The 143,730-nt window shown below is 49.5% G+C and overlaps 1 protein-coding gene and 1 long non-coding RNA gene across 7 annotated transcripts in view; one reads left to right on the top strand and one right to left on the bottom strand.

Annotated features, from left to right (window-relative positions):
• The window catches only part of LOC139357020 (uncharacterized), a 7,747-nt gene extending 451 nt beyond the window's left edge, over positions 1 to 7,296 (top strand). Inside the window, exons 2-3 of the long non-coding RNA XR_011609625.1 lie at positions 5,716 to 5,944; positions 6,539 to 7,296. This is a non-coding gene — a long non-coding RNA (uncharacterized lncRNA). The remainder of the gene's footprint in view (positions 1 to 5,715; positions 5,945 to 6,538) is intronic.
• A 24,488-nt stretch (positions 7,297 to 31,784) lies between these two features.
• Positions 31,785 to 137,725, bottom strand: LOC105473864 (SH3 domain binding protein 4). 6 transcript variants are annotated; one of them, XM_011728011.3, is made up of 7 exons: positions 137,571 to 137,722; positions 93,876 to 93,949; positions 80,405 to 80,623; positions 55,632 to 55,882; positions 47,659 to 50,018; positions 37,563 to 37,751; positions 31,785 to 36,724 (listed from the first exon to the last, which is right to left on the bottom strand). In XM_011728011.3, exons 4-7 carry the CDS (start codon positions 55,747 to 55,749, stop codon positions 36,500 to 36,502), a joined length of 2,892 nt encoding a protein of 963 aa, XP_011726313.2. In that variant the 5' UTR covers positions 55,750 to 55,882; positions 80,405 to 80,623; positions 93,876 to 93,949; positions 137,571 to 137,722; the 3' UTR covers positions 31,785 to 36,499. The 6 variants fall into 6 exon arrangements, with proteins under 6 accessions (XP_011726313.2, XP_011726310.2, XP_011726309.2 ...); XM_011728008.3 differs by lacking the exons at positions 80,405 to 80,623; positions 137,571 to 137,722 and adding exons at positions 105,518 to 105,572; positions 107,084 to 107,098; XM_011728007.3 differs by lacking the exon at positions 80,405 to 80,623 and having other exon boundaries at positions 137,571 to 137,725.
• Between the last annotated feature and the right edge of the window lie 6,005 nt (positions 137,726 to 143,730).

The raw sequence follows: 143,730 nt of genomic DNA, 5'->3' as shown, positions 1-143,730 counted from the left end.
TTTTTGGAAAACATTCAAACCATCCCAAATGCTGCCAGTTGGAGGCCCTTTAAGTCTGCTAATTTCACGTTCTTTGCCCAGGCTTTGGGTACACCCTTCCTTCTGACACTAGAAGACATTTCAGGCTGACTCATACTTTCCGTGCCCCAGGCCTGGAATCACCCTTTTCCCCTTTAGAAACCAAGGTCTGGTTTCTAAACACCATCCTCCACCAATGGGACTGGGCGCAGTGGCTCACACCTGTGATCCCAACACTTTGGGAGTCCGAGGCAGGAGGATCACTTGAGCCCATGAGTTCAAGACCAGCCTAGGCAACACAGCAAGATCCCTGTCTCTACAAAAATTTTAAAAAAAAAAAATTAGCTGTGTGTGGTGGTGGTGGGCACCTGTAGTTGGGAGGCTGAGGCAGGAGATTCAATTAAGCCCAGGAATTCAAAGCTTCAAAGCTGCAGTGAGCTATTATTATGCACACCCCTGCATGCCAGCAGAGTGAGACTCTGTCTAAGAAAGAAAGAAAGAAAGAGAGAAAGAAAGAAAGAAAGAAAGAAAGAAAGAAAGAAAGAAAGAAAGAAAGAAAGAAAGAAAGAAAGAAAGAAGAAAGACAAGAAGGAAAGAAAGAAGGAAGGAAGGAGGGAGGGAGGGAAGGAAGGGAGAGAGAAAAAGAAAGAGAGAAAGAAAGGAAAGAAAAGAAAAAAGAAAGAAAGAAAGAGAGAGAGAAAGAAAGGGAAGGAAAGAAGGAAGGAAGGAAGGAAGGAAGGAAGGAAGGAAGGAAGGAAGGAAGGAAGGAAGGAAGGAAGGAAGGAAGGAAGGAAAACCAACCAAAGTCTGGGTGCCAAGTGTGTTCTTTGCTGCTATTGTGTCACTGTTTCTTCTTTTCAATGGGCAGAGATATGAAACATAGTTTTTTAAATTAAAATCATGAGTTCTTGTGATGATGCCTTTACCTCCTACCTCCAATCCCACACCAACAGGTTCTTCTTCACATTCGCACACCTCATATATGTTTATCTCCCTTCTCCCACTGTGAGGTCCTGGGTTTCCAATAACTACATAGTTCTTCATTTGCCCAGTCCTACAACCTCACAAAATAGTTTTGCAATCACTATACCAATGTCACTGCTGAAAGCAAACCTATTAAGTAAATGTCAACATTTCTTTGAAGACCTTTTGTCCTTAAAATCTATCCCACTGGAAGGTACACAATCAAAGTACACTTTTCAAAAGTTACTTGAATTAATTGTTATTTTTCTATGTGGTTATAATATCAATTTGATATATAGTTAGGCTCATCTAGGTTTTTTTGTTTTTATTATTATTATTATTATTGAGATGGAGTCTCGCTCTGTCACCCAGGCTGGAGTGCAGTGGCGTGATCTTGGCTCACTGCAATCTCCACCTCCTGGGTTCAAGTAATTCTCTCTGCCTTAGCCTCCTGAGTAGCTGGGATGACAGGTGCCCGCCACCACACCTGGGTAATTTATGTATTTTTCAGTAGAGACAGAGTTTCACCATGTTGCCCAGGCTGATCTTGAACTACTGACCTCAGGCGATCTACCTGCCTAGGCCTCCCAAAGTGCTGGGATTGTAGGCGTGAGGCACCGAGCCTGGTCAGCTCATCTGTTTTTGCTTGTGATCAATTGTATTTGATTCCAATAACAAAAGCCAAGGAAAAATAGAAGAGTGTCACCTTATATAAAGCATGTAAGGGCACTGTGACAACAGAAAATATTACTCAAGATATTGAAGTGCAAATTTCAATTTCATTTAAAGGGAAGATGTTTCTCAAGAGATGTAGTGATATGAAATTATCTGGACTTAGAGGACATTGGTACTTTGAATTCAACAGCAGTTTGGGCAACATAGTGAGACCCCATCTCTACAAAAACAATTTTAAAAATTAGCTGAGTGTGGTCACACACCCATGGTCCCAGCTACTCGGGAGGCTGATGTGGGAGGATCCCTTGAGCTAGGGAAGTTGAGGCTGCGGTGAGCTGTGATTGTGCCACTGCACTCCAACCTGGATGACAGAGCAAGACCCTGTTTCAAAAACAAACAAAAAATATCACAAGCAATAGGGCAAAGATGAACCCTGAGATGTAATCATGGATCAACCAAGAAAAAATATTACCTCCTGAAAGAACACAAGGGCACCTGGTGATTTCAGTAGCTTAACAAAACGAAAAACCATTAAAACCCCATACCACTGGACAGTCAGACTTGCCAGGTGTTTTTGGCACACGGGGTAGGAGTGACAGGTGAACTGGAGCCACAGTTCTGGCCATTTCTCCCTGAGCTCATTTGCCGTTCTGCCGTTTCTGCTGGAGATGCCACTGCTGTTTAATTCGCAAACTGTTCTGGTCACAGTTTGGCGGCTCAGTTGCTACCTTAAATCTTTATTTTCCCTATGTGTCATACATAATGTTAATTAAAATTTTGATTCCCATGGGATTCACAAATTTCATAATTTAAAAATTTTGTGTAATTTCTTTAATTGGGGTTCAAATAATGCTGACCTCCCTGAGGACTTACTGTACATGAAGCTGAACCAGTAATAAAATTAAAATGTCAGATGAGAGTGAAATATACTTTCCTGCCTTGATACACAGCTGAATACTTGCACACTGTGAATCCAAATATGTTCCCCCATGTTTCTTCTTAAATTTACCAGCAAGGCCTCTATTCATCATCTTGCGTTTCCCTGGAAACCATTGATAAGATTTCAAAACACTTCAAAACAATATAACCCTTCTCTAGAGATGTTTCCTCAGTTGCCGAGGAAACCTGTCTCTCTTATTTTGGTTCCAGGAGTGAAAGGAATGAAGATTCCTATGCCAGGAACAAAACCATATCTAAAAATTTTTGAAGACAAGACCTGCCCTGAATAGGAGGATCTTCAGGTGCTTCCGTCCTCCACCCACTGGATTTTGTCCCCTGCTCTCTTGTTAGGGTCCCTTACGCTGCAGGATGAGGGGGCTACGAGATCTCTCCCCTGGAGGCCCAGCCCTCACTCACAACCTCCTCCAGCCCAGCTGGAGATGGCAACTTTTGGAAAATATACAGGCAATGCAGTGTGGGGTAGTTGCAATGCAGTGTGGCACTGCGAGTCTCTGCATCTCTGTCTCTGTCTCTCCCTCTCTTCTCAGCTTCTTATTGTTATCCCAATAATTAATGGAAACCACCCCTGCAAAGCCCGGCCTCACCCTCTCCTGCCCCAGCCCACCTTCCTGGTTGTGGGAAAAGGCCTGGGGTGGAGACAAGGAACGGCTAATGCCACAGGGAGGAAATGAAAGCTGGTTGGGAGAGGGAAAGCCTCAAAAGAAAGAACTAAATTAAAGCCTCTCCCATTCCCTCCAGCCAGGGGTCAGCTCCTCCACGTCCCCAGGCAACAGAAGTGAATGCAGCAGCTAAGGTCAGCATCCGGTCAGATGGTGCAGCCGGGGCCCTAGGAACTGGGCGGGGCCAGGACCACTGAAAAGGGAACCGGCAGGATGAGGACAGAGATGGGAATGGGAACAGGGAGTAGGAGAGGCAAGGTGGAGACAGCGGTGTGGAGACCCAGCTGGCCGTGTACGTGCAGGAGTGGGCACTTGGCCAGGGCAGGGGTGGGACTTCTGAGTTAGCAGCGTCCACCCGCACTGGCAGGAGGATCCATGGGAAGGAGGGGCAGGGACAGTGGAGGGTTCTCCCGGGATGAGCCTAGGAGGAAGGTCCAGGAGTCAGAGGTCTCACTCTAGCTTAGGGTGAGGCGGCTCCTCACAAAATGCATGACTCCACTTTTTAGAGAAAGCACTAAGATTTTCAGGAAAGTAAAACTGTGTATGACTCAGCTCCATTGGCCTGAGTTGGATTTGGCATCAGGCATAATGATTGGTTCCCCCAACTCTTCTCTTAGAAGGACATGGATTTGGGAGCAGCATCAGGACTCTCACTGCCGGGGAGGGCAAAAGAGGCCTTTGGGAGCCTGCCTGCTGTGGGGCACATAACGACGAACAGGACATGACTGGGTCCTGGGGAGAGCCCAGCCCAGAGTAGGTGTGTAGGGGGCAGGCGGGCAGGGCCCATGAGAAATGTCCAGATGACACGAGGCAGGAGTGTGAAGGGGAGCACGTCCACTGCAGGTGGGGATGTGTCATGTGGGAAGCAGCATTAAACTACGCCTGAAATCGTATCGACTGTTTCTTACAAATAAGAAGGAAGAAAGACCCCCCCAGGAACAACGTGGTGGGGGAAGTTCAATGCCCAGGTGTCTGCAGCTCAGGGTCTGTGAAGGTGGAAGCCACAGGGTGGGCCTGAGCAGGTTCAAGGAGCCTGCAGTCACTGTTGATAGGCAGGGGAGCCCAGAAACCAAGCAGGGGAGTCCAGAAATCAGGCAGGGACATGACAGCTGAGAAATGTGCCTCCCTTGGAAAACGTGCAGTATCTTCCCTCTCCCAGAGAATGGAGATAAAGGCAGGATTTTGAGGAAAGGCAGGCAGGTGGAGGGGGATTGTTTGGGTCCATGGCTTTCTGCAAATAAGAAGATGTCTCCATGGGAAGGTAGGCGGGTCTGTAAGACACACAATGTGTAGGGGTGAGATAGATGCCAGGTGTGGGTGCAAGGTGGATGTCTTAGGTTACACCTGACACCCACATTCCTTTCATTTGAGACAATGCTTTGCCAGGCGAGCAGGCAGCTGCCCCTTCTGCAAGGAGGACAGGACATTCTGTTCCACAGAGAGAAGCTCATTTGACACCACTTCACAATCCCTCCTGCTTCCTCGCAGTGCCAGTCCCGGGATTCTACCTCACTCCTGCATCATCAGTTCCTGGATTGTTTCCATTAGCAAATGCACTAAAAACAAACACACAGAACAACATCCTGGCCCTGTTCACGCCCTTCTGCTGCTGCCTTCACTTTCTTCCCCCTCTGCGGCTCAGCTGCTTGGAGGAGCCCCTCTGCCTGCTCCTGCACCTGTCTTTCTCCCGTGTCATGGTCTCCCTTCCTTTGCTCGGCTGGGCCTCCTGTACCGGGCTGGATTAACCACAGTCCTTGCTCTCAGACATGCCCTCATCGCTGACCCATGGATGGCGCACATTTGGATTTTTATGTATCTAGTTATTTTTGAGCACCAGAAAATTTACTACCCAAAACAAAAGCTCTAACTTTGACAACGAACTTCCTGTATCCAGATGGTTCTCCTTTGACTCTTCTGCATTTCTCTACCTGAGACTTATTATCACCTGAGTCCTGGCTTTCATTGGCCTGCTTTCCTTTTCATACAGTTTTATTGCTTGTATTTATGCCAATGAAGAGTTCATCTGCTCACTTGTCTTTTGATGCATGAGGTTGTTTCCATGTTTTTGCTAAAACCAGCAGGGCTACAATGAACATCCTTGTATATGTTTCCGGTTGTAAGTGACTGATATCTCCTGGGTTTGTCTCTCTTCTTTTAAAATTACTTTATCCAGAACTGCTTTCAATGCGCACATGTCTGTTGTTTTCCACAACAATGTGTATCTCAGCACTTCCCCCATCTCTCCTGTGCTCTCTGCCATCACTGTAAGTGGTCACATCCTCTGTCATACGGATGTAGCCATTGAGCTGGTGGCCTCCCTACTGCAGGACTTCTGGCCGATTCAATGATTCCACCATGAGTGTCCTGAAAACGTGACTTCCTTTGTCTTCAGATTTGTTTTTCCTTTCTTCCTATGTCATTGCATGTCACTGAAAAGTAGAGTAAGTGAAGTCAGTGGCCAAACGGAAACCTTTCAGCCACCTTCACTGTATGTGCCTTGTATTCATCCATTCTTACACTGCTATGAAGAAATATCTGAGACTGGAGAATTTACAAGGTTTAATTGATCCACATTTCCGCGTTCCTGGGGAGGCCTCAGGAAACTTACACAATCATGGCAGACGGCGAAGGGGAAGCAAGGCGCCTTCTTCACAGAGCGGCAGGATGGAGTGAGTACAAGCAGGGGAAATGCCAGACGCTTATAAAACCATCAGATCTCATGAGACTCACTCACTATCATGAGAACAGCATGGAGGAAACTGCCCCTATGATTCAATTGCTTCCACCTGACCTCACCCTTGACATTTGGGGATTATCGGGATTATAATTCAAGGTGAGATTTGGGTGGGGACACAAAGCCAAACCATATCATGCTGCTATGGGTTCTGTGTTCAGCATATTCGTATAGATCTGCAAATAATTGATCATTTATCACTGATTATCAATTGAAAGATGCTTCTTTGGCTTTTCTAGAAGGAATTGGAAGAGTTCAGGATTTCTCCCACAATAATAGATGTCAAGTGAAAGAGAAGGAAAACAACATAAAAGAAAAGATACAAAATAAAGATTTTCTATCCTTGTGTGGAGGTGAGGACCAGAGTTCTCAGTGTTTCAGCTGTTAGTTGCTAAGGAACAAAATTCCCCAAAACTTACAGGAGGAAAACAATAATCATTTTATTATTATTATGAATTTCGTGGGTTGGGAATTTGGGCAGGAGTTGTAGAGTTGACTTGTCTCTCTTCTCTGTTCCACAATGTAAAAGACTTTAATGACTGCAGTCTTCTAGAAGTTTCTTCACTCACATCTCTGGTGCCTGAGCTCAGCTGGGACTACTGATCAGAATGTTTCCACATGGCCTCCCCATGTGGCGTGGGCTTCCTCAGAGCATGGCAGCTTCAGAGGCCTTGGACTTTTTACAAGGCAGTCAGGATTTCAAGAGCAAATGCTCCAGTGAACAAGGCAGAACCCACATGGCCTTTTAGTCCTGGCTTCGGAAGCCACACAGCCTCACATTTGGCCTGAAGAACTCTAAAGACTTGATCCCACTGGTCACGTTCTTGCGGGGCATGAGAGCTGGATCCAGCACCTCTAACTCAGCTGTGTGTGAAGGGCCGACTATTGAGATGCAGAATTACCAAGTGGTCCACGGTTCATTTTCTTCTAATGTCCTCACTAACTGTCACTGGGACTTGGCAGTTCTTCCCTGAGTAAGATCAAATGGGTTGGCATTCACTTGGAATCTATTCTAATGAGAAAGAAGACAGTCTTTAACTGTGATAAAATAGTGCTTGGGATCCACTGGCTCTTTGGTTGGAGAGAAGAAAGCCACATGGGAAGCTGGCAGAGGGGAAGTCAGAGGAAGGGAGTGGTGTCCAGAGAACTCCTACACAGCTGTGGGCTCAGGAGATGAATAGGAATGATGGGTTCCTAATTGTGAAAACAGGAAAAGGTGCCACTACAATGCTACGCCAAAAATAAAATAAAAATATGATGTGAATGCTTAGTAAGAGAACACTATCTTTGGGCTGCTTGTTTTCAAGGTGTGTATATTTCTCCCTTGGGGACCTTTCTGAGAGGTGTCTGTGATTCCAGGCTGGTATCAGGGGGCAAAATTCCACCTTAACAGTATTCCAATGTCATCACCATCCCCAGGAGGGTTCCCAGAATGGTTGAACATCATTGCTGCAATGGTCACGGATCTAGCTTGGGCCTGTCCCTGGCCACTCATCACAAGATGGTGGGTGACTAGCGTTGGAATTCCCCTCAGATCAGTGAAGGACAAGAACCAGTTGAAAAATTCACCAGAGTCCTACATGCATCCTTGATCAAGACCTGAGACTCAAGGGAGTTTCCCTGAGAGGAAAACAAAAATAATGCCATTTGAGAGTCCTTCCCAGTCCCCGGGCAGCTGTTCAAGTCTTTGTTTCCTACCCATTTCCTAAACACATTCCACAAACAGAGATACTTGAATTACTAGAATGATTTTTCATATTTTTAAAGGCCTTTTGGAAGAACACTCCTTTGGTAGCCCATGCTTTGTACCTCTCTGAAGGTTCCAACCTCTCTGCTTTCTGCTGCTGTTTAGGCAGCAGCGGAGCTCCAGTGTGTGGAGTTCCCTGTTCTCATACCATGATTCAGACGGGTCTGACAGGTCTGTGTATCTTGTCTATATGGCCTATGGACTGACCCTATCAAAGACACATTTGCTGAGAGACTTTGGAGCTCCCTGGGAAGTAACTCATCCTAAGAGGAAGGAGGGTTGAAGAGCACACGAGGGTCTCTAGTGAGTGAGCCAGGTAAGGATCAAGGGCTCATTTGGGTTCTGGACAGCATCTATCCCGCAAACTGCTCTGTGGCCCAGCCCACACAGACTCATGTCTGTGCCTTGGGAAGAGGGTTCTGAAATAAACAAGTGAAAAAAGGTAAGTAAGAATGAACAGATTAACTGTTTCACTCAACTCTCATTCTGCAATGTTGACTGTGGGAGGGAAAGCGTGTTGAACTGGTGGCCCTGCAGGTGGTTTCGTGAAGGTTTCATGGTGACTTCTGCAGCTCTCTTGCAGCGCTGGTGGCTTCAAAGATGTTGATCTTGATGTGGCAGCAGACATCTCAGCATGGAGCTGGAATCCAGGCAGCACCTGCTTCCAAGACTTGCCCTGGATCTCACATGTCCCTGTTGCCTGGAATGTGGAGACAATCCCCAGGAGTAGTGTATGGAATGATTTCTGCATCAAACAGTCCAAAGGGCTTGATGGGAAGGGCAAGGTCAGGACCAGACCAGATGAAGACCCGACGGGGAGGCCTGACCAGGAGTCAGGGCGCTAAATCACATAGAATCCCCTGAGCTGCCAAATGAGCAATCAGTTTATCAACCAACACACATAGGTCTCTTTTCTCAGCTGTCAAGCTCACAAAGATACTTTAAATTTATAATCCCAGGAGAGGGCTAAAACCATGAGGTGGAAAGTTGATGGGAAACTTTATAATGGATGGATCAGGCTGACAACACCTGATTCCTCTCATTTATCTTAACGTCACCAAAGGTGGGACCCCAGACATCCTGTGCCTCTTGACTCTCAGCAATAAGTTTCTAGCATCACCTGTAACATATTATTGTCCATAAATTGAACAACCTGAGCTGAATTGAGCCTCTAGATCTAACTATCCATCCACAGGAAATATGAGGGTTGGAAGATAGCCTTAAATGGTTCCTCAACGATTCAACCAGCCCAATCCAAAAGTGAGACATTCTATAAGATAAATGACCTGGAAAATGAGCTGATTGCTTCCAACAAATAGCTGGCATGGAGAAACCAGAGGAAGAGTTGAAACTGTTAAGATCACAGGATAATTAAGAGACATATCAGCTAAGAGCAATAAATAGTGCAAATGAACCGGAAAAAGTCACTTTCGAGACAACAATCAGGAAAACTGAAGATAGATTGGTTATTAGATAATATTAAGGAATGATTACTAATCTTTTGGATATAAGAATGGTATTGTGTGTGTGCATTTAAGCATTCATCATTTATTTGTTAGAGATAAGCACTGGAGTACTTTTCAGTGAATGATGTGGCATCTGGAATTTGTTGTACATGCTCAAGAAAAAAAGCCAAAACAGTTTTGGGAGGACAGATGCAACACAAAGAACAGAATGTGGGTAATTGTTGGAATGGAACTAGGGGTTCATTATACTATTCTCTCTCTATATATTTTTTTTTGAGATGGAGTCTCTCTCTGTTGCCCAGGCTGGAGGACAGTGGTGCGATCTCGGCTCACTGCAACCACTGCCTCCTGGGTTCAAGCGATTCTTGTGCGTCAGTCTACCAAGTAGTAGCTGGGATTATGGGCACATGCCACCATGCCTGGCTATTTTTGTATTTTTAGTGGTGATGGGGTTTCCCCATGTTGGATAAGCTGATCTTGAACTCCTGACCTTAGGTGATCTGCCCACCTCAGCCTCCCAAAGTGCTGAGATTACAGGTGTGAGCCACTGTACCTGACCTTTAAATTATTTTATATTAAAAGATTGTTTTAAAATGTCACCCTGGATTAGCAAAGGTGTGGAAAGATCTGTATTAGTCTGTTTTCATGCTGCTGATAAAGACATACCCAAGATTGGGCGATTTACAAAACAAAGAGGTTTAATGGACTCACAGTTCCACGTGGCTGGGAAGGACTCACAATCATGGCAGAAGGTGAAAGGCATGGCTCATATGGTGGCAGACAAGAGAAGAGAATGAGAGCCAAGAGAAAGGTGGTTCCCCTTATAAAAACATCAGATCTTGTGAGACTTATTCACTACCATGAGAACAGTATGGGGGAAATCGCCCCCATGATTCAATTATCTCCCACCAGGTCCCTCCAACAACACGTAGGAATTATGGGAGCTACAATTTAAGATGAGATTTGGGTGGGGACACAGAGCCAAACCATATCAGGATGTGTCAGGCTTCCCTATGGCAGATGTTGAGAAGCAGATCTTATAAGGGTGATGGAACAAGACATGCCCCAGAAAAGACTAGTGGGGAAAGGAAAGTGACACCAGGGATAGGGAGTTGCCGGGGTGGGGGGGCAGTATCCAACAAAGTCCCCTGGAGGGTAAATGATATGGTTTGGCTGTGTCCCCACCCAAATCTCATCTTGAGTTGTTTTTTATAGCAGTGTGAAAATGGGCTAATACAAACTTTGGCTCCACCCCACAGGAGAACTCCAGAGGAAGGGGAGCTCACACTTTAGAGTTGCCTCGGTCAGGGGTAAAGAGTGTTTATTTTTAAATTAAACGCATGGAGTGTGTACACATGGCAACCACACTAAGAAGTTAATTCACCGGTCCATTGTTTTCCGTAGGTGAGGGAAGTATTTTAAATTTTCATCTTTATACTTTTGCAGATTCTCAGTAATGAACGTAGATTGTAATCGAAAAAAAATGATGAAAGATACATGACATAGATGTTTAAAATTTAATGCAACACGCAGCATGCTGAGAGCACGGCTGGCTCAGGGTGCCAATGTCAAGCATGGACATGGGTGCTAGATTAGAAACAAGATGCTGGAAACATGCACTGGTTTGTGGGTGAATCTTGATGCCTTTGATGTAAATGGGACTCACAAGGAGAGAAGCAGATTTTGAGAGGAAAAAGATAGTTCTGTTTGGATGTAGCTAGTTGAAAATGCCAGTGAGTCTTCAAAACTACAAAGAGACGCCACTTCACACCCACTACGATGGCTAGAACCAAACTGAGACAGTAACAAGTGCTGACAACAATGTGAAGAAATTGAACCCAAGTGCACCGTTGGTGGAAACAGAAAACAGTGCAGCTGCTATGGAAAACAGTGTGGCAGTTTCACAAAAAAACAAAGATCGAATTAGCATGTGATTCAGCTACTCCACTTCTGGGTATATATTCAAAAGAAAAGAATGCAGAGTCTCCGAGAGATAGTTGCACACCCAAGTTCATAGCAGCATTACTCACAATAGCCAAAAGGCAGAAATAACCCAAGTATCTGTCGACAGATGAATGGATAAACAAATGCAGAATATATTAATACATACAGTGCAAAGTTACTCAGGTTTAAAAAGGAAGGAAGCATTAACACATGCTATGGCATGGATGAATCTCAAAAGCATTAAACATTATGCTAAGTGAAAGATGCTAGTCCCAAAAGACCACATATTATATGATTCCATATACATGAAATGTCCAGAACATTTCTACAGAGGCAGAAAGCAGATTAGTGTTTGCCCAGGGCTGGGGGAGGGAGCTAGGAGAGTAGAGTTCCATAGCTAAAGCTTATGGGGTTTCTTCTGGAGGCGATGAAAATGTTCTAAAATTGTAATGGTAGCTGCATATATTTGTGGATATACTAAAAATCATTCCATCGTATCCTTTTAATGGATAAATTGTGTCATATGTGAACAATAAACTATTAAAAATATACAAAATGAAACATGTAAAAGTATGAGTCAGAAAGTGATGCAAATTCAGGATTGAAGTGAGTGTGGCTCAAATATCAGTCAAAGACATATGAAGGTTTCATTTGTACCTCTTTGGAGACAGGGGTCTTTCTGAATACCCGTGCCTTGTGATGCACTTTTAGTGAAATTAAATTTGAGTTGCTCACTTTTTCAGTAATTAATTATGCACAGAATCAATTGCATTAGTAAAGACCCAAGCTGCTGGCGTGGACATGGTGGCAGTCAGCTGCCTACCAGAGGCTGCCAGCTGCCAGAGCCGTTCTACAGACGGAAGGGGTTCAATGAGAAATGCCCATCATACGACATTGCTCCAGGTTCTGTCAATCACATGTGTACGCAGAGAAACTGCCTTTTTCTCAGTCCATTTGGATAATCCGCTATGGTACATCAATCCACGATTGCCTGACACACACGCATGCATGCACACTCACACATATACACACACTCACACATATACACACACTCTCACATACACACACATCACATATACACACACATACACACTCTTACATACACACACATTCACATACACACACCACACACATACACACGCACTCATACACACATTCACATACACCACACACACAGTCATACACACACATTCACATACACACACCACACACACTCTCACATATACACACTCACATACACACACACACACACTCTTACATACACACACATTCACATACACACAGCACACATACTCTCACATATACACACTCACATACACACACCTGCACATAAACACACACACATCACACATACATGCACACTCTCACATACACATTCACACACATGCACATACATTCACATATACACACATACACATTTATACACACATTCACATACAGCACACACATACACACTCATACACGCGCATTCACACTCACACGACACATATACACACACACAACACTCATATGTACACACACATTCACAAATGCACATATACATACACACATTCACATGCATACACACACACACACACAAGCTAATTGAACTAGGGAATGACAGTTGCCACAAGCTGACCCATCTGATTCTCTTTCCTGGGATCTTTAAATGTGTGGACACTAAAACTAACCTATCAGGGACAGAGCAGGAATATCCTGTTGACTTGGAGTTTGGGCCACCCATTTGAGGATGGCCACACAGGACCATGTGCAAATGTGTGGGCTGGTTGGTAGCAGGGAACAGTGAAAGAGATGGTGGTGAAGGGAACTGACCAGACACAACTTGAAGTCACCAATACCTTTGTTCCTGACAGCTTTCCCTGTTCAGTCCTTCCCGAGTCCTGACCATGTTTCTTGCCTTTAGACTGCTTAAGGTACCTTTGTCTACATCATAAGGCTCTCTTGACTCACCTGGTTGAATGGGCTTCTTTCTAGAAACCAAGTGTGATGTTGTGAAATATATATTTGGTCTTCCTCACTGTTTCCTAACACACAGCTCCTAAACTCCTTGGAATCTCCGGAGCGATAAGAGTGTCTGTTGTATGCTAATGAGATGACCAGTGGCCGGCAGCCTCTAGGTGGCTTCAGGATGGGAGCTGGTCACAGGAAAGACCAAGGTGTGATTGACGATTGGGACTTTCAACCTCAGCCTGCAACCTCCAGGGAGGGGAGGAAGGTTGAAGGTCAAGTTAATCACCAATGGCCAATGATTCATCAATCATGCCTACGCAATGAAGCCTCCATTAAAACCCAAAAGGACTGAGTTCAGGAACTTCCCAATAACTGAACATGTGGAGGTTCCTGAAAGATGGTGTGCCTGTGGAGGGCCTGGAAGCTCGGCACCCATTCCTCCATCCCTTGCCCTGTGTATCTGTTCTTGGTATTTTTTGTAATATCCTTTACAATACAGTCATGTGCCACATAATGATAGACCACATGTAGAACAGTGGTGCCCTAAGAGTACCATACTGTGATTTTACTGTACTTTTTCTGTGTTTTGATATGTTTAGATACACATACACTCACCATCGTGTTATAGTTGCCTACAGTGTTCAGTACACTAACATGCTGTACAGGCTTGTAGCCTCGGGGCAACAGGTTCTACCATATAGCCTAGGTGTATAGTAGGCTATACAATCTGTTTGTGTGAGTACACTCTATGATGTTTGCACAATGACAAAATTACCTAATGACACATGTCTCAGAATGTATTGCTGTTGTTAATCAACGTGTGACTGTATACCAGCACATGTGTCTCCCTGAGTTCTGTGAGCAGCTATAGCAAATTAATTGAACCAGAAGAGGGAATCATGGGAACCTCAATCTACAGTCAGTAGGTCAGAAGCACAGCCACAACCTGTGCTTGCAACCAGCATCTGAAGTGGCACAGGGGAGAAGCCTTGTGGGACTGAGCCTTCAACCTGTGAGATCTGATGCTACCTCCCAGTAGGCAGTGTTAGAATTGAATTGCATTAGGGACACCCAGCTGGTGTCCATTGCGGAATTGGTTGCCGGTGGAAAGAAATCCCCACACATTTTGACGAACAAAGGTCACAGAAGTATTCTGTGCTGACTGTGCTGTGATGAGTAGAGAGTAGGGGAAATGGAGTCTGTTTTTTCCTCTATCCTCTCACCAAGTGATTCATGAATGAGACTGAGAGGCTAATTGTGTGACTAACACATTTTAAGAAGACCGTATTTGGTTCATAAGCCACATGTAGAACAACCAGGAGAATAGGGTGAGAATGACAAGGGCAGAGAACAGAACCCGCATCACCCAGTAATTCTGTTCCTAGTTTTTTACCCTAGAAAGATGGAAGCATTTGTCCATACAAACACTTGTCCATGAATGTTCACAGCAGCATTACTCATGATAGCCTGGACACAGGAACACTCCAAATGGCAAAAGTAATCAGCAGAGAAACAGATAAATTATAGTATATCCATGCAGAAAGACATCCCACCTCAATAGAAAGTAACAAACTACTGACACATGGGCAATGTGGATAAAACTTTAAAACTTCTTCCTGAGCAAAAACAATGATTTCTTTTACGTGAACTTTTAGAATGATAATACTTAGCTATATTACAAGAAACTAATCTGTGGTTGCCCGGGGCTGGAGTTGGGGAATAAGATTAATGGCAGGGGCCAGGAGGAACTTTCCAGGGGTGATAAAATTATTTTTCCTCATGGCTGGAAGCAAGGATCCAACTTTACCATTTCTCAAAAAAAAAATCATGGTCAGGCGCAGTGGCTCACACCTGTAATCCCAGCACTTTGGGAGGCCGAGGCAGGTGGATCGTGAGGTCAGGAGATTGAGACCATCCTGGCTAACACGGTGAAACCCCATCTCTACTAAAAATACAAAAAATTGCCCTGGCATGGTGGCAGGTGCCTGTAGTCCCAGCTACTCAGGAGGCTGAGGCAGGACAATGGCATGAACTCAGGAGGCGGAGGTTGCAGTGAGCCCAGATCACGCCACTGCACTCCAGCCTGGGCGACAGAACGAGACTCCGCCTCAAAAAAAAAAAAAAAAATCATTTGCCAGTCTAGATGTTTCTACTAAATGACCAAGGCAGAAATGAAGTCTTGACAAAAATAGGGTCAGTGGTTTTCAGCCAGTATGAGGATTATCTAAGGGAAGAGGCTGGTTTTCAGCCATTGTGAAGAATATCTAAGGGAAGAGGTGACTATTATTCACGACATGCTCTTATTTCTTCAGCAGTTTTCTTTGCAGGAAAAACAATGGAAAAATAAAAAAAGAAACATAAAACAATAAACAACAATAGAAAAGGAAACAGGTTCCTATGGGCCTGAAAGACTTTGGAAGAAAATGAATTCCTTAGAATGAATAGTGAGCAAGTTAACTAGTGAAAAGCTGGAGCATCCTTCCTCCCCAGTCCCTGCCAACAGTAGGTCTGGAGGACGTAGTCTGTTACCCACTTGTAATCATGTCGGGATTCAACACCTTGTAAACATGCATCGTCTCATGCCATGTTCAGAGGGCTTTGAATTTTCACCAACAGCACTTGAGTGGATAGGTATTGGTATAACACCACTTTTATTAAGAGTGCAAATGCTAAACAAATAAGCCTGTTCGAGAGCAGTGGACGGAGATGGAGAGGAGGGGTAGGAAAATCTCCAGACATTTTTCTTTTAGGAAACTGTCTTCTCTCTCAGGCCCTCAGGTCCAGAGTGAAGCAGGCTTCCCTAGGTGCTGGGCGAGTGGTTGGCCTGGCTGAGATCACATCGGATCTTCCAGGGTGGTCAAGGGCATGGCCTGAAGTGAAGGTCAGGCCGGGGGACGCCAGCCAGCTGTACCCAGTTGTTGTCATGAATGCAGCCAAACCTCCGACACGCCAGGCCTGCCTCCTTGCTGATTTCCACTCGAAACACCAAAAGTCAAATCATTTCTCCTTATGTGAGGTCCAGGTTGACTTCTCCAAGGCTAGATCATGTTTTGTCTTTCTTCATTCGACTCTGGATATGTATGTATAACTCAGGCAGAAAAAGCACCGACGGATGGTGTCTGTTGCAGAGCAAAGTGTAGCAAGTGCAGTTAAAGGCCGTGACTTTTCCCGGGAGACTAGGAGACTAACTTCAGCCGAGCTCTTGGGGGCTTATGGCGGTCTTTCATTTTGACAAAGTTGGGCTATTAAGTCACAGGTAATAATATTAGAACCAGGCACCTGCAGGCATTTTCAGGAACCTACCATACATCCAGGCCTCTGGGCATGAAATTGTTTTATCAAATATGATAGTAGTTTTGTTCCTTTAAGCAACTCTAAGCACCAATAGAGGATGCTGCTTAAAAATGACATTAAGAAAGGTGAATGAGCCCCAAGAGCTGGCTGACTTCTCCAAATGGGGGAAGCGCTCACTCTAGCACTGACAATGGCTGGCTGTTTGCATTCAGATGTAACCAGCCAATTAAACACTATGTCCAGCTCCAATTTTGAGTTCCACGGGGTTGTCAGATCAGACTGCCCATATGAGAATTTGGATGGCCCAGCAATGGGATCCTTCCTTCCCTCTTTCCTTGCCGTCTCTTCCATTCCTTCTTTCCTACTCAATGTTCAGTGTGCCAGCCCCTATACTGCCTGCCAGGGATGCAATGGTGAGCACAGCCAGGTGGGACACCACCCAGAATCTCGTGGGGAGGTAGCAGGAAGGAAATAGTTATATTAAAGATGGTGTAGGCTGGGTGTGGTGGCTCATGTCTGTAATCCCAGCACTTTGGGAGGCCAAGGCAGGAGGATGGTTTGAGGCCAGAAGTTTGAGATCAGCCTGGTCAACATAGTGAGATCCTATCTCTACAAAAGATTTTAAAAATTAGCTGGGCATGGTGGTGCATGTCTGTAGTCCCAGCGACTCAGGAGGCTGAGCAATGGGAGGGTGTCTTGAGATTATGGCTGCAGTCAGCTATGATGGTGCCACTGCACTCCAGCCTGGGTGACAGAGCAAGACACTGTCCCAAAGAAAGAGAAAAGAAAGATGAGGTAATTATAAAACAAGGTAAGTTGTCCAGAGTAAAGGGTTATGGGGCCTGTGAGACTTTAACAAAGAAGCCTCCGGGGGTTCAGAGGGCATCCCTAGGGAAGAGTTAGAGGGAGTGACCCAGGGGAGGGTTAGGAAGGGATGTGATGGAGAGAGTCATCTCCAGGGAGGGGACCCCACAAACAGCCAGAGAACCAAGAACAGCTCCCAGATGTGCTTTTTCATGTGTGAAATGTGACCCTTCCATTCATCTTGTTCTCGCAGAGGCCTCTGCTAAAGAAGTGACATCCAGCTTGACAAGATGTTATTTTGAGTCCTCTGGAGTCCATTCAGATAAGAGATTCTGGCTGCCTCTAATCAGAGTGACCGGGCCGGCCAGTCACCCAGTAAATGTAGACTGACTTTAACAACAGCACTTGCGGGCCCCTGCATTTTTGATTGCATATCTCTTTAATTTTTTATGCAGCTCCCACAAGGGCATTTTAAAGATTTACAAGCTGTTCGCAGGATGCCTCAAGATACTCGAAAGCATTAGACTACATGAAATACACCTGTTTTAAAATATTGTAGAGAGAGCTGTGATAAACAAAGCACATGTTAAAGAAACATGGCTTTCAATTTGTCCTCAGAACCTTAATGGAAGGACTAATATTTTCCAAAATTACAGCTTTTGAATTGCCTTATGGCTATTTCTTTGCGTGTATAGAAAACATAAATCAAAGGTACTTTACACGATTTTTTAAAAATACCATCTTGTGTAACAGTGAAAGAGAAGCTGTGATCCAAAATCATTCTCCAGTAATTTCTTATAAAAGGCTGAGCAAGTATCTGTGTATTTTGGATTTTCTCTATTGGAAACTAAGAAAAAACCTTCCTCTTTTTCTTAGACTGTGGGTTTTTGCAAAGATATACTCAATTATTTTTCCTCATGTATTAAGTCATATAAATTTTCTGATTCTGGTGATTTCCGCTGCATTCAGGACAACCATTATATTGCAATAAACAAGAGGGAAAATTTGGAGACTATACTTTGCAGTAGCATCTGTTTAAAATACAAAGGTCTCAAGTTAAATTTTTGGAATTAATGTAAAGAACATGAAAAATTTCCAAGGAAGAGAATGCTTTTAAGTTTATATTCATAATAGTTTCTGGTGAAATGTTACTATCAATTAGTAAGTTATTGTCCTTTGGAGAAATATCACACTGCAAATATTCCATTCTTGTTTTTCTTTATTTTTTTGAGATGGGGTCTTACTCTGTCACCCAACCTGAAGTGTAGTGGCACAGTCATAGCTCACTGCAGCCTTGAACTCCTGGGCTCAGGAGATCTTCACATCTCAGCCTCCCCAGTAGTTGGAACTACAGGTGCTAGCCACTGTGACTGGCTAACGTTTTTTTTAAATAAGCTTTTTTTTTTTATTTCCACAGGTTATTGGGGAATGTTTGGTTAACTGCATAAGTTCTTCAGTGCTGATTTCTGTGATTTTGGTGCACCCATCACCTGAGCAGTATACACTGCACACAATTTGTGGCCTTTTATCCCTCATCCCCTTCCCACCCTTTCCCCGAGTCCCCAAAGTCCATCATGTTATTCTTATACCTTTGCATTCTCATAGTTTGGCTCCCACTTTTGAGTGAGAACATATGTTTGGTTTTCCATTCCTGAGTTACTTCACTTAGTATAATAATCTCCAATCTTTCCAGATCACTGTGAATGCCATTCATTCATTCCTTTTTATGGCTGAGTAGTATTCCATCATATATATATATGTGTGTGTATATATATCATATATGTGTGTGTGTGTATACATATCATCATATATGTGTGTGTGTGTGTGTATATATATCACAGTTTCTTTTTCCACTCATTGATTGATGGGCATTTGGGTTGGTTCCATGTTTTTGCAATTGTGAATTGTGCTGCTATAAACATGCATGTACAAGTATCTTTTTCGTATAGTGACTTCTTTTCCTCTGGGTAGATACCCAGTTGTGGGATTGCTGGATCAAATGGTAGATCTACTTTTAGTTCTTTAAGGAATCTCCACACTGTGTTCCATAGTGATTTTACTAGTTTACATTCCCACCAGCAGTGTAGAGGTGTTCCCTGTACACCACATCCATGCCAACATCTATCAGTTTTTGATTTTTTGATTATGGCCATTCTTGCAGGAGTGAGGTGGCATCGCATTGTGGTTTTGATTTGCATTTCCCTGATCATTACTGATGTTGAGCATTTTTTCATAGGTTTGATATTCATTTGTATATCTTCTTTTGAGAATTGTCTATTCATGTCCTTAGCCCACATTTTGATGGGATTATTTTTTCTTGCTAATTTGAGTTTGTTGTAGATTGTGGATATTAGTCCTTTGTCAGATGTATAGATTGTGAAGATTTTCTCCCACTATGTGGGCTGTTCACTCTGCTGACTGTTCCTTTTGCTGTGCAAAAGTTCTTTAGTTTAATTAAGTCCCAGCTATTTATCTTTGTGTTTATTGCATTTGCTTTTGGGTTCTTGATCATGAAATCCTTGCCTAAGCCAATCTCTTGAAGGGGTTTCCCATTGTTATCTTCCAGAATTTTTATAGTTTCAGGTCTTAGATTTAAGTCTTTGATCCATCTTGAGTTGATTTTTAAATAAGGTGAGAGATGAAGATCCAGTTTCATTCTCCTACATATGGCTTGCCAATTATTCCAGCACCATTTGTTGAAAAGGATGTCCTTTCCCCACTTTCTGTTTTGTTTGCTTTGTTGAAGATCAGTTGGCTGTAAGTATTTGTGGATTCTGTATCCTGTTCCATAGGTCTATGTGCCTATTTTTATACCAGTACCATGCTGTTTTGGTGACTGTGGCCTTATAGTGTAGTTTGAAATCAGATCATGTGATGCCTCCAGACGTGTCCTTTTTGCTTATTCTTACTTTGGCTATGTGGGTTCTTTTTGGTTCCATAAGAATTTTAGGATTGTTTTCTTCTAATTCTGTGAAGAATGATGATGGTATTTTGATGGGAATTGCATTGAATTTGTAAATTGCTCTTGGCGGTATGGTCATTTTCACATTTTTCACATTATTGATTCCACCCATCCATGTTTCCATTTGTTTGTGTCATCTATGATTTCTTTCAGCAGTGTTTTGTAGTATTCCTTGTAGAGGTCTTTCACCTCCTTGGTTAGGTATATTCCTAAGTATTTCATTTTTTGGCAGCTATTGTAAAAGCGGTTGATCCATGCAGTTATCCTGCCTAGAAAAGACTTTTAGTTAAAATTCAAGGAAACTCACAGGAATAAAGTTGATGTTACTTCATTCGACTTGAACTCTGTGTAGATGGAAGTCTTATGCCACACAGGCAGTCACTCTCTGCACTCTTAACAACTTGTTTGGTCCTTTGGTTCAAGATCATTTCTTGTCAATTCAGCTCCCACTTTTTCTATCAAGCCACTTCCCTGGTGACCAGACTCATTCTCTGCTCCACCTGTGTCATATACTTTTATCAAAATAAAACTTGAGTAGTTAAAAATCGTGTCAGTACATTCATCTTATATTCCAGTGACACTAATGAATGCAGGTTGTGAGTCAGACCCTCTGGCTGCACCTTCACAATGGGGCTATGAGACCAGTTTTTAACCCCAATTGATCCAGGAATCTGTGCTTGCCAGCTCACAGGGGAAACAAAGCCATACATGGCAGACTCCACTTGAGGCCTGAATAATTTCTCTTCACTTCTATTCTTCCCGATGAGCAGCATCCCTAGGGGTACATGGTTAGATTGTAACCAATGAGTGAACATAACCCTCCACGCCCCACCCCAGGCTCCCTATAACCAGGGGCAACGATGGAGCACAGCTCTGCTAATGCAATGCAACAGAATTCCACTGAATGCAGTCACCTGCAAAGTCCTTGTTTCCCTTTCACAAAGAGACAAACTGAGCTGGCAGAGCCCCCTCCCCTTCCTCCTGCCAGAAAATGGACCTGACACCCAGAGGCGGACCGTGGGACAAAGCTACACTCTAAGGGAGGCTGTGTGTTCTGAGTAAGGGACGCTCACCCACCCTGGACAACACATTAGGTGAGAAAATGAAACCCTTTCCTCGCCACATCCACTCTTGTTCGGGTTCCTGTTGCAGCCAGTGGAGTGCAATCCTGCAGACTGCTAGAGGTGCAGGTGCCTGTTGTGGGTGTGCTTTGCCTGATGTGTATTTCCTGAGAACATCTGGGCAAGGTGTGCCTGGGCATCAGAGTCAGTGAGTTGGTCCCTGGAGACTAACAGCCTCATACCTTCATTTTGTTTAGCTTTGTACGGGAGAGTCCCTCACCAATACTCATTAACCTTTGAACAATATACTGACATCCTCCTTTGCCTACTTCTAGGCTAATGGTGATTAAGCTTTTGTGGATCACAAACCTGTGTGAGAATCTATTAAAAACTCTGCATAATCTCCTCAGAAGATGCACAAGCCAAAATTATCAAAACATTTGTGCATCATTTTAAGGGTTTCATGGACCCCCGATATGGTTTGTCTGTGTCCCCACCCAAATCTCATCTTGAATTGTAGCTCCCATAATTCCCATGTGTCATGGGAGGGACCTGGTGGGAGATAACTGAATCATGGGAGTGGTTTCCCCCATACTGTTCTCATGGTAGTGAGTAAGTCTTATAAGATCTGATGGCTTTAGAGGGGAAACCCCTTTTGCTTGGTTCTCATTCTCTCTTGCCTGCTGCCATGTACAGATGTACACCTTCCACCATGGTTGTGAGGCCTCCCCAGCCATGTGGAACTGTGAGTCCATTAAATCTCTTTTTATTTATAAATTACCCAGTCTCGGGTATGTCTTTATCAGCAGTATGAAAACGGACTAATACACCCCCTAAAACCCATCCATGGACCCTGGCTGCAAAAGTCTTGTAGGAATACGCAACTCGTTTTGATTATCTGTCTGTATATGCCCACTTTGTTGATTAATAACATGTTAATTAGGTACTTGTTTGATTTCTAATTTTGCAAATTGGGGTATTTGCTCTATTCCTTGGGTACTTACAGACAATTCTAAATTGCTCTCATTTCATAAATTATCTGTCACAAAAAAGTCTGTAGAATTATGAAAATTACATTGGCACTGAGTAAGATGCTGAACAACATCAAAGGAAACACAATGGAAACTGGGTCCTTCTCCAGAAGTTGAAGTGCAGGTCCCAGCAAACCCATGACTAAGTTTCTTGAGTGTCATTTTAGAAATACTTCACGTACAGCTCTATGTTTTTTCTTTCACTATAAATGAGAGATTTTATACTCACTGTTCTCTTTTTTCCCTTTACTGTATCTTGGAAAGCCTTTCACACCAATAATTATAGAGCTGCCTTTTCCCTTTTAATGGTGGAACAGGATGCCATTGTATAAATGTAGTGCGAGCTCTCTAACTACTCCATTATTGACAGATATTTATGTTGCAGCAAATTTTAAAATCACTCTTGGTTCAGGAGGTCTGTGTGCTGTCTCCACGCCAGCCATCAGAGTGTGCAGAGAGAATGCAAACTAATGATATCTGCTTGGCCAAAGGAAATAAAAACAAAAAGCATCAAATCGATGGCAAGTCTTTCTCCACTTCTTACAGTCCTCTTCATGTCAAGAGTGAGAAATTACAACTTTTGCTATTTACCACTTTGAATTAAGTCACTATTTATCTTGCTGGTTTATTTTTGTTTTGTTTTGTTTTTTGTTTTTTGGCTTTTTGAGACGGAGTCTCGCTTCTTCACCCAGGCTGGAGGTTTTTGACTCAGAAAACCATCACCTGAGCATGATGGCAGCAGGATACTGCACACACGTTAGAGCCTTGGAGCCGCATTTAGATCTCAGCTCCGCACTTCCTAGCTGTGTGACCTTGGGAAAGTTGCTTAACCCCTCTGTGCCTCACTTTTTTAAAATTATGCTTTAAGTTCTGGGATACATGTGCAGAACGTGCAGTTTGGTTAATTCTGTCTACTTTACAGGCTGTTGCCGGAATCAAATGAGTTAAAAATCTCTAAAGTGCTTAGGACTGTGATGGGCACAGGGTAAGTGCTAAGTGAGTCTTGGCTGTTATTAGTCCAGGTGGCCTAGGAATAAAACTGGAGCCGCTTTTGCTTCTGCAGTCGTGGTGTTGCCCAGGGTAAGGAATGCCAGGAACTGGGCTTGTCTCAGAACCCTCCTTGACCCTGGTGGACACACACACATACACACACACACACACACACACAAATCCTCACCTGCACACCTCCCAGGGACTTACAAAGGCCTACTACGCAGGTTCCAGTGTGCAAGAGGGACCTGAGCGAAGTCCTGTCTGAAGACTGGCATCAGCCAGATGTGAGGACTGTGGATCTGCCCACGTGGTACCTTCCACAGAGACAGGGAACCTCTGTCCATGCAAACAGCCATGGCCCTTAGTTCCTGAACATATAGCCCCGGGTCAGCCCCAAGCCTCAGCCTGGCCAGGGGCACATGCTGTCCTGTTTCAGAGTTTCCAGCAAGGGGATAAGAATCACTCTCTCAGGCCAGGCGAGGTGGCCTATGCCTGTAAAGCCAGCACTTTGGGAGGCTGAGATGGGCGGATCACCTGAGGTTGGAGGTTCAAGACCAGCCTGATCAACATGGAGAAACTCCGTATCTACTAAAAATAAAAAAAAAGCAACTGGGTGTGGTGGTGCATGCCTGTAACCTCAGCTACTTGGGAGGCTGAGGCAGGAGAATTGCTGGAAGCCGGGAGGTGGAGGTTGTGGTAAGCGGAGATCATGCCATTATACACCAGCCTGGGAAACAAGAGCAAAACTCCATCTCAAAAAAAAAGAAAAAAAAAAAAATCACTCGGATGCACAGACAGCCTGAGACAGACACTGGGTAGAGAGAGGGGGTCCGTTGCTAAGCCCTGGCTGGCTTCTTTATGCCTCTCAGCGGGGGCAACCCAACAGATCCCAGTCACATGATCTGCATCAAGAAGGCTCCCTGAACACCACTGCCTGGATTTTAATTACACTTCAGCGGGAGGTGCTGCAAGTCGGACAATGATTGGAAGCCAGGAGATGCAGAAGGAAGAGGCTGGAGCTGTGGCTGCTGAAATATTTAGAAATCACAAACAGAATCCCCGCTCCTCCCCTCCTCTCCAGACATGGCAATCATTTGTTTCTTTTCTGTCTAGAATTTTACCAAAAAATCAAAAATGGAGCTTGTCCTCACATGTTAGGACATGGAAGAATCCGAGGGAAAGCTTGCTAAAATGTAGATTCCTGGGCCTCCACAGGCATCAGATTCAGGAGGCCTGGGAAGGCCTTGGAAGCTGTATTTTTACCAGGCTTTCTCCTGCTGAGTTTTCTTCAGGAGCTCCATGGGCTACACTTAAAGACACAGATGAGTGGCCACAGCAACTATGTTTTCAGAATGGTATTAAATAGTGGAATTCTTTCATTTTCTCCAGATTACTAGGCTGGTACCTAGTTGGCCTCCTCCCAGAGCTGTGAATGAAAGAATATACATGGAAACCCAAGGTAATTATATTCCAACCAGAGCTCCGTTGTGATCTGGTTGATTTGCAAAATACCCAAATAAGAAAATTTTATAAAAATTTCAATAATGTGGCTGGGTGCCATGGCGCATGCTTGTAATCCCAGCACTTTGGGGGTTTGAAGTGGGAGGATGGTTTGAGGCCAGTAGTTCAAGACCAGCCTAGGCATCGTGGCAAGACCTCATCTCCATTAAAAGTTAAAAAAGAAAAAATGTAGCCGGGCATGGTGGTGGCACACAGCTGTGGTCCCAGCTACTTGGGAGGCTGCAGTGGTAGGATCACTTGAGCCCAGGAGGTTGAGGCTGCAGTGACCTGTGATGGTGCCACTGCACTCCAGCATGGGCAACAAGAAAGAGATTCTGACAAAAAAAAAAAAAAAAAAAAAAAAACAATAATGTGAGGAAACCATATATTTTTTAAAATTGTATTTATTCATTTATTTATTTTAGAGATGGGGGTGTCGTTATGTTGCTCAGGCTGGCCTCGAACTCCTGGCTTCAAGCAATGCTCCCATCTCAGCCTCCCAAAGTGTTGGGATTACAGGCGTGAGCCACTGCGCCCGACCTAGAAAACATATTTTTAAGACATTTTGAAAGTAGTGATACTAATAATGACACTAAGAAACTGCTTTGTTTGAAGTGAAGTGTGAGTAACCATACAAAGCTCTTTCATTGCAGGAGAGAAAGCTGCCTGACTACACCAAAGGACTTTAATAATATTTGAAGTAGAATTTTGGAATATTGTTATATGCACATCACAAACAGAAAATGGAGTTGTTTTTGCTTGGATATGAATTTCTGAATGTGAAAAAAAAATCCTTGTTTTGATATTCTTGTGCGTGGCATAGTGACATCAGCCTTTGGTATATCTGTGTATGTTTTGGACAAACTTAATATTTGAAAAATGATAGCCACCTCCCAGGACCTGAGAAAAATCCATAAATCTCCAGGGTCTGTGTGAATTATTGTTAAGTAGGTCAAGTGCCCTGAGTCCCTCAAAACATACACACATCCCCTTTCCTGTCTTTAATTTCTCAGCTCATCTATCATGTGGAAAATGTGATAATGAGGAACATATAAAGGTGTTGTACAAAGTGCCTGGAAGAACTGGAATCTGATTTTCTAAAGAGATGTTTAATGCATAATTATATCCTTATTAATTCACTGGCTGTGCAAAGAATCCACCCCATCCAGCACTCCCGTAAACAGGCACAGAGTTGCATTTGTACCTGTCAGCGTTGCAGGTTGTTACGCTGATCTGTCGGTGTGAATTTTGCTGTAAATTCCTCATTCTATGTATGTTGGTTCTAACCAGGCTCAGAATAAAAAAAATGTAAGTGACTCTGTTTTCTGGATCTTTTCTTTCCTAGACAAAAAGGATGGCTTTGAGCCTCCTGGAGTTGCCAGGCAACCTCCCTACACCCCTCTACCTGTCTTGGGCTGGCTCAGGTGTCCGGGGACTGTTCAGAAAGAACTTTCAACACTCAGAAAGCTCACCTGAGGCTACAGATGCCCACCAAGTGTACCCATACTTGCTATTCTCGCCTAAGTGGGATCATCTACACCCTGGGTGTGAACTGATTTTACACTTCAAGTGCAGAAAAATATGTGGGTGTGTGAAAAATACAGCAAGCACTTGTTATTCCAAAGTGTGAGCTTCAGCTGAGTTAAACATACGTAACATTATAGCGGGAAGACCAGCAAACTAGAAACGAGTAGAGATGAAACTTTCTAGAACAAAGTCTGGATTCCCCCACAAAACATGTATTTGTTTGATTAAGAAAGGAGTCAGCCGGGGACGGTGGCTCACGCCTGTAATCCCAGCACCTTGGGAGGTCAAGGTAGGCAGATCACAAGGTCAGGAGTTCGAGACCAGCCTGGCCAACCTAGTGAAACCCCGTCTCTACTAAAAATACAAAACATTAGCCGGGCGTGGTGGCGGGCACCTGTAATCCCAACTACTCCGGACGCTGAGTCAGGAGAATCGCTTGAACCTGGGATGCAGAAGTTGCAGCGAGCCGAGATTGTGCCACTGCACTCCAGCCCGGGCAACAGTGCGAGACTCCGTCTCAATAAAAAAAAGAAATGAGTATCACAAGGTACTCACAAAGCTATTCAGGCACTGGGACGTGGCCTCCATGCCCCTGAGGGAATTTCTCTGAAGATTTCATTCATCCAAGAATGTATTGAGTGTGAGTTTGAATTTATTGAGTGTGAGTCCAGTGCTGTGACATCCTCTTTGTCCATTTCACAGTCTGTGGGGTACACCAGGCAAAGACTCAGCCGTGATACAGAGAGATTCAGGTTCTATTTGTGGTGAGGTCAGAGAGCTATGGGAAAACGAAGGAAGGACCTTTCACAGAGGGAACATCCCAGAGGACTCTCCTAGGAGCGCGATTTGTAGAGCTGAATCCTGAAGGAGTAAACAGAGTAGGAAGTCAAGGTGCTAATTGGAAGGCAACAGAAATTGCCAAGGGTTGATTCTTCACCAAAGGGGCTTAGTAAAGGAGACTTGGGCAATTCACAACAGGGTTGGGAGAGCTGAGCCCCACACTCCGCGCTAAGCTTCCAGGAACCCCATCCAGAACTGACCTGGCGATAAACGTGTGGCTGCAGCGGGCGTGCCTGGCACTAGGACAAACTGCCATGGCCGTATGTCCCCCACGGACTCTCAGCCAGGTCAGGAGCTCACCCTGGCGACCACGGCTGCCCTGACACTCCCGCCAGCTCCCTTCCCTCCTTCTGCATGAATCAGAGCCTCAGAGTCCAAGCTCCACGTGGTGGATTCTGGTCATATGCTTAGATTTAGCTGCTAGGGAAGCTGTGAGTTTGTGTTTTAAGGGTCCTAAATACAGCAAGAGAGTTTCCAAGATGCTGAGCACCCGGAAGGTAGGACAAAGGCCACCCTCCCAGTGAGGGCAGAAACAGCCGCAGGAGCAGACAGCGTGGAAATGCTGCAGGCAGGCATCCCGTCTCTCCCTCCCTGTGCTCAACAAGAGAAGTCTGGAACGATGTGTGTTATTGGCCAGCCTTTCACCTTGCCAAGCAAGGCATTAAAACACCAAAACAACTCCTGCCTCTACAATCCCCTGTCACCTTCAGTCACCAGGATATAGGACATTTTAACGCCAGAAAGAAGTGAGGGGCTTAACTTCAGGATCAGAGACAGTTCCTTGATTTGCATCAATGTGACTTCATGAAAATCCTCTGTGCACCATCTTTTCTTCTCTCATTTTTCGTGTACCTGTGAAAGCGTCATCAGGACCCACAGTGCCCTCCAAGCTGGCATTTGGGAGCCTCCATTCATCAGCTTAAACCTGGGGACTGCTGATGGCAGAGGCTAAGCAGGAGAGGGGTATGAATCCTTTTTTATCTTGAGACAGAGTCTCGTTCTGTTGCCCAGGCTGGAGTGCAGTGGCACAATCTTGACTCCCTGCAGCCTCTGCCTCCTGGGTTCAAGTGATCCTCCCACTTCAGCCTCCCTAGTAGCTGGTATTACAGGAGTGTGCTAATTTTTTGTGCTTTTCGTAGAGATGAGGTTTCACCATGTTGGTCAGGTTGGTCTTGAACTCCTGACCTAAGTGATCCACCCACCTCGGCCTCCCAAAGTGCTGGGATTATAGGTATGAGCCACTGCGCCCGGCCTGAATCCAATTTTTAATTTATTTTGTATTTTATTTTATTTTAAGATGTAGTCTTTCTCTTGTCACCCAGGCTGGAGTGCAGTGGCGTGATCTCTGCTCACTGCAACCTCCACCTCTCGAGTTCAAATGATTCTCCTACCTCAGCCTCCCAAGTAGCTGAGATTATAGGCACACACCACCACATCCGGCTAATTTTGTATTTTTAGTAGAAACAGGGTTTCACCATGTTAGTTAGGCCAGTCTCAAACTCCCGACCTCATGTGACCCACCCACCCTGGCCTCCCAAAGTGCTGGGATTACAGGTGTGAGTCATCGTGCCTGGCCTGAATCCATTTTAGAAGGACCCTTCTGGGGGCCATGGAGGATGAGCTGATGGGACAAGGCTGGAATTGCGGTTACAGCGAGAGGTGACAGTGCCCGGAAGTACAGGAGTCGTCGTGGAGAGGGAAGGAAGAGATGGAAGGCGGTTGAATCAGATGCCTAATGACCAACTCAATGGGTGGATACATGAGGGGCTGCTGACCAGGTTTCTACGTATTTCCACCTTTTCTTCTCACCGGCCGTCTCTCAAAGGCCTTTACCCTCTGGTCCACGATCTTCCAGCTACGCCTTAGATCCTCCCATTCAGAGCTGAGTCCTAGATCGGCTTTCCCTCCTGCTCCCCCATCTATGTCTTACTCAGCTTCTCCCCCAACCACAGCTTCTCCCTCCACCCCTCCTCTCCTCCAGTCCAGCAAAGCTGCTCACCGCAGCCTGGGCCACATCCTCCCAGGACACCAGTCCCTCTTGGCCCAGCCTGCTCCTGTCCAGCTAAACGTCAGATGAGTTGACCCTCCCTCCTCCGTCTCTGTCTGCCTTCTGCCTTCCCCATTCCTGGGCCTCTTCAGGCCGAGCCTGGCACTGCCTGACGGTCCCATGGCCTCCGCCTCCCTGTCTGCCAATCCAGGCTGCTCACCACTGGCCTGTCTTCCCATCTCTCTTAGCCCATTTGTGCTGCTCTAACGAATGCCCAGCGCTGGGTGGTGTCAAGACAGCAGAAATGTATTTCTTAGTTTGGTGGCTGGGAGGCAAGGATCACAGCTTGGGCAGGTTTGTGGGCTGGTGAGGGCTGCTCTCTGCTTCCAAGATCGAACCTTGCTACCATCAAAAGGGAGGAATGCTGTGTCCTCACGGGCAGGGCAGAGGGGCAAGTGTGCCAAGCGCTACTTGAAACCGTTTTTTATTTTTAATTTTTTTTCAGGCGGCGTTTCATTCTGGTTGCCTAGGCTGGAGTGCAATGGTGCGATCTCAGCTCACTGCAACCTCCGCCTCCCAGGTTCAAGCAATTCTCCTGCCTCAGCCTCCCAAGTAGCTAGGATTACAAGCATGCGCCACCACGCCCAGCTAATTTTTTGTATTTTTAGTAGAGACGGGGTTTCACCGTGTTGGTCAAGCTGGTCTTGAACTCCCGACCTCAGGTGATCCACCCGCCTCGGCCTCCCAAAATGTTGGGATTGCAGGTGTGAGCCACCACGCTCGGCCAAAACCTCTTTTTTTTAAGGGCTGTAAAGTCAGCAGCCTCCTGATCTAATCACTCTTTAAAGACCCACCTCTTCATCCCATCGCACCGGCCATTACATTTCAACACCTGATGTTTTGAGACACATCCAAACCATAGCTCGTCCCACTCTAATACCCCCTTGCCCTTTTTAAAGCAACTTACTCTCCAGCTTCTCTGAGCTGCTCACTCTTCCCCAGACTTCACCTCACAGGGGAGGCCTTCCAGGCTACCCTGCTCCAGCCTCGCCCTGGCCAGTGCATCACTGATTTGTCTTCCTATCACCTCTCTCTCCTCAAGCATATGAATCTAGTTCATTGCTGTTTCCCCACTAGCATGTGGGCTCCATGGGGACAGGGACCCCATCCCAGGGCCTAGAAGAATGCCTGGCAAACAGAAAATCAGTGTCTATCAATTAATAAACACCTCTCCCTGTCCTTTCTCTATCTTCTCAGGACCCCACCCTGCCTTGAGAGTCTCTTCTCACAGCCTTGGAATACTCAGCCTCGGTAGCATCCAAAGCTCCATCACGCAGCAGGTGCTCTCCTCTTCCTCAAGCACTTTCTCCGCTTGCTGCTATCTCCCTTGAGTTTCAGGTGTTTGCTCCTGGGTCTTTTTTTTTTTTTTTTTTTTTTCCTGAGACAGGGTCTTGCTCTGTCACTCAGGCTGGCGTACAGTGGCACAATCTTGACTCATGGTGGCAGCCTCCACCTCCATGCTCCATGGTTGAAGCGATTCTCATGTCTCAGCCTCCCTAGTAGCTGGGACTATAGGCACTCGCCACCACACCCGGCTAGTTTTTGTATTTTTAGTAGAGACGGGGTTTCACCATGTTGGCCAGGGTGGTCTCGAACTCCTGATCTCAAGTAGTCTGCCTGCCTCAGCCTCCCAAAGTGCTGGGATTACAGGCATGAACCAGTGCTCCTGGCCTGCTCCTGTGTGTTGATCTTCCTTATTGGATGCAAACTCCTAGAGGCCCAAGAACCATCTCTTTTCTCCCTTGCTGTCCCTTGGACCCTCTGCGTGCCCAGGACTGACATGGGCCGGCCTGTCTCTGACAAGCAGCGAGTGGCCCTCTGCCAACGCCAGGCTGCCTGCAGCTCACTAAGATGTATGCCGCACCCTCCCAAAATGAAAATTACGTTGAAAGTTGTAATATATATATATGACATAAGCACAAAGATTTTTTTTAAAGCCAATTGAAATGGAAAATTAAGAAAGATGACTTTAGATATTTAAAAAGTCACAGGCGCAACCAATTAATTTCTTCACATTTTCCTTCTCCCTCATTAAGCAAAAAATTCTATCAGAGAAGCAAAGCTTTAGAAATACAATTCTTGCTAGCCTGGAGCAGAAAATACTAATACAAGCACTTAAAAAATGTGTATAGCGAATCTGGGTGACTTCAGTTTCCTTAGGACGAGCTCTTTTTTCTTGAAGAAGGGGAAAACATTATGTCTTTATTTTCATTAACCTGCAACTGGACGTTGGTGCTTCCTTCAAGAATGCACCTAGGCAAGGAACCTCTCTAGTATTAGGAGTTCCTGTGATGTGCCAAACACAGAAATCTCTGATATTTTTATTTCCGTCAATGCTTTTGCAGGTAGCGAAATGCTCATCACTATTTTGAGTTTCCGGGGGATGTAAGATGAACTACTAGATTGTGTTATTTAATGCATAAAGAAGTACGTATATTACACCACAGTTTCTAAAAATTGTTGGTAATTGTACGTAAACATAATTGCTTTCACCTGTGAGCCCAGGGTTTTTATGTGCATTTCCATAATACTGAGGAGTTTATTGCCTTTATCAAACTGCCAGAGGGGTTGATCTATAGCACAGAAGAGCTAAGTTGTTCATTTCAATCTATTTTACATAAAGCCAAATTTTATTGCAGCATAAATCATGGACCAAACTGACCACGTTTCCCTCATGCCAGAAAATGATTCATTAAGGAATATAATGGTTCTTGGTATACACTTCATGGAGCTATATCCCTGCAAGGTTCATCTTTGACTTCTTAAAATCCAAGCCGGTTTTGATGCATTCGTTGGTGGACAACTTTCACTTGTTTCTTACATTGGTTGTAAACACAACATGAAGCCATTTTATTCACTCCAATAGCCAAAGCCATCTTATTTGGAGATGCATTTCTATTGCAGAGATAGGAACAATTCCTCCAAGAAACCAATATTGATTGTGTTAGGCTCTTGGGATTCAGAGATGAGCCAAGACAAGGTTCCTGTCCTCAAGGAACTCAGTGTGTGACTCTGCCAGGTAGGGAAGGAAAGGTGCCACAGCCTGGGCACAGCTTAGACCAACGCAGGGAGGTTTATAAAAAGATGGTCAAGGGAGTGCTGGAGGAAGTCCGTGTGTGCAAGGACAGAGCAAAGGGGATGAGCCCAGAGTTGACCACACAGCAGGATGCAGGAAGGGCTCCTGTGAAAGGAGTCCTTTGTCTATGGATAGGGGAGGACAGAATTGGAAGGGAGGACCAGGGGGAGGGTGTTGGAGTAGCTTGACCAAAAAAAGAGGATGAGCATCAAGAAAAAAAAAGTCTTAATTCTGGTCATGGCAGTAGGAATGGTTGTGAAACCTGAGCTGCTGGAATCTGGACCACGGCTGGGGAAGGGCCCCAGGACCGAGTCTGAGCTTGGGCACTACTGTGGGGTGACGGATACTCAGAGGGGCTGGGTCCTGGAGGATTACAGAATAACTAACTTGACACATGCCCCAAGTGACTTGACATAAAGATGGCCAGGTGTAGATCAAGGCAAGAATTAATCAGGGACAAAATTGTCCTTTCCTCAAGAAGTCAGAGCCTAACTCTTTTCTAACTAAATCTTTTCTCCTGAATGAGGTCCTGAAGAAGACCTACAAGTACCATAATGTTAATTATCATTCTCAACAATGTCAATGTCCAAATCAATATCAATAACAAGCTGGAGGTTTAACTGAACTGCTTGAGCTGGCCTGGGAGTATTAGGGAGAAAAGTCATTTATATTCAGACTGGTACTGACCAATTGTGAACATGTGTAGGCCAAGAAAAAATTGTGTGAAAGGGGGATCTTGTTGCCTGAAATAATGAGGTGTGGTAGGGATGTTTCCCAGTTAAGAACAAGCTGCATTCCCCGCCAGCTTGTAGATTACAGTGATCATCTGGGCATAATATACCTGAGATAAGGTAAAGCAACACCAGCCACTCTAACAAGTAACTCTCACCTTCTCAGTGGCCAATCACAGTTTTTTCTCTCTAGATACCATGTGACAGATACTCTGCTGAACAGAGCTTACGGGGGGTCCCTAAGGGACTGGGGTCCTTCTGTCTGCCCCTGCCTCACCTTTAGGAACTTGGAGTTCCTTGTGATCAGTTGGAAGAATGGAGGATTTCTGGAAGGTTCCTGCGAGCCAGACTCAACAGCAGGTGGCCCATAGCATTTTGGTTCCCATCCTCCAGCTGGACTGCACCTGACTGCAAGGGAAATGGGGAAAGACAGCCCAGTCGCTGGCTCAGGAAGAGGATGGGTCTTGGGGGAACACAGCAGTCCATCAGAAGAGCTTTCTCCCTTTAAAGAATTGCCTTCCTCCACCCTGGCTTTATGTTGGGCGGAGGGCACCAAGATAGATTAAACCTGATTCGTGCACCGTTCTTCCCAAGCAGGCTACGCCCAAAGGGCCAGGCATGGAGCAGGGTGGTGGGTGAATTGTGCCTCTCAAAAAGACGCGTCCAAGTTCTAAATCCCACTGTGAATGTGACCCTACTTAAAGACAGGGTCATCCTAGGTGTGATCAAGTTAAGATGAGGTCTTGATGGATTAGGGTGGGCTCTAAATCCTATGACTGGTGCCCTTAGAGACAGATTTAGTCACAGACACAGAGAACAAGCAGCCATGTGATAGCTTGATTTCAGACATCTGGCCTCCAAAACTGTGACAGAACACATTTCTGTTGTCCTAAGCCACGCACAGCACTTTGTTACAGCAGCCCTGAGTCAAGGTCCCTGCCTCTCTTATTGGCTATGTAAATTACGGGACCACATTGAGCCCTGTCCTCAACTGCAAAATGGGTGTGAGGACCCAGCTGGCAGGTGCTGCAGGGTGGAATCAACACAGGTACAAGGGGTGGAAAGCGTTCAGCTAACAGAGGGCTTGTGCTCACTCCCCAAGTTCCAGCCATGTGCAGGGTTCAGCCTCTCCTTGCCCCATGTACTGTGTTATCGACGTTGCTGACACACTGGTCCCCAGGTCTGGCCTGTTGGTGGTCTGACTCCCACTCAGCCTTCAAGCCTTGCATCAAAGTCATGTTCCATAAGCCCCATTCCTCCCCCTACCTCCAGGTGGAGTTGGTCTCCATTAGGAGTCCCCCATAACACGGTCTTCCTAAAGCAGGGTGTGCCCTTGTTTGCTGCAATCAGCACTTCAAGGCTGACACCTGACACACAGAAATGACTCCATCCTAAACTTTCTATTGCGGGATTGGGGTTGCCAATTCACAGGACCCAGAAAAAAGCAAGGCATCGATGTGCTTTCCTTTGGGTGCCTGACGTAACACCAATTCCCATTTGGTTAGTGATGACTGACTCTTGTTTCAAGAGCAAATTAAATGAATAGCAAGAAAATAGACACCTGCCACACCAGCTGTCATGCTGTCATCTAGGGGTGACGATTTTGGGGAGGCAGCCATTGGTCTATGTATAAATACTTACATTAGGTTTTATTTTTGTTTTATTTAAAGTTTGGTTGGGTACAGAAAACACACACACACTTAACAGGTGAAAATATCCAAATAAAATTTACTGCAACTTTTGTAGAATTTTATTTGTGCTACAAGACACGTTGCATAGGAAACTATTTAAAGCCCCTGAGGAAAAAATATCCATGGTTTAAGGTGCAACTGGTTTTGTTTCTTCTTTGGGGAAAAGGTGATAGATGATCTCTGGGAGAAATTATGGGGTGGAGTTGAGAAGCACAATCGAAGGTTACGTGGTGGGATGATTGGCGAATTGTGTGTCCTGGTTCTTGCAGCATAAAATAGCTAGTGTTTGTTCTTATTTTCAGTCCATCGGTCTTCAGTATCTGAATAAGTAGCTATACAATGTTTCAGGCCAGTAAGGGAGTATACATTGATTACACTAAGGAAGTAACATGTTTCAGGAAAGCAGTTTTAGAGAATGAGATTTGGGATCCCAAATGGCCCCTGACAACTGCAGGCACACAGCTGTGTCCTGGCGCGTTGCTGGGGATCACCTCACTCTACTGATTTGCCAGGTATCAGTCCTTCCTCCTGCTCCCTTCCAAGACGTGACATCTATGAGGCATTGTGAGATTCACACAGCACGTCTGCACCCTAAAGTTATTAATGCGACACTGTGCCAAGTTCCTGATTTTATGGGAGACACATTTTCATTTTTACAAAATGCTCATCTTGCTCAGATGATCTTTACATTGTACAAAAAACCGTTTCATCCAAACTATTACTTCCTTCGAGGAGACGTAGGTACACCAGGAAGGAAGAGGGGTTAAGCCTTAGATGAAATGAAATGCGGAGTTTGGCAAATGGTAGCTGGCACCTGTGCACATCAGCATAAGGCGTTGCTTGTGAGGCCAACCAAAGCATTTGCAAGAAGCACGAGAGTCGGTGGCCACCAAGGCTCTGATTCGCTCGTGAAGTTTTCTTCCTGTCCACAGAAGAGGCAGCAAACTCTATGGGAAGCACTGCTTTGACCCCAAGGAAAAAACAGTACAATGGCCTCGTAGCAGTGGGACCACCTCACTCTCAAATGGCATTGTTCTTGTCAGTGACTAAATGCAACTGGCACGGCTGCTTTCTAATCTATTGGTGGAAACAGCTCAGGGCACCTAAATGCTAACGCGGGACTTCACTCTGCCCACCAAAGCTCACCAAAGATTTACATGTTCTGTGGATGGTCATTCACTACGCGTGAGGCAAAGCTCAGAAGACAATCCAATCCAAGGAGGGAGCAGGACCTCGGGCCTTCTCAGAAAGAATAAGCTGTACCCGTTTATTGAAAAGCCACTTTTTCCCACGTGATTCACGTTCTTATGTGTAGGGAGTGAAAGAGGTCCAGCAACCGAACGAGTGTCTTTCTGGGCTGAGTGCTGAAATGCAAAGTGTGGCCGGGAATCAGAAATGCCCCCAGTGACCTTTAAATACCTATATACATCTCTAACATAATTTAAAAAGGTCTATAACAACATAAAAACCTCAACAGCCTGTGCCCCGATTAAGTTTTCTTTTAAACCTTTATGGTCCATAAAAAAATTAGACACCACCTTTCTCATAGATCCCTTCCCCCCATTCTTTAGAAAAGTGATTTTAAATTTCAATTTACACTTAACAAATAGAAAGCTATGTGACTGGCAACGAGCTGCAATAGGCAGTCCCTTCAGGCCTCTCCCTCGATGGAGGAGGGTGGCACAGGATGGGTGTAGGCCTAGCTGGCGGGCCCTAAATCTGTCTGAGCAGCTGTCCCTTCCTCCCTCTTCAGCTCCGTGGTGACAGCGGCACTCAGGGCAGAAGAGGGCTTGCACTCCAGAGCAGCAGGAGGGGAGGGGACCCACTCAAATCACGAAGTCGTCCTGGTCCACGGGGCTGAAGGCGGCTGCTCTCAGAATGTCCAGGGAGTTCACCAAGATCAGAGTCCCCGTGAGGTGCTTCCAGCGCTTGGTGATGGGGTTTTTCATCTTGTCCAGGCCCAGGTGCAGCTCCTGGATGACATCCCGGTAGCTGTCCCCGATCTGATGGCTCCAGGTGAGTAAGAAGTCATACGCAGGCTTCCACATGGCCTGGGAGGTGGAGTCGTAAAAAACAAAAGGAGGGACAGAAGAAGAAAGATTAGGAGACAGAACGAGATTTGTTCCTATTCCTTGGTGCAGCTTCTGTAGTCACTATTTGAGACACTCTTTCGCGAGTGAACAAGTCCACAGAAAAAAACAGGGGAACCATCTCGGGGCCGGGGTCCACACACTCCAGAGGGAAACAAGCAGGGCTTTGTGCAAGAGTAGGTGCACAACAAATGAATCATCAGAAAGGATTTTTCTTTCCTTACAATCCTTATGGCACTTTCTCTCTGTGCCATTCATTTGGAAATTCATCCCATTCATAAAACACAGCCTTGCGCTTGGGACTTCCTGCTTCCTGGATCTTGCAAGCCTGAACCGCCTTCCAGGAAGCTTACTAGGGTGCCCTCCGCAAACAAGCAAGCATACAAAGGACCTCTGAGCAACAGCCCGGCCACACCGGCTTTGGCCCAAGTTATGTAACGTACCAGGTATCACTCCAGCCCAGAACAGCTCACAAAGGCCTCTGTGTATGCGTTACTGCATTATTCAATCCTACTGATGGTAATTTAAGATCGAAATGAGCAAGGGACAGGCAGTTCTGTTTGTCTTTCCCATGTCGTGTGGGAAGGACATCCTAAAGCCAGGGCTCATGGCAACCAATCCAGAGGACGGTTCCCGCTCAGTGAGGCGCACCCAGTGCTGGGCACATGCGTACACATTTCCACCCATCTCACCCTCATGGAAATGCCACGAGGCAGACCTTTTTACAGCTGCACTGCATGGGTCCAAAGAGCCAAGGGACAGAGGGGCTCAGTGAGCTCGAAGCTCAGCCGCGGCTCACCTCGCTGTCCACAACCCCGTTCCTGTCCCGGTGAGGAGACTCGTAGGCGTCCATCTGCTGCTTGGAGACCTTGGCCAGCTTCTCGGCCAGCTCCCGCCAGCGCTGGGCCACCTCTACGGCCGTGGTCAGGAGCACGAAGTCCTGGATGAGTCTGACCACCAGGCCCTGGCAGTCCATCTTCAGTAGGGCCTGCAGAGGAAGAGGCACAGTGTGAGACAGTGTAGGGAGGAGGGCAGGCTTGCTCCCCGCAGAATTCCAGCAGATGGCGCAGGAATGGCCATGGGCTCTCTATTCTCCATGTTCCCTGGCCTATCAAATGTCCCCTGAAATCGATCACTGCCAGGGCTCACGGGAGAGAAAAGATGATGTGCAGAGCGTGCTGGGTTCACCAGTGTCTCCCTCCAAAGCCCACATCCACCCAGAACCTCAGAACGTGACCTTACTTGAAAATGGGGTCTTTGCAGAGAGAATTAAGATGAGGTTCTTCTGGATTAGGGGAAGTCACCAACGACTGGCGTCTTCATAAGAAGAGAAAGCAGACACAGAGGCAGAGGGAAGAAGGCCATGTGAAGATGGAGGCAGAAGCTGGACAGACGCAGCCACAAGCCAAGGAACAGAAGGAGGGTTGAGCCAGCAGGGCCTAGGAGAGGCAGGCCTGCAACACCTTCTCCCCCACCACTTCCAGACGGGGCCACCCTGGGAGCCCTGACTGAGACCTGTGGCCTCCTGAACAGTCAGAGGACAAGTATCTGTTGTTTGAAGCCCCTTGGTTTGTGGTCATTTGTCTTGGTAGCCCTGGGAAGCTAACAGACAGGGTGAATATGGATTATAGTTGTCACCATTCCCACTCTCTGGGGATGCCAGAGAGGAACGAATGCATTTCACCAAACAGACACCATAGCCTGAGGCTGAAAGGGACGGAGGGCGAGCTGGACCTGCTGAGCGTGCAGTGCTGACCTTGGCCAGTTAGAGAGCACTGCGGGCAGAAGAGATGAAGGCTGGTGGACTCAGACACAGACCACCCAGGGAGGAGAAGGCAGAGAACAGAAGAGGCCTGGGGCAGAGACAGAGGGTGTACCACCAAGAACCACAGTGATTAGGAGATCCATGGACCTCCCCCAGGACTGTGCAACATGAGGAAACAGTTTCCACAACTGGTGGGACTGCTCCCATGCCAAAGCTGCAAGAACTTTGTACTGTGCCTTTAGGACAGGGATTACTAACCACAGAGGAAGTCAGAGGGGAGTTAACAGGACAGACAGCCCTGCTGGGACAGTGAAGTCCCAGCTGAGGCTGGAACAACCACATGCTGCCTTGGGACTCAATTCCCACCTAAAAACGGGGGCTGGATGGCACAGGCACTGAACATATGGCTCAATAGCCTAATATACGTGGCGGACCCCAGGCTGGGGTCAAACTCACATTTCTGGTTTAAAGAAACAAATCAAAGTGGCTAGCACAAGCCAGCAGGCCTGCTAGTCCTGCACACCGTGCCAAGTCACATGACTGCCACTGGGTGTCATGCGAGCGGCTCTGGCGCCATCCTAATTATAAATGAGGCCACACATGGTTAGCGTGCGGCTCTGAGCCAGTCAGGATGATGTCACCAGGAAGGCAGGAGAGCCACACGCTGGGTCTGATTCTCGTCTGAGTCTCCTCTGCCATAGAAGGCACAGCTCACCGCCACCCTTCAAGCTTTCTCTCATCCAACAACAGGAAAGGCTTGGCTTCCAGGGCAAAGCGGCCCGAGGCAGCCCAGAGACGGTTTCTGAGGCTCCTGTGGTCTCTTGGACAGGCGAGTTGCTAAGAAGAGAGGAAAGTCACCAGGCCTGGCGTTCTTTCTCCCTACGCTCTGCTTCAGCACCTGAGGTTGTCATTTTAGGACTCCAAAGTGTGCTAAAAAACAAACAACCCCCCACCCCCGCCAACCGCACTGCTGGTTGCCAGCGCTGTTTGGCCGACTATTTTGTGCGGACAGCTGGGTCGTCTTGCTAGCGCTCATGCAGTCGGCTGGGCTGCTTGCTTCAAAGCGAGCCCAGTTGTTTTAGACTGAGTATTCTGAGGTACATTGTAAGTTTACTTGGGGGTAGTCTAACAATACAAAAAGGTGACCTTTTTGGTGACGTGTGGCATGCATCAGCCAGAGCAGGTGACTCACGGTCCTTCTAGGTGGCCCCCAGCATCTCAATCTGTGCAATTTAAAAAGAACCATGAGCACCGGGCACAGTGGCTCACGCCTGTAATCCCAGCACTTTGGGAGGCTGAGGCGGGCGGATCACGAGGTCAGGAGATCGAGACCATCCTGGCAAACACAGTGAAACCCCATCTCTACTAAAAAATACAAAAAAACTAGCCGGGCGAGGTGGCAGGCACCTGTAGTCCCAGCTACTCAGGAGGCTGAGGCAGGAGAATGGTGTAAACCCGGGAGGCGGAGCTTGCAGTGAGCCGAGATCAGGCCACTGTACTCCAGCCTGGGCGACAGAGCGAGACTCCGTCTCAAAAAAAAAAAAAGACCCATGAGCACCAGGTGCGGTGGCTCATACCTGTAATCCCAGCACTTTGGGAGGCCGAGGCGGGTGGATCACGAGGTCAGGAGATCGAGACCATCCTGGCTAACGCAGTGAAACCCCATCTCTACTAAAAATACAAAAAATTAGCCGGCTGTGGTGGCAGGCACCTGTAGTCCCAGCTACTCGAGAAGCTGAGGCAGGAGAATGGTGTGAACCCGGGACGCAGAGCTTGCAGTGAGCTGAGATAGCACCACTGCACTCCAGGCTGGGCCACAGAACAACTCCGTCTCAAAAAAAAAAAAAAAAAAAAAAGAACCATGAGCGACAGATCATTCTGATGCCTCCCTAGATATGAGAGGCTGAGGCTGACATCTGGCTACCAACGAGGTTGGCCAGAAGCGGGGGGGGGGGGGGGAGGTTTGAGGACCTGGTGGCCGTTTCTGTTTTTGTAGAAGCTACTAGAAACTCAGGGCTTGCTGCAAGCCAGACACTGGGCTCCTCCACTCCCCAGAGCCACCCCACAAAGCAGAGCCTGAGTTCAACCCACTTTACAGAAGAAGCTGAGAGAGGCGAAGTGGGTTTCACACCTAGAAATGCCACAGCCAGAGCTGCCTCTGGGCGCCCATCCCCAGCTCCTCCCTGCTGTGTAGGCTGCAAGGCGTCTGTTCTACAGATAAGCACAAGAAGCCCGCAGTTGTCCCGGGTCCCACAGCTGGAAGTGACAGGCGTGGGGGCAAACGCAAACTTCTTGGCACTCGGCCAGCGTCCTTCCCGATGCCGTGAGCCCCACAGGGCATTGGGAATTGAACCAAATGTAATACTGGCCTGGATTATGCTTCACATCAACTCTTTATATATTTCAGAAGAAGGTCTGTTTCAATTTGAATTTGGATATATTCAAAATAAATTGTTTCAAAAAATGAAATGTTGCTAGATTTGTTTCAGCAGATAAAAGCATACAGGTGTGTATTCACGTGTCGGGAGGGTGTGTACTAAGCTGGTAGGCTGTCAGATCCTAATTTTCTTGCTGTGGTGGGAGCCTCGTCTGCGGTCCTGGGAAGGTGCGCTGGACCACCACAGGGTTTGATACGAAGTCACTCAATGTCCCCACTCAGGTCTTTCGTGGCTACTCAGCACACATCAAGCCCATTTGGCTGTGTGCACAGCTGCCTGGCTCCAAAGCAGCCTCATTTTCTAGGTAACAGAACACGTCAAAGTCACCTGCTTCTGACTCGAGTCATTCCTGGCACGAGTGATCAGAACTGCTCTCTCCCCAGGGGAACTGAGCACAGGTCCCCAACGTCCTGGGAAACACAGGTGTTCTCTGGCCCCTGGGAAGAAGGGCGCCTAGACTCCATCCAAGGGCAGCCAGGGTCCCATTTTCCACGGATCCTGGATGAATGGAGAGGTCGGCACTTCCAACGCCAAGAATGAAGGCATCTTTCCCTCACTCACTTTGGCTCCACTTACACAACTTTTACTGAGTCCAGCCCTGGTTTAGTTTGTTACAAACCACCCGTACCATCGACAAGGCATAATTGATGCATATTTTCAAAGGGCAAATTTTGGGTGCCCACCAATTGTTAGCAGTAGAAAAATCTCACAGCAGGAGGCTCTAGCTCTATGAGCCTGATCCCTGCAGCTTCCTCTTTGTATGGGCACACAGGTACACCAGGAAGCACTCAGCGGACTGATGCCCTATCCTGATTTCAGTTGGAATTTTGTTAAAGTGAGTACACTGTGAGTTCAGTCAGGGTTACTGAACTTTATAAAGGGACAGATAGTAATTTTGGCTTTGTGGGACACACGAAGCCTGAAAGCCACAGATAAAGCATATGGGAATGGGCGTGGCTGAGTTCCAACAAAATGCCATTGACAGGAATAGCAGACCTGGGGGCTAGAGTTCGGCAACTTGTTTCAAGAGACATTCTTGGCCAGGCAGGGTGGCTCACCCCTATAATACCAGCATTTTGGGAGGCTGAGGGGGGAGGATTGCTTGAGTTCAATGAGTTCCACATCGGCCTGGGCAACACAGTGAAACCTTGTCTCTACTACAGACAAAAAAAAAAAAAAAAAATTAGCTGGGTGTGGTGGCACGTGCCTGTGGTCCCAGCTACTTGGGAGGCTGAGGTGGGAGGACGGCTGGAGCCCAGGAGTTCGAGGCTGCAGTGAGCTGTGATCACACCACTGCACTCACACCTAGGGAACAGAGCAAGACTTTGTCTCAAAAAAGGGGCGGCGGGGGGGAATATTCTTATAAAGTACAAAGAAATACAATTCAGGCTTTTTTGCTGCATGTTTATTCCACCCTGCTTCCTTCCCAACATGTCCCAAAACTGGAAGGGAAGCCTTCTGCACACAGCACCTGGACAATGGGCCCCAGCCTCCTTCCCTTTCCCACGTTAACAGCCACAGACCCTGGCTCTGGGGCTGCCTGGGAGGAACCCCCCAGGACCCCATCCAATGCACACTGTCCATCAACTCTTCCTCTTCTGGAGGTTAAAGTGCGTCTTCTCCCAATTCACAGAGAGTCCCTCCACACCATTCTTTCCCACCCCAATGCGCCCCACGCACTTGCTAGCTTCCTTATTTCTGTTAGTCTTCAAGTCTCTTTGGGTTTATTCCAGCCCCCACTCCACTCCTAAAACCACCACCCTCCCTTGCTTTGCATCCCACAGCAACTCCTCTTTCTTTCTCTTAGAAACTTCTCCACAGAGCCCGACATGCCTATTTCCCTACCTCCCACAACTTGAGCAAAAAGTCCCCGCTACAGCCATCACCGATGGCTCCAGGTCACCACATCCTATGGCTTCGTTCTTATGGTGGATCCAGGACCAGTTGTGACAGCTCACTCTGGCCCCTTAGGAAGTTCTCCTTGGGCCTGAGACCACCGTAGGCTGCTTCTGCCCCCATGGCTGATGGCCACTGCCCATGGCCATCTCCAGCCAACTCCCCTTCCTTCCCCACCATAACAGAGACCACGTGCCGAGTGCTGACAGTATCCCGAGAATTGGGAATGGTCTCTTGCACCAAAAGGGCTCTGCTGAATGCAAAGTTTTCTGATTCTCAAAAAGCTGGGTTCCCTTTCAAAGGCCTCCACCACTGCCAGACGCTGCTCCTCCTCTTTGCCTGACAGGAATCCACCAACCACACAGTGTTTCTGGCCAGTCTACAGAGGATGCACTGTGAGGGTTTCATGTCCCCTGCTTCCCCTCTGATGTCTCAGGGGGCTGAAAGAAAACCCTACCCTCGAATCATGCCATTGCCACCATTTTTTTGAACATGGGACCACGAAAGAGCATAAGGCTTAAATGTGAATGTGCACGCTTCTCCTTTCATAAATATTTATGACTCCCCCTACAGCTTATTGAATATGTATATTTGGCCACCAATATCCATAAATTCTTGTTGCCTTTGCTCCTCCCTTGAAGTGTCTGTTTTTGGCTTCTGGCAGGAGGCTCTCCTTCCCAACCTGTCAGAATAGCCACCCGCAGGCTGCAACCCTTTATGAGGAATGAGGCTCTCCTTTCCAAATGCACAAACCTTGTCATTCTTCAGCTGACACCATCACAGACAGAGGCTCTAGTGGGAGAGAGGTGGCCAGGACAGAGGGGTACTCTGAGTGCAGCCACAGCCATGCTGCTGGGAAGGGGCAGGCAGAGGCACTGGGATGCCTCACACACGGGCTCTATCAAAAACAGGCGCAAAAATAATGGAAAGAGGAAATGGAACCACAGAACAGAAGCATGGTACGGCCACGTGAGAATGCCTCCAGCTTGAATTCTTAGCCCAGCCCAAGGCCTGCATTCATTCATTCATCACTCATTCATTCATTCATCACTCATTCATTCATGCATCATTCATTCATCACTCATCCATTCATTCATCACTTATCCATCGAGTGCCTCAGTGATTCTTACGTGCCGGGGCCCTTCCTCTCATGCGACCTATGTTCAGTTAGAGTAATAATGAGAAACAAGTACACAAGAACATAAACTTGTTTCTTTTCTTTTCTTCCTTTATTTTCAAGACAGGGTTTCACTCTGTTGTCCAGGCTGGAGTAGAGAGCTGCGATCACAGCAGCCTTGAACTCCTGGGCTCAAGCGATCCTCCCACCTCAGCCTCCTGAGTAGCTGGGACTATAGGTGTGCACCACTACATCCAGTTGATTAAAAAAAAAAAAAAAATGGAGAGATGAAGCCTCACTATGTTCCTCAGGCTGGTCTTGAATTCCTGGGCTCAAGCGATTCTCCTGCCTCAGCCTCCCAAAGTGCTGGTATTACAGGTGTGAACCTCCATGCCTGGCCAAAACAAATTGCTTCTGATTCAAGAAACACCACAGAGACAGAGGATGATGGGGTGCACGGGGCTGCAGGGAAGGACGTCCTGGAGAGATGGTATTTGAGCCGGCAGCTGAGGGAGATGAGGAGGTCTGGGAAAGGGAGCTTCAGGAAGAGGAACAGCATACATCTGCAGGGGCTGGAAGCCGGGCGAGCTGGGTGTGTTCAGGGCAGGGATGCACGGAGCATGGTGGCCTCCAGGGGTGGGATGGGTAGGGCAAGATCTTACAAGACTTTGTGGGGCAGGCGCAGGGGCTGACCCCGTTCTAATGGCAGTGGAGAGAGGAACAACCCAGGTCTCATTTGATTCCTTTTTCCTTCCCATCTCCCTGCATACTGACCGTCTCAAACTCTCACACTTTCCCCATCATTTAAACATGGTTTCCAACCCAAGGCATCAGAACAAGGACACAGAAAGCCATGATAAAAATAAGAGGCAGGGGGTGGCCGGGCTGTGACTCTCTGGGAGGGGCAGGTAAAGCAGTGGCAGAGGCCGCAGAAATCGTGACAGCCCTGTGATGACAAGCGGAATAGAACAGCCAGTTTTCAGGGTCTCCTAATAAATGCCCTGGGAGAAATCCATCTGTGGTTTCTAGAAGTTTGGTCAAGATTATGACTGACACAGGTGTGGGGGGGGGGGCGGGTGGAGACACTGCAAAACCAGTTTTACTTTATCACCACAAAATCTAACCTTGCCTCAGGGAGCCGACCTGGCCAAGGGCAAGTTTCACTTCCTCCTCTCTGGGTAGAGGAAAGACTAGGGCACGGAGGACACATCCGTCCCTGCAGCGGACAGGGAGACCCACCGATAAATCCCCTCCCAGAGACGCCAAGCAATTCGATTGAAAGAGTTTGATCATTTACGTCTTTTGGAAAAAGACAACAAAGCAGGAAATGAGTGTAAAAGCCACCTCCTTGGAGGTTATTTTCCGCCGCTGGTGTAGTAGTCCTGGTTGTGTCATTTTTCCACCTCTGGTGCAACGTCAAGGTGAGTGTCCTGGGCTCACCAACGCTGTCAGGGTCCATGACGGAATGCACGGCCATGGCTGTGGTCTCGGGGCCGCCCGCACAAAGCCTCTCACAGGATGGAAGCGCTTTGTGTGCCACTGTGCTGGGTGAACCCGTGAGGAGACCAGGCCACGGCCAGGCACCAGGTTCTGGAAAGTTATTTTACTGGAGAGCCGGGAGGTGTGCTCTGAATCACACACGGGTGATGGGTGATGGCTGATGGGAGGGACACAGGCCATCCCCTCCCTGCAGGTGACCCCATGTGGGCCCCAGAGGCTCCCCTGCTGCGTTTGTTCGCCTCCTCCCCACCGAAGTGCAGTGCCTTCCTGGTTGCCAAGGTGGCCCCTCTGACAGTCGCTTCCAGTTCCATCTTCCTCCCCTAGCCAATCTCGTGGCTCCATGCTTCTGGTACTACACACAACTGCAGGACACCCAGAGAGGGTCTCTCGCCCCACTCCTGCCCCACTCCTGCTGGGCTGCATCCCTTCTGTCTCCTGGCTCAACACGGGCAGCCGAGCCGGGTATGTGCCATGTGCGCCCCTTGCCTGCACACCTGTGTCTACAGGACACTCTGGGCTCTCCCAGACACACAGGGCTCAATCCAGGGGAGCTGGGGAGGTGGCAGAAAGGCCAGGGCACCAAGAACCACACCTCTCAGAAGCTAGGACGCAAGAAAGGCTGCGGGTTCAGAGGAACGAGGAAAGGCGGCACATGGCAAGGTCACAGGGTTTTCCCACAGGAATGAACACCAGTGATGCGCCCCTCTCCGGAGGATGGGGGTGGACTCTGTTCTATCACAGGGGGAAGTCCACAGGGACTCTCCACCACAAACACCCCGATGCCAGAACACAGGTGTCGCTAAGCCTAGCCAAGGTAACCGCCAGGACCCGGCTCTGCTGACGGCGGGGCTGCCTGCGGGGAGCGGCGCTGACAAAGCATTGAGCAAATGCTCCCCAGTTGGCTTGTGGGCTGGGGCGTAACCCACAGTCTGATGCTTACTTCCCCCTTTTATTTCTTTGGATTCCAGCTCACAGTTGTGCCGGCAAAACAAATGCTGTCCTCGCCCCACAACTCAAACCAACACAGCGGGGGAAGTGGAAACAACACAGAGAAGCTGGAAGCTTCAAGGAAGCAAAGGCAAGAAAAACGCACATTACAATGAACTCAGGCTTTGGGGCAGTGGTTCTTGAGACTCTGGAGTCACAGACCCTGTTGGGAATCTAACGAACCACAGATCTGCTCCCAAGAGATCTAAACTGAAGTGGTGAGAGCACAGGCCTCCTTCTGCCCCCACCCCCAGCGGGTCCACTCGGGGACCCTCGAGGAGCTCACAGACTCGGTGGGAAAAGTGACTGGAATGCTCTTCTTTGCAGGGTTCTCGGGTAGTCTGGGGCCTCCCAGGATCCCTGGTACACCCGTATCTCCAGATGCACACTTCAAGCCCCACATGTATATCCCAGGCAGCGGGACATCAGCCACAGACACCGTCCTGGTGACCTACAACACCACGGCCCACGCCCAGGCATATTGGGAAGGTGAAAGGCTGTGCTGAGCCGCACCTATCTCAGGCAGCGGGACATCAGCCTCAGACACTGTCGTGGTGACTTACGACACCATAGCCCACGCCCAAGCATATTGGGAAGGCGAAAGGCTATGCTGAGCTGCACTTATCTCAGGCAGCGGGACATCAGCTTCAGACACTGTTGTGGTGACTTACACCACGGCCCCACGCCCAGGCATATTGGGACGGCGAAAGGCTATGCTGAGCCGCACCTATCTCAGGCAGCGGGACATCAGCCACAGACACTGTCCTGGTGACCTACACCACGGTCCACGCCCAGGCATATTGGGAAGGCGGAAGGCTATGCTGAGCCGCACCTATCTCAGGCAGCAGGACATCAGCCACAGACACTGCCCTGGTGACTTACACCACGGCCCACGCCCAGGCATCTTGGGAAGGCGAAAGGCTATGCTGAGCCAGCCGCACCTATCTCAGGCAGCGGGACATCAGCCACAGACACTGTTGTGGTGACTTACGACACCGCAGCCCATGCCCATGTGCACTGGGAAGGCGGAAGGGCTTTGCTGAGCCGCACCTATCCCAGGCAGCGGGACATCAGCTTCAGACACTGTCCTGGTGACTTACGACATTGTAGCCCATGCCCATGTGCACTGGGAAGGCGGAAGGGCTTTGCTGAGCCGCACGCCTAACCTCCCAGGCACCTGCTGAGCACTCACCATCACAAGCTCCTTCTGGAAGGACTTCCGGTCTTTGCTCTCCGTGTTGTTACAGTCCTCCTTCAGCTTTTCCAGGACGGACGCCACCCGTTCGGGCTCACTGTCCAGCTCTGCCCGGCAGAAAAAGGTGAGCGGCAGGTTCACGTAGCCCAGGGCGTCGGCGAAGGAGCGCCAGCTGCTGATGTTCTCCATGAGCAGGGTCCTCACGGAGGCATAGATGTAGGTGAGGAACTTGCAGGGCCGCAGGATCTGCTCCAGCAGCACCGAGGTGCTCAGCTCGGGGCCCGAGCACAGGCTGGGCCGGGCCCTGCCGACCACCAGCACGTTCTTGGCGTGCACGAGGCCCACCCTGCCCTGGTAGTAGCCGATGTACCACTCCTTGGTCCACAGCTGGCCCCGGAGCCTGACGCGCTCCTCGCTGAGCAGGGCGATCCCGTCGCCCTTCTTGTACTCCAGCAGGTAGTGGTTCTTGTTCTGCCGCACCACCGTCTTGAGCAACTTACCAAACTTGAGGCTGGACACCGGGCGGTCCTGGAAAGTCGGGTACTTTGTAGTGGTGGCAAACGGGGACAGGATGATTTTCCCGACTTCGTTCTTCTTGAGAAACCTCCTTTGCCCGGAAGGCTTGATGGCACTTTTAGGGGGTGGCTGAGGAGTCTGGACGCAAAACTGGGTGAGGATGGCCTCCTGGTCGTCCTTCACCTGAACCCGCAGCGTGAAGTCAGAGAGCTCGTTGGGGTTCTGGGAGGTGATGGGGAAGATCAGGCGGCTCACCTTGCCCAGCTTCAGCTGGAATCCTCGCACCACTTTGGCCTGCTCGCTGGCTTTGACCTCGTAATTCGTCATATTGGAAAACATACAGACCTTGAGATCCTGGGGCCTGGATAAAACGAACTGGTGCTTGCCCCATAGCTGCAGGGCCACCGGGGCAGGGTTGGGTGCCTGGCGTGTGACCTCGCTGACCAGGAGTGTCTTTGGGGCACAGTCATGCCCAAAAATGGTCACTACTGTCTTGAAGGATGGGTGGATGTGTTTGGGGCCGTAGAGACCCACCGTGACTTTTTTATGGATGAAATCCCACACGGTGGAAGGGTAGAGGATGCTTGGGCCGTGGGCAACGATAGCCACGTACATACAGGGCTCCAGGTTGTGCAGCTGTGCCTGGACCGTGTCCCCACAGCTGCAGTTAAGCGGGACGGAGACATACGGCCCTTCCTTTGAGTCGCTCCTCAGGCACTGGAGGCCCACTGTGCTTTTGCTAAAAAGGTCATTTTTTATCTCTGCTGACACTTTCATCTCCAAGATGATGGAGGTTTTCACTTCCAGGTTGCTCAGCTTGACCTCCAGCACGGGGCTGATGCTGCAGGACCTGTCACTGTTGAGCTCCAGCGGGGGGTCCAGCAGGGCTTTCATGGAGATCTGCTGGGTCTCCCCAGGGGCGACGTGGCCCTCGGGCACGTGGATACTGATGCTGGTGTCGGGAAGCTGCACAGCACCCCCGGAGCTATCCAGCTTGCACACGATGTTTGTCTCCACGGCTTGGGTCTGGCCCCAACCAGGGCTTTGGCCAAGCAAGTCCAGGTCATGGCAAGACCGGGCCAGCTTCCGGTGGTTTAGCCAGGCAGTTCGGAAATCCTCCCGGCTCTGAAATTGCTCGGGGGCAGGTGATTTCAAGCCGGTGAAGAAACTCGACGATGTGGGAGCGTCGGACTTGGCTTGGAGGACGGAGAGTTCCGAGAGACTGTAGGAGCGCTTGCTCCTGAAGAAGGGGTTGTCCCGCCTGACCGGCGGCTCTGCGTGGAGCCCGTTTGTGACTGGAAGCTCGTCGAAGATGTTGCCAGTGCTATTCGTGGTGGCTGAGCTGGATTCAGTGAAGGAGGATGTGCCTGTGTCAAAAAGGAGCAAATCCACAGTACTTTTCGGATTCAGCTCATCTAGGCTGGGCGTGACGGGCACGTTCCCATTCAGAAACGGGTTGGTCTGGACCCCATTCCAGAAAGGGTTATTACTGTACGTTCTGCCTGGTACTTTTTTGTCATCCGTCCATCCCCCGAGCAGATCCAGCTCCTTGGCTACCTCGTCTGGGCTGTCTGGAAGATTGTCAATCATACCGCTGTCACTCAGTGTTGAGTTCCGGTAGTTCAAGGGCTGCACGTAGGAGGAGGGGATGTAGCCCATTTCGGTGGTGTTGTGTGCGTACCACCACTCACCGCCAGATGTGTCCAAGACGTAGAGATGGTCGCCCTTGGAGAACTTCAGTGTGGTGAAGTTGGTGGGGCAATAGTCCTTGATCGCAATCACTTCCTTCGCATTTCCAAAAGGTGTGGGGTTGTCTACTAGCAAGGCACTGGGAGAAGGCACTGTGCAAAACACAAAGAAAACAGACAGTGAGGGCAAGGCCGGTGGTGCATCCAGGGTGCTTCCCAAAGGAGGGAGGAAGGTGGTAAACCAGACAGGTGGACAATAACCCAGGCAAGTCACCAACAGAAACAAACCAAAATGAAATTCGGTACGTCATTTACCTGGCCAATGAACTGGTTACTGAGAGCACCATTGCTACTTGGTCACTTTCGAAATCGACAGCCTATGCCCGGCAGAAAGACCACAGAGGATCCTCTCCATCACTCACAGAAAAGCAAATCAGTGCAATGGAATATTTAACATGCCCTATGCCCTAAACATCTCATTTCGGGCAACTTTAACTTCTTAAAAGAACTGCTACTAGATACAAAGAGAAACTGAATGTGATTTACTTAGAAAACACGGTGACATGATGAGTTAGGTGACCACGGCATGTGACCAGGGACTGGAAATGAACAGTCTCCCAAAACTCCCACAATGACATGTCTGAGCCGATTCCAAGCCCTGCTTCTGGATGGAAAGATTCCCTCAACCTGCTTCTTAAATTTCCAAGCTCAACCTGTTCCTCATCCAACTGTTTCCTCAGATAAAGTATGAATTCTGAAGTCAGTTCCTTCCAACCTCTTTTATTCTTATTTTATGTATTTATTTATTTATGAGACAGTGTCTCGCTCCGCCACCCAGGCTGGAGTGTAGTGGCATGATCTCAGCTTACTGCAACCTCAGCCGCTTAGGTTCAAGCGATTCTCCTGCCTCAGCCTCCAAAGTAGCCAAGATTACAGGTGTGTGCCACCACGTCTGGCTAATTTTTGTATTTTTAGTAGAAATGGGGTTTCACCATGTTGACCAGGCTGGTCTCGAACTCCTGACCTCAAATGATCCTCCCGCCTCAGCCTCCCAAAATGCTGGGATTACAGGCATGAGCCACTGCGCCCAGCCCAACCTCTTTTAAATTATCATTCAAAATCACAACATGAAAATAGACTGTCCACATACCTTGAAAATGAGAGATTATGCCTAGTCATAGCTCATACTATCATTGAAGAAGTGTTGAAGCAGTCTGAAAAATTCCAACCCTTTAAAAAGTGAATCAAGTTAATTTATGGTTCCTGCCATTAAACTCTGTATGTTACCAATGTAGACAGCAATTGAAACAGCAAAAATAAGTCAGTTAAACAAGTGGTGTGTTTTGAAAAATAATGGATATGATTAAATAACCAAGTGTTTTCTCTCCTTTTCATACATGAGAAGGTATATTCAGAAGATGAAGAACATTCTTTCTGAAGAAAATAAGCATATATACTTCTCCCCGGGACTCCCCTCCCCCACCTCCTACACTGCCTCACTTTGGGAGTCTGCTGACATTCTGGCTTCCTGTAATAAACAACTGAAAGAAAGAAAGGAAATGTTTCTTTTTCTTTTGCTTTTTTTTTTTTTTTTTTTAAGTTGCCAAAGCAAAGAATCCATTTTTAGGTGAACTAACCTACACCTTTTCTAATGTGATTAAGTCCACAGTCATCATATTCTATCAAATTGCTCCCCCCTCTGCCCTGCCCCGCCCCAGAAAAAATCACCTGCCAGTTTCCTTTTCCTTTGAAAGGAAATAATCACACTTCCTTGGGAAAGTGTTAGGAAATCAGGTAGACAGTTTCTATTCATTTACATGAACTGGGTCCCAGAGATGCGCTTGGCTGGGAGCATCCCTGGGCCTTGAAGCCCCACCTACCTCCTCCTGTGAAATTACAGCAGGTGGTCTATCTAGGTGTCTCAGAGAACCCGGCTCTGGGATCACTGAACCAAGACTTGAATGGAGTCCTTAGAAACTGTGTGATCTCCAGAGCCTAAGACTCTACTCATGGTGGAGAAAAAGTATATTTCCTCAATGAGCTTTGGAAAGGATAAAATGCAAAGACGTAGATAAGGCACTTGTCATAATATTGCTTGTCCCAACTTGAAGAGGCACAGGATGTTATGTGAAATAGACATCTCCTGGCCCCAACGTTATCTTCTTCCATAGCTCTTATCACCAACCACTACATCATGTACCTGATGGGGTTCAGAACATGCTACCCCCAAAATACAGTACCATGCGTATTTTAAGCTGGAGGAATTGGAGAAACAGCAGGTGCAGGAAGAACTCCCTGCCCACCCCTGAAGCAGGTCACAGACTCTCAAGTGGGAGGGGCCCTCACTGGATGTGGGGGACAGAGCATCCTATCTCCAAGGACACAGGGAATCTGCAATGCCCAGGCCTTGCTGTCCTCTGGCTCATGACACTTGCTCATGCTTTTTTTTAATCCCATCACATTTTTTCCAGGACTCTCCACACCTCATCGAACCCCTCAGGTTTAACTACTTCTTTAAGTCTTCATTTCCTTATGAAGAAATGTCTGCAATATACATAAAACATACATTAAGTCAGTTTGCATGCTTTTCTCTTCTTAATGTCTTTTGTTAAAGGGGCCCAAGCCAAGAACTCAGAATTTTCCCTTCTCTACATACCTTACACACACACACACACATATATATATACAAAAAATAAAAAATATATATGAAAAATAAAAAATATATATTTTTTTTTTCAGGAGGGGAGCCTCCATCTCCCCATTAGGATATCAGCACTATGAGAGCCTGTTTTGTTTGCTGTTGTATCCCTGGGCCTCGTACAAGGCCTGGCACAGAGCAGGGGCTCAATGAGTATTTGTGGAATGAATGATCATCGTGCGTGCATAAATGACACAGAGAAGCCATAGTCTGTGTTATTGGATCCTGGTGCTGGTCAAAGCAATGTCTGAATTCCCCCCGGCTATGCTCTTGTGCTCTAAAAAAATCATAAAACTGACAAATTATTTAATATGAGATGGAAGTGAACAAAAACCTGTGAAAGAAAATGGCTCTGATGGAGAAGTGGGAAGAAGTTATGTGGGTCAGGCTGAGGCCAGAGGATACAGAAGCTCTTCTCCCCTATTTCTGCTTGCTAGTCATGATCTCCAGGAATATCAACCATTTTGTCTCCTTGACACATCTACTGGAAATGTCACATAAAGATGAAAAAAACTAAATGGAAATTAAATAAAGCTTGCCGGCCATCAAAATCTTGCCAGAATCCCTCAAAGGTTATGTCCTTATTATGCTCCCCCAGAATAATTCCCTTATAGTCGTTTCAAAACTAAGAAACCAAAGCAATCAAGCATGCTTTGTGCATAGCCTAGAATGTATCAACGAGAATTATCACTCAGTTTCATCCAACTGAAGAATTAAGAACGGTTTCACTTAAAATTCCCAGCACTCTCCTTGGAAGAGAAGTCGTCACAGATTTCACTCAAGGGATCAGGCTTACCCAAGGGAAACCACCCCACTCTTCCTTTCCAGAATCCCAGGAAGGTGGACTGTTGTGTGATAACCCCTTCTAGACAAGGTCCTCCATCAGTCAACTGCCACCAAGCAGCCGGGGACCCTGGGGAAGGGCTTCCATCCCATCAAATGCCAGAGAATCCTTATCGAATTACATCTTAATGAATTCTGAGGAGTATTACCCAGATTCACAGCCACCTCGATTCTAATACAAAAAATCTCCCTGGGTTTTAGGAAGTTCAATGTACTGAATAATACATTTCCTATCCCTCTGCCTACGTTCTTCGGCAGGCAAAACATTCATCAGAGCAGAAGGTTCCACGGCAGATATTTTGGCTGAAATAAATTCCCACCTTGGAGTCTATCACCGGGATGTGCGTGAAGCTTCTGGCTGGCGCACTGCCTGGGTCACATGTGGTGCCTTGGAGGTAGACTCCCCAGGATCTCTGGGCGAGACCGGAGATCCCACGGTTCTGTCAACCTCAGATTCTCAAAACATCCTCCTCCTCACATTCGAGGCTGTCTTGTTTGTCTTCCTCCTCTAAATTTGGGAGTCTTTTAGGGATAACAGCCAATATTTCCTCCAGAGCACTGTCATTATTATTATTATTATTATTATTAATTTATTTATTTTGGAGACAGAGTCTCAGAGTGCAGTGGTGTGATCTCAGCTCACGGCAACCACCGCCTCCTGGGTTCAAGTGATTCTCCTGTCTGAGCCTCCTGAGTAGCTGGGATTACAGGTACGTTCCACCAGGACTGGCTAATTTTTGGTATTTTTAGTAGAGACAGGGTTTCACCACGTTGGCCAGGCTGGTCTCGAGCTCCTGACCTTGTGATCCGCCTGCCTCGGCCTCCTAAAGTGCTGGGATTACAGGTGTGAGCCACTGTGCCCAGCCCGCTGTCATTATTTTAAAAAGTTCACCTCACTTTAAGACTCTGCCCTCCTCACTGTAACACTCTGCCCAAATCACACAATTTATGCTCCCTAGTCCTAGCTTTGACTCTGAGTTGGGCCATAAAGTAAAAAAAAAACAATGTCCATTAACAGAATCTGAAAAATAAATGCTTCAGTTATTTATGGCAACACCCAATCACTGTTGTTCTCTTATTAATAACATCTCATACTGGCTAGCCTTTTATTTTAAAGAACATTTACAGCAATGCTCAGGGATGCCAGCATCAATCAGAGGCAGGGAGAAGATGTTTGGGATAAAGGAGAAGGAGAAGCTGCTCAATTAGACAGACATAAACACAGTGCGTATAATTTCTAGTACATCAGGATAGAGGATTACAACTTTATCTGGGGGATAGCGGTTTAGTTCAAGAAACATTTACTTAGCACTGACTTTAGGCCGGGGCTGAGGATACAAAGGTCAAAGTCAAGTTCCTACTTTTCAGCTGTGCTCCAGGCAAGACAATTTCAACAGCTAAGAGAAAGCCAAGGGATGATGATATTGATGATGATGGTGCCGTCACTGCAGCTGCCAAGCCCCGAGGGAGCACGTTGAGAGAGACTGAATGTGGCCTAGGTTGGGGCAGATGTCCAGGAAGAAAATGCCCTACTGGTATCAACCTTGGTGTCCAAAAGATAGGTCTTCTCATGAACTCAATTTTATGAGGCCACTGGAGAAACCCGGAGACCCAGGGTTATCAAACCTTAGGACCACCTTCTAGAACAGGGATTGGTAAAGCACGGCCCTGGGGCCACACGGGGTTGTCTGCAAAAAAAAAAAAGTTGTCTTGGAACACGACTGTGGCTATTTAATGACTTACTTCTGTGGCTGCTTTCATGCAACAAAGCAGCAATGAATAGTAGTGACAGAGATGGTATATGGCCTGCAAAGCTTCAAATATTTCCTATCAGACCGTTTAGAGAAAAGGTTTGCTGACCCCTCCCCTAAGCCACCTTTTTTTCTTCTCTAGTGGTTCTCACTATTTCATCTATTTGCCACACTCTCTGTTCCCCTGGGTTTCTGCGCCACCAAGCTCCCTACCACACTGTCACTGAATTTTATCACGAAAAAAGAAACATACCCTGTATTAAGAAGGGGTTTCACTAATAAGGGGGAACCAAAAAATAAGACAAGCGGCTATGGTTCTAGGGCTAAACCTACGAACACGGTGAAGTTTAAAGAACTAAACTTTAATGATCTGAATGCTAAACTGGCGATCTTTAAAGCAGAAAAGTTCCTGAGTTCCAACTTGGAAATCCCAACGTTCTCCCTTAGCCACAGTCCTGTTCCCCAGAAGCTCACCTTTGACATCATTAAAGCTCGTCTCTGAAAACCCTTCGCTCAGGTCAATCAGGGTCCCCTCTGACTTGCAGCGAGGGAGGCCGCTGGAGTTGGCAGCTCGGATCCGCTGAGCCGCCATCTCGAAACTCGCTTGCCGGGTAAAGCTGCTAAGGCTTCATATTTCTTCCTCCAGTTATCCCAGCAGACGCTGAAGCTTCCGCCTCAAGCAAACATGCTGCGTGGCGGCATCCACTTGGCAATATGCCTTCTTCCTGAAAGTAGAGGAGGAAAAAAAAGTCCCCTGAGCAAGCAAAACATGGGTTCAATGGTAATTTTATGGGAAGTTGAATCCTCTTTCTTCCAGACTGTTCCAATGAGGATAGACCCATTTCATCCTTCCTGGCCCCACAGAGCAGAGCAGCACTTGCTCCTTGGCCTCTGTGCCCACTTTGTGCTTGTCTCATTGGCACCCTGGGCACACACAGCCCAGCAGTGTTTTCTGGCTATTTGCACCTGCTCTTCTTGGGAGCACAAGAGTGTTTGTGAAATGTGTTCCAGGCCAGCCCATTCATTACAGTCAAAGAGGAGGACAGAGTAGGACTGTACAGTCCACGCTGCTAGCTGCAGGGCTCGGAAAAGGAAAAATCGGCTTCTGCTTGTTCAGAGTGGTTGATTCCAGTGCAGGAGCAGTCATCATGGTGACTCGGCCCTGGGAAGCGGCCATCAATGGCACAGCCCAGCAGAGGCCCCAAGGGTGATGCTCCCTACCCATCCGCTGCTGAAATCCCCCCTGCACCCCAAATAAACAATTCTAAACACAACACAGAGCGGCCATAAGGTATTCTCAATGCAACGTATGCAGATGCAATGTATGCAGATGAAACCAGGGCATATTTACTGAACCACTGTAACTAAGCAGGAAAGATCTTTCCGTGGAAGAGACCCCAAGAATCATCCCTAAGGCCTCTGCTTTTTTTTCTGGACAGGCACACAGACAGGACAGAAGCATGTTACGGGTTCTGGATATGAATGAGGTAACTGGCTTTGAGCAGGCCCTTCACCAGGGCCCAGGAGAAGGGACAGGAAGAGCAGTGAGCCGATTTCAAAGCGGTGAATTTCATATGCTCTCCAAGAGAAACTGGCAGACACTGTCATAGCAGGCCACAGTACGTAGAGCTCTGAGCAAGCAAATCTCACCCCTACATAACCAGGCACATATACGATGGTCTGAGGTCCCTTATTCCTCAATTGCTCTATCCAGAGACAGCTGAGAATGTAGCTTCTGACCCAGCGTGCCGCCTTTACCTTGCAGAGACCCAGAGGCCCTGATACCACCCTTTGCAACGTTTCTGCAGCAGCCGGGACAGAACCCTGACCATCCCCATTCTTCCCCCAGGCTCCAAGTGCAGTGAGCACGGCTTGGAGGGCCCCTGTGCAGTAAGCAGAGCCAGGCGTGTGTCCACATGCTGCTATAGGGGCAATCTTGTGTTCAGTATTTAACCCTGCCGAGTCTCAGCCACCGTCACCACTGCATCAGAAGCTGCAATTCCAGCTCCGAGTGACCGGCGGACAGTGGCTCAAGGGAGGCATCGTTTCCACGTCAAGGCCTCAGAAGGCTGCACTCTGCACCTGAACGCTGTCTGGACAGAAGGCATGTATTACGGACTGAACTATGTTTCCCTAAAGTCCTATGTTGAAGCTCTGTCCCCTAACGTGATGGCACTGGGAGATGGGGCAGTGGGGAGTAGTTAGAGTTACAAGAGGTCATGAAGGTGGGGTCCCTATGATCAGATCAGCACCTTTATTTGAGACACCAGAGAGCTTCCGTTCTCTCTCCCTCTACCACGTGAGGACACATGAAGCCAGGAAGAGGGCCTTCCCAGGAACAGAGTTGGCCGGCGCCTTGACTTTGGACTTCTGGGCCCTGGAACTGTGAGAGATGAGCCTCCCGTGCTGGAGCCGCTGGGGCTGTGGTGCTTGAGCGCAGCCGGCAGCAGGAGAGGAAGGCACGGCGGCCACCTCTCTGGGGAGGGGCAGAGCTGCTCTGTTGGGGGCCCTTCCCTTAGAAAACACCCACCTGAGGCCAGCCTCGCCGTCTCTCCTACCCAGCATGGTAGGGAGGGGCGGAGTGGAGACCAGCACGCACACAGGCCAGTTACTCACAGGAAGGAATGAAGCTGTTCTCCCCAAACTGGGTGGTCACAGATGTTTCCATCTTTCCCTATGAAGTTACAATGGTCGGGTCTGCATGCTCATTCCCTATTCCCGGCCCCAGAGAACCGTGCGTTGGGGAGACCACAGGCTCCCTGGATGCCCGGGACCCAGACTGCCTGGCTGAAAGTGACGGAGCTCAGGCCAGGAGGCAGCCTCCTTCCACCCCACACTCCACTCCTCTGCTGGGGTCTGGGACGCTGAGGCTCAACACTGACGGGACAACACCCTCGCCCCCTACCAGAAGCGGTGACCGAGTGGCTCTGTCTGCACAGCCTGCGTGCAGAGCTGGATGAAGGGGTCTTGCCGCCACTTGAGAGACCCCCCTACCACAGCCAGGTAGCCCGGCAGCCCCCAAATGCAAGGGCCACATGTGCAAGCCCCTGGGCTGCTTAGAGGCCACTGCGGAGACCTCAGTGACGGCCACCTCCAGAGCAGCCTGACTTCAACAGGCTGAGTGAGGAGTAAAAATCCTTCCCATACAAAAATGCGGGATCATTTACTGCAGAGAACTGATGCGGAGAGAAAATGAAGAGACCCATGAGTGGGTGAGGGGAGGAGCTTCAGGACAATCGCAAGCCCACAACCAGTACTTGCCATGCGGCCTTTCACGTGTGACGGTGACAGTTCCTGCCTGAGAGTCTCCATCTGACTGCACCCGAGGAGGAGGAAAAGTCAGGGGGTGTCAGCTGTGAGGGCAACTGGAGCCCACCTGCCCATCCGGTGAGGGACTGGGGTGCCCCCACCCCCACCAGTCCAGAGCTACTCTGAGGACCGCACCGGATGAGACTCTGGGTCACCGTGGCCGAACGAAGGCTCCTGTTAATCACCAATGTGTGCCCTTCCCACTGGGGCCACGACTCTCCTGCAGAAGGGAAAGGGCTGCCTCGGCCACCATGGTCACCCCGCCCCCTCATGACTATAGCATTGCCTGGTTTCCCAGTCACACCAGGAAGAATTATTTCATGGAGGGTTAACAAAAAGTCCATCTGGGCACAAGAGGGAGGCATTCCCAAAAGCTGCCTGGCATGTCCTGGCTCTGCAAAGCTGTCAGCAGAGATGGGCGTCAGGCACCTGGGGCTCCACGCAGGCTGCTCAGGACATTGCCAGGCCCGGTGGCGCCGAGGGCAGTAATAGGAACGGGGTCTGGAGAGCACGACTGGTGACATAGTGAGGCCCAGAGAGCTCCCACACGAGGTGAGATGCTAGTGAGTGTTCAGTGAGGAGGAGGCGGCGGCCCAGAGGCCTATGGAAGGCCTAACAGGTGGGCGCAGTGAAGACCTGGCTACACCAGTGTGGAGGGGCTAGAGGGATGGAGGGGCTATGGTGGGGCCCGCATCAAAGGCAGGAGGCCAGGTAAGCGGGCGGAATGCGGAGGTGAAGGTCAGTCTTGCCCAGGACACCCCGGAAAGCCACTGCAGCTTTCCGATTGAGAAAGAGAACTCTGGCTGTAGACAAGGGAAAAATGGAAGCAGCAATGTCGTTTTCTTTGAAAACTACTGACATACGGCCTCCAGCATCCTGGGGGCAGAAGAAAGAAGTCACAGAACTGTGCACGTGGTTTCTGGAGATGCAGCAGTGTTTGTGTTTATTATTGATGGAGGGGTATGGCCACTCCCCTGAACCAGTGATGAGACAAAAAGCTAAAGTGTTCGCGGTTCTAGAGAGAGATCTGCAGTCCTCTCCCCATAGAGGAAGCCATTCAAGGAAGACGTGTCAACAACTGTGGACTCTGCCACCCTTGCCCCTTTTCAGGCTGAGAGAAGCCAAGCAAGGAAGTCCCACTCCCAGGGCTCAGATGCCACCATGTTCCCACGGGCACCACTGAGCTCACTCACAGGCAGCCCTCACCTCCACGCAGCAGGTGGGAGACGTGTGTCCTGTGGTCCTCAATGCTCTGTAAATCCCCAGATTGACAGCTTCTTCCCCAGGGCCAGAGGGAGGCTTCACCCGTCCAGACATTCAGGGGTGAGTAACGGAGATGCCCACTATCTGAACCCTCAGGGCCATTTTTACAGTACAGAAAGAGGGCAGCCAGCCCTGGTGTGGACTGAGTGTGGAGGGCTCCCTACCCCCAAAACCTTCCTGAGCAGGTGGAGTCAGACCGAGGGCTAAAAGGGAAGCTCTGCTCCTCCAGACACCACCGCATCTACAGAGAGCTAGCACGGGATGGAGAACGCGGCCAGCACCACAGGGCTGCCCTGTGTGCTCCTCGCTGGGATGTCAGCTCTGTTCTGTCTCCTACAGCAGAATCCTCTCCCCTCCCACCTCTCCTCCTCCTCCCAGCTCAGCCTGGTGTGGCCGCCCTCTCTGGTCACCTCCTGGCTGATAACCTCCCAATCTCCCCCGGATCACCCACTTCCCCCGATGGATCCTAACAGCATCTCTTATACCGAATAGATGTGGATGCTGACGGTTACGTGTCCTCCCCTTATAGCACAGGCTTAGCTCCAAGCTCCACCAGGCACCATCCCACTGCGTCCTCAAGGGCCCTAGGCAGCAGGTACCAGACTTGGCTGCACTTTGCAGATTCCATGAAAACGGGCTTGAAGAGATCACTAAAGCAACTTGCCCAGGGTAATGCAGCCAAGATGTGAGCCTGACAAAACACTCTCTGCTCCCAGCCTTGCTAACTATTTCTTCCCACGCCCAGGGTTGCCCAGGCCTTCGCTGCCAGTGGCTGCTGGGCCCCTGGAGCTCCTCAAGCTCCTCGCCATCCACCTCTGGTGAGCCCTTGATTTTCTCAAAGTCATGCTGCTGTCCTGCTCGAACACCTCTGGACAGTGCTCACTGCTTTTCAAAGAAATCAGTCTGCTCTCCCCTGGCCTGGGATGCAAAGCCCCCCGCTCCTCAGTGTCCACCTGTACCTCCAGGGTTACGTATCGCCGATCGCAACCCTTCAATCAATCACCGGCCACATTCGCTGGAACTTGCTGTGTCTCCAGCCGGCCCAGCACTGTCCACCTCTGTATTGTTCCTTCAACTGCTGCTCGGAGCAGCCAGGCCTCACCCAAGCTTCCAGGAAGCCCGTCTTCTCTCTCCCCATCTCTTAGTTCCACTGTTCCCCAGTCCTGCGAGGTCCTAGAGTGACTCACCAGTGCACGGCCTGCGGAGTGCGGGTAACCCAGAGCCTCAGATCCGCCTTACCCAGCCCGAGTGCCACGCCCGTGAACTGGTCCTTGCTTTAGTAGAAAAGTAGGGTTGTAAAGGGCACGTCGCTGTGACTGACTTTATCATGAGCTCCCAAAGGTTCATTATGCTATCTTTCCTAAAATTAGGTACTTGTATGAAAATGTGCACAATAAAACATTTTTAAAACTAGAAAATATTAGGAAACATGCATTACCTACCTTCCCAGGCACGTGCCATGAGAGAGAATGTGTGTTCATGGGTGTGGCTATCTCCCCTTGGCTAGAAAAACTGCTAAGGAGCCACCAACTCAAATGCCCAGGCAGCCTGAGCCCCCTCAAAGCACAGGTGGACACGGCTGCGTTCCCATTCTGTTAACAAGTGGCTTCTGAACCTCAGACTCAGACAACCCCCTGTCCACCAAGTGCTCCCTTCAGTACCTAAGGTGCAACTTGAATTTCCTGGATCCAAAGCCAACTCTGGAGCTTGCCCCAAACCCCTGCCCCTGGCCTCTTCCATTTCAGCCATGTAGGGCAGCTCCATCTACCCAGCCAAGAAGCCAAACATCCCTCCCCGTCCTCCCTGCCCCGTCCCTCTCTCATGCACTCCTGGTGGCTCCACCTGCAGAACACGACCTCTGGCTGACCTCCCCCCAGCACCTCCACGCCACCGTCATCTCCCAACGCAATTACAGTCATCAGCAGGCCTGCCTGCGGCCTGGAGTCCACCCCTCAATTAGCAGCTGGAACATTTTGAAAAGTCAGTCAGACACCCTCAGGACTCTGTTTGAAACCCTCCAAAGGCTCCTGGACTCTCATCAGCAGCTTCCAGTGCCCTAGAAGCCCAACATCATCAGCCCCTGTCCCATTTCCTGCTGTTCTCTGCCTCCCTCCACTTGACTCTTCTGCTTTCCATGAAGTTCCCCAGGTACCAAGCCCCTCCCACCACAGGGCCTTTGCACATGCAGTGCCCTCAGCCCAGAAGGCCCCGGCCTAGACACAAGATGCTCTCATCCCCTCATTTCATTCAGGTCTTTGCTCAAATGTCAATGCAACCGAAACAGCCCTCACCCCATCCTCTTTCTCTGCCCTTCTTTATCACCACTAGACACACCATGCATAGACTTGTCCCTAGCCCAATTTTTCCATGAGAATCTGAGTGTTCCCAGGACATAGGACCATCTGTTTGTCTTTCTCTGTTCCTGTCATGTGCATGGTTGCCTCTCAAACCCGAATCAATGAATGAATTCGGTTTCAATAAAGATGACTGTTTCAGAGTTACCTTGGTAGGTATCTCTGGGATAATCTTTAAAGGAGCCAAACGGCTGATGTGACAGGATTATACTCAGGAGACTGAATTTAGGAATTCTACTCTATTCCTGAAACCTAAGCCACACGTCCTCAAAACACCAACAGGTTCCCTTGGTGGGCACCTCGGGTCTACCTAGACTGCCCAACAAGCTTGGCCACCCTCTACTCAGTGGGTCCCAGTGGTCACTTCTCCAGGACAGCCTGCAGGTGCAGGGCCCACCCTGGGCAGGGCAGCTACCACTGGATCTCAAGACCCCCTAGAAGAGCAGGGCCCATCTCACCTCTTGTCTTCCCAGCCAGGGTCAGGTCTAGGAAGACAGGAAGGCGTATTTGAGCTCATAACTGATAAGTTTTTGCTTTTTCTGTGCAAAGGCTGATTCATCTAGAGACAAAAGAGGCTGCTCTTGGCTCCTCCCCAGGAACCAAGAGGGCAGCCTCTGAACAGACAGCATCACTGCATACAGAAGGAATCACTGACAGAATCCGGTGGCAAACTCAAGAACCCGCACACACCCCCTCTGCTACGGCTGCTGTCACACCATGCGCAGACTCCAGATCACAGAATATTCTCCCTGTGGCCTCTGCCAACGATCTGCCCCAAGGAACAATTAGAGAACAAACGGATCCAGAAAAACCAACCAAACGAGAGCGTGTCTGGGGTGGAGAAGGTCTTACGGGAGCCTCAGGCTGAGCGCACGGACTGTTCATGTTCTCCTCTGTTCTCCCACGGCCACGAACCTGAACCCTGCAGAAGGAAAGCAGCCAGCCTGGAGGGAATCGAGGCATAAATACTGCCCTTGCTCCTCCCCTGCCAATTCCCTGCGTGCCTTGTTTAGGATGACTCATTCTCCATGTTTGATGATAATTTCTGGAGTATCATGTTGATTTCATCAGATTTCCTCCGGCTTAGAAAACAAAGAGCGTGAGTTTCCACCTGCTCTCTGTAATTTCTGTCACCAGCCTCTGTCAATGGAAACTCATCACATCTGCTCACCTCCCTCCCTGAGCAAGAGTGCGTTCCGGAGGACCCTGAAATCCACAGACGTTCCTCCCCAGCAGGTCGGTCCTCCTGTTACTGATGGCCTAACACCCAGCACCCCGCGCTTTGGACCCCATCGCTATAGCGGAAAAGCCTTCGGGGTCTGGGGGCCTGGGGGCCTGGGGTGGGTGAGAGGGACACCTGGCTTTCAGAGCCACTTGATGGGACCACAAGGAGACTATGGGTTTAACACCCCAGCTCCCTCTCTCACTCCAAAAGCAAAATCATGGAAATCTGCCTCCTACTCCTGACCCGACTGGTCTGGGCAACAGCCCAAGTGGAGTCAACACGTGACTGGTGTCCCTGCCAGGAGGTTTCTGGGCGTGGCTTGGCAGGGAATGCAAGGCTCCGACTCAGGGCGAGGACCAGCCCAGCTGCAGTGAAATCCAAATCTTTCCCGCCACCTTGGCAGATGCCCCTCCCTGTTACAGAAGCCTGATCAGCAGAACCTTTCCTAATGCACCCGGAGCACTGTCTATGGTCATACCACCCTGAACGCGCCTGATCTCGCCTAACGCACCCAGGGCACAGGAGGAACACGCTGCCCGGGGCTCAGGCGGGCTGCCTCTTATTGAGGGAGAAAACAGCACGGCCCATTGGAAGGCACGGGCAGCCACCGACAGGCACACCGGCAGATCAGACTCACTCACAGTGCCCCTCTGGGGTGCATTTCCCTAAACAACTGAGTTCAGTTCAGGAGGTGGCAGCGGTTATTTAGAGCCAAGGCCACGCCACAGAGTGAACGAATGAGGAACGAGGACAGGACCACGCGTTCCAGTCGGAGTTTGAGAAAGGTGGGCATCTCCCGGGTGCCACATCTACCTGGGACCACGTACAGAGGTCACCTTAGTGAACATCTACTGAGTGCCGGGCTCTAGCAACGAGGCTCTGTGCTCAAAACTAGGGATAGAAATAAATGGAAGAGAGTTGGTTTTGAAGGAACCCATATTGGAGACACACCAACAAAATGGAAGACCTGGAGGGGAAGGAGCGCTAAGCTTCTCCGTGCCAGACACCAGGTTATAACTTGCACACATTCAAGGCTTCACTGTGGGTGCAAAGCTGGTGACTCAGACTCCAGAGATGCATGGAAGACAAGGGCCATGAGTTGCCACTAGGAGCTCCTTGCTTGCTCAGTTTTCACTGTAAAAAGTAAGATGGCTAGCGCGGCTGGAGTCAGGACTCCAGATGTTTTCACTGGCCAGACTAAGAACATCTGAGGCTGGGGATCGCCCAGACAGGCCAGGAAGGGGAGGGGAGGGCATGCGAATCCCTCTCCAAGGCCTGAGTTTCTCACCTGGCTTCCTCCCTTTCCTGCCTCCCCTCTCCCCTGTTTCTTCCCTTCCTGGTCCCCTCCCTCTCCGCCTCCCCTCGACGTGATGCCGGGCTGTGGGGTTGTTCTCAGCACACGGCACAGATCTCCTTGTGTTCAAAGCAACCATGACAGACTCTTCAGAGGCCCCCACAGTCTGTGGGAGACAGTCTAAGCTTTCCAGATTCTTCACACCTTCCTCCGTACATCCCATGGACTCACCAAACACAGCTACTGTTTCTTCCAAAACATCTCCAGACCTCGTGCGTTTCTTCCCACCCACTTTCTTGAAGACCCGACAGGGTTCCCTATTTCTACAACATCAAAACCTACCAGTTGGAGAATGACCCCCCGGAAACAGTGCCTTTGCCTTTGCAAATGGAAGTCCACCTCTTTTCCTAGCTCTCCTGGACACATCGTCATCGTCTCTAGGCATTTACTGCTTTTATCCCGAGCGTCACACCGTTCATCATGCTTGTTATTTTTTCTTAGTTCCCTAACTATACTCGTTTCCTTGAAAGCTGGTGACTTGGCTGCTCTGTCTTTATAATTTTCCAGCACTGAGCGCAGTGCCTAGCCCAAGCTTGGATTGTCTCCCACAGACTGTGGGGGCCCCCGAAGCTCGGTGCTTGGTGCCATCTGTGGCACGGATGACTGTTGGCGCTCAGACATTAATTCAGCATCACATGCATTCAGGACCAGTAAATACACAAGGGAAAGCAGGACCCGGACCTTCCCTCTACTGCTTATCATTAAGCTGGAAAGATACACAAGTGAAACCAACACCACAGGAGAGGGGTGGGGGTCCCCACCATGTCTTCTGGGCGTGGATGGGACTGGAAGTCCGCAGACACCTTCCCTGGCGTGCTCCTAGGTCAAAGTTCTTCACCTACATCCCTCACCTTCCCCGCCCTCACCCTGCCGCTGAGAATCATGAAGAGCTCAGACACACCAGTGTGTACCTGTCAAGTGCTCATCAAGCCTGGGGTTTAGGTGGACATTCGTTACAATGGGCTTCTGTCAGTCCCCTTGAATCACATGGGAAGGCTGGCCTGCCCGTGTCAGACGACTGACAGCAGACAGGCTGTGAAGTAGGACCTTGTGATCAGCCCAGACCAGAAATACTTCCAAGCTCGGGTCCCCAGCCAGTGACCAGAAAGAAAAAGTGCAACTGTCTCTGAAGACGTTTTAAGAGCAGCAAGCAGAGAGTCCCATTCATTTGACTGGGGCTGGCCAGAGGGCTGAAGTCAGACTCCCGGCTTCCACCTGCCACTTAAGACTGCAAAGCATCGGCACTGGAAGGATTTGTGCCCTCCAAACACTAGTCACTGACTTACCATCTTCTTTTTAAAAAAATCAAATGTTATTAATACTTCTTTATCAATCAACCCACTTTTTACAACTTGGTCATTTTAAAGGAAGCTTTCTATCGTACTCTAAAGAGACTTGATAGATCTTTCCTAGTGCACATTAACTTAAAGGAATGTTTTAAAGTGCATCTTAGGTGCCATTCCGAAAACTGCAGAGCTAGCCAGCCCTACACAGAAAACTGAGGCTTCCCTTTTATTGAAAGGAGCTTTCCCTGATTAAAACGCTGGATCTGAACAGGCTGGAGAGGGGAAGGTGGCTTCTAGGGTTTAATACTGTTCCTGATTCTACTAACAGTTCTCATTAGTGACATACACATGCCATGTCTGAGGCTCAAGGAATTTCATACGGTGAGGACTTGAGTGGAGTCCTGAAGCCAAAGCAGCCATGCGGATGCCACAGTCATTGCAAAAAGCCACAAGCAGAACGCAAAACCCACTCAATCGATCTGCTGAAAAACGCCAACATGCCCAGGATGCCTGACCTGTGTGGAAGGGCCCTCAGGGTGTCACTTAGGAGAGATGACTTTGCAAGGTGTCACTCCTTAGTTTATTGTTTTAGCCTCTGCCTCTCAGCCAGACCTTCAGCCACAAAGAAAGGGAGCAACTGCAATTTTATCCACCAATTTATCAAGAATCTGGCCTCTAAGCAATTAGTACAATTTGTGAATGAATGAATTTCCCCACTGAAGAGCTCACATGTCCATGAATTACTAATTGAGATATCTAGAGCAAAAAAGCAATGAAAACTCCATCCTTGACCAATATTTATTAAGAAAATGAGAGGGGACAGAATTCCTGTCCCTCCTCCCCTCCCACTGTCCCTCAATATGCCTGTCTTTAGGAAATCAAAGATGTAGATAAAGTGTTTAGTGATATGGAAATGGGAACAACCTAGTTCCTCACACAGAGATTGAGGGCACCGTATCTCCATAAACAGCCATGCAGCCATTACAATTCTTCTTAGGCTATTTAACAGAATGGAAAATCCATACAACATGATATTTAAACAATTAAATCCACAGATTGTATAATAAAATCTTCTTCTACTTTGTTTTCAAAAAAATAGCTTTTATAGAAAAAGAAGAGTAAATTTCACACTCAATGCTGACATTATCTCTAGGTAGCAAGCATATGGAGAGCTCTTTTCCTCTTCAAAATTTTCTTAATTTTCCTAAGATTTTTCTATAATCAAAAATGCTTTTTATAAGATGAATTTCCATTCTTTTTTTTTCCCCCGCCCCTGAGATGGAGTCACTCTGTCACCCAGGCTGGAGTGCAGTGGTGCGATCTCGGCTCACTGCACCCTCCACCACCCAGGTTCGGGCAATTCTCCTGCCTCAGCCTCCCAAGTAGCTGGGATTACAGGCACCCGCCACCAGTTAATTTTTTGTATTTTTAGTAGAGACAGGGTTTCACCATGTTGGCCAGACTGGTCTTAACTCCTGACTGCAGGTGATCCACCTGCCTCAGCCTCTGAAAGTGCTGAGAGTACAGGTGTGAGCCACCACACCCAGCCTGAATTCCCATTCTTATTCTGAAACATGAGGCCTGATTCCAGCAGGTCTTTGCAACTTTGTAAGGCCATGCTACGAGCAAGTGAAAAGGATGCCAGCCGAGCTGATCCTGGATGTTCTCAGATACTTACTTGACTGAGCACCTCTAATCGTGTACTAATCCCGGTGGATCTAACTCCAGGATTCCCAATTCCAGCTCTATGATCTGGGGAAAGTCATTTTGCCATTACATGAAAATAAAAGGTACACCTATTTCTCTTGGCCTTATTACTCCACTAAGTAGGAGATATGGGCTACTGGCTAGAAAGATGTGAGGAGGGACAAGGTCAAGGAGTGGGGCTCAGCCAGACTCATCAGGCCCCAACTGCAGCTCTGCAGAGGGAGCACCACCCTGATCCCACTCCTCCCAGCAAGACTGCCACATTTTTGCTACTGTAAGTGGCACAGCAGTGATCATCTTTATATCCAATCATACTCAGCATTTTGGGTTATTTTCTTAGGACTGCTTTCAAGTACAGCATGAAGGGTTGGAAAAGCAGTCCTGGAAGACTGTGGCAATCCATCCTCTCCACAGCAGTGAGTGTCCAGTTCTCACCCTTAACCAGCAGGTCAAGAAAAGCCTTGCTCATCTGACAACAAGGGGATGGGCCGTCAACGTTTCGATTCACCCACTTTCAACATCTCAATCCACCCTCCTTTGAATATTAGTCAGAAATAGTTCAAGTATCAGCTACCTCTTTTTTTTTTTTTTTTTTTTTGGAGACAGAGTCTTGCTCTGTCGCCCAGGCCGGAATGCAGTGGCACGATCTCGGCTCACTGCAGTCTCCACCTCCTGAGTAGCTGGGACCACAGGTGTGTGCCACCACACCTGGCTAATTTTTGTATTTTATTAGAGATGGGTTTTCAGCATGTTGGCCAGGCTGGTCTCAAACCCCTGACCTCAAGTGATCTGCCCGCCTCGGCCTCCCGAAGTGCTGGGATCACAAGCGTGAGCCACCGCAACTGGCCAAGTAGCAACTACTTCTTAGTCCTACCTGGTGGATTATCATTTTGCACCCTCTGCTCAATTACATCCCAAAATCTCAGCAGGTCAGCTGCAAATATCTCCTCCGCTCTGTACTCGCTTGCACTAATCCATTTGGTAACTTGATAAAGTCTCAATTATGTAATCGTATCAATCTTTCCTTTGTCATTTCTCCTTGATGCACAGAAAGGCCTCCCTTGATGACAAATTCAATAAACATTCACATCTATTTTCCTTTACTTAAAAAAAAAGGTTTGTGGACTGAGATTAATGTACAAAGAATTTATTTTGCTTTTCGGGGAGGGATGTTACAAAATTAACTAGCAAACAGATGAGCAATTACTCCTGCATGAATTCCTGAACAATCTGTCCCCTTCTGACTCATGTGATGTCATCTTAATGCACTTTTAAATGTGTACAGACACTAGGGTCTGAACCGGGCTGTTCTGTGTCATTAGTTTGCCTATATTTATCACAATATCAACCTTTATTTAACCATGATAGTTCTGCTGTGTTGGGCTACATGGAAGGTCTAGTTTCTATGCACTATTCTGTTTCAAAGTCCTATCAGTTATTTTTACCTTTTTTTTCTTCCAAATAAACTTTATTATTATCATTTTTTTTGGAGACAAGTCTCAACTCTTTCACCCAGGCTAGAGCACAGTGGCATGATCTTGGCTCACTGCAACCTCTGCCTCCCAAGTTCAAGGGATTCTCCTGCCTCAGCCTCCTGAGTAACTGGGATTACAGGCATGTGCCACCATGCCTGACTTTTTTTTTTTTTTTAGTAAAGACAGGGTTTCACCATGCTGGCCAGGCTGGTCACCGGTCAGGCTTGAACTCCTGACCTCAAGGGATCCACACACCTCAGCCTCCCAAAATGCTGGGATTACAGGAGTGAGCCACTATACCCAGCTCTCTTCCAAATAAACTTTAGAATAATTTAATAAAATGTCTCCCATCATCTAATTGCTGCAAAAACGTATTCCCACTGGCATTTCCTGGGTACTGCCCTACAAGAAGTGACAGCTTTATACTCTTCCATCTTTTCTCCCACAAATGTCGCTGGGTCCGCATTGATTTAGATATGAGTCCCAGAGCAGCGTAGGGCAGGGATTGCCAAACTTTTCCTGTAAAGGGACAGAGAGGAAATGAAGCTTTGGGTGGCCATATATTCTCTGTCACAAAGACGCAGCTCTGCCCTTGTGATCCAAAAGCAGCCACAGATGATACAAATACATGAGGAGGAACATGTTCCAACAAAAATGTATTTATAAAAAACAGGAGGCAGATACAGTTTGCCTCTCCCCGGTGTCAAGAGTATGAGGGTGGGACACTCTGCCTGGAGTCTGGCTGATGGACTTGGGGCCTTGGCACTGCCAATCACCAGCTGGGAGGCTTAGGGCAAAAATCACTTGACCTTGAAAGGCGTCCTTAACTGCAAAATGGAAACAATGAAAACGCAATGAGATAATAGGTACACAAAAAGCACTGCTTCTAGGGTTGATATTAACTAAAAGCATAACAATAACTGTCAGGTAACACCAGCACTACCACCAACACCAGCTGTAGTAGTAACAGTAGGAGTCAGAAGAGGACTCAAAGTATTTTCTTTGCAGAAAATCTTTTTAATACATTACGATATTTTAAATTTGGGTTTGGATGTTGTCATCACCGTGAATGCCGTCTCTTTTTCCTGATTATATTTTCAGGAGATTATTGCTAGAAAACCGAAGTCACTTATTTTTTCTTTTTTTTTTTTTCAGACAGGGTCTCACTCTGTGGCCCAGGCTGGAGTGCAGTGGTACAATTTCAGCTCACTGCAACCTCTGCCTCCCGGGTTCAAGCAATTCTCCTGCCTCCGTCTCCTGAGTAGCTGGGATTACAGGCATGCATCACCACACCTGGCTAATTTTTGTATTTATTGGCAGAGACAGGGTTTCGCCATGCTGTCCAGGCTGGTCTTGAACTCCTGACCACAGGTGATCTGCTGCCTTGGCCTCCCAAAGTGCCGGGATTACAGGCATGAGTTACTGAATTTGCTCAAGAAGTCACTTATTTCTATATCTAGGCATTTTCAATTCAGTAACTAAAATCTTGTTTTAAAGACACCCATTCCTATAAACCTGCTTCAAGGCAAGCCAGAGTCTGCCCAGCTCAGTGGTGTCTGTCTCACTGCCTTTCCCGTTCTATCTCTTACGTCGCAAAGAAGAATCTTCCTAGATTTGGTGACTCTCCCTCGGGGGGGCCACGAGCTCCAGCTTGAGTTTCTTTCTCATAATCTGGTCAATAATCAATTAAAATGTCATTTACAACAACATTTCCATATAGAACATGTAACTTGCTTTTCTTTCTCTCTTTTAAAGATTCTTTTTTTTTTTTTTTTTTTTTTTAAGAATTTCAGAGTATAGTCTGGGAACTCTGGCCTCAGATCTCTCATCTGGAAAAGGAGGAGCGGAATGGACCTCCTTCTAGATTGAGAAGGTAGCAGCAGCAGAAACAGTGGTGACAACAGAACTCACCCTTCCCTGGCCAGGTGCGGGGGCTCACACCTGTAATGCCAGCACTTCGGGAGGCTGAGGCGGGCAGATCGCCTGAGGTCAGGAGTTTGAGACCAACCTGACCAACATGGTGAAACCCCATCTCCACTAAAAATACAAAATTAGCCAGGTGTGGCGGTGCATGCCTGTAATCCCAGCTACTCGGGAGGCTGAGGCAGGAGAATTGCTTGAACCTAGGAGGCGGAGGTGGCAGTGAACTGAGATCGCACCATTGCACTCCAGCCTGGGCAACGAGATCGAAACTCCATCTCAAAAGAAAAAAAACAAAATCACCCTTCCCGCTGTCAAGCCCATCATCCTCACACAAGAGGCTTTTCCTGCATCTCTCCCCTTCTTCTGCCCCCAATCCAGCCCACTATGTCCAGTCAGTGTGATCGTCACTGAAACTCCAGTCTGACCTCCTCTCTCTATTACCTGCTCCTGGCCATGTGCTCCATCACTCACCTGGATGCCCTGCAGCGCCCTCCCGCCTGGGCTCCCTGGTTCTACTCCCTCCACCCACCCACCAACGAAACCATTCTCCTTAGGGCACCCAGGGCTCTTTCAACAAATTAAGTCTCTCCAGGGGCATCTCGCTGCATTCAGAACAAAATTTCACCTCTTGACTAGGCCCTGAGGCCCTGCCTGTCCTTGTCTCCTCCCTGGTGCACAATGGAACTGTTCCTGCCCCAGGACCCTTGCACTGGCTGTTCCCTCTGGCAGGCAAGCCCTGCTCCAGAACATCACCTGGCTGAGAACTTTTGCCACCCAGATCTCAGGCCAATGCCATTGTGCCAGAAAGGCGGATCTGACCACTCACCAGTGCAGCCTTGCTCAGCGGGTTTTGCTGTTTTCTGGAGGGCACATGACTTACCTCAATCAACTCTGTCTTCAGGTCTTGTCTATTTCCTGGCTCCCTCTGGAAGGTAAGCTCCATGAACAAACTCCCTGTTCCCAGATGTGCCCGGATTCCCAGAACAGCGCTAGATATGACTTAGTCACTCAGGAAAATGAGTTAAAAAAAAAAAAACCAACTGAAACCCAAAGACAGCATCACACACCAAAGGGGCCCCTCAGAGCACCCCAGTCCTGCCTCCCTTTCTCCCAGAAGCACTTCACTGTGGAAACAATAGTCATAATAATACGTATCTTTTTTGATCAAAAATTTCAGGAACTTTTGCTTGCAAAGATCATGGAGGGGTGGAAGAATGATTTACCTATTCAATAAAGCCTCCCTGAAGGCAAGCTGATGCCAGAATCATGCTAGATGCTTTGGTAACTAATGTTGGTGTTTAAGAGGGAAGTGGCAGCTTTTCCTGCTCACCTGCCCAGAGGCCTGAACCTGGCTATTGCACACTGGCCTGGGAGGGACAGCCTGTACCTGTTCCCCACGAGACTAAAATAGGCACAGGCACTGCTGTTTTGTTTCATTTATTGCTCTACCTGCCCCCTGCCCAATCCCCTGGTTTTTGGAACTGCACCTCACTCCGAGCAAGCATCCAGACTCTACAGAATGAACTCAGGGCCATGGTCTGAAATGAGTTCAGACCGGAAACAATCACCTCATCCAGCTTCCTCCCTCCTGCAGTCTCCCTGCCCCGCACCAAGGGTTTGGCTACACCATAAGCCACTTAGACCCTTGAACACAGGTAATCCAAGACCCTGTAAGCTCTCATCTGCCCCCACTCTCCCTGGGCCATGGAGATCTGCCAGGTCCCCGGAATTAGGGCCTGTGTCTCACTTCCGCACAGAATGTTTATGTAGGTGGTGTTGATAGGACCCAAGATACGAGGTACCCACAGTGCTTTCTGCTCCAGTGGACCCACCAAGAGTCCTGCTGTGTTTTAGAAAGAACCAAAAAAACTGGTTGAATATCAACCATTTGATGTGGTTCAACCTAAAACCAACATTCTAAAATAATTCATTACAGATTTAATGTGGCACTGCCTCTAATTTCCTGAAAGGGATTTTAACACTGATAACACTCCACCCATATGAAAAGGCAAGGGAGGGGGCCTGACACATGGCACCCAGGGAATGACTCTGGGCCCCTGGAGGGCAGGGGAGATAAGCACGTGTGCAGAAATATCAATGCCCACCCGTGTTGATAAAGCTACTTATGCCCAGCCATTCATTCTGAGAAGCCAGACACAAAAGCTCGAGATAACCCCACAGACAAGGGTGAAACTGATTAATTAAAGTCTGATCTATGGATGACAGAATGCCAAGCAGCCATTAATATGGCTTAGGACTGGATTTTTTTTTTTTTTTTTTTTTTTTGAGACTGAGTCTCACTCTGTCGCTCAGGCTGGAATGTAGTGGCACAATCTCAGCTCACTGCAACCTCCGCCGCTCGGGTTCAAGCAATTCTCTGGCTCAGCCTCCCAAGTAGCTGGGATTACAGGCACCTGCCACCACACTTGGCTAATTTTTGTATTTGTAGTAGAGATAGGTTTCACCATCTTGGCCAGGCTGGTCTTAAACTCCAGACCTCGTTATCCACCTGCCTTGGCCTCCCAAAGTGCTGGATCTCGCCCAGCCAGGAGAGCATTTTAAAACATGTGAAATGTGAATATATTAAGTCTTAGAGTATTTTACCAAACAATATTACAGCATGGTCTCAATTTTCTTTGGGTACATGAGAAAGCTACAAAAAAAGAAAAAAAAGGAAAAAAGAAAAGAAAGCAAACAGAAACTCACTGCAGGAATTGAGATCTGGATGATTTACGCTGTTGCTTATAATTTTTTTCTGTGTCCCCTGTATCTTCTGAAGTCAACGTGGTTCGTTCTTGGGGGAAGTGTGAGGTGGCATCCCCATCTCCCATAGACAGAAACCCGCATCTCTGCATCAGCTTGGAAGGGACGGACGGATGGATGGATGGACAGACAGACAGGACGGATGAAAAGATGAGTTGTGGTGGCTCATACTTGTAATTCCAGCACTTCGGGAGGCAGAGGTGGGTGGATCATGAGGTCAGGAGATTGAGACCATCCTGGCCAACATGGTGAAACCCCGTCTCTACTACAAATACAAAAAAAATTAGCTGGGCGTGGTGGCAAGAGCTCAAAGTCTGTGAAAGTTTCTTTGACACACTTATTTTTACTCAGCCTTGCTGCTTCCCAAATGTTCCAGTGTGGTCTGGAATGCAAAGAATTACACCAGATTGGGTTAACAGGTGCTTCATTACATTGGGTAGTATGATTTCTTTATTAACTACTGCTCAGTTACTAAATTTTCCCTCCATTGATAGCTGTGGAAACTATGGGCTGCGCTTAGTGAAGGGTTAGCAATATTCACTGTACCTTATTTGCATTTGTTTGAGCCATTTAAGGCCCTAACAAGGGGTTAAAGGATAACACAGAAATGCTTGTGAACAAGCGCCTTTTGGCTAAAACCTAAATGCCACCAGGCCCTGGAGAGGATGATACTGAGAAGTCACTGTGCTCCCATTGTTTTAATACCCTCTGTCCCTTCTAAAGATGCTGAAGTTCTCACCCCCAATAGCTGTAAATGTGACTGTCTTTGGAAAGAAGGTCTTTGCAGATGATCAAGTTAAGATGAAGTGACTGGGGGGCCCCAATCCAGTAGGACTGGCATCCTCATTTATACAAGGAGGAAATGTGGACACGGAGAGACTCACACAAGGAAACGTGATGTGAAGACCCGGTGAGACGGTGACCAACTGCAAGCCAAGAAGGGATGCTGAGGAGTGGAAGCCAGGAGTGGAGAATAGCACAGATTCTCCCTCACAGCTTCGGGAGGAACAGCTCTGCTGATGCTTGATTGTGGACATTGGGCTTCCTGAGCTGAGAACAGACTTCCACGGGCAAGACACTCAGCTGGTGGTGCTTTGTTACGGCGGCCCCAGGAAACAAACATTTCCTTAAAGGCTAAAACCGAGAAGGTTCGGACGCAGATCCCTATTCTCAGAACTCACTCCCCTTAACGCTGTGTGGGCGCTGCTTCCCGGGTGCCTCTCACATCTAACACGATGCGGACTCAGAGCACACAGAGGGCGAGCTCCCGAAACACAGGGACGAGGCCTTCACCGCGAAACTCGGCCAGCCTCCACGCTCACTGAGTGTACTTTCCTAAGAGCCCAAACTATCAGGCATCGCCCGATCCTGCTCGCCATTCTTGAAGGATCAGGCTGACGTCGGCAGGCAACGGGTAATTATACCTCTATATCCACCGTGCAATTTACTAAATCCTGCTACGTCACCTTAAGAGCCACGCAAAGGCATTTCTTAATGGCAATCAAATCACTGGGGCTTTCACTAAGATACTGGAGCTACCTGAACATTGCGATTAACTAGGAATGCACTCAAACCATTAGAAAATGGGGGGAGGGTCTCGGGAATAAAAGGACAGAGCAGAACGGAGACCCTGTAAGAGACGGCAGGCAAAACCCCCTTGTCCTCAGCCCAGCGGTTACCTTGGGAGCTCTCGAGGCAGCGTTGATCTCCCCAGAAAATCAAGTTCCTCCTGGTGGGGCCCAACTAGTCTGCAGCAGTATACGCACCAACGAACAAAATAATTACTAATGCAAATGAATGCCCATCCCTAGTCACAGCGCTAAGATCAAACTCCAAGGAGAAATTTCCAGCACCTAGTAGGAGCTGAGTGAAAACCAGTCAAGGGTGGGAAATCCCAGCTTGCAGGAGGACTGGGAAGTACATGGACTGCCCAGAGACATGGGGGACAACTGGAGAAGGGGGAACGGCTCCATACACAAGGTTCCTGCGTGATCATGGGGAAGACGGGCCGGACCTTCTGCACAGGAGGGAGGAAGGGCTGGCAGCGAACCATGCAGGCCGGGGAGGCCACTCAGACAGCGGAGGCCTGAAGACCTCCTCCCTTCCCACACTGGCCAGATGTGCCCGGCGAGTCGGCATTTAGGGTTTTAATGTGTCTTCTCTCACAATTGCCTCTCACCTCTGCTGATTCAAGAGAGTCATTCTGGGAAAAGACCAGGGAACAGAAAGGCTGTTTTGGAAACATTTCTTTTTATTACGAGTGGGCTGAAGTTTCCACAGCCTGGGAGAAAAGCTGTGTCACCATCTGCATTTAGAGAGCGTGCACATTCAGCATCCGGCCTCCAGCCCCACAGCCGAGGCGCAGAAGGGCCAGTTCTGCTCCCAGAGGCCCTGTGTACTCGTCTGATATAGTCCTTGGCTTTCTCACCTGATCCTTGGTAAAATATTAAAAACTCATCCCCATCTCCTTCCTCCTGCTCCTTGGACCACAGTGGAGACTAAGTTGGGGTGATGGCACGGCACGAGTTGGAAACGCGTGTTGGGGTTACAAGTGTGTAATGCACTCCGAGGAGTAAGGTGGGTGACAGTAAGGGCCATGGGCTGCTGCCAGGCCAGTGCACCCTGCAGGCACTGCAGCCCAGCCGGCCGGGCAGGTGAAAGAGGGGAACTATGAGCGAGGCTTGGGGTCAGGCCAGGCCTGTAGGCACACGGGTCACCGGCAGTAAAAGGAAGAGCCTTCCCTTGCAGTGTGGCTGGTCATTGTCCCCACTCAGACACAGGGCGTGCTTTCTTTAGATGGGACGTACAATGATCAAAACATGACAACCAGGATGAAAACTTGGCAGACAACTCAGGCGTCCCCTCAGCTCCCGTTTATAGAACGTTACAGGACACATTTGTAGCTACTACCCTTCTCGACCTGTGTAGATGGAGCCTGGTCAGCATGACCTGTCTGTGGGGTGAAGACGCTGGGTCACTGGCTGTGGCTGTCAATCACTGAACTGTGCCGTGTGCAGCAGAAACCCAGGAGATGGTCTGCCAAGGTCAGGACCCTTCCCCTTCCAGTTACTCTTCTTGTGTTTCCTCTGGCCGGCTGTCCCTCCCAGTGCTCTGAGCCACCGTCAGTGCCCCGTAACACCCATGAGCAGCTGGAGGGAAGATGCCAGAGTGTTTAAACCAACAAGCTGCTCCCTGCGTCCACACCGAGTGTGCGGGCACCAGCCCCGTGCTCTCCCTCTAATAGGACCTAATCACTTTATTGTAACAGCTTATTGAATTGTGTGTCGATCCAGCCAAGCTGTGCGCTCTGGGTCAGCAAGGGCTGTGTCTGTCTCTCAGTGTCCCAGCCCCCACCCACAGCCTGGAATGCAGCAGCAAGCGCTCAATGGACACTAGTCAACTGCACAGAGGGCTTCAGGGTGGCTCCCATCCATCTCCTTCTATATGAATGGGGCTGCTTCCCAAAAGCAAGACATCTTATGCTCATATCCTTCTCATTTCCAGCTGGTACAGGCATATGCTCTGACAACCAGAGTTATCAGAACTGCAGTCTTCCTTAATTTAAGTCGAGAGGAAGGACATTCACTAAATACACAGGTACTGAGCCTTTGCCAGGAATACAAAGAAAAGCAAGACTGTCGCTGACCCCAGCAGGTTTACAGAAATGGCAAAGACGAGTGAAATCAAAGAGACTATGATCCAGGGAAGACAGCAAGAGTCATTGTTATGGGTGGAACTGAGTCACCCCAAAAGATGTGTTCAAGTCCTAACTCCTGGTACCTGTACATTTTACCGTATTTTGGAATAGAGTCTTTGCAGATGTGGCCAGGATGAGGTCACACTGAATCAGGATGGGCTCTAACTCCAATCACTGGTGTCCTTATAAGAGGGAAATTTAAATCCAGTACAGAGACCCCGACAGAAGAGGGCCACATAACAATGAAGGCAGACATTTTTTGCAGGAAGGCAGCTTTAAGCCAATGAAGACTGCCAACAACCTCCAGAAGCTAGGAGAGGGAGGAAGGGGTCTCCGAGGAGAGGGAGGAAGGGTTCTCCTAGGAGAGGGAGGAAGGGTTCTCCGAGGAGAGGGAGGAAGGGTTCTAGGAGGGGGAGGAAGGGTTCTAGGAGAGGGAGGAAGGGTTCTCCGAGGAGAGGGAGGAAGGGTTCTAGGAGAGGGAGGAAGGGTTCTAGGAGAGGGAGGAAGGGGTCTCCTAGGAGAGGGAGGAAGGGTTCTCCTAGGAGAGGAAGGAAGGGTTCTAGGAGAGGGGGAAGGGTTCTAAGAGAGGGGGAAGGGTTTTCCTAGGAGAGGCGGAAGGGTTCTAGGAGAGAGGGAAGGGTTCTAGGAGAGGGAGGAAGGGTTCCCCGAGGAGAGGGAGGAAGGGTTCTATGAGAGGGGGAAGGGTTCTAGGAGAGGGAGGAAGGGTTCTAGGAGAGGAAGGAAGGGTTCTAGGAGAGGGAGGAAGGGTTCTAGGAGAGGGAGGAAGGGTTCTAGGAGAGGGAGGAAGGGTTCTAGGAGAGGAAGGAAGGGTTCTAGGAGAGGGAGGAAGGGTTCTAGGAGAGGGAGGAAGGGTTCTAGGAGAGGGAGGAAGGGTTCTCCTTGGAGAGCAGGGAAGGGTTTTCCTAGAGTCTTTGGAGAGACATGGTACTGCCAACATCTTGCTTTCAGGCTCCGGCCTCCAGACTGAGAATGTGTTTCTGGTTTAAGGCACGCAGTCCTTGGCACTGTGTTACAGCAGCCCTAGGGAACCAGTATGCCCAGCAACATTCGTTGGCTGCTGGGTGTGTGTCAGGCACCATTCTAAGTGCTTTCAATGTGTTAATTCATTTGTGTATCACAAGTGCCCCATGAGACAGATAAGGATTATGACCTCTATTTCACAAAGGAGGAAACCGAGATGCAGAGAAGCCAAGCCTCTTGTCCGAGGTTTTCCAGCCACCAAACAGCTAGACCAAGTAGTTCTGAGGCCTCCTGTGTGCACCTTGCCCTGCAGGCCTCTCGAAGCAGGCTGGGCCCAGTACGGGAGGTCAGCACCACAAGACTCAGACAGGCAACTGGAGATAAAGTGGCGGCAGGGGGCCCAGGGACAGAGCAAAGGGGGCTCACAGAAACACCCATCATTTCTTGCACACGAAGGTGTACTGGCTCAAGGTTTACAGAGAAAACCTGGGGTGGGAGCCACAGGGGCTGTGTGCACCATGGGGAGGGGTCTCCAATCTGAAAGTCAGGCTGCCAAGGAGGGGATGATACACCCTACGTAGTTTGGGGGACTCCAGGGATGGGATGAAGGGTAGATAAGCAGGCGGTAACCCCGAAAAAGACCCTCCAGGAAGCTCCAGCACTCACCAGAAGGAGGTGACTGAACATCACCACCACGGCAGGGAGGGTCTGAGGAGAGGTGAGACTAACACACTTGCCCAGGAGTAAGAGGCAGGGCCTGGGGGTGACATGGAGGTGGCGAGCGAAAACCACAAACAAAGACGTTATTAGCTGGGATCCCCAAAATAGGCTGAATGTGGGCAGCATGGAGAAAAAGGAAGGTAGAGGGTTTTCTCCTGGACATGCCAATGTGGGGTACCCGTAGGAGGAGCAAACACATGGCTCTGGCAGCGAGAGGTAAATCTCAATTAGATCTGGAATAGACTTTTGGGGAGAGATCCATAGAGACAAGATGAGATCAAGGATATGGGAAGGAGGCAAGGGTCAAGGGCAGGACCCCAGAGAACAGTTACCATCAAAGGCGGGCCAACTAGCAAAGAGCAGAGACAGATGCAGAGAGAGGCCAAGGAGAGAAAGAAGAGACATGACGAGAAGCTGAGAAATAATGCAGGCCAACGGAAGGAGCTGAATCCCCAAAGCACTCTTGGACGCAATGACCTAGGAGCTCCGCCCTCCAGGGTCCCAGGCACACCACGGCCCCTCTCTCAAACTCTCCTTTAAGATCCTCTTATCTCTGGCCCATTCAGTGACACTTTGGTCCCTTCAACCATCCCGCCATACTGGAGTGAGCCTCTGAGTTTTGTTCCTTGGAAGTGGAGGGGCCAACTGCCTTTGCAGAGTGGAGGCCACAGCAGACAGATACACGCTGCAGGCCAGACGGCACCTGCAGAGCTCAGAGGGGAGCTGGGCAGCAGGAGGGCCCAGACAGCACTCCAGGAAGCCTGCTTATCCCAAGTAATAGTCCTTCAGGTAGTAAGGTAGCAAGTATATTCTACCCGGAATCATTTCTATTTAAACAAACTCACCAATGGGTCAGTGATGAACACTTAGCTCTCAGCTATGGGGAAACACTCTTATGCAAATCAGCTGATTTCTAGACAGTCCCAGAGAACACAAGCTGTCCCTCCACCTGTCCCTTGGGCAAATGTCCGCCCAGCCCCTGCAAGCCAGCTGGAACCCCAGTGTTGTGTTGGTGCGGTAGAGGTAACAGGGCAGCCAGACAAAAACAGGCAGGCAGCAGCCAGCTGCTCCCATTGCTCTCTTTTTTAAAGCAAAGCATAAATGAGCAAAGTGTGTGAATCACCCCGTTTTTCAGTAGGGCCTCTGCTACAAGCCCATACCGGGTGGAGATAAAATGGAACAAAACTTACCCAACAGGTTTCCGAGCAGGAGAATGAGTTCCCCAGAGGCCAGTGGCCTTTTGATAATTCACAGCTTGTTTGCCTTGGAGTTTTTACAGTGACGTAGGGAGAGGTGCTTGGAAAGGGCACCAAGAGTGATCCAGAGCCAGAGGACACCGCCAGAACCAAGGGGAGCTTGGAGAAGCTTCTTTCTTGTCTCCGACTAGAAAGTACCGAAGGAGCATTCTTCTACACAGAGGGTACCAAAAACAGAATCAGGAGAAAACAACCACCTACAAGGAGAAGCGGTACAAGAGGCAGCACCTCAAGCATTCTCCGCCCCTGCTTTATTTCGCCATGGTTCCTGAGCAGGCCTCAGCGGGTTCTTCCTGGCGTTTTCTCTCCGGCCCTCCTGGTGCCCTGAAGGGAGGCTGCAGCCCAGAGTTCATGCCAGGCGACCACACAGCCCCAGCTGCATCAAAGGGCCTCCCACCCATCAAGGGGCTGTCCCAGCCCAGGGCTTCAGGCTGGCTGAGCTGGGAGGCGAGGCTGGCAAACAGGCCTTCTTTCTTTCAGCTTATATACATCCTGCAGCGGCCCCTCAAGCTGTGCCACACCTCTCCGGGCACCAGCTCCCACCTAACAGCTCACGACACTGTTCCCACCCAGGCTGGAGAGGAAGGCCACACAGAGGGCCACGTCCCAGAGCAGCTTTCCTGACAGCTCCGAAACCTCCGAGCCACCCAGCTGCGGCTCTTCCTTTCCCATGGGGGTGCAGCTCACAGGGCACCGGCCACCCCCCACGCTGGTCCTTCTTGGCCTCCTTCAAAGAGTCCCCTCCCCTGATTGTCTTTGATGTCCAACCTCTCCGGTGTCCATCCCTGCTCTGCTGGTCTCCTCGCTGGCACATTCTCCTCAGGTGCCTGAGTCCACCCTGGGAATGGCTAGGAGCATCTCTCCTGATGCCCAAACCTTGTCTCTACTCTGCCTCCTCAGCATCACCCACAGTTGCCCCCACGGGCTCAGGATGGCCACAGCCCGGGCTCAGGATGGCCACAGCCTCTCGAGCACTGCACGCCTGGCCTCTTCTTCCCCAGATAGCAAGTGGCAGCGCCCAGAAATCCCTCATCCTAAACTCCTCCTTCCTCCAAAACCAGTCAATCAGTTCTCTAGGTGAAACAGCAAACTTTGTCTGGAAAATGATTTCTCCATATCACCACTGCTGACATTTGGGGCCGGATCCGCCTTTGCTGTGGGCTGTCCTAGGCACTGTACGATGTGCAGCAGCGTCCTCAGGCTCTACCCACCCCATGCCGGTTGGAACCTCCTCCCTCCTCCCTGAGTGATGACAACCACAAGTCTCCAGACATTGCCAAATGTCCCTGGGGGGCTGGGAGAGGCAAGGTCGCCCCAGGTGAGAAGCCCTGTGGTAAAGGATCAGTCAGTATCTGGGGCTTTTCAGGCCATTTGGTCTCCACTGCAACCTGGAGGAAGCAGGGAGGAGTTGCTCTGGACCCCACCTGCTGTCTCTCCATCTCTGACCAGCTCCCCTCTGCGCCCCCCACCCCTGCCTTTCTGTAGGGACTCACATGTCTCACCTGGACTCTCCCCCTCAACTGCCTCCACTCCCTCCCCTCTACCTGATTTCTCAGATGTGGGTTCACCTGACCCTAGGAAATGGAATTCATTTCCATCCTGACCGAGAAGATGACACCCTTTACCCACGGCCAGGCCCTGTGCTAAATGTTCCATCAGCTCCTTTACCCACGGCCAGGCCCTGTGCTAAATGTTCCATCAGCTCATTGAAGTCTCTGAAGCAGGTCCGATGAGTAGAGGAAATGGAATGGATTTAGAGAATGAACTTGTCTAAGGACACACAGATGCAGCGTGGCACCCCCAATCTTCATCACTAAACACCAGGCACCATCAGCCACGTTGCTGCTGTCACTGAGGTCCTGCCCTGGTCCCCCTCTCTTTATCTCCCCTAACCCAGCCCCTCTTTGAACCCCCAGGCAAAACCCAGGTGGAGGGTCAGAGCTGGAGGGTCTTGGCAGCCGTGCAGCAGCACAGACGGATGCTTCCATTTGGGAACAGGCCTCACGCCCTTGGCCTTGCCAGTCTCATCTGAGAGCCCGCAGGGTGCTGGCCCAGCAGAAATCTAGGCTGGGCGGCCCCTGGCAAAGCAGAGCGAGGCGGGGGCCCTGAGTCCACGGGTTCCTGAGGACACAGGCCCCTGAGAGCACAGGCCCTCTGCTTCTGAGAGTCCTGTGGTCCAGCCCAGCACCATCGGGACCTTCATCCGCTGGCTTCCTTCCGGGAATGCTTTTGTATCACAGCTAAAAATCCACTAGGAATAAAAGGCACTATGCTTCATTTCCTAAAACAAAATGCTACCCCACAGATTTCTGATGGATCCACTCTTGACCAAACCCACAATGCGTATGATACCCCCCAGGCAGCAAGTAGCCACTCTGAGATTTTCTGAACACACCCATGCCCATCCCAAAGGAAAAGGGCAGGTCAGAAAAAAGCCTCGCGGAACAAAGTCCGTGAAGACAAAGGAGACCGAGGCTGACTCCCATCTCCCACCTGCTGTCCTTTTTCCATCCCGCTCGCTAGGTCAGAAAAGCTGTGGCCAGCGTGTGCTCTGGGTACAAAGCAGGCCCCGTTCTCAGGTCACTCCGCTCCAGCCAGCCCAGCACCGTGCCAGGACAGGCGGCTCCTGCCCAGGATGAGTGGCTGGGGCCAGACAGCGGCAGGGGCTGGGCGGGCTTCCTACTCACCCAGGGATCAAAACCTGCCCCTGGCGACTCCCACAGCCAGGAACACAGGCAGGCATGCAACAGCGGATTCCAACTGCAGGAGCTAAGAGGGCTTGGCTGTGTGCAGCCCCCACAAAGCCAGCCTGCTTGGGACCCTGGGACGGCCAGCGCTGGCTTGTTTATAATGGGCCACCTTCCCAAAGCCAGCATGCTCCGGCTCTCCTCCCATTCTGCCCCCACTGCATTTTGTAAGATGTGTGTGAAACCTGCAAAGCCTGGATCCCTGGGAGGGTTCAGCAAACAAGCGCTTCCTTTGAAGCTCTGAAAGGCAGAAGCACAAGAGAGGTCAGCCTGTAGCCTGGGCACAAGGAAGCCGAGATCAACAACTAAGTGGGGTGGTGGAGGCGGGGGTTCAGCAACTCTGAGGGGTTCATGGTGTCAGGGGAAGATTTGCTGAAATGCAGATTCTGAGCCTGCCTTGGAGATCTTCACTCAGTCGGGCTGAGACACCACTCAAAGGTCCCAACAGGAAAGGGGTAATTTACAACAGAGCAGGGACCCCAGGGGGAAGTGATGCTAGAGAAGCCTCTACTGGAACCTGGGGGAGACAGGGACTCCCAGCCAGGGGAGCCGGAGTCAGCCCCAGGCGAGGGGCTCCCCTGACACTTCCCTCTCCACCGCAAGCCAGAAGGCAGAGGAGCCCCTGGGGTGCAGCCAATTCAGACCACTCCCTAGGCCAACAGCACAGCAGGGCTGGGAGGGACAGACAGACAGACAGACATGGCCAGCACAGGGGAGGCCCAGGAAGCTGCTTTTTCACCACAAGCCTCCTGTGTGACACCTGGGCAAACACCTGGTCTAGGTCTGTTGTTGACTACCCTGCTCTCCACAAGCAGCGCTTCCTCGCATTCCTGTGTTAACACCCAGGGTGATCTGCAGGTGGAGAGCACCTAGCACAGGCCTTTATATGACAGCGACCCTTGCAGGTCCATGCCAACAGCGAGTTCAACAACAGACCATGCCCTAGCTCCTGGGAGATCCATAAAATCCCGGGGATAGGCATGGGATGGGGGAGAAGGAATCAAAAGCCTGGGACCTCTCCAAGAACTTGGGAATGAGAGAAGACAGCTCTTAGAATAGAATTAGATCATACATGAATCTTAGTAGCACCAGTCAAAAGAGCCAGAAGGTGGCAATGACCCAAATGTCCATCAACGAATGAAAGTGTAAACAAAAAGTGATATAGCCATACAATGGAATATTATGCAGCCATAAAAAGGAATGGGATTCTGACACATGCTGCCATGTGGATGAACCCTGGAAACACTCTGCAGTGAAAGAAGACAGTCACCAAAGGCCACATACTGTATGGTTCCATTTATAAGTCATGTCCAGAATACACAAATCCATAGGAATCCATAGACACCAACAGCAGAGCAGTGGCTGTCAGGGGCTGGAAGGAGGGGCAGCAACTGCTAATGGGGGCCCTTTAGGGTTGAAAAAACGTTCTGGAAACTGATAGAGGTGGTGGTTGCACAACTTTGTGAATATTCTATACGGCACAGAATTGTGATATTTCAAAATGGTAAATTATATGTTATGTGAACTTCATTTCAATAATTTTTTTAAAAAATAATGAAACCCGATAAAGAAGCAAAGTCACTCTAAAGAGGCCCAGTGCCACCGAGGCCACTACAGGCAATGACACCTTAAGAAGCTGCCCATGAGGAACTCATCTGGGGCTAAAATATTATACACATGCACAGAGAACAGTCTGGAAAGATACATTGATTAAAAATAACTGGGACACGGACAGCATTTTTTTAATTATGAGCAATAAACTACTAAAGCAGAGAAAAAGAAAACCTATGTTTAGTTAGGAGTTAGGAGGGTCCCTAGTCAGTCAGGCCCAGGGACAACGCCACCAACAGGAGAAGCCGTGGCAAACTTCACCGAGTGACAGCCAGGAGCTGGGAGCAGTTGGGGTGCTAACAGGGAGCCCCAAAGCCTGCAGTCCCACTGGAGCAGTGCACCCCACAGAGGGCAGTTACCCAGGGCCATCTTGGGTGGGTTTTAGGACTCTAAAAACCCAACTCAAACCAGCTAAGAAAAAATAGGAACAGACTGTGGCCCCTAAAATCACACCGAGGTGAGGACAGGGCTGGGGCCATCCCTGGAGCCAACTGGATGCAGACACTCCAAGTCCCCCAGCCTCTAGCCTCTGTCACCATCGCTGTAGGTTCAGCTTCTGTATGCCAGAGCCACATCTCCCTGCATAGGAGTGTGACTGGGAAGGCGTCACACGACCATAACTGTGACTTCTCACTCCCACTTTACAGATGAGCAAACTAAGGCCCAACAGAGGTCAGCGAGCAGAGCCATGCAACTGTTCCTCACCAAGATTCGACCCCCTCTACCCCCAAGACCAGATAGTTTAGTTCCAGAGTCCAGGCTACACACAGGTGCCGGCAAAATGGGAAGAAAACAGGGTCTGCTTCTCAGCAGATGAAACAAACTGTAAACAGACTGTAAACAGCCCTCATTCTGCTCTCATGTCCCTGACCTGTACAGTGAGGACGCATTATCTGCACCTCCAAAGTATCCCCTTTCTTCCTGTCAAATGAATACATTGGTACCCTAGATTCCATGGCCTGGGTTTGTAGGATCGAAGTCCACCCCAGAATCTGCTGTTTGAACGCCAAGCCCTGGCCAGAGGAGAGCTCTCCTCGGTCACGCTGGTTCCAGCCCTTGGGTTCTACCTCCCGGGTCCCCACTATGGAGGACTGAAAGGACAGGGCCACACTGGCCCTGCTGCCAGCCACACCCCATCCACCAAAGTCCTGGGTTTATTCGATCAGAAGCCTATTCACGTGTGTTAGCTTGAAGATTTTCTAAAGAAACGTAGCATCCGAGTTGGGCAAACTATTTCATAGCAACTTAGATGCAGACCTGCCTCCTGGCACACATCTATGCCTGGGCAGATGGCAGCCAGGTTCAAGTTACTTCAAGTTCTTTTGAAATCAAGAGATCAAAGGCAGAACGGAATCAGCATTCCTGTTAGAGGTTCATCCGGGCCGTCCTTGGAATCTGCTACTGTCAGCCAACTCCTCCCTCTGCTGACAATTCTGGAATCTTGTGTGGCCTTCTGTGATCTGAACCCAGCCCATTTGCTCTGGGTACACTATGTCATGGCACTGGGATCAGAAGTTTCTGTTTAGGCCTATCCCTGTCAAATGCCTGACCCTTTTTGTTTTCCTTGTTTTGTTTTTGAGACAGGGTCTCATTCTGTCATGCAGGCTGCAATGCAGTGGTGTGATCACAGCTCACTGCAGCCTTGACCTCCTGGGCTCAATCAATCCTCCCACCTCAGCCTCCTGAGTAGTTGGGGATACAAGTGTCACCAGCACGACTGGCTAACTTTTTGTATTTTTTATAGATACCAGGTTTTGCTATGTTGCCCAGGCTGGTCTTGAACTCCTGGACTCAAGTGATCCGCCTGCCTCAGCCTCCCTTGGATTACAGGTGTGAGCCACTGCATCCGACTTGACCTTGGTTTGATGACTGTTTAGCTTCTCTGAGGCACAAGTTTCCTCATCTGCAAAACGAGGCTGCTAATGAATACTTGGCCCAACCCACCTGTCCTTGGGAAGATTATGCAGCATAACAAACCCAAGAGAGCTTGGCAATCTATAAACCACTGTGCACAATGTAAACATAAAATAAACCTGCAGGAGAGTTCTTCAAACCCTGTATAGTAACAGTTCTCTCCCGCAGCTTCCTTTTCGCCAAATCTGACGATGGCCCCAGAATTGCATCACTTAAAAACTTACCCTCTGGCCCCCGTGTGGTGGCGCACACCTGTAATCCCAGCACTCTGGGGAGGCCGAGGCGGGTGGGTCACCTGAGGTCAGGAGTTTGAGATCAGTCTGGCCAACATGGTGAAACCCTGTCTCTGCTAAAAATACAAAAATTAGCCAGGTGTGGTGGCACACACCTGTAATCCCAGCTACTCTGGAGTCTGAGGCAGGAGAATCACTTGGACCCGGGAGGCGGAGGTTGCAGAGAGGTGAGATTGCGCCACTGCACTCCAGCCTGGGCAACAGAGTAAGACTCCATCTCAAAAACAAAAAACAAAAAGCAAAAACAACAACAAAAAAACACCTAACCCTCCTTTGAGAGCCAATTCATAATTCCTCTTCAAATGCAGTACTGAAATGTCCAGGCTTGAATACCAGGAAGCCCGAACGATTCGTGAGGACTCACGTCTCCAGTCACCTCTCCACGGGCTCCCTGGATGCTGCCTCTTGCCCTGGGCTGTGGGTTTCTATTAACCTATCTAGGGGAGCACCTTTGACTCTCAGGTATCGTTCAGAAGAATACCAAATTCAATGAAAAACCTAAAGATAATGTTCAGAAGCCAGGTCTTCCCTGTTCTGCAAGTGGGCAAAGAATATATGTACTTAATGAAAAGCACAAGAAATAAAAGCTACATAAAGGGAAGGAGAGTTTTACACTCTGGTTTCTGTCAAGTGTCATGTCTGTTTCAGCTGTGCACTCCAGCCACGACATTCAGGCCCCATTCAGGCTCCTTAGGTCCCACCTTGGCTTATCTTATCTCCAAGTGCGATAGGCTTGTCTGAGGCCTGCCTCCAGCTCAGAGGTTGTTAACGTTTTTTTGAGGGTGTAAATCCTCTAAGGAATCGGACAAAGTCTCTGGACCCTCTCTTTAGAAAACCACCTCCACCTGTAAAGTTCTGCATGCAGTTTTAGGGGTTTCACAGACCCTCTCAAAAGGCCACGCCAAGGGCCCAGGAGCCCAGGATAAACACATCTGTTCTGTTACTGATAACAGTTACCTTCAGAAGACCAAGGCTGGGAAGAGCAGCAGATGCCCCAGGTCAAGCCAGAGCCTCTGTCAACACTGTTTATAATTAATTTCTCTAAAACTGGAGGCAGAGATGAGGTTGTACGCCCCAGCTCAGACACAAAAGTGAGCACCGTGTAAACGGGATTTATGGGCAATGACAAGGTAACAAGAAAAAGAATCAAGTTGTGTTTACTGAGAGCAAAGTCCAGAGCTGCCTGGGGAAAGGAAAGGGGTCAGAACGAGGTGACGCCTGCCCACAAGCAGCTGGGGCAACTGGGAGATACCACCAGTGCAGAAAAAGGCAGAGACGACATGGAGGCTGCTGGCAGTGGGGACAGGCCCCAGTGTGTGGGGCACCAGATGGAGGGTAGGATGCAGGACAAGTCCCTGGCCTTTATGTCTCTGCTTCCTCCTCTGCCAAATGCAAGGCTGGGCTCCGTGATCTTTAAGTCCCTCTGGCCCTCCAACAGAGTGGAAAGGAGATTCTGGGCACACCACATGTGGGGCTCCAGGACCTGCCTCCATGCAACGGGGACATGAACATCGCAGCTTGACGTCCTCTGTGTCAGTGGCTCAGAGACAAAGGATCAGAGCCCGACCCCAAGATCCAGGCTTCCCCTTCTGGCTAAGCCTCTTGCTGACTTCTTGGAAGGAGGGGCCTCATGTTATTGACTCTGGCCAGTGGATCATGCTAATCCCTCCTCTGACCTTCCTATCCCCTGGAACCAAAGGGCGGGGCCCAGATCAGGAGAGCAACCTGCATGGGAGAATAGCATGAATGAAATGTCAGGGACAGGGGTGGCCCCCCTGGTCACATCAATAACATAAGAGTGAAGCCACATAGCTCAGGCTTGGGGGCCCTCCATAAGCATATGAGAGAAGAGAGGATACAGGACTTGCTTAAAGTGATGGGGTTGTGGGGACTTTCGAAAGGAAGGAAGAAGGGAAGGAGGGAGGGAGCTTGCAGAGAAGCCCAGCTGAGGATGAGTGATACTTCCCTGATTGCCTGGGGGTCCCAGTGGCTGTCGCTGCCTGGCCCAGGCACACCCCCAGCCCGGAAACCCCTATGGCCTCACCCCTCCCCAGATGGATCAGCGGTGGAGACCAGGTACAGGTGAATCAATCCACAGCAGACCCAGAGCTTGAGCTGGCCTAACCAGCTACTTCTGAGACTGAGACGTGGATGCTCAGAAACTCAAAAGCGGCCCAAGGGCAGGTCCTGCAATGGGCTTCTGCACCTTGGCTGGCGGCCACTCCCGGGCCAGGTGTGTGCTGGTGGTGAGCAGCAGAGGCCAGGTGACGGAGCCAGCCCCACAGGTGAGAGGAAAGTATAATTTTTGATGGCCAATTCATTTCTCAAAGTTTGAGAAGACTCACTATGCTCTGTTTCTGGATCATTCCAATAATCCTGCCCCCTTTTCTTCCTGAGCAAGTCTGAGGGTATCTTCAATTCCTTTTTAGTCTTTGAGAACCTTCAGAGACCCAGGTTCCATCTTTGCCAGAGGAAACTGAGGTCCAAGGAAATTCATTTATATAACATGCTATTGTGCCAATAATTGAAATCTGTCTATGCTTAGTCAGAAGCTCTTTGCATAGGTATTTTGCGGACCCAAGAATGAAATACATCCAGGTGCCCTTCTGAAATTGCAGTCAGCCCAGACAACTTTAAGGAATGAACTAACAACAGGGTGGAGGACAACTCCAAGCACAGACAGGAAAACCAGGGCTTTTCTGATTTGATGGGAAGGTTCTTCCAAACGGGAGCAGATTTCAGCAAGAGATTCAAAGGCTCTTGAAATAAATCATAGTGGAGTCTTTCTTTGACTGACATCTTTTGTCCCCACAGCCTCAAGTATGTTAAAAATCCCTCCTGTGAACTCACGACATGCTTGCTTTGAGAGAGGTGTAAGGCAGGCTAGTTATGACACCACAGAACAAGCCTCTTAAGAAGGCAGGTGCCGTTCTTAGTCCAGTGTGTCGCCAGGAGTGCGGCTCACGTTTCTTTCTCCTCCGTGCAGATTCCCCAGCTTCCCTTCAGTGGCTGATGGCCTCACCAATGTGCACTTGGCAATGGTTTATTCACTGAGGCCCTGCGGACATTGTCACCGGAATGCAGAGGCTTGGAGAGACGCTGAGCACAGTCCCGTTCAGCCACTACATGGCCTCAAGTGCCCTTCTCCTCCATTGGATTATCTGCTGATAACCCGGAGGTCAGGCCTTGGCAGGTGCAGAATCAGTGCCTGCAGGTCACCTCAATGGACAGTCCAAGCAGACCTGGTCATGCTATTAAGGACACTGGCCTTAGTTTCTCTGTCCCAAGGATGTATGAAAGCCAGGATCACTGTCCCAGATTGAAGGCCACGGGGACTTAACCCAATGCAAACCTCAAAAGTAAACCAATTAGTGGTTGCCAGAGGCGGGGACAGGGGCAGCGGGAGTGGTGACATAGCGAGTACAGGGTGCTCTTCCAGGGTGATGAGGAAGTTTTGAAACGAGACAGAGGTGGAGGTGACATAGCACCAAGAATGCGCTCGATGCCCACTGCAGTGGTCAGCTGGACGTTATGTGACTTTCACTTCGAAATCAAAACCAACAAACAAAAAGCTCACCAAACGCACACAGGGCTAGGAACTTAGGAGACCCTCAGTCTGAAGTGACCGCTGAAGACTTTCCATATGGTCCAGGCAGGAGGTGCCCAGGCAGAGCCGGCGTGGCCAGTTGCCCTGTGGAGAGTGGGTGATTCTACTACCACCCATTTCTTCACTGCACCTTCAACTGTCGTGTGAATTTACAGTCCTAAGAAAAAAAATCATGTTTACCTGTTCATTTTTACGTCTCCTGTTTGTGGCTCACAATGTATTCCCATTGGCCAGTCTAGAGTGGGGGTGTGGTACCAGCCCACGTGGTTCACGCGCCCCCCCGCCCCAGGCACCCAGCTAAGCTAAGGGAACGGAGTGGTTTAGGGGGCACACAAATGCAGCTGGACTCCAGGCTAAGCTCCGAGACTTTTTTTTTTTTTTTTTTTTTGAGACGGAGTCTCGCTCTGCCGCCCAGGCTGGAGTGCAGTGGCCGGATCTCAGCTCACTGCAAGCTCCGCCTCCCGGGTTCCCGCCATTCTCCCGCCTCAGCCTCCGAGTAGCTGGGACTACAGGCGCCCGCCACCGCGCCCGGCTAGTTTTTTGTATTTTTTAGTAGAGACAGGGTTCACCGTGTTAGCCAGGATGGTCTCAATCTCCCTGACCTCGTGATCCGCCCGCTTCAGCCTCCCAAAGTGCTGGGATTACAGGCATGAGCCGCCGTACCCAGTCCACTGATACTTCTTAATCACCCTCCGAACTTGAACTTGAATGAAGTAGTCGTCTGGGTTTCTGAGTACTCTGAGATGAGTTTCTCATCTGTGAAACAGGCAGGGTGTTCCCAGGACTTGAACAGACACAACTACAGAGGGTGGGTGTTGAAGCCGGGGGGGCTGGAGCTCACCCTTCCCAGCCATCAGTGGGATGGTGGGAACAACCACAGGTGCAGGCCTTGTGGGGCCTCAGTCTCCGCACCGGCTCTGTCCTCTGGCTGACACTCCCCGGAGGAGCAGTCGGTCGTCCTCTGCCGCAGGCCTCCGTTTTCCTCAGTCGTTTTGGTCTCAGAAACTGAGTCAGGGAGCATTTCTGCTGCTTCCTTTGTCCTGAAGGACACCAGGCACCAGGATAAATTACCTTGGACGGTGATGACCACGGGAGCAGGAACAGGTTAACAACTTGAACCCACGAGGGGGGAACTACATGCAAATCACAAAATTTGCCACGGGCAAAACTCAGGGCACGGAAACAGAAACCCTGGGCAGCCCTGTCTCTCACTGACCCCCAGGCAAATCAGACTGTGACTATTCAGAGGCACCAAGAAAACACTGCATGTATGCCTCTGGGAAAACAAGGCAAAACGAAAATCAGCTCCGTGGCCTGTGGATGGTCTCTAACTGCTGTGAGGACCCACGCCCCCAAGCACCCCTAAACTTCACCCAGAGGCGCATGCAACGCTCCGCCCACTGTATCCGGGGCAAGTCTAGGTGCACCTCCCTCACCAGGCTCCCGGAAGCCTGTGTACCCGCCATGGAGACCAGCGGGCACCGCCGTGGGATGGCAACACCCGTCCCACCCTCCCGTTTCTCTTTCCAGACATCTTGCTGCCCCAGTAACTCTGGCACAGGGTCAGAAAAAGCAAACCACATGCGTGCCGCCCAAGGAACTGCTGCAGCCCAAGAGGGACCCCCATTAACCTTCTCCTGCTTTGCTCAGGATGGGGCCTCCTCTGGCAAAGCCCCAAATGCGAAGTCCAGCGAGGTGAGCCCATGTGGGGGCCCCCAGAGAACCACGCTGCACAGTTTGTCTAGAGGCAAGAACCCCCACGTCTCTCCAGTTTATCTAGACAAGAACCAAGCTGCAGCACTCGCCTTTGATTTTAGAAACCCCCGCTTTCTGACCAATGCCAGGCCAAAAGAATGCCAGGAATGTGGATGCCTTTCAGGAGGGTTCACCGCAGCCCAAAGAGACCACAGCCTCTGGGGCCAGGGGCTGCACTTATAAGGAAAGGCCTGCTGGTGGCCTCCGCCTGGGCTGAAGTGTTTCAAGTCGCTGAGGCCCCAGTGGGCGGAGGACTGACCCTAGGACCAGAAAACCCCTGAATTCCTTACGTCACTGTGAAAAGCCCTGAGCCTCCTCCTGAATGTCTCAAACCTTCTCTCCACCCTAAGGCACAGGCAGATACTGGAAAACAAAGAGACAGGACAGAAAGGTGGGGGGAGAAGTTTAAACAAAATCCAGTCAGTTACCCTTAGTTTACAGGATTTAAGAAAAACCTGAAACCGTGCAAGTAGCTGCCTGCTTTACTTAGAAGGGTTTTTAAAATTCCAACATGGCCCAAACAGGAATCCCACTGTGAGCCGCGGCTTCTCAACTCCCCCTTTGGCCTTGAGCATCCAAATGTAGCGTTTACTGAGATCAATCCTTTCTGCTTGCTGGGGAAAGACTCGTATGTTGCTTTTTAAGCAAATGGAGGCTGTGCCCTACGAGGTAGGCGATCCTATCCAACCGACTTTACAAAGCAGGCTGTTCCTTCTACTGCCAACCAGGACGATCAAGGCCAAGAACAGCCAAGAAAACCTCCAGGAACATTTTACCAGAACACCATTTAATCCAGCTCTTCCTCATTTTACCAGAACACCATTTAATCCAGCTCTTCCTCATTTTACCAGAACACCATTTAATCCAGCTCTTCCTCACGAACACCAGCCAAGGCTTCCTTGGAACATTTTCTGCCAGCGTGTTTCAAGGACAAATGCTCCCCCCGACGCCCCAGGGAGGGTGACCTGTAACCACCGGTCGTCCCCATCTCGTTGCAGGTAACCTCCTGCGACGTGAGAACAATCCCTCCTCTGTGCACACACCACAGGAGAGGACAGCCAACCTGGGCTCTGTCCTGCGGCTGCTGGGGCGGGGATGAGATGCTAGCCCGGCTTCTCAGAAGAGTGAGAACGTTCCACGGGAGGCAACAGAAAGGGGATTCGCTGAAAATAGAAACACGGGGCTGTTCTGGGAACGCGCTGGGGCTGGGCTTCTGGATGCCAGGATCACAAACGACCTTCCCACACTGGGGCCAACACTGTGGGCTTCCAGGACAGGAGGAGAGCACCATGAGGGACAGGCCTGCAGTGCCTGCAAAAGGTCAAGTGTCACCAGAAGCTTCCAGAAGCTTTCTCCCTCCTGCAGCTGCTCTGCACACATTTGGGGCCTGTCTCCCCATGAGTCCGGCACCTTGGTCATGACATGCTAAAGCGGGTCCAGGTACGGCAACCCACTCACACCATGCCTGCACTGCCTACCTGGTACAGCCACAGCCTCCCGCCGTCAGAGAAGTCCCAGGACACGGCCTTCTGTCCAGGAAAGAAGGGAAGCGCTGCAAGACAAGAAGGAAACACGAGTGAGCTTCAGTCCCATCCAGTGCAGAACTCAGGCCTGCTTCCCACCAGGGCCCCTTCACGTCCTGGAGGACAGACGGGCTCTGCAGTGCATTTCCACGGCAGGTGAGGACAGTGGTGGACGCTGCCACGCGGCCCCCAGGTCCCCTTCTGAAGCCAACTCTGGGAGTGTGGCCAGCGGAAGGACCTTGACCCAGGGCCACCCAGAGCTGTCTCACTGGAAAGAGCCCTTCTCGAGGTCACATCAGCCCCATTCCTGGGCCAGCCTGCACCCAATGACCAGACCAGTGACCAACGCAGGGTAACAAAGCCTGCCCCTCACCCCACTCCTGAATCGGGGTGACTTGGCAGTCCGGCCCAGGCCAGAGCTCCTGTGGGGTCAGCGATGGGCTGCGTGGAGGCTGCGTCCCAGCCTCACCGTCCTCTGCCCCTGCTTGCTGCTGTGCTCCCCAGCAAACCTAAACATCCCGCCCAGTGGCCTCTGCGTCACGGTCCGCTTCACAGGGAGTCCTGCCTGTGACAATAGCTTATTGTGCCTTTTCTCACCCCAACACTGAGTCTCCCGTCACCTGCCATTACTTCTGCTGCAACGACTGGCATCGTGAGCGCAACAGAAGCATCTTATCAGCTGCGCCCTGAAGATGAACCCCAGACGTGCCGCAGCAGTGGGGTCTCCTCCTCAAGTCACACGGCGCTGACATCACTACAGAGCCGGCGCCTTTGAGAGCAGAACTGGCCAACCTTGACGTGACAGGCGGGACTGCAGGTGCCACCATGACGCCCTCTCCCTCAAGCGGACTTTCTCCACAGGAATAACAGAGTGGGCCCCGGGGCCTTCCGAGGAATCCAGGACCTCATCGGACTATGAAAGAAGGAGTGAGAACTTCCTTCTGGACACCTTCCCTAAACCATGGCCACTCAGCCTCCGCAGGAACCAGACAGCCCAGAACAGACCTCCATCCATGTAAATATTTAACATGCAATTAAAAGAAGCACCACAATCACTCAAGAAGGAAAGAATCATTCCCTGTGGTGCTGGGACAACTGGCTGGTGTTCAGAGCACAGACCTCCCCACTTCAGGGCTTCAACTCATACCCAAAGATAAAATGAATTCCAGATCAATAGAACAGTGTGGAGTGGGAGAGGGAGGGAGGAAAGGAAATTGCCCAGTAAGATAACAGAAAATCTAGCTGTATAGTTGATCTCTACATAGACACGGACCTTCTAAGGGTACAAGCGATGTGCAAAATCACACAGGCAAAAGGAAAAGAATCAATGAACGCTAAGAAAAAGGCTGCAACAATGTGACAAAATATATGCACAAACACAACAAAAGATCTCAAACCAGAGAAGACAAAAACAAAGGGTGGGAAGAGACAGGTGGGACTGCAGGTGCCACCACGGCTCCCACGCAGCCACTGACGCCTAGACTGACTTTCTGGACAGGAATCCCAAGGCGGCCCTGTTCACGGGAGAGAAGGCAGGACGCCGCCATCCATCCATCCCCCTCCTTTGAGACAGGTCTACCATGTTGCTCAGAGCTCTTCAGAATCTCTCTCAAAGTACTTGTTCTCCAAAGAGTCATCCCAAGACAAAGCAGTTGAAAATCTCATCATCTTAAAAGAAATAAAAGGGCACTGAAAAAAACCAGGGGGAAGAGAAACTACAAAGGGGGTTGGCTTCATGGTATACATCCCTGCCTTCTTCAGACTCTTCCCATTTCCTCTACCGTGAGCACGCCTTTCCCTTTTCTTCTTTCTGATTCTAAAAGCCGCTGCACCAGCATCTCTGAGAACCTGGTGCCTCTTCCTTCCTTTGTACCCCAAGCCCCTATGCCCTGGTCAGGGTACTGGGAATCTCCATCCTGAATTCTAGGCAGGCACCGGCACCGCTGGGCCCCTTCGTCAGGCGGGTCCATTGCAGGCTGTCATAAAGGACAGATGGGAACTGCCTCAGTGGGGACCCGCCTCCGGTGGCTGCAGTTACTACTGGGCAGGTGAGGAAATGAGGGGAGGGCGAGTCCAGTGACACAGAACAGAACACCCCAAGAGAACGTGTGGCCCGAACATCAGCTCTGACAGGGGCTTTGAGAAACGGGCTTTCATCTCAGCTTCCTCACTCTGCTCGGGGCACTTCCTGAGACAAGCCCAAGGCAGGGACAAGTGTATTTTCCCTGCCCCACCAAGCGCTCCCCAGAAAGACCCGGCTCCCCTCACAGGAACTCCCCAGCCTCCCAGGCTGTGGGCAAGGCCTGCCCCAAAGCCTGCCAGGTGCTGCCCAGAACCAGAGCCACGTGGCAGGAATGTTTCCATCTCCAGGGGCTCCAGCCCCAGAGCCACGCAGCAGGAACGCATCCATCTCCAGGGGCTCCAGCCCCAGAGCCACACGGCAGGAACACATCCATCTCCAGGGGCTCCAGCCCCAGAGCCACGCAGCAGGAACGCATCCATCTCCAGGGGCTCCAGCCCCAGAGCCATGTGGCAGGAACGCATCCATCTCCAGGTGCTCCAGCCCCAGAGCCACGCAGCAGGAACGCATCCATCTCCAGGGGCTCCAGCCCCAGAGCCACGCAGCAGGAACACATCCATCTCCAGGGGCTCCAGCCCCAGAGCCACGTGGCAGGAACACATGGATCTCCAGGGGCCCAAGATGCCTTTCTCCTTGTGACACTCCTCCCCCAACTCACTCCACTCCACTCAGTCATGGGGGCTACTGAGGCCACGGAGCTACCTGAAGAGCCACCCTCCAGCCGCCACAAGGAAAACGACCTGCGTGTGGCCCAGGGCCTCAACCTCCCCATCCTCGCTGCTGCCCAGCCCTCCCCAGGCTGCCCAGCTCCCGCCCCCCAAGGCGCAAAATAAATCTTTGCTGGATAATTCCAGATACCACCTCGCCCCCACTCCAAAAAGCTGCCACGCTCCTTTCTCTATTTAGAGAGAGGCTGCACTGACAACACCCTCCGTCACTGTGGCTTTCGGCACTGATTCTCTTTGCATTTTTCGATAAGGGCCCTGCAAGCCCTCTGGAGCTTTCCTTCTGGCAGGTTCTTTAGGTGGCGTCTTTACTTAACAGCCTTGCGGGCCCGAAACTGAGCCCAGAAGGCTCCTGGACAGCAAGGATGATTGGGTAAACTCACATCTCATGCCTAAGTAAGGGAGGACCCAGCTTCCCTGACAAGGGACTCAGAGACGCCAGAACTGGACCCTGGGCAGGGACAGGTGCACATGTGGCACCACTGGCCCCCTCAGTGCTGGAGTGGAGGGAGGAGAGAATCTGGCTCTGTCATGTCCAGGAGGTCCCAGTGGATGGATTCAGTGGACAGGACCGCTGGCCCCTTTCCACCTCCCCGGGAGGTTGATCACCTCCTGATCAACCTCTCCAGAGGCCCAAGGTTTCTGGACAAGGACCGGCCCTGTTGAGAAGAGGGGGGCACGATCTTTCCGTTCTCCCGTGGGCACCACCAGACACCAGTGTGGGCCCATCAGTCTTCAGGAGCCCCAAGAAAACCACGCAGTTTAGTGTGGGTGGATGGAATTAGCACGCAGTCTAGGGGATGCCTTATTCTCCGGCTGTTTCAAGAAACATCAGTGTTGTCATTAACCATGATTTGGGGCAAATCGCCATAAACCACAATGCCAAGAAGACAAGATTCTGTTGTCTCAGCAGCTCAAAACACAAGGGTCTTCTCCCACGGTGCAGAGAGAAGGGCAGTCATGTCACTTTGTCCATCTGAGTAGCTGTTTTAACAACGGCTGACAGTCTCAGCTGATGACAAATCTGCAGAGGGTTCATCCCACCTCGGCGGGTCTGGGAGGGGGAGTGGATAAATGATACGAGGCTTGTGGTCCTCACCCCATCACATCCAGACAGGAAGCTATATTCATACACAGAGATGACCACTGCGTCCTAAATCCTCATTTCGGAACAGTCAAAAAGACAGCGATCGCCCCATTTCCCAAATGGTACAGATGGAATTGTGTCCCGCCAAATTTGCACGTTAAGTCCTAATCCCCAGTACCTCAGAAAGTGACCTTATTTGGGGACACAGCGTTCAAGGTGCAATCAAGCTAAAGTGAGAGGACCAGGGTGGGTCCCAATCCAATATGACCCAGTGACTTTATAAAAGGGGAGAGTTTCAACAGACATGCACACAGAGAGGGACAGGTGACAGGACAACAGAGATGGGGGGTGAGGCTTCTACAAGCCAATGGCTACCGGCAAACCCCCAGATGCTAAGGGAGAAAGGCCTGGAACTGATTCTCCCTCAGCCTCAGGAGGAACCGGCCCCGCTGACACTCCTCTTGGACTTCCAGCCTCCTGACCTGTAAGATAATCCCTTTCCGCGGTGCAAACCACCCAGCAGTTTGTGGTTCATTGACAACAGCCCCATCAAAGTAATTCATCAGACCTTAGAGTCTCCATCTGCAAATTGGGAAAAGGAATTCTCACAGCTCTGCCCATCTCAGAGGTTGCTGAGGGAGTGACAGATTTGAAAATATTCCGTGAACTCTTCGCCCAACTCAACCTACAGGCCAGCCTGTGCTGACCACACCAAGAGCTGGTCCATGCTGCAGAGCTGAGTTTTTCAGGGCCAGATCCACATGGTGAACATGCAGGAACACCCACAACTAATTCTGTTACAGCAACCTCAGGTATGGGCCCAAAAGTCCAACCCACTAGTTATGAGACATAGTTCTTGAAGGGTTGAGGTGAAGCAATGTTAGGCTGGTGTTGAGTAAACTGGAAAACATGTAAGCCTATTTCTTAGATTTCCAAGCCTCCACAGTGAACATCAATGGAGCCATTGGCCAGAGGAGCCTCTATATCCTGCATCCCCGACAGCTGGATGACTGGGGTCGCTCCATCCTCACCCACCACCATACATCAGAGCCAATCACTAGAACCAAACTACAAAGTGGAACTAAATACACGCTGAGTACCATTTATCCAAAATCTCTGGGACCAGAAGTGTTTCGGATTTCAGATTTTGGAACATCTGCATATATACAATGAGATATCTTGCAGAGGGGACCCAAGTCTAAACACTAAGTTCATTTATGTTTCATCTGTACCTTATACACACAGTCCAAAGGTGATTTTAAGTAACATTTTAAATAATTTTGTTCCGCAGCTTTGACTACCACCTGTCATGTGAGATTAGGTGTGAAATTTTCCACTTGTGGCATCACATCGGTGCTGAAAAAGTTTCAGACTTTGCAGCACTTTGGATTTCAAATTTTTGGATGAGGGGTGTTCACCCGGAAAATTCTTATCCAAATCAAAGGCAAACTACAGTCCGTGGGCCAAATCCAACTTGGCCACCTATCTTTGTATGGCCCGTGAACAAAGAATGTCTTTCTATTTTTAAATAGTTGGAGGGAGAATAAAAAGAGTAATATTTCACGATGTGAAATGATACGAAATTTAAGTTCCAGTGTCCTTACCTAAGTTTCACAGAGCACAGCCCCACCCGTTTATCAATAGCACTTCTGTGCAACCAAAACAGAGTAGCTGTGACACAGACCTTATGGCCCACGAAGTGGAAAATATTTACTCTCTGGCTTTTTACAGAGAAAAGCGTGCCAAGCCCTGTTCTCTACCCTTCCTACTTACGCAGCGGGCAAAGGGCCAGGCGGGATGTAGGCTCAGGCCAAACGGAAGTGGGCATTTACCCGGGTACATGGCTGCATGCCAGGCGTGTTTGCCAAAAGACCAGCTAGGGTAAGAGATGGCAAGAGGGAAGGAAAGAAAATCAGACGGAGGTGTGGTCAGAAAGGGAGACGGGAACGGGCCCAACATCCATTTCAAGGTTTCTTTCTAGAGCTGGCTCTAACCTCAAAAAGAGGGGAGGCATCTCTGGCCCCCCTCCGGCAGCACAGTGACGCCGTCCTCCTCCAGCTTCGGGTTCGCACAATCCGTCCTCATGCACGGCACGTCCAAGACTACAGGGGGGCTTCATGGCCTGGCCATGGACCCAACCCCAGGTTCTTCATTCTCTGTGAGGGCAGATCATTCCACTCTGAGACAACCAATTTACAGAACTGAGACAGCGGCACTCTGGCAGACGGACAAAAGCCTTTGTACGTCATGCTAGCAAAATCAACACTATTAAAACTTACACACTGACAACGTATTTGGGCAAGGGAAGGATGAAGCAGCCACGTGAGAGGGCCTGAAATCTCACCTGATGCACGTTACATTTTCTTATGCAGAACACAAAACTGCTTCACTTACCTTTCCTATAATTACACAAAATTTCCAATTTTACAGAGAATGTGATAAGGAATGGGATATGACCTTCCTCTCTCCCGTGTTAAACCTGGAATGAATACTAAGCATAAAAACGGGGGAGGGGCATTGAGACAACCACCCACCCAGCACCCGCAACAGCTTTGTACACCTGTTCATGAGTCCCCCCTGTACACCGTGAGCTCCTCCTGGCACCTGCGCAGCACCGAGTGGCTGCCTTCTCTGAACGCCCTTCCACCCTGGCAGGGCGTTGGAGGAGGTGGAGGCCCCCCGCCCTTCAATGTGAAGACAGGAGGATGATGAGACACAGGGCCCACTACACCTGTGGGGCCACAAGACCATTTTCTCATTCCCCTTTGGGCTCTGCTCCCCTGGCTGGAGCTGGGGGAAGCTCATTGTGGAAATTTTACATATTTAATTACTACACAAACTGATGGCAGGGGTGAGACAAGGGCAGCTCCCATGGCAACTCAAGTGGAATATTTCAGAAAGACTCACTAAAGGTGAATTACTTAAAAATGTGGCTGGCGGGCCGGGCATGGTGGCTCACACCTGTAATCCCGGCACTTTGGGAGGCTTAGGTGGGCGGATCACGAGGTCAGGAGATCAAGACTATTCGGGCTAACACGGTGAAACTCCATCTCTACTAAAAATACAAAAAATTAGCCGGGCGTGGTGGTGGGTGCCTTTAGTCCCAGTTACTTGGGAGGTTGAGGCAGGAGAATTGCTTGAACCCGGTAGGCGAAGGATGCAGTGAGCCGGGATTGCACCACTGCACTCCAGCCTGGGTGACAGAGCAAGACACTGACTCAAAAATGTGGCTGGTAAGCTAGATGACATTCAACACCTGAGAAAAATGGAGTCAACTCTAGGAGAACTCTGGGCACAGATGGCTTCACCAGTGTCCCCGTGTCATGGCACCATCTTGAACTGGAAATCAATCATGGAATCACGCATGTGGGTCACACAGGAGACACCAGGGCCAAACCCACACTCAGAAAAGACCCGAACCCAACAGAAAGACTGGAAGATCCGTGCACACTCAGCTTTTCCTTGTATTTTTAATGATTCTTCTAGACTTTGACTTTTTCAACTCACTGACCAATCACTTCCGGAGCCTCACAAGCTGATCTAGCTCATCATTCTGGGCTCTACCGGGGCTGCAGGCGGTGAAGGTTTTAATCCAAGGTTTCGACAATCACCACCTAAAAGCTAGCCAGGACAGCGTCTCAAGGAAGGCGTCCTAGGCTTTGATTCTGACCTCCGAACTCTCTCCCATGAACAAGTAGGGGGACACCATGAGCCGCCCATGTTGGGGGAAGGCAGCCTAGGGAATGAAGGGTCTGGAGATGGTCATGAGTCAAACGAGAGGGTTCACGTTTCTCACCCCAGCTCCACGACCTTTGCTAAATGACTTATCTTTCCTGGGTCTCGTTTTCCACAACTGTAACGCAGAACTCTAGCGTACATCCAGTTTGTATGGGTTTCTCTTCTTTTAGTTTTTCTTCCAGCCTATAGACCATGTTGAGGGCAGAGACCCTGTCTTTCGTTTTGTTTTGTTTTCTTTGAAACATACCAGACACTGATTACCAAATACATAGTAGAAATGGCACACAACACCCGTGAAATTCTGTGACTGAGGCAGTGGTTCTCAAACACCAGCATTCACTGGAATTTCCTGGAGGGCTGATTATAATATAGGTTTCTGGGCCCAACAACCCTCAGTTTCTGATTCTGTAGGTCTGGGGTGGGCCTGAGAATGTGTACTTCTAACCTGCTCCCAGCTGATGTTGATGCTGCCTCTGAAAACCATTAGCAGGCCAGGCGGGGTGGCTCATGCCTGTAATCCCAGCACTTTGGGAGGCCGAGGCGGGTGGATCCCTTGAGGTCAGGAGTTAGAGACCAGCCTGACCAACATGGTGGAACCCCATCTCTACTAAATACAAAAATTAGCTGGGCATGAAGGCACACGCCTGTAATCCCAGCTACTTGGGAGGCTGAGGTTGCAGGGAGCCAAGATTACACCATTGCACTCCAGCCTGGGCAACAAGAGTGAAACTTCATCCCAAAAATATAATAAATAGAATTATTAGCAGAATGTATCCTAGTTGATAATATACGTTCCCATCTGGCCTCTCGGTCACTTGTCACAACAACCCTGTGAGGTAGGCCACACGTGTATTATCATGCCATCATTTAGCAGATAAGAGAACTGAGACTGACCAGGTTTCAAAGACTTACCAGAGATCAGGGAGTGAAAAGCTGGGATCCTAACCCAAAGCCAGCAGCCTTGATAGGCAGAGTAACAGCAAACACAAACGGAACAATCCCAGGACCAGACAGGCTGTAGTAAGACAGGACGTGGACAAGCGAGGGTGCAAGATTCCAGACCCGGCTCCAATCCTGCATTTTCTTTTCCCATGGCAGGTTATAAAATCGCAAGTCTTTCAAAGTAGAAGTGAACATTCCTGTCCTGAATCAGACTAACAATATTTGTGATGGAGTCTTGAAAGAGTTTATGCCCCCCTAATAAATCTTTAGGAGGCTGAAAATATCTAGGAAACATGAGTGTGTTGAAGACTTGGACCTTATTTGAATATGGACTCAAATCCTGGCTCTGCCACTAAATGCTGGGACCACAGTTAAGTCTTATCCTTCCTCCTCAACTCAGGGTGGGGAGGGAATGACTGGGCCTCCTCGTGAATAAGAGAGATAACGCCTGCACCGTGGTATCTGTGCTCACAGGTGTGCATCGAGGGCCGGTTCACCTGCACAGGGACCCTGAGCTCATAGGTATGTATCCAGAGCTGGTTCACCTGCACACGGTCCCTGTTCTTATAGGTTTGTGTCAGAGGCCGGTTCACCTGCACAGGGACCCTGAGCTCATAGGTATATATCAAGGGCTGGTTCACCTGCACCGTGCTCCTTGTACTTGTAGGTGAGTGTCACAGGCTGGTTCACCTGCACATGGTCCCTGAGCTTGTAGGTGTGCGTCGAGGGCTGGTTCACCTGAACATACATCAAGGGAGGCTGCTACAAACGGAGAGTCAAAACGCCTGTGTGCAGAGGGTCAAAAATACCTGTGCACTGAGAGTCAAAATGCCTGCATGCAGAGGGTCAAAAATGCCCGTACGCAGAGGGTCAAAAACGCCTGTGTACCTTGGGTGAGAAATGCTTGTGCACAACAGTCAAAAAACGTGTGTGCAGGTGAGATGCGCTTTCCCACTTCGTTCCCCTTCATTCACTCACACTTTGACTTTCTCCCACACTTTTCTAAACATCTTCCGCCACGTTGACTGTTTGTAAAGTCATTAAGGCAGATGTTGGTAGGTGACTCAAGTCTTGGTGGATGGAGCTAAACTACGGGCCTTTCTTATGACTCCCAGGGGACAGCCACAAAGTAAGGACTTGGTGGAAGTGAAGGCCAGCTATAGCAGATCTCTGTACACTCAGTACTCTGTTGCTGCGCTGTCAAAACGTTCTCCAAATGGTGGGTGGGATCTGCAGGAGCTCCGCCACCCCAGCACACCACAGCCCCAAGCCCGGGTCAGCCTGCAGGATGGAGGATGTGCTGCAGAGATATAGCCCCCGGGGCGGCCCTGGGGTCAACGTCCCCGCCTCTGGACTCCAGAAAGACAATTCTAGGGCATAGTATCATGGCTCCTCAAATGCGTCTCCAGCATGATGGAGCCCTAACAGCGGTTAACAGTGGCCACTAGCTCAGTAGCTGACCCCTGATTTGCTTTTCCTCTTCCCTCTTCTCACTCTCTTCTGCTTGGATGGACTGCTGGGACCAGTCAGCTCCCCAAAAACATCAGCACCCAAGTCCTTGTCTCGGGCTCTGCTTTCAGGGGTTGCAAACCAGGACAGATGGTAAATGGCGCTGGACCACTGGGTTTTCTGTCCACGACACAGGCACTCCGCTGAGTGACGTAACTGAGCACTCGGTCGGTTCCGGTCAAAGCCAGTGGGCTGTTACGAATTGTTAGAAATTCCCAATTTAGAAAGCCAAGCAAATATTTTCTTCTGTTAATAAGATACACTTACACTCAGCAAAGAGGATTGATACCTCATCTGACATCTTTACATTTAAAAGGACAGGGCTTAGTGGCTCATGCCTGTAATTTCAACACCTTGGACAGCCCAAGCAGGGGGATTGCCTGAGCCCAGGAGTTTGAGACCAGACCGGGCAACACAGCAAGACTTAGTCTCTACAAAAAGTTAAAAAAAAAAATTAGCCAGCCATGGTGATGTGCGCCTGTAGTCCCAGCTACTCGGGAGGCTGGGATGGGAGGATCACTTGAGCCCAGAGGTCGAGGCTACAGTGAGCCATGATTGCACCACTGCACTCCAGCCTGGAGACGGAATGAGACCCTGCCCCGCACCAAAACAACAACAATAACAACAAAACCCATACACATATATATGCACTGTGGGTCATTTCCAGGCTGAGGACAACTGCCAGAGCAGGGATTCCTGACCCTTAGCTAGGCCTGGATCCTGGTTCAGGCTTTGCGGCCCCAGCCCACGTGTCGGCAGGGAAGCCCAGCCCCAACCTCAGAGGGCTCTGCTCAAACATACCTCCCTCAAAGCCGCAGAACCCTGCATGACTTTCCTATCGATGTTGTAACAAATTACCGCCAACTTAGTGGCTTAAAACACACACTGACTCTTCAACAGTTCTGGAGGCTGGAAATCTGAAACCAGGCTCGCTGGGCTGACGTCAGGGCCAGTGCCTTCTGGAGGCTTCAAGGGCGCGAGCTGCTTCCGTGGCCCTGCCCTTTCCTGCATCCCATGGCTGCCTGGATTCCTGGCTCAAGGCCCCTCCTCCGTCTTCAAAGCTCAGGACTCCAGTCTCTGTTTCCACCATTCCAGGGCCTCCTCCGGTGGTCAGATCTCCATCTCCCTCTTCAAAGACTCGTGATAACATTTAGGGTCCATCTGGGTAATCCAGGGTATCTCACCATCTCAAGAGCCTTCAATGAATCACACCTGCAAAGTCCCTTTTGCCAAATAAGGTAACACCTACAGGTTCTGAGCATTAGGATAGAAATATCTTTTTTGTAGAGGAGATTCACACACCATATCAAAAACACAAGCACACTATTGCTGCCCACTCCCTCCCCCGGTCTTGTCCACCACTCTTGACATTCTTTTATCTATCATTTACTTCTCTCCTTTTTCTCCCACCAGAACAGCCCCCATGAACGCAAGGACTTTGTCCTGTTCACCGGGAACCACCTGGAACATAGCAGGTGCAGTCAGTGTTTGAATGGATGGATGATTTATAGAGTACCTGTAATGCCAATGCGGGTGGACGCACGGGAACTCAGAGCTTCTCAAGCACAAATCTGTGGACAAGAACAAGAAGCACCTTGAACGGGCTGCGTGGAGTGCCCTGGGGAACTGGCATCTGGGTGTCTGGCAAGCTGGCCTGTGTGGCCTGTGGGCAGGAACCCACCTGTCCTGCTCACTTCTGGATCCCCAGCCCCTAGGCCTGCACTAGTGCTTAGTGGCAGCTACATCAATAGCACCTGCTGCCTGAACAGAAAAGGAAGCTTCCCCAGCACCTGTGACTGGCAGCTTGGTCTTGGGTCCACCGATCCACCGCCTCCCTGCCAATCTCAGCAGCATCTCTCCACCAAATGTACAGCCCACTGCCTCACCATCAGTGTATTATCCTCGGCTCAAGAGCACAGGGTGCCCTGCTCCTTCCTGCCCCTTCCTCCCTTGGAGCCAGGCTTCCCTGCCCCATTTTGGGTTCTCTGCAGTTTGCCCTACCCCACGTGGACAGACTCCATGGCATCCACCACCAACCCCCTTCACTCAAGCCAGGTCAGCGGCCCCACCCTCAGACTCTCCTACACACATCCCACCTCCTCCCATTTGCCCACTGCCTGTTACTAGGCAATGCCTCCTTGGTCCCCTCCCTGCCTGCACAAAAATTACCTCTCCCTCAAGGCCCACACTGAGGCTTCCCTGCAGCCTGTGTTCCCAGGTCTCGGGGATAGCCCCCCTGCCACCCAGACTCTCAGCCCCATGGCACTTCTTCCCTGTGCACGAGTTTCTGACCATCTTTTTTGTTCTCCAGGGAAGATGATGGTTTCTTTTCTCCTGTGCCTTCCAGCTGCTGGGCTTTGAATTCTACAGACTAAGAGTTCCATTCACGAGCTCCACACCGCTGGACAGGCTGGTAACCCTCCAGCCTCTCCCTTCCACCCCCATAAAATGGGTACACGACCCCAGCCCAGCACCAGCAGGAGGAGGGTGCCAACACAGAAGTGGACAAAACCCTGCAAAGCCACAGGTGTGCCCACTGGTGCCAATAGCCTGCCTGGTGCCGGCGACACCCCTTTCAGCTAGGAGAGGCCCAGGTACCCAGAGACCAGGACAGAGGGGCCTTCAAGGTGTAGCTGCGCCAGGAGAAGTCTCTAGACAAAACCCAGAACACCCGGTTACATCTGAATTTCAGGTGTACAGTTAATAACGTTTCAGTGTACATTACCCCAGATATTCAAATGGACTTGGGTATTTGTATTTGCGCAACCTGGACCCCACTGCCTGTGCCAGTCAGAGGGGGTTTCCTAAAAAGCCCAGCCTCAGGAGGTGACATCAGAGGTGGCCGCCCAGGAAGCAGGCGGACACGGGAAGACGGCAGCCGAGCTTACAAAGAGATACACTCTGCAATATTTGCTTCCCACTAAAGAGCTGCTTTCTAAAATACATAAATAAAATAATCTTCTTGCTAATTATCAACAACGGATTGTTTCAATAATATTTTTCCATTCCGGTATGATTCTTCAACAACTCGGAAAACAAAGCAGTGACTCCCACAACAGAGATCGCTGTGGAAACCGCTTACCTCCATCCCGAAAATCATGACTTCACCTCGCATTCCACCACAAACCGACTACAGATCCTTACCAAAGAATCCTTGTGCAAACAAACACCAGCCAACTGCGACTGAATGGCAGGAAATGTAGCAGCTTTTTCTAATTTTAACTTTCTCCAGGAATGCATTCCTTCTAAACACACTGGGCAAATTCTCCCCAGACCCGCGCATTCCTCTGCAGTCAAGCAATCACCTCCAGGGAGCCCAAGACAAACTGCAGATTTCAAGTGCGCACTGGCCTGGCTGGGAGGGGTCCCTGGGCTCCAGGTCCCGTGCTGACTCACTGACCCATGCTCTCCAAAGCGACTAAGAGGTTGGAATGAGCTATCTGAACAGGAAAGCACTCCCAGACTGGAGGGTGAGCCACAGACGGGAACAGAGCCCAGCAGTCTCCACCTCAGGAAGGCAGCATCAAGCAACAGTGATAAACAGGGGCCGAGTCCGCAGGCATCAGTCCATGACCCAGAGACCAGGACACACAGGCCAGGATTGGGAATGCCGCAAAAGCATAATTCTGCAAATTATCCCCCCGGGACAGAAAAACTCAGAATTGTGCCTGATTTGATTTTAAAAGTCTATGAGGGCAAGGGACATACCGGGATGCAGTATCTGCAATGCTTATAACTGAGAGGCTTATTTTCCCGAAAATCCAAAGCACTCCTACAATGAGCCAGGCATGGTGGCACAAGCCTGTAATCCCAGCTACCCCAGAGACGGAGGTTGCAGTGAGCAGAGCTTGCGCACCGCTGTACTCCAGCCTGGGCGACACAGTGAGACCCTGTCTTAAAAAAACAAAAACAGAAAGCACTCCTACAATTCAATAAGAAAAGTGGGCAAAAACCACAAAAAGGATCTCCGCATGGGAGGAAATCAGAATGGTCCGTAAACATTAGCTTCTGGAAGAACATAAAAACACTCAGATACCATCTCACACCCATCAGCATCCCCCCAAGTGAAAAAAGGCGGACAATATTGAGGGAGGGGAGCATGTGGAGGAGCCTGGGCGAACCTGAAGGCTGCTGTGGGAAGTGGAGCTGGACTGGCAGCCAAGGCCCAGCAGCACTCCCTAGATAAACATTTGCACGCTGAGCTGGAAGTCATGTACAAAGACCTTCACAGCAAGTGTGGTTTCTGATAGCAAAGGCTGTAAACAACCTATTGTCCTTCAGGAGCAGAAAGAATAATTAAGCCAAGGCATTAACATACAGCAGTCCCCCCTCATCCCAAGTTTCCATGGTTTCAGTTACCCCTGGCCAACTGTGGTCCCAAAACAGGTGCTACAGTACAATAAGATATTCTGGCAGGGAGAAAACACATTCACACAACTTTTATTACAATACAGTGCTATAATTTTTCTATTTTATTATTCATTATTGTTCATCTCTCAGTGTGCCTAAGTTTGCAAACTAAAGTTTGTCATAGGCATGTATACATAGGAAAAAATAAGTGTGCCCAAGTTTGCAAACTAAACTTTGTCATAGGCATGTATACATAGGAAAAAATATATCGTATATATAGGGTTTGGCACTATCTGAAGTTTCAGGCACACCTTCTGGGGGCCTTGTATCCCCTGCGGATAAGGGCGGACTACTTACAAGGGAAAGGAACATAGTAATGAAAGCAGATGAACTACAACTACAGATATCAACACAGACGAACCTCAAGAACATCACGCTCAGGCAAAAAAGGAACTCTTGCAAGACTATGTATTAGCTAGCTAATGCTGTGTAACAAATTGCCCCAAACAACAGACTTCTATTATTGTACAGTTTCTATAGGTCAGGAATCCAGATGCGGCTTAGCTGGGTGAAGAAGAGACCCTCTTCTTCAGGGCCTCTCACAGAGCTGCCATCAAGGTCTTGGTGCAGGCTGGGGTCTCATCTCAAGGTTAAACTGGGGAGGGGTCCTCCAGGGTCACCTGCTTGCTGTAGCATCCAGTTCCTCATGGCCATGGGACTGAAGCCTCAACTGCATGCTGGCTGCCAGGGGGTGGCCACCCTCAGTTCCTTGCCATGTGGCCTCTCTATATCGCAGCCTGCACCACCACAGCCAGCAGGGGAGACCATCTCTTGTCAAGGAGGAAGTTCTAAGCCCACATAACCTAATCACAGGAGGAAGGCGCAGCATCAACTTGGATGCATCCTACTGGTTAGAAGCAAGTTGCTAGCTCGGCTCACACCAAAGGGAGGGGACTTCACAGGATGTGAACACCAGGAGGTGTGGATCACTGAAGGGCATCTCAGAGTCTGCCAGCCACAAAAGATATTGCATGATTCCATGTATATAAAAGTTAAAAACAAAAAAAAATGATGTTGCTTAGAAACACAACCCCATGTGATAAAACCAAAAAATAGCAGAGAATGACAACCGCGAAATTCAGGACAGGGACTCCCTTAAATGCTTTGGGTTTATCCGATAAACACATTTTTGCAGGGAGGGAAGAGGATCAGCAGCAGGGAGCTGGGATTGGGAGGGGCAAAGGGAATTTCAAAGTTAAGTTCCATTTCTTGGCCTGAGTAGTGGCTATACAAGTGTTCATTGCTTTTGTGATTGTGTAAACATTCCCAAATATTTTCAAATATTATCTGTATCTACTCAAAGTTCAGGGACCACACGGCTTGCTCCCTTGGCACCCCACGGAACAGTGAGGACAGGGGCTCTGCACCCTGTGAAACCTCAAGAAATGCAGCAGATGCTTCCCCGGCATCCCCGCCTCCTGTCCACCTTGCCCTGCAAAGAAACGCACCAGCTCTTACCCAGAAGCATGTCCAGCACCCAGAAACCCTGCTCTCTCTCCTCACCAAACCAAATGTAAAAGCCTCTAGCCTGACCTGGAGGTAGAGCCGTTCCTCCAGAGGTTCAGCCTGTTCCTCCGTGCCGCGGCATGACTCTTGGAGTTCACCAGCCTCTTGCCCTTCAGTTTCAAATGCAGGCCACGGATGCTGCAGAACTCGGTCTCTCTCCACGGGGCCAGGGCTGCCCTCCAGGACCTCGAAGAACCCTACCTTTGGGGCGTTTGTCTCTGTTTCAGTTATCCCTCTTAAGGCAACTGAAAACAACCATGGATTTGCAGGGAGTTGGGAGTCGCCCAGAACCACATCCTGTTTGGCCCTGGCACTGATTCAATCATGCCAATGTCACCCGGACAAAAGAACTTTCTACACAGTCTTAAGAAAGAGACACAGCACCTGCAGCAGGAAAGGAGCCCAGCCGGAGAGTTCACCACACCAGTCAGCGAGCAGAGTGCTGGACGGATGACCAGTGGGGCCTCGGGGCACTGTGGGGTGCAGGAAAAGAGTACCTAGTCCCGCAGTGACCGAGTGAGGGGGTCCCTGCATTTTTACCCACCCTTCTCACCTGGCAACACTGCTGCACAGGCTGGCAGGTACTTGTTGAATGAATTAATGAATGAATGAATGGATGAAAGAATGAATGAATGGATGGATGAATGAACGAATGAAGCTCTTCTCCAGGTGCAGTGAGGAAATGTCAAAATAGAAACAGACTGCCAGGCACGGTGGCTCACACCTGTAATCCCAGCACTTTGGGAGGCTGAGGCAGGCGGATCACCTGAGGTCGGGAGTTCAAGACCAGCCTGGCCAACACAGTGAAACCCCATCTCTACTAAAAAATACAAAAATTAGCCAGGCGTGGTGGCGCATGCCTGTAATCCCAGCTACTCGGGAGGCTGAGGCAGGAGAATCACTTAAACCCAGGAGGTGGAGGTTGCAGTGAGCAGAGATCGTGCCTCTGCACTCCAGCCTGGGTAACAAGAGCCAAACTCCATCTCAAAAAATAAATAAATAAATAAAATAGACCATCCGAGTGGGGCAGACTGGCCACTGGCAGCTGCAGGACACAGCCTCGGTGACCCCTTCTTAAGACTAGAAACTCAAGTGCAGGGCCTCAGGGTCTGTGTGTGTGCATGTGTGTGTGTGTGTGCGCCTGTGTGTGTGCATGCATGTGTGTGCGTGTGTGTGTGCATGCATGTGTGTGTGCGTGCGTGTGTGTGCCTGTATGTGCATGCATGTGTGTGTGCCTGTGTGTGTGCATGCGTGTGTGTGTGTGTCTGTGTGTGTGCATATGCACATGCGTGTCTTCCAGTGCAGGGCTCACTCTGTGCACTGACTGCATAAGCAAAAACAAAAACATCTAAGGAGCAGGTGCCTTGGTGTGGCTGTGAATATTCACACTTGAACCAGCCCTCTTTGGGGGAGAGACACTCTCATCCTGTTTTCCATCCACTCACCCCCTAAGTCGGTAATGGGATTAGTGGGGGCTGGGGCCACAGCCACAGGTCCAACACCTGCCAATCACCCCAGAGCCGGGTGCTGTGGGCTCTGAGTTTCAGAGCCGTTTAATAATGCACCATTGTCCCTGCAGCTCTGCTCTGGTTCTCAAGTTCACTCGGCAAAAAACTGATCTGTCTCCGTGTTTAGAAGCTCCTCACTGGCCAGGACGGTGGCTCACCTCTACACGTCTGGGCTGGAGACAACAAAGGACGTGCTGTTGGGAAAAGAGATGGGCCTCGGCCCAACTGGGAGGCCTGGGCCCACCTGCCATGGCGCACCAAGCGAGGGTCTGTAGGAAAGGGAAGTTCCCGGCCAGAGAGTGGGGACCCTGGGCTTCTCCCTGGCAGGGGGTGCCCAGTGTCACCTGCCTGAAGCGGACACGGGTGCAGAGGGTCAGGCCTGGAACCCCAGCCTCCGACCAGTCTTCCCAACCACTCTTACCTGTTTTCTTAAATACGCTTTTTCTTTTAGGATAGATTTATATTCATAGAAAAGTCATGGAGATAATATAGAGAATTCCCACAGGCCCCCCACCCCCTGGCTTCCCTGTGAATGTCTTACAGGAGGGCCACCTTTGTCACAATGGATGTCAGTGCACTAACGTCAAACAATAAAGCCTGTCCTTCATCCGGGTCTCCTATGTTTGTCCCTGAGGTCCTTTTATCTGTTCCAGGATCCCATCCAGATCACCACACGACGTTACGTGTCGTGTCTCTTTAAGCTCCTCTTGGCTAGGGCATCTCCCCAGACATTGTGTGTTTTGGGTGACCTTGACAGTACAGAGGAGGCCTGGTTAGGTATTCTGTAAGACGCCCCTCGGCTGGGGTTTGCCTCATGTATTTCTCCCAGTGAGACTGGGTTGTGTGTTACTCAGGAAGACCACAGAGGCAAGTGCCCTTCTCGCCACACGATGCCATCAGCGTGACTTATCCATGCGATGGTGACCCTGGTCACCTGTCCAGCCCCTCTTAACCCCTTCTGCAGGCCCCTGCTTGCTTTCTGCTCAGAGATGCCCCTATGTCCACTACCAGAAGGGGGTAAACATCGGCTTCTGTATTTATCACGAAAAAAGAAGCCCAGGACCAAGAGACGGTAGCCCTGCTTAACTGCAGGCAGCCACCCATAAAATGCAACAGAGACCTTAACTTGGTACACACCTGCCCTGTCACCCCATAAGGATCTAAGTGAGATACTCAGAACTGTCCGTTGACTATAAGCTCAACACGAGTTTAAAATCTAAGTGACTGAATGAATAAATAAAGGTGACACACTGGCCTGCATTTATAAAAAGGCAATTTCTAGGAGAAGGGCCCAGATACCACCTGTCCTGCCCAAGCCCTTCAAAGCTGGCCAGGTGGGCGCTGCTGGGGTAACCTGGACCGCCCTGCAGGAGCTACTCTTCAGGGGTAGATGGGGAATCTGCAGGAGGCCCCCACAGGGGTCACTAGATGAAAGCCAGGACCCCTGTCCCTAGAAGATACAACCACATGCATCATCCCTGGCACCAAACTCGGCACAGACTCCTGTGTTCTGGGGTCCTTGTTCAATTTGGAGAGCTCAGTTTCTATGGGGGACCCGGAGCTCAGTTTCTATGGGGGACCTGGAGCTCAGTTTCTATGGGGGACCTGGAGCTCAGTTTCTATGGGGGACCTGGAGCTCAGTTCCTATGGGGGACCTGGAACTCAGTTTCTATGGGGGACCTGGAGCTCAGTTTCTATGGGGGACCTGGAGCTCAGTTCCTATGGGGGACCTGGAACTCAGTTTCTATGGGGGACCTGGAGCTCAGTTTCTATGGAGCTGAGGAGACAGGAAGCTGAGGCTGGAGAAAAGAAATAGTCTCTTTTAAGCAGAGAAGCGGGGAAGCCACTAGAAGTTAGGGGGAAACTAAGGTTGAATGTTCCTGGTCAAACTACTTTTATTTTTTTTGAGAGAGGATCTTGCTCTGTTGCCCAGGCTGGAGCACAATGGCATGACTGCAGCTCACTGCAGCCTCAATCTCCTGGGCTTAGGTGATCTTCCCACCTCAGCCTCCTGGGTAGCTGAGACTACAGGCACGCACCACCATGCCCGGCTAATTTTCATATTTTTTGTAGAGAAGGGGTTTCACCATGTTGCTCAGGCTGGATTTGAACCCCTGGACTCAAGCAATCCCCCTGTTTCAGTCTCCTGAAATGTTGGGACCACAGACATGAGCCACAGCGCCCAGCCTCAAACAACTTTCAATTTTTGACCCTCAAAGCTTGAGCAAACTGCTTGGTGCCTCAGTTTCCCCATATATGAAATGAAGCCACTCACAGTGCTTGCCTCACAGGTAGGATTCTAGAATTAGGCCCGATCCTGAGGTTAAAGCCACATCAGACGATGGGACTCAGATGCTGGAGGTAAGAAACACTGGCTTAGGTGCAGACAGATTTCCAGGCTCAAGTCCAGCTGCTATGACCTCAGCAAGTGCCTGCACCTCCCCAGGCCCGGCTTCTCCACTAGTGAAAGGGAGAACAGCAGCAGCTCCAGCCAGAGCACCCTGCACCCTGAGTGACGCGTCTGCCGTCCTGCGACTGCTGCTGTCCCCGATGTTACTGCCATTTCCTGGAGGCAAGAAACCAATTCCCTGTGGGATAACAATGCAACCAACCACAAAATGCCTGTCTCCCCAGGAGCTCTCCAACAACTGTCTCCACCAGAAATACTCAATCCCGGCACCAAACGAACCCAGAGAAATACATCGCAAGCCAACCTTCCCCTGTCCAGTTCCTGAAACTCTGAGAATTGCAAGGCAGCTGCCTGCCGCCCGAGCTTGGCCTGCTCTGAGGGACGGGACTGAGATGTGTGCTGGGCATGCTTCCCACATGCCTCTAATCAGACTAAGTTTTATTATGATCCCCATAACAAATCGCCACATGTCACGGGCAGGCAGGGCGTGCCGGGGTGAAACGCGACCTGCAGCACCCCCAGTGTGGGCACGCTGACGGGCTCAGATTCCTTCCCCTCCCCTCATCCTTGGCCAAAAAGCACCCCAGCACCAGCCAAGGAACAAAGAGGAGGCAGAGAGGAGCCAGAGAAGCTGGCAAGGAACCCCTCGATTTTTCGGAGCTAAGAGAGCTTGTGAACGCCCTGGGTCGCGGACTGCATGGAGCCTTTGTTACTGTAAAATGCAACCAGGGAACGAAGACCCTGAGCACCAGAAGGCCTGTGCCAGCCCAACACTAAGGCAAGACCTGAAGGGCTAAACGCGGAGGCTTTTTCTGGGCTTCCAAGTGGACTCAGCACCTCCTGTGGTGGGATGCAGGATACTCCTGCTAGCTCCAGGGCTGCGTGTCCACAGAGCTGCGTGTCCTGCACATTTCACCAACGCAGAACTTTATGGAGTGGTGAAATGGGCTGGAGCTCATGACCTTCATAAATCTCTCTCTCTTTTTTTTTTTTGAGACAGAGTTTCGCTCTTTGCCCAGGCTGGAGTGCAATAGCGCGATCTTGGCTCACTGCAACCCCAGCCTCCCGGGTTCAAGTGATTCTCCTGCTTCAGCCTCCTGAGTAGTTGGGATTACAGGCGTGCACCACCACGGCCGGCTAATTCTGTATTTTTAGTAGAGATGGGGCTTTACCATGTTGGCCAGGCTGCTCTCGAACTCCGGATCTCAAGTGATCCACCCACCATGGCCTCCCAAAGTGCTGGGATTACAGGCGTGAGCCACCATGCCAGGCCCTTCACAAATTGCTAAATGAGTTTTCCCACGACCAGCGAGGAGCTGCTGAGTTCTAAAAGCCTCCCCTGTTGACTTACTAGACCCGGAGCACTTGGAGACTGGCTTGTGTCAGCAGTGCAGCCTCATAGTCTCCCAAAAATCCAGGCTTGACCAGGTGCAGTGGCTCACACCTCTAGTCCTGGCACTTTTGGAAGCTGAGGTAGGAGGATCCCTTGACTCCAGGAGTTTGAGACTAGCCTGGACAACACAGGGAAACCTTCTACAAAAACAGTTTTAAAACTTAGCTGGGTGTGGTGGCACACGGCTGTGGGCCCAGCTACTCAGGAGGCTGAGGCAGGAGGATTCCTTGAGCCCAGAAGTCACTCATCCTTGTGCCCTCCACTCCAGCCTGGGCAACAGAGCAAGACCAAGTCTCAAAACAAAACAAAACAAAAAATCCGGGCTTTAGATAGAAGGGTTTCTGGGAGCCCACAGCTGAATTAAGTGAGGAAGGGCAGGTACCGTCAGTTCAGGGGGGTACGTATTGCATATGACCGCCTCAGAAAGTCAAACTGCTTTGGGACTGACGGGTGCCTCCCGCATAAGAGGTGGTCAACAAATCCTCGATGACTTGATTTCAGGACAAAGCACTGGAATGACTTTTGCAAAGTGAAGCTGTACCTACTGCTTAGAAATGCTGCAAAGATGCCAATCTTAGCAAGGAAGATTGGCAAGGGAAATGTTAAAACTGGGAGGGCACAGGGGTAGGTGAACCACTGTGTTCCATCAGCAAGGGGTCACGAAACAGCACTGAAAATAACTTCCCCGGAAGATGGCCTTCCACCTCCCGCCGGGGGTGGCTCACAGGTGGATGGTGTGTGGGCGACGTCAGCACCGCCAGTGAAACCTCCCAGTGAAAGAAGCAGGGTGCAGATATGAACACAAATGACGCCATCTAAAAAGAATGTCTGTGTGATTGAGCTCACAGTAATGGAGTTAAGAGAAGTCAGATGATTTTTAATTTCTTTCCGAGGCTCTATTTTCTACATCTTCTACGATACACATGTAACTCACCAACAGACAAAAGGACAATTGCTGGTCACACTTTAGAGTCACCAGGAGGCTGGAGTCTCAGCCCTCAGGTCTGCAGTGATGTCTGTGTTCCGCATGTGTTTTTCAACACAACATACTTCAACTACATGCACTGTCAACGATCTGCAAGGGTAAAGGTACCCAGGAAAAAGGTTTGTTCCCACTTTCCACGGAAGGAACTTCTCTCTGCAGTCTGTTCAGAAATAAGCTCCCCAAGCAAATGTGCAATGAAAGAAACATACACTATCTAAAACAACTCACTTGAGCTTTACTTTTTCTTTTTTTTTTTTTTTCTTTTTTTTTTTTGAGACGGAGTCTCGCTCTGTGGCCCAGGCTGGAGTGCAGTGGCCAGATCTCAGCTCACTGCAAGCTCCGCCTCCCAGGTTCACGCCATTCTCCTGCCTCAGCCTCCCAAGTAGCAGGGACTACAGGCGCCCGCCACCTCGCCCGGCTAGGTTTTTTTTGCATTTTTTAGTAGAGATGGGGTGTCACCGTGTTAGCCAGGATGGTCTCGATCTCCTGACCTCGTGATCCGCCCGTCTCGGCCTCCCAAAGTGCTGAGCTTTACTTTTTCTTTTCTTTTGTTTTTCTTGTTTTTGAAACAAGCTCTTGCTCTGTACCCAGGCTGGAGGCTGCAGTGCAGTGGCATGATCGCAGTTCACTGCAGCCTTGACCTCCTGGGCTCAACCATCCTCTCCTGGGCTCAGTCATCCTTCCAGCTTAGTCTCCCCAGTAGCTGGGACTACAGGCGCATGCCACCTGCCCAGCTCAGTTTTTGTATTTTTTTGTAGAGACGGGGTTTCACTATGTTGCCCAGGTTGGTCTCAGACTGATGGGCTCAAGGGATCCTTCTGCCTCAGCTTCCCTCCTCCCTCCTCCATCTCTACAAAAAACAAACAAACAAAAAAAAAACAACAACAAAAAAACTGAAGGGATTACAGGCATGAGCCACCATGCTTCCCAGCACTTTGGGAGGCTGAGGCAGGTGGATCACCTGAGGTCAAGAGTCCAAGACCAGCCTGGCCAACATAGTAAAACCCTGTCTCTACCAAAAAAATACAAAAATTAGCCAAGCATGCTGGCGCATGCCTATAATCCCAGCTACTCAGGAGGCTGCGGCATGACAATCACTTGAACCCAGGAGGCAGAGGTTGCGGTGAGCCGAGATGGCGCCACTGCACTCCAGCCTGGGCGACACTGTCTCAAAAAAAAAAAAGGGCTGGGCACAGTGGTTCACACCTGTAATCCCAGCACTTAGGGAGGCTGAGATGGGTGGATCATGAGGTCAAGAGATTGAGGCCATCCTGGCCAACATGGTGAAACCCCGTCTCTACTAAAAATACAAAAATTAGCTGGGCGTGGTGGTGCACGCCCATAGTCTCAGCTACTCTGGAGGCTGAGGCAGAAGAATCGCTTGAACCTGGGAGGTGGAGGTTGCAGTGAGCCGAGATCACGCCACTGCACTCCAGCCTAGCAACAGAGCAAGACTCTGTCTCAAAAAAAAAAAAAAGAAAAGAAAAGAAAAGAAAGAAAGAATAAAGGGAAACGAAAAAGGAAAACTTTACAGAAACTTTAAGTTAATAAATGCAGTTTAAAGAAGGGAAGCTGGCCAACATCATGAGTCGTCAGAGAGATGCAAATCAAAACCACCGTGAGAGACCACCACACACCTGTTGAGACGGCTACTGTCAAAAAAAACAGAAAACAACAAATGCTGGTGAGGATGTGAAGGAACCGGAACCCTTGTACACTGTCGATGGAAACGCCAAATGGAGTGAATGCTATGGAGAATAATATGGAAGTTCCGCAAAAAATTAAAAATAGAATTACCATATAATCCAGCAATTCCACCTCTGGGAATATACCCAAAAGAGCTGGGAGCATGGTCTCGAAGAGATATCTGCACACCCAGGTTCACAGCAGCATTATTCACTATAGCCAGGAGGTGCAACTCAAATGTCCATGGACAGATGAATGGATAAACAAAATACAACACATACATAAAATGGAATATTATGCAGCCTTCAACTGTAACATCACAGGCCACAGCATGGATGAACCTTGAAGACACTACACTAAGTGAAATACACCAATCACAAAAAGACAAATACTGTATGATTCCACCTATACGAAGTACCTGCAGTAGTCAAATCCATAGCAACAGAAAGTGGAATGGTGGGTGCCAGGAGCTGGGGGAGGAGGAAACGGGTACAGAATTTTCATTCTGCAAGATGAAAAAGCGGTGAAGATTCTGCTACACAGCTCTAAGGCAACTGAACTGTATGCTTCCAGATGGTTAAGATGATAACATTTCTATTATGTCTTTTACCACAATTTTAGAATATTTTTTTAAAGGCAGTGAGGGAAGGTCATATTGAGTAGCCTATTTTGTTGTCTTCATGTAGTCTCTGAAGAAATGTGTCTGGTAACTCACGCTACAGCCATCACCACATCTACCTTCTTTCCGTTTAGACCTGATAACCCACAAAACAATTCTAAAGCAGTTAAAAAAAAAGTCAACCCTCTCTCCAATTGTTTTTACTAGGCAAAAAGTGATCCCGATCCCCAGCGCTAATAAACAAAAAAGCAAATGACACATAAATCCCACCTGGGAATACAGACATGGAAACCTACGCAACAGAAGTCAGCTGAAGAGTGTACCCCAATTAGCTGGAATTAGCGGTGGAATGCAAGACCGGCACCCTGGGGGAAGGCGTTCCAGGAAAGGAGGGTGACTCACTGTTCACTTTCTATGTGTCTGTAATATTTGGAATGACTACAAAGGCTTTTATTATTCCTACAATAAAAACAGTTATGCACACCCAAAGTTTTGAAAAACCATGATCTCAGAAATGATACCACTAAAGACACGTATTCCAAAGGAGGTAACTGTCTAAACTGCTCATTTTCAATGCCAGTTGGGCCTATCCAATCACCTAGGATGCTTTTACAATTAAAAAGGCAGAGGTCCCAGCTGCAGGCCAATGGAATCTCTAGGGGAAGGACCTGAGCAATATCTTTAACCCTCACAGTTGATTCTGATGCACAGGAGGAGAAGTCCCACCAAGGTTTACAGATGGGTTAAGGCTTCTCCACATTTAAGATTCCATCCGGTCAGTCCTTCAGCATCAGCATTCCCAAGTGTTTTGAGTTCTGACCAACACAGCTAGAAGTAAAGCAGAAGCGCTCTGGAAACAAAGAGGGGTGTGTGTGAGTGTGAGAGAGTATGTGTGTGTGTGTGTGTGAGAGTGTGTGTGTGAGTGTATGTGTGAGTGTGTGTGTATGAGAGTGTGTGAGAGACAGCGAGTGTGTGTGTGAGAGACAGCGAGAGTGTGTGTATGTGTGTGTGTTTATGTGTGTGTGAGACAGCGAGAGTGTGTGTATGTGAGAGTGTGTGTGTATGTGTGAGTGTGTGTGAGTGTGTATGTGTGAGAGTGTGTGTATGTGTCAGTGTGTGTGTGTATGTGTGAGTGTGTGTGTTTATGTGTGTGTGTGAGACAGCGAGAGTGTGTGTATGTGAGAGAGTGTGAGTGTATGTGTGAGTGTGTGTGAGTGTGTATGTGTGAGTGTGTATGTGACAGTGTGTGTGTGTATGTGTGAGAGTGTGTGTTTATGTGTGTGTGTGAGACAGCGAGAGTGTGTGTATGTGAGAGAGTGTGTGTATGTGTGAGTGTGTGTGAGTGTGTATGTGTGAGAGTGTGTGTGCACACACACACGTGTTTCAGCCTGAAAGCTGAGAAGGAAGGTCCCACCAGGCGAGGCAGTAAGGGAAAGGCTGGGGTGCACACATGCTTCCCTGAAGGGACCCACAAGCATCTTAGGGGCCCACTGGAGGAGGCAGGGCAGGCACAGGCTCTGGATAAAACCCTCCAAGTCCAGCTTGGCAGGCTCCGTGTACTGTGTGGAAAAGTGGAGGTTTATTCTGTAAAACCACGAAGCCCTTGGAAGTCTGCAGGCCAGGAAGAGGCACGATCAGATCTGTGTTTTCAGTCCTTGGAACAGCAGTAAGGCCACAACTGGCGCTGAAGGCAGCCTGTGCTTGTCTGCTGAGCGAATCAATGAACGAATGGGCAGAGGCACAAGGGTAGCCTCCCAGACAGAGTCCAGGGTCACAGAGCCACCTACTCAGAGCCAGCACACACTGGGATGTCCCAGGACTGCACGTGATGGCATGCAACTTCCAAACTTCAGGGGAGGGGACTCTGAGCATGAGGAAGGGGCATAGACCCAGACTCTACCGTTCCCCAAAGCCACCCACAGATCAGAGCACCAAAAGTACAAAACCAAAACCACCCACAAAATTCTGCAAAAAGCCAATAAATGAGATATACTACGCTGCCAATCTGCCTAACAAGACTGGCAGCTTCAACAACACAAAATTAGAACCTCTCAAATGAAAGTTCCCCTGTGGCTAAGGGGAAGAGGCACCCTGGGGGAAGTTGCCCTGGGCTGGGATGAGCTTGAATGCTCTCCTTTCTAAAGCTAACAGCAAAGTCGCCTGGAACCAGGGTGGCTGGTCTCACTTCCAAATCATAAAGGAAAGAAGAGTTCTAGAAGATGGCCTCTTCATATAAGAAGGCATTGATGAAACCAGTGGAGTCAGATCAAACACCAAATATGAAAACCAGCAGAAGGAATCACTTGCACACTGTTTGCATAAAATAAAACCACAACAAATGACCTAGAAAGGGAGGCAATAAAAGGGTATCAGGAAAAGTATGAAATACACACACACAGGATTTCTCTACTGGTAAAACTGCAAAGCAACGGAAACATCCAATTATGCCGAAAGAACGACTAAAACATATGGTAAAAGCTGTGAGTGAGGATCGGGGAAAGGGCAAAGCAGCAGCCACATAGGGAAGCCCAAGCCCGTCTCTTGAGATCTGACAGTCCAACAGACAACACACGTGGCATGCGACGTGAAATACGATACAATCAAGCTTGATTTAACCGATCTATCTGAAATCCCATGTCCCAGAGAAAATACAATTGATTTGCAAGTATCCAAGGAGTAACCACAAACACTGAAGGCATTCTCAGCCAAAGAAAATTTCAATAAACTCCCCAAAGTAAAAACCTGTACTAGGCACCACTTAGCCCCAGTGCAATCATTCTAGAAGGTAGCTAGAAAATAAGAGTAAACAACTTGAAAAAAAAAGAAAGAAAAAAAACAACTCTCTTGAGTTAAAGACTCCTTAGAAGGTACAAGGAGAATACCCCAGGGTCCATCTGGCTCTACAAACCCACTGGGCACCAGGTGGCCGTGTTTCTGCAGCCCCTCATGGAAACACAAGCCCCCAATCCCCACCTCATGAGTCTACTGAGGTTGCTACTAACAAATATTCCCTGAGTAGAGTTCAGATTTCTAAAGGGGAAAACCTAGAACACTCCATCTATTATCATTGCTACCACCGAGCTGAACAGATCCCTGACCACCCCCGGCTACAGCCCAGCTGCTCCCTTCATTCCATCAGCTACAGACCGCTTGGTGGAACCAGGCGGACCTGGGTGTGGTCGCCCTCAACTGAGCAAGCGAAGGAGTGGGCTTCTCCACAGGCGGCAGGAAACCCAGCAGGTGCCTTCACCATCTGGGTGGGAGCTTCCTGTCCTGCACTAATTCTTAGATGAACACACAATGGCCAATCAGAGAAACCGACAATGTACAGAAGCAAGCTTCTCAGGTTTAAAGAGTGTCTCTGCAGCATCCGCCACTCAGGGTGGCAGGGATCCTGGCTCCGATCATCTCCACCAAGGGTCCACTGTGGCTGCCCCTGTGCCACACCTCCCAAAGCAGGACTCAGCATCACCAGGTCACAAGGTGAGTGGCTTCAGTGACACCTGTCTGTGCAGAGGTGAGCACCAAGAACCCGGGCAGCCAGGGAGGAACGGGAAAGAGGAAACCTGACACAGATATGAAGCCATGAGAAGAATTCCTTGTTGCAATGAGCGCAGCCCCAGTACCACTTAGGGAAGTGTAAGGCTGCAGCAGAAGCCGCAGGGCTGGGAGGTCGAGGACTGCTGCAGGAGACTCCAAGCTGGCAGGGAAGAGAGGGAGCCCACGTGTCAGGGTGCAGTGGTGAGACCCCAGCTCTATACCCTCTTGGCGTTAGGGCCTTCCCCTCATCCTCCAAGGAGTGGCTCCTGCTGTAGGTCTGGACTCATCCTCCTGACTACCCACCTGGCAATCTCCCGCCCACCCTCACACCTCATCTGGGACCTCAGGTTCCCCACCTCCCACAACACAGCCCCATCCTGCTCCCCAGTCTGGTCCCAGTTAAGCACCTTGCTCACCCTGGAATCGAGACCCGGCGGCCCATGTCGGGGAGAACAGTATCATGGTTGAGACAGCCAGGACTTAACTCCCGGCTTCGGCCCTTCCCAGCTCACACAAGTCCCTAAACCCTGTGGTTCCTCAGTTTCCCGATCTGTTAAACAGAGAAGGAGTCCCTCCCCTCCTATGTGTTGTAAGGTTGTAAAGTGCTGAAAACACAGGATGGCATGCAGCCCTATTCTACTACTATTATTACTGTGAGCATAATATATGCATTATGCATGAACACCAAACAAGGATCAGAAAGACGGACTACATAAACATGATTAGTTAGCAAAGTAGGATTACATATTTTTAATATTTCTATTATCAAGAATAATGTTACCTTCATTAAGCAAAGCTTTTTTTACCTTTTCTGCCAGACAGGCAATGTTCACATTAGTTTGACACCAGGGCTATTTGCTGCCAATGAAAATAACTATTTCCAAAGTTTCAAAAGACCCTTATAATTCAAAGGAATATTAGAGAGTCAAAATGATGTCCAAGTCACAGGCATCCTCAAACGTAGAATGTGAAAAAGAGTTTGCAGAAAAGTAAAAGCAACATGCCGGTGCCTTGTGTCTCCAGTTCCCCTCGGTTAATATCCAGACCTAAGTGCCACACACAAGATTTACTGCTTGGTGTTTCAGATACTTGCTGTGTTCACGGACACATTAATTATCCTCTTGCCTTTAGTTTCATCATAAAATGGAAACAAAATCATTTACTCCACTGCGTTTTCCCGAGGATTAAGGAAGTGAAATAACCTAGTACAGTGACTGCCGGTAGCTGCTTTACAAATTTTAGCCACCACCTCCCTTTCTCCTCCTTTTTTTTTTAAACAGAGTTTTGCTCTAGTTGCCCAGGCTGGAGTGCAATGGCACAATCTCGGCTCACTGCAACTTCCATCTCCTGGGTTCAGTGGTTCTCCTGCCTTAGCCTCCCAAGTAGCTGGGATTACAGGCCATGCCTGGTTAATTCTGCATTTTTAGTAAAATGGGGATTCACCATGTTGGCCAGGCCGGTCTCGAACTCCTGACCTCAAGTGATCCACCTGCCTTGGCCTCCCAAAGTGTTGGGATTACAGGCGTGAGCGACCATGTCCAGCCTATTTCTCCTCTTTTCTCCCAAAGTATTTAAATTTACAGTTTACTTTGTTTTCTTAAAGACAACGGGAGGGGTGAGGTGTGGCTGGGCAGGAGATAACCATCCTGAACCTCGCCAGGCCAAATCTCAACCCAAACAACAATTGTTATTTTTGTACATTCCCTTCCAGACCCTATTTGCAAGCTCTACTGCGTTGCCGATTTGCAATTCCTAGTAGCACAAGAGGCCAACAAACAACCTGACTTTCAAAGTCACACAAGCGCAAGTTTTTCCCATAATGCCTAACTGGCAATCATCGGCTAAGCAGTAAATCGGAATTTTGTCCCGAATGTTACTCATCTGTTAGTCACAGCCCTCCAACACAGGTTCACTTTGGGAATCTCTGCCATTTTATCCATCTTCCTGCTCATGAAAAATAACCCCCATCTTCCCAGAATAACAATCCGACTCCCAATTTAGTAAGCAGCCAATTTCTAGACAATTTCACTAATGACAAAAAATTCAGTGTTTATGACATCATCTCTCAGGTTTTCACTATTTCCTTTTCACCTTGAAAAACCAATGGTTTTCCTCTGAGCAAGTTAAGGACAGCCGGTTTTCCTATTGCAGCAGAAGGTTGTATTCAAGTTTTCACAGAAGAGATGGGATTAGCCAGATTCATGTGGTTTCAACACAGAAGTCTTTCTGAATGGCCAGTAAACTCAGCAGCTCATGGGAGTGCAGAGACAGTGGCTGTCAGGGATCTGACCACCCAGCCCGGTGAGTTTCAGAAACTGACAATTAAAGCCAGGACACAGCCTGTCCACTGACCTTCCCTGAGGGGGAACTGCCCAGGAGTTCAAGGACTCAGCTGACCAGAGAGAGGCGCACTGATGCTGGGTGCCTCTCATGTGGTTTTCACTGGACAGTCTTCTCTTCTTCAACACTTTTTTCCCTCTGGGATGAAAGAACGCTGTGACTCCTTTAATGATTCAACGGTCAGCTTAGTTTCTGAAGTGTTGTTTTGGGTAATAAAAGTAACTTTTAAAAGCTGTACAGGGTGATTAATCAGGAGACAATTTTATAAGAATCTCACAGCAGGCCGGGAGGGAGAAGTTCCACATGTGGGTCATCTGTGGGGTCACGGGAGCACTGGGCTGGGAGACCGACTCTGCTACACGTAGTGCCAGGGCTGTGAAGATGGGGGTCTGGAACAGGATGTGGTGCACAGGATAACCTCCCCGCCACGCCTCGATGATGGATGGATCACCCCCTGTGCCGGGGAACCCCGGGCAGGTCACCTGGCCCCTTTCAAGTCGTGCTTACACATCTAATCACATCTTCTCGGTGCCCTTAGATACAAGTTCAAAGCTAGGGAAGCGCAGAAGGACCTGTCCGATCCAGCCACCTGCCCCGGAATCCCTCCCAGGTGCTCTTGGGAAGGGGTCTCACTATGGCCGTCTTTTGGTTCCTTGGACTCACCAAGTCACCCTGCCCAGAACCCACCAGTCCACTGCCCCCCTAAATCACCATGCACTTCCTGGCCTGCTCATTCTTCAGGTCCCCCTACTTAGTGGGACTTCTTTGGGGATCCTGTCCTGACCCCTAACACAAGCTCATGAGCCCTGACCTTTCCCCTGGTGCACTTTAACGCCCCTTCTCCCCTGCTGGGTAGCGAACTCCCTGTGAGCAGATGCTGTGTCTGGTGGGCTCCCCATTTATCTCCTCCACCTGGAATCCAGAGGGGCTCAGCAGTGAGTCAAGGAATTAAAAGGCATTAAAGCGTGAACAAGAAGAGGGGAAGAGCCAGGACCATGTCCCAGAGAGTTAGAAAAGGGGTCAGCTCTCAGGCTTGATGTCGGCACCCCCCCCCCCAGTCTCCTGAAGGTGTCCCCCACACTCAGAACAAAAAACCAGAACTCATGGACAGTCTCCTGCTTCCAGGCAGCCCCTGGGGTGTCCTGGGAATGCTGGCCAGTCCCTTACCCTCCTAGCTGGGGTTTCACGAAGCCCCAAAGTGCTGCCTCATGTTACCTATAGGTGGATGACTCACAAATACTGTGGTGCCAAGACCCGAGGAGGCAGCCAGGCCCCTGTGCAAAACTACGCACAGGAGACAGGCCAAAAAATATTCCGCCCATAAATTTGTTTTCCTCCCTTGCCAGAAAGAAGGCTTGTGACACCAGACCGCAGTCCAAGATCCAAATTACAGTCTTGCAATCAGCAGGAGGCATGACAAACTCTCCCCTTAGTGAACCCAGAGGTCCTGAAAACCAAGTCTGCGCTTTTACCAGTTGCCAGATCCAATTGCAGTCTGTCTTGTCACAGCTGATCAAGTGACACAGCCACAAAATCACTCCGGACGCCCATGACGACCTGCCCCTGGAGAAGCTCGCAACGACAGTTCCGAAGCTGAACGCATGAAAACCATCACTCATCCCCTTCTAGGAGGGAGTGGGCCTTGAAGACCTCCCAGCAGAAACACCTCCTGGGCTCTAGGACACAGAGTTACTCCCAGATGTTAATGTTTCTGAAGCTGGCATGTATGTGTGCATATTAAAACTGAAGTATGCGCTTAAGGCATCAACGCTACCCTGTTACCCAACCTCCCACTCCAAAAGCACAGGACGCAAAGCACATCAGGATCTGGAGAAACAGAAAGCATTCCCCCAAAAAGGATGGGAATGAGTAAGGCTGCTCTTAAAGTTCACCAAGTTTTACACAACAGATTCTGGAACTCTTCCCAACATTCCTCCCTTTTGAGGTGCTTTTCTGTATAGTAATTACACAGTCACCCAACAATTAATATAATTAGAAGTTCTTCATAGATTTTAAGCACAATAAAAATAAAAGATTCATTCAAAGGAGAAACTTAATATGCATGGAAAAATCTATATATCAGAGACGTTCATTGCAGTGTTGTTTATAATTTCAAAATAACTGGGAAGTGTCTATTCATAAACGCTTGTTAAACAAACAGGGTACTTACCTATACAAACCTGACATGAAAAATGAGGATGCAAATCTGTATTTATTGATCTGAAAATAAGTCAACAATTTTAGATAAAAAGCTATTTTTAAAAGCATAGTATTGCTGAGCACGGTGGCTCACGCCTGTAATCCCAGCACTTTAGGAGGCTGAGACAGGTGGATCGCTTGAGATCAGGAGTTCAAGACCAGCCTGGCCAACATGGCAAAACCCTGTCTCTACTAAAATATTAAAATTAGCCGGGCATGGTGGCAAGTGCCTGTAATCCCAGCTACTCTGGAGGCTGAGGCAGGAGAATTGCTTGAACCCAGGAGGTGGAGGTTGGAGCGAGCCACCCTGGGCGACACAGCGATACTCAAAAAGCCTCAAAAAAAAAAAAAAAAGGGTAGTATTCATTCAACAAATACTTATTGAAAAATTGCTATATGCCAGATACACACGGAAGACCACTCATTGTCCCAGCCTATTTTTGTCTGGAAGCTCTATACTTCCAGGCAAAAAATCTGAAAGATGCATATGCAAGTGTCCAGAGGGGTCATCGTGGGTGGCAGAATTCCACTGATGTGAATTCTTTTACATTTTCTAGTGTTTCTAAAACAAACACATACAAACCTGTAATTTATTGAGTAATTTAAAATACATAAGCAGAAAGGGTTTTTTGTTTTGTTTTGTTTTTTAAAGAAGAGGCCAGGCACAGTGGCTCACACCTGTAATCCCAGCACTTTGGGAGGCCAAGACGGGCAGATCACTTGAGGTCAGGAGTTTGAGACTTGCCTGGCCACCACAGTGAAACCCCCGTCTCTGCTACAAATACAAAAATTAGCCAAGCGTGGTGGCGTGCACCTGTAATCCCAGCTACTAGGGGGGCTGAGCCATGAGAATCGCTTGAACCCGGGAGGCGGAGGTTGTAGTGAGCTGAGATTGGGCCACTGCACTCCACTCTGGGTGACAGAGGGAGATGCTGCCTCCAGAAATAAAAAAAAAAAAAAAAGACAAAAGAAAATCACAAGGAACAATTTCGAAAACAACTCATATGTCTATAAAGTACTTATAGTGAACAAAAGATGTTTCTCACCTCCCTACCCCACCCAAGAAGTCACGGCAGGTAAAGACCTCATGCAAACAAAGGCACAGGCGCCTCCGGCACTTGCTGCTGGTCCTTCTATGCTACCCGCCAGAGCCACACTCCACCCCAGGTCGAGGGACCTGTGGCCTCATCAAACACATCCCTCTCTTCACACACCCACCACCCCACCTCCTCCAGGAACTGGGCAAAGTCAGCATGGATGAGCCCTAAACCTTATTTAGACACTTAGGACCGCATCAAGCCCCTGGTCCACACCTACATGCTTTTTAAAGGTCAAGTTGAGCACCAAAAGAATATCAAAGCCCTACAATCTGTTCAACTCAGATGCCGGAACATCACAGAAACTCTATTAACTCAATATCTAAGAATAAACTACGGCACATGTACACAAGACAAAAGAAGCAAGGCATGAAGAACTGCATGCTGACAAGTATGGGACTCAAAACCAATCTGGGGGCCAGGCGCAGTGGCTCAGGCCTGTAATCCCAGCACCTGGGGAGGCTGAGGTAGGTGGATCACCTGAGGTCGAGAGTTCAAGACCAGCCTGGCCAACATGGTAAAACCCCATCTCTACTAAAAATACAAAATTTAGCTGGGCATGGTGGGGCACACCTGTAATCCCAGGTACTTGGGAGGCTGAAGCAGGAGAATCACTTGAACCCAGGGGGTGGAGATTTCAGTGAGCCAAGATCGCACCACTGCACTCCAGCCTCGGTGACAGAGCAAGACTCTGTCTCAAAAACAAACAAACAACAGAAACCAGAGGGACAATGATGCAGCCAAATCCACAGCTAGCAGTACAGTGGCATTTAGTGTGATCTCATTTAAACTGCCCAACTCTAGGAGCGAAGTACGATGGTCACCATTTTAGAGATCAGAAGGCTGAGCCTCAAAGACATCCAAAAACGTGTCCCAAGTCATATCAGGAAGACAAGCCAAATATTCGGACACAGACAGGTGTGTGGGGCTGAGACACCCCCTGCTCTTTCCCACTGTGATGTCCCCGCAATGAACCAGGTCCCAACAAAGAGCCACGGAGCCGCCACTGGAAAAAGGAACTTCTCATATTGCAGTCTGTGAAAACGTCATTCCAGCTATTGTTCCCCGACAATGGCTGGGAAACAAAAAACAATGTTAGAAGAACATGATGCGTGAGCCATGAAATTCTTACCAAGGATTTTCCTCCGTACAACGACTTTCAGTTTTGCAAATCAGGCTGTTTCATATGTGATTGATTTCGAAGAAACAGCTGTGTACAGAAGTGTCTCACTGCCTAACACAGGGAAAAGGGCAACAACTCTGGGAAGAATCCGAACCCAGGGAAACATCCTACGTTACACAGTACAACTGAGCATTTCAAGTGTGTGCGCATGTGGCCCCAAACAGTAGCATCTGCTTTCCCCCAATTTAGTAGTTCTGAAAATCACAGGTGGCTCCAATAAGATACACATATTAGCAAAAATGGGCACTAAGTGAACTCCTGGGATTCTATTTTTGATGACTAGCCAGTGCCTGATCTCCTGATGTCACCCAGAGTCAGCACCCCCTCACACAGGCCTGAAATGGGACCAAAATTCAAAATTGCGTCGATGTCCTAGTCCTGCACTGTAAAGGAGAGAATCAATGGTTGCTGCTCAGTTCTGAACCGGAACAGAGCATGCCTCTTACAAACATCTGAAATATCGATTCCCCAAACCACAAGATAAAAACAAAAACCCAACTTTCCCGAGGGGATATCTGGGACAGGAGTAAGGAGAAGTGAGACCAGGAGACCAGACCACAGCAGTAAGAATCACAACCATATTTTTATTCACCACTTTGCACTGGGGCCTAGGCCCTGGGCCTAGCATTCAACGTGAATTATGTATAAGTATTACATCAGCTCTAATCATTATTTTCAGTTAGATCTGAACACAGGACCCTTATTTTCCATTTATGCACAGGACACATACAAATATTTGATAACACTTGTCCATCAACTATGATTGATAGGAGGATTTAAAAATGTTTAAATGCACACGCATTTTAAGAATATTCCATTTACCTCTTAATATCTTAAAGCTATTAAAAAATCAAATCCTTGCTGGGCAAGGTGACTCACGCCTGTAATCCCAGCACTTTGGGTGGGGTGGGCGGATCAAGTGAGGTCAGGAGTTCAAGACCGGCCTGGCCAACATGGTAAAATCCCATCTCTACTAAAAACACAAAAATTAGCCAGGCATGGTGGTGCACGCCTGTAATCCCAGCTACTTGGGGGACTGAGGCAGGAGAATCACTTGAACCCGGGAGGCAGAGGTTTCAATGAGCCGAGATCGTGCCATTGCACTCCAGCGTGGGCAAGAGTGAGATTCCGTCTCCAAAAAAAAAAAAAAAAAAAAGTCAAATCCTCTTACAAAGGGCAACAGTGGAAAATGGGTAAACAAAGGCGAGGTAAACCTGCCTGAATTAAAAATTAAATTGCACAGAACTATGGGGACAGCCACTTGACAGTTTTCATAAGCAAGCTGTTTATTATTCATAGGGAGGAATTACTTCTATCATATATTGCAAGTTTTAAACTGCCAAGATGTCAAGAAGAGAATATTGGAGTTGTCACTACATGGCTGTATGAAGTCACCACCCTAAGTTTTCACCTTGCCTAGCCTCGCTCTCTCTCTCTCTGCCAGCTCTTTCATGCACTGGGCATGGTGTCTGAGGGGCTCAGAGATGGAGGATGCAGAGATCATAAAATGCAACTGCTCCCAAGCAGCGCCCTGCCTAGGGGGACAACAGACAGGTAAGAAAGCTAGGACACAGGCAGAGCCAGGCGCAGATCACTCGGGTGTGTCTGAGAAGGGAGTGTGAACTGGGCCTGGAAGAGCAAGTGAGTCTGGTGAACTGCGTCTTAAGGACAAATGGGCCCCCCAGCCAGCCCTCCACAAAGGCTAGTGGGAAAAAGTTGCAGATGTATGATCTGAAAAAGCATTTGGGGAAGGTCTTTTAACCAGCTGCTCCTGGTGATCAGCTATTCACACCCAATGCTTCCCTCTCAGTATCTGCGGCCACTCCCCAGTGCACGGGTACCCCAAGGAGAATTTTCCGCCCCCTGCTAGAATCCCAGTCCCTCTGACCCAACCCTGGTTCCTTCCTGCCCTGTCTCCACACCATCAAATACAGTCCAATTTCTCTTATCACCAACATTCTTCTGCGTGGCCTCCACTCTGCACTATTTCTTCTATTAAAGGAGTTTCTCCACTACCACAGTGACAGGGTTCCAGTCCTCCCGTCCATAAATCCTCAGCACATGATAGACCCAGAACTGTCCCGTCTGCTTTGAGCTCTCAACCCCCTCTCCCCCTACCCCCACGTTTCTCCTCCTTGGCTTCAGGGCCACGAAGGGCACTTGTTCTCCCATCCCAGCTGCTCCTCCACTGGCTCCCCCTTAGCCTTCCTGCCCCACCCGGGAGTGACCCAGCAGTGTGATCCCGGCCCCTGCTCTTCACACTAGGTTCCCATGTGTAAGCTCTTCCACACCTACAGTCCAACTCTAAGGAAGGGAGCCCAGGCCCGCCCTCTCTCAAACAGCCCTCTTCTGGCCAGCAGGACAGACCCTGCTCCAGACACCCCCCAGAGTGAACATCTCCTTGAATCCTGCACCCCAGGGGCCTCGTGTGCCTCCTGCACCCCAGGGGCCACGTATGCCTCTCCCCAGTCCCAGCCCCGCTCACCAAGGCTGGCTCTGAAGTTGAATGACGTTTCCCTCCCACATGCTTACTGCCTCCAAAGAAAGCTCTCACATTTTAAAATAATTTTACTGCTAATTATGATGGAGAAAAAATAATCAGCTTGATGTGTGCACCCAAGCTCAAGCACTCTTATGAAGTGCTCAGCTCTGGTCCTCGAGCCATAGGATTTCTCTTTCCTTCGCCTGGGTGGTCCCAGTAAGCCCCTCTGCTTTAACATCTGAGAACAGCTCATCACAGCCACCCAGGGGGTGGCTTCATCCTGACCCCCTGACTTCCTGGAAGGAAGACCCTTTTCCTTTCTAGACCAGCAGAAGCAACCAAAGCTAAACAAGTATGTGGACCTCATCAGTGTAGGACACGTGCCCCTGGAGGAGGACAGACCTGCTCGGGGGAAGATGGGCTCCACCTGCCTCTCCTAGCCCAGCACTTCCTCACCGGCTCCCAGGCTTCAAGGAAAAACATTCCCTGCTTTTCAAGGGAGATCTTACTTCCTTGGGCTCAAATACAGGGTCTGCCACGCCCTGCCCCAAATTGCCCCCCCACCCCCAACTTTCTTCTTGAACAAATTCATTACCGCATCCCTGGAGTTCAACGTGGATATACATTACAGTCACCCGGGAAGCTTTCCAAATCTACAGAGGTCTGGCCCCACACCCAGACATTCTGATTCAACTGGGGATGGGCCTGGAACATGGACTGTTGTTTTTTCAAGCTCCCGGGTGATTTTAAAATGCAGCCTGAGTTTTGAAGCCTTCTACTCTTGCTGGCCAAATTTGGTTACTCAGTAGTACCCAAATCCTTTTTCAGCACTGCTCCTAGGCAGACACGGACCAAGCAGACATGAGGCCACGATTTCGGCTATTAAGTGATGGGGCAGACGGGAGGGGAAGCGGGGGTGTCATGTGGGTGGGCTCGGTGCAAGGAACGGTGAGCAGGACCCAGCTCTTACTGGCTCACACAGATTGTTAACTGTTTAGTAATGTTCCTAGCCCAAACCGGCAGTTTGAAATCAGGCTGGGCGTGGTGGCTCACATCTGTAATTCCAGCACTTTGGGAGGCCAAGGTGGGCGGATCACCTGAGGTCAGGAGTCAAAGACCAGCCTAGCCAACATGGGGAAGCTGGTCTCTACTGAAAATACAAAAGTTTGCTGAGCGTGGTGGTGCACGCCTGCAGTCCCAGCTACTCAGGAGGCTGAGGTAGGTGAATAGCTTGAACCTGGGAAGTGGAGGTTGCAGTGAGCCAAGATGGTACCACTGTACTCCAGCCTGGGCGACAGTGAGACTCAAAAAAAAAAAAAAAAAAGAAAAAGAAAAGAAAGAAATTAGCCATGGTGGGAGTATTTACGTCACAGAAATTGGCAGATACTGCAATCAAAATTCTGCTTTTTCCTCAGAGAGCAGGTTTACCAGCACACTATGGGCTCAGGGACCTCCTACATCGGAGGGGCTAGAAAAGCTTCCTTCAGGCCTGCAGACTTTAGTAGCTCATAAAAATGGGACAAGGGCAGAGCAATGTGCCTCACACCTGTAAGCCTAGTGCTTTGGGAGACCAAGGCCAGAGGATCACTTGAAACCAGGAGTTCAAAACCAGCCTGGACAACATAGCGAGACCCCATTTCTACAAGAATAAAAAAAAAAAATTACCCGGGCGTGCTGGTGTGTACCTATATAGTTCCAGCCACTCACGAGGCTGAGGAAGAAGGATTGCTTGAGCCCAGGAGTTGAAGGCTGCAGTGAGCTATGATTGAGCCACTGCACTCCAGCCTGGGTAACAGAGAAATCTCAACACACACACACACACACACACACACACAAGAGGCAGGGTAGTCCTCAGTTATGCAGTTGGGGGGAAGATTTAACAAAAACTTGGAAACATAAAATCCTTTCAAAGGAAGTATTCTTCTCAGTCTCTACAGAAGAATTGGGCTAACAGGCTTCAGCAAAGAGAGCTCCCCTGAGACAAGCTTTTATTGTACATATAAGAATAATCTCATTAGTATGTCATTTATTTGATTGTAAAGAGGAAGGTGGAACCCTTATTGTACATTTACTTAACAGCCTTCCTATAATCTTAATCTCATTCTAGTGACCTCATGTGCCCAAACGCGCTCTTTTCACGGGACAAGGAAAGATGTTGTACCAAATCCTGAGTTATCCCAAGTTCAAAGTCACAATCTTCCAAATAAACCTTGCTTCACCCTGGCGATGGGGTGAGGGTTTCAGGAACAAAGGTGCAAAATGGCCGCCTTCCATTTAGGCTGAGAAAGCGTCACATGTTTTAAAGATTTCATCACCTTCAGAGTACAAGCTATTTTCTAATTGGGTGAAGGAGGCTGGCACCCTGCTATTTGCATGCCTGTATCTTCAGGCTCCAATGTGTGACTGAGAGCCGTTTGTTTCTTTAATCTCAGCACCCTGGGATATGTGATGACGAGCTCTGGACTTGGACAGATCCAGGTTCAAATCCCAAGTCAAGCACTCATTAAAGTCTAAGGTTGCAGGAGTTTCCTAAATTCTCGTAGCTTCCCTGTAAAATGAAACCTCTGGTAGTTTTCGTGAGGATTCAAAAGGGCATACATGTGGCCTAGCATATGGTAAGCCCTCAACAAGGGGTACCTATTTCCATCCCTCAAAATACCCCAAACCTTAAATTAGAGGAATTCCATACAGCAATTCTACCTCCTCAAATTCACATGCTTCCTGACGACTTCAGGAGGCACTGTTCACCTGGAAGATGGGAGGCTGTGATGTTCTAATGGGATTTCACCCTTCTTAAACACCGCATACAGCCTTTCTTTCTAAAGCGAATTCTGCACTCCCTCGCCATCTGAAGACTGATTATTGAGACTTTTTCCCTTTAGCAAGGTCACGGTGGCGTCAGGTGCTGGGTTATGTAACACACGGATGCCCTGAGGGCCCACCGAGGAGCTGGTTTGGGCTTCCTGGAGGATACTGAATCAAGTAGCTGGACTGTTCCCCGGGCGTTTGGGGGCTAAATGAATTGTTTTTCTGTCACTGCTCCACAGGGTGGTGGCAGAATGTGAGGCTTCTTTTGTGCAAATAGCTGGGGAGACCAGAGACCTAGCCCGGCTCCCCAGAAGCTAAGTGTAAACGCTGCTTGGCCTGAGGCTCACTCCCGGCCAGGAGCAAAGCTGACCCGCGCACTGGGAGTGCTCTGAGAACTCTATTTAGTGTTCGGTGACCTTTTCGGATTCCTGGTTGTCAGGCGGCGACCTCGCAACAAAGACCTGATGCCCACCCCCAGGGCCTTGGGAAATGTCCCAGGGGCCTGACTCCAACTTTCAGAAGAAAAATCACAACACAGCCCCATTTAGGTGTGGAATTTGAAAACAATAAAGCTAAGGGAAATCCACATGGCTGGCCAATTGTAAACAGCAGTTCCTACTCGGTCAAAACAAGGCTGGTACCTGAAACAAGGAACGGGGAGGTCTGCCCAGAGCCAGGGGCCAGGGACGAGGTCTGCAGGGCCGCACTCTGGAGCTCTTAACCTTGTTTGGGTCAAGGGTGCTGTAAGAAGCTCCCCAGGAAGAGAAAGCACACACACCTCCCACGCAATCTCAGGGGAGCCAAGGGCTCTTAACTGGCCAGGATCCCAGGATTTAAAACCAGGAACACCTCCCAGGACTCAAGGGCGTAAACCACATTCACCATTCGCATATCTTATATCGGACCAGAACCCAGCATTAGAATAAGAAGAAAGTCTATTCAAGCAGCCCAGAGGGAAATAATTCCAGGCTGCCGGATTAGCAAACAAGAGCAATGAAGAAAATCCAGGAAGGTCCTGCCTCCACTGAGAAAAGTAAGAGCACAATACATTCACAGACAAGGCACGCGGTGAAGGATACTTTATCAGCAATTTTCTCAGCCCACTTTCTGGGTCTTTCCAAAATCCCCGGTTGAGCTGTCATCTGCAACTAGACAGACCCTGATCAGATCCACGTGCTGGTGGAAACCACAATTTAAAAAATGAAACTATCAAATGACAAACTGTTACAGAAAGAGGATCTTCTACCCTGATTACTTTGTGGTTGGCGGGGTGACATGGGTGCCTGGGGACAAAAGGCATGCTGTGAAGTACCTCTCCCCACCTGGGCCTTTGGTACCCGGAATTAACAAATGGCATGGCTTCTTATTTATTGTTTTATAAGATCACTAAAATGTAGTCTTGGGACAACAGGAAAAAAAATAATAAAGCTCACAGAAGTGTCCTGGGCTTCTCCTCAGCCGGTCATTGTTCATTTAGTAAACAAGTGAGCCATACAAATCCCTAGGAAGCCAGGTTTGTTCACTTCGCGCGTCCTCCCAGAACTAACTGTTCTTTTGGATAAGCATGGCCCGGGCATTCCACAGACCCACAAACATCAGGCAGTGGGCAATCTGGGGTCCTGCCTAAATATCACTGCCCCCTTACTTTAAGAAATCTGCCTACAAGCAGAAAGCAGAGGTCGGGGAGAGGGATTTGACAGTGCTGCCTCCTCCCAAGCTTCCCACTCTGAGGGATTTGGCCGAGTCCCGAGGGCACTGAGCAGGGAACCAGGAATATTGTCCTCAGGGCTCCACTGGACATTCCTGGAGTCTGTTTCCTGGGCAGGGCGGCCAGGTGAGAAGCAGCCTATATTACACTGGATGACCACTGCAATGAGGAACAGCAAAATGTTCCCCAGCACCTTAAAGTACAGCCGCTGTCCATCCACGGATGTCAAAACGCTCTGCAAACCACCCATTAATTTTTATGGTGGCCTGAGAAGCAGATTGAGAATCATTACCTTCATTTTTACAAGGCAAGGAACCAAAACCACAGAGGGCGGTGAGGATTCAGGCCTCTCCCATCATTCCATCTGGGCCACGGATCTCAAGGAAAGCCCCAGCCCACAGGGAAGGGGACTCGTGGCCAGCAGAGGCTCTGCCCGAGTAGGGAGCAAGGAAAAAACGCAAACTTTGGAGCTCAGAGACGATCACAAGGGTGAGAAGGGGAAGCTGCATTCAGGGATTCTCTGGTTTAGGCAAGAATGGCTCCAGTTCTAACTTAATGTTCAACTCTGCCAGGCTGTGACAACGCTGGTAGAAACTGCGGGATTGGGGATGGCTTCCTGTTTGCTGTTTATATTTCTCTTTATCTCCAGCTTTCTGCCCTGAGCATACATTGTTTCTGTAATCAGAACAAAAGTTATGCGAACTTTATTATTATCCCGGATAAATTCTATAGTTCCAATCTGCCTATTAACTTGAAAAGAATAAGCAAGAATGCAATCTCGCACAGTGTTCTTTTTCAGATTTCATTGATCCATCAGGTTCCACGACCCTCTGCTCGCTGAGCCCGGCGGCTCTCCCGCGGCTCCTCCCGCGTGGCATATCTGGGCGCCCGACACCCGGTCAGGGCCAGCTGGGCCTGTCCCCCAACCCCGTCTACACCGCAGGCCCCGGGCTAGGAGCCGCGGGACCCAGGGTTGGGGTCCCAACAGACACCCGCCCGTGCCGCGGAGCGGGCTTCTCGGTAAACATCGCTCAGAGAACAACGCGCCTCTATCCCAGCCGGTCCCCGCCCGCGGGCCGCCGGCGCTGTCACCTCGCGGCTGCCCGGTCACCCGATCGCCAAGCCAGAAACCGGAGTTTTCAATTTCATCCTCACAGGAGGGATCTCCGAAGAAGTTGAAATATGCATTGTCACCAACAAGTTTAACTGGAGACCGCAGGTCCTTCCCTCCTCCCCAGCGCCGCGCGAGGGGGGCGCCCCGACCCCTCCACGCCCTCCCGTAACCCCACGGCCCCCACGAGCAGAGCGCGCCCCCCGATTCGCGCCCGAGGACGCGTCCGGTTGCCCAGGGAGGCCACCCTGCAGGGCCGCCCGCCGGGAAGTGGCCAGAGCCGGGGTGGGGGGGTCGGCCCGAGCGCATGCGGGGGGCTCCGAGAGCTGCTCGGCCCCCGGAACCCCGAGCCGGGTCCCTGCCCGCCAGCAGCGGGGCGACCCGAGCGCCCGGGGGAGCGGCGAGGGGCGCGCGAGGCTTCCCCGAAGCCGCCCCGCGCCCAGACACCCGCGCAGCCCCGAACTCAGGCGGCGGTGGCACGATCGGCGCCCGCGAGGGAGTGCAAAGCCCCGAGGACGACCCCGCGCCCCCGCCGGCCTCCAGGGCCCTGCCGCCCGAGGCGCTCCCCGCAGCCGCCTGCCTACCTGGCTCGCATGGCGTCCCCGCGGGCTCCTGCGGCTCCGCTGGTCGGCCGGCGGCTCGGCCCAGCCGGGGGCGCGCGCGGCTCCGCGGGACTCACGGCGGCGGCGGCGGCGGTGGTGGCGAGGGGCCCGGACCGCCGAGAGTGCCGGGCGCGCTGGGCCCCCGCCTCGCCGGGCGGAGGGTGGTCCCGCGCCGGGGCGGGGGCGGGGCGGGGGCGGGGGCGGGGCGGGGGCGGGGCGGGGTCGCGGGGGGCGGGGCCGGGACCAGAGCGGAGGCCGCGGAGGGGTGGTCTCGCGCCGGGGCGGGGCTTCGGGAGAGGGGCGGGGCGGGGCGCGGCCGCCTGAGGTTGGAGAGCGTGGGGCGGGCTGGGGGTGGTGCCGCGGCTCCGGGTCCCGGCGGAGATGCAGTCTGGGCGCCTTCTCTTGTTACTCCGCCCGGAGCCGGCCAGGGTAGCGGGGTCCTGGCCACCCGGCATCCCCAGGTCTGGGTCCCCGGTACCGAGCAGGTCTGGGTGCTGGCTCGCGCTCTTGTGCTCCCCCGCACCCCCATCTCCCACCCCTTCTCCGGGAACCCCTAGCGAGGACCCCTGGGGCGGTGCGGCCCCCCTCCGCGAGCGGGCGTGGGCGAGGGTCGCGCCGGGTTCGGAGACGTCTTACAACACCTTGGCGGAGGACCGTGGAGGGAAGGCAGGCGCGAGGCTGCGGGGGCCGGCGCGAAAGTTACACACCAACAAGAGGGAAGGCAGTCACGCTGAAAATCATAAAGGGAGGAAAGCTTCCTGCGAAGCGGAATACAGATTGAAGGGCTCTGGTCGGAATAGTTTACACTTCGTCTGACCTGGGCGCTTCTGGGCCCCCGGCGGAGAAAGCGCGGGTCTTTGCCGGGGAAGAAGCCAACATTTGTTGCTCCGAGACACACACAGTCAGTCCTCCCCATTAACCCCCAGGCAGATATTGTTATTGTCCCCATTTTGTAGGTGGCTTGAGACGTTAAACATTATGTTATGATTGCATGGGGCGTGCCAGAGTCTGAATTCAAACCGGGAACGTTCAGACTCCCAAGCCCCTGCGGCTGCCCCAAGCCCTGCCGCTCCTGCCGTCCGTCTGGTAGACCTTCCTTTCTCTAAGGAATCTGGTTTTCTGCCGCTGCATTTGAAGTCTGTGTTGAAGTTTCAGGAGACACAGGTGGACAGAGACACCGACCTAGGGCTCGGGAGAAGGGTGGACATTGCTGTTCTGATTTTGGTGTCATCCGTGTGTAGATCATGGAATTCCTGAAAACGGATACGAGCATCCCTAAAATACATGCGGCAGATTTTATTTTTTTTTATTTTTTTAATTTTTTTTATTTTTATTTTTATTTTTTTTGAGACGGAGTCTCGCTCTGCCGCCCAGGCTGGAGTGCAGTGGCCGGATCTCAGCTCACTGCAAGCTCCGCCTCCCGGGTTCACGCCATTCTCCTGCCTCAGCCTCCCGAGTAGTTGGGACTACAGGGGCCCGCCACCTCGCCCGGCTAGTTTTTTGTATTTTTTAGTAGAGACGGGGTTTCACCGTGTTAGCCAGGATGGTCTCCATCTCCTGACCTCGTGATCCGCCCGTCTCGGCCCCCCAAAGTGCTGGGATTACAGGCTTGAGCCACCGCGCATGCGGCAGATTTTAAAAGGAGGCAGTGAGGCGAAGGGGCAGGTGGAGGAAGCAGAGAAGCCTCCGAACACAGGAAAGTTTCTGGGTGGCTAGAAGGTCTGATTGGTGTAGGGATGTGTCTGGAGTGTGCCTGAATCTCTGGCAAGTTATCTCGCCTCTCTGTGACTCAGTTTCCTAAATGAGTGTGAAAATGAAAGGCAGCATGCAAAGTGCTCAGCAGACTGCCTGGCACATAGTAGCTTTTAATAAGTTTTAGCGGCTATTAGTACTGCTATCCCAAATAACATCCACACTGTGTTTTTAAAAAAATACCTATAAAAACATTGAAAAAGACAAGCCAGTAGAAAATGAACAAAAGCTATGTAGATAATTCCTGAAAATGGCTCAAAGCATGAAAAGCTCCTTGACTATACTAGTGAGGGAACTAGGGCTAAATACACACACAAAAAAAAATCGAATGAGAAAACACAAGGCCTGTCCAGGCAGCTCAGTTCACTGAGCAGAGAGGGAGGAAGATACCCTAAAAATCACAAAGAACAAAGTGCCGTGGAAATGCAGGATAGAACGTGAATAAACAAAGCATTACAGATTTCGCCTGAGGAAGCAGAGAACGTGTCTTATGATGTCCACATATGTATGCGCAGTACTGGCTACAGTCATGCCTCAAACATCCTCAAACCAATCCACATCCTAGAGAGGAATTAACAGAGGTCAGAATGTTTAAACAAAGAGGGGGGTGGCGGGGGGAGAGAACATATTACCTTATATTCTTACTACAGTAACTGGAGTTCTTCTTCAGCTGGTATGAGCCAGGGAGTCAACATTACTGGTTTAGGTGTAAGTTGTTTGTGAACTGTTTTCTTTTTGCATCCTGGAAGGCAGAAAGGTCTCTAGATGTTGCTTCCTGTTGAATGTGTGCTTTTCTTCCACCAATTTTTGTTACTTGGTCTTCTAAAGGCCTCTGGATCAAAAGAAAAAAAAAAATGAGCTATTCATTCGTAACACTCAATTATTCAATAAGCTTTCCAGTGGGAACACATACAGCAAAATCAATAACTTGGGGTTTTTTTTAGTACAGAGATAACACATTTGTTTCAAAGGATTAAAATGATTAGAGAATTTATGTATAGAGTAAAAAGTAAGCATCGATCCTAAGGTCCTACCCTTTCCCAGATTCCATAGTTAACTGTGAATTATACTCTGCCAGAGGCTTTCCCCAAGCGTCTTGGGGAAAGCGTTTGCACGTGTTGGGTGTGTGCATGTATAGATGATACATATGTGCATGATTTGTATGGGTATATATACATGCAAATGCACCTATGTATAAAGACAGTGTGGTGGGTTCTAAAATCAGGCTGCCTAGCTTTGAATGCCAGCCCCACCACTCACCCGCTGGGTGACATAAAGCAGGGTCACTCAGTGCCAGTGTTCTCACCTTGGAGTGGGTACAGTGCTCACCAGGATTAATGGAGGTGGGGCATGGAGACTGCTTGACGTAGTGCTGGGTGCTGGGCTCAAGGCACATTGTTTACAAATAGAAGCTGTTACTATTAGTATTTACACACACATATACACTATTCTTTGTTTCACATTAATAAGTCGAAGACAGTGAAATTCGGACGTCTTGAAAGGACTCCACTTGGCAAATCTCTCGGTGAGCACGGGCTCCTCTGTGTTGGGGTGTACTCAGTGTCTCTGTCGTCTAGGAAAGTAAGATGCACACAGACGTGCAGGGAAAGATTGGGGTAGGTTTGACGGTCAATGTGCTGCGTCTGTTACTAACACCAGCAACAGTTCAATCACACCAAGCACCACCAATTCATCACAGGGACTTCTCAGAATAGATATAACACTCCCAGAAAAAGCAGCCCGGGCAAGAATAGCTCCCAAGTAATACACACTATCCTGAGCTCTACATAAGTCCTCTAATAAGTTATAATGTTCTGGCCACCTATAAAATACACTTCACATTAGGAAATAACTACTCAGAAATTGCATGTGGCCCACCACGAAAATATCTCCCTGTGGACAAAAAAAAAAAAAAGTTTTTTTTCTCAGCAGTGAAATAAAAAGAATAATGTTCTTCTGGTGAAGTGAAATCATCAATGACCAAAATGTCCATGTCACAGGGAAAATAGAATACAAATGTACAAAACACAGCTAAAGGAGTGAAGAAGAACACAAGGCATAGGATATTTTTCAAATGGAATCCGTAACAATAGAAATTGAATCGTCGATGTGGGTGAATGGAATTTTAAATTAGTTGTCTCTGACTCAGAATGCGGAGAGAGGACCTGTTATCAAAATGCAAGCCTGGATACATACCCTCTGTTGGTGATAAAATTTGGATATTTGTTCCTTTGAACTCTCGTGTTGAAATATAACTCCCAATGTTGGAGGTGGGACCTGGTGGGAGGTGTTTGGGTCATGGTGACAGACCCCTCATGACTTGGTGCTGTCCTCCCCAGTAGTGAGTGAGTACTTGGGAGATCTGGCCTTTAAAAGTATGTGGCACCTCCCCCTCTCTCTCTTGCTCCCACTTTGCCGTCCACCATGAGTAAAAGCTCCCTGAGGCCTCATCAGAAACTGAGCAGAGGCTGGAGCCATGTTTGTACAGCCCACAGAACTGTGAGCCAAATAAATCTCTTTTCTGTATAAATTACCTAGTCTCAGGTATTCCTTTATAGCAACACAAGAACAGCCTAATACAGTGGATTTAAGTTGAGGGAGAAAATGCTGCTTACATGATTCACAAGCCTACAGAATGACATGCATTTGTTCAAGAAATATTTATTGGACATCTGCTGCATGCCAGCCCGGGAGCGTGGCCCCAGGGAGTGAGAGCCCTGGTGAGACAGAGGCAGCTGAGATTCCAGAGTGGAGCCAGGCAGAAGGGGAACCACAAAGCCTACAGGTTGTGAGAAGCATTCTAAAAGAAAGCACAGGCGGCTGTGAACTAGGATGACGTGAGACCTGCTTTATGTGGGAGGGCTGGAGAGGCTCTAGGGGAGGTGACATTGGACCCAAAGGGAAAGGAGTGGAGAGGGGCATGCTGGGCAGAGGGAGCGGCATGTGCAAAGACCCTGAGGCTTGAAAGTGCTTCACACCCTCAGGGACTGAAATGACACCAGTGAGACCAGAGAGAAAAGAATGAAGTGAATGGAAAGAGGGAAAGAGAGAGATTCCAAGCGGACTGTGTTGGGAAATGGGGGCTCATGGGGCATCTAGATGCAGCCCATCCTCTGTAACTTCCCCAGCAGCTTGGAGAACATTACTTTGCCAAAAATTCCGTGAGACACTAGCTATAAGAGAGAGCGAGACCGGTTTTGACGGAAAACGTTGGGTGATATGTTTGCCATTCTGAGAAGCCTCTATCCTTCCAGTTCTAAAAAGTTGTGACAGGGAGCCCCCTCCACACGGCTGACTGTCCTTAATAAATTTATATGCACTGGGCCCAGGCACGGTGGCTCACACTTATAATCCCAGCACTTTGGGAGGCCAATGTGGGTGGATCATCTGAGGTCAGGAGTTTAAGATCAGCCTGGCCAACATAGTGAAACCTCATCTCTACTAAAAATACAAAAAAGAAAAAAAAAAAAAATTAGCAGCTGTGGTGGCGCATGCCTGTAGTTACAGCTACTCAGGAGGCTGAGGCAAGAGAATCGCTTGAACCTAGGAGGTGGAGATTGCAGTGAGCCGAGATCCAGCCACTGCACTCCAACCTGGGTGACAGAGCAAGAATCTGTCTCAAGAAAAAAAAAAAAATCATATGCACTGGGACATAACCCAGGCATCCCAGGAACATACAGAATCCAGAAGGGATACAGAGACAAGATGATCTGCTGAAGAGCGTTCTGTGGCTTTAAGGAAACTTCCAGAAATACATCTAAACAAATATTCATTACCTTGCTCATTTATTCACTTATCCATTCAACAAATGATGTAGAATGCTTGCTGTGAGTCAGGCAATGTGCTAGGAGCTGAGGATAGGAAGATAGGTATGTTCTAGATTCTTCTACTTAAGGAGTACACAGTTGCTATCATTCTATATAGTCTATAGAATGATAAATAGTTGGATAAGTGTCAGGGTGCACAGAGGAAGGCGACCTGGACCCATCCTGGATGTAGGTGGGCATGGGTATCCTCAGGGCTGGATGATGAAGGGTGAATATGATTTGTTAGTAGGCTTAGAAACAGAGCTGGGGGCCGGGGGCAGTGGCTCACGCCTGTAATCCCAGCACTTTGGGAAGCCGAGGTGGGTAGACCACCTGAGACCAGGAGTTTGGGACCAGCCTGGCCAGCATGGTGAATTTTTCGTATTTTTAGTCTCTACTAAAAATACAAAAATTAGCTGGGTGTGGTGGCACGAGCCTTTAGTCCCAGCTACTTGGGAGGCTGAAGCAGGAGAATTGCTTGAACCAGGGAGGCAGAGGTTGCAGTGAGCCAAGATCACGCCACTGCACTTCAGCCTGGGCGACAGAGCGAGACTGTCTCAAAAAAAAAAAAAAAAAAGAAAAGA

The sequence above is a fragment of the Macaca nemestrina genome, chromosome 11 (assembly GCF_043159975.1).
Source record: "Macaca nemestrina isolate mMacNem1 chromosome 11, mMacNem.hap1, whole genome shotgun sequence".
In the NCBI taxonomy this organism is placed as follows: Eukaryota; Metazoa; Chordata; class Mammalia; order Primates; family Cercopithecidae; genus Macaca; species Macaca nemestrina.
The sequence above is the reverse complement of the archived record's forward strand: the minus strand, read 5'-3'. Positions and strand labels throughout refer to the sequence as shown.

Excerpts from the sequence above, each read along its gene's own strand:
- LOC105473864 (XM_011728007.3), bottom strand. The coding sequence starts at position 55,749 with ATGGCGGCTCAGCGGATCCGAGCTGCCAACTCCAGCGGCCTCCCTCGC. Across the intron at positions 37,752-47,658 it reads TCCAGAAGGAGCTTGTGATG|GCCCTACTGAAGATGGACTG; the intron begins GTGAGTGCTCAG and ends CTTCCTCTGCAG. Across the intron at positions 36,725-37,562 it reads ACGGGGTTGTGGACAGCGAG|GCCATGTGGAAGCCTGCGTA; the intron begins GTGAGCCGCGGC and ends TCCACCTCCCAG.